The 121,541-nt window shown below is 47.6% G+C and overlaps 4 protein-coding genes and 1 long non-coding RNA gene across 18 annotated transcripts; all 5 read right to left on the bottom strand.

The window, feature by feature from the left end:
• Window positions 1–4,088: 4,088 nt before the first annotated feature.
• On the bottom strand, window positions 4,089–60,520 carry LOC146355454 (uncharacterized). Its single transcript, XM_084829891.1, has 11 exons — window positions 60,439–60,520; window positions 42,591–42,675; window positions 41,651–41,777; window positions 40,773–40,883; window positions 34,176–35,173; window positions 30,342–31,193; window positions 29,859–29,909; window positions 15,887–16,519; window positions 10,625–10,775; window positions 9,718–9,828; window positions 4,089–7,232 (listed from the first exon to the last, which is right to left on the bottom strand). Exons 2-11 carry the CDS (start codon window positions 42,663–42,665, stop codon window positions 4,468–4,470), a joined length of 5,874 nt encoding a protein of 1,957 aa, XP_084686017.1. The 5' UTR covers window positions 42,666–42,675; window positions 60,439–60,520; the 3' UTR covers window positions 4,089–4,467.
• Window positions 21,570–30,875, bottom strand: LOC146355455 (uncharacterized). Of its 8 annotated transcripts, none has more exons than XM_084840936.1 (5): window positions 30,561–30,875; window positions 28,970–29,054; window positions 26,722–26,848; window positions 25,739–25,849; window positions 21,570–23,019 (listed from the first exon to the last, which is right to left on the bottom strand). In XM_084840936.1, exons 2-5 carry the CDS (start codon window positions 29,042–29,044, stop codon window positions 21,938–21,940), a joined length of 1,395 nt encoding a protein of 464 aa, XP_084697062.1. In that variant the 5' UTR covers window positions 29,045–29,054; window positions 30,561–30,875; the 3' UTR covers window positions 21,570–21,937. The 8 variants fall into 8 exon arrangements, with proteins under 8 accessions (XP_084697062.1, XP_084697058.1, XP_084697066.1 ...); XM_084840932.1 differs by having other exon boundaries at window positions 21,570–23,022; window positions 30,561–30,870; XM_084840940.1 differs by having other exon boundaries at window positions 30,704–30,870.
• On the bottom strand, window positions 47,828–68,917 carry LOC146355453 (uncharacterized). Of its 6 annotated transcripts, XR_014788628.1 has the most exons (7): window positions 68,586–68,676; window positions 65,717–65,801; window positions 64,783–64,909; window positions 63,460–63,570; window positions 60,439–61,446; window positions 49,439–49,909; window positions 47,829–49,189 (listed from the first exon to the last, which is right to left on the bottom strand). XR_014788628.1 is itself a non-coding variant. In XM_084840913.1 (6 exons), the coding sequence occupies exons 2-6, from the start codon at window positions 65,789–65,791 to the stop codon at window positions 49,515–49,517; spliced, it is 1,716 nt and encodes a 571-aa protein (XP_084697039.1). In that variant the 5' UTR covers window positions 65,792–65,801; window positions 68,729–68,917; the 3' UTR covers window positions 47,828–49,514. The 6 variants fall into 6 exon arrangements, 5 of the variants coding, with proteins under 5 accessions (XP_084697039.1, XP_084697038.1, XP_084697042.1 ...); XM_084840913.1 differs by lacking the exon at window positions 68,586–68,676 and adding an exon at window positions 68,729–68,917 and having other exon boundaries at window positions 47,828–49,909; XM_084840912.1 differs by having other exon boundaries at window positions 47,828–49,909.
• Window positions 68,918–69,241: 324 nt separating this feature from the next.
• LOC146355452 (uncharacterized) lies at window positions 69,242–77,466 on the bottom strand. Of its 2 annotated transcripts, XR_014788633.1 has the most exons (4): window positions 77,353–77,466; window positions 74,852–74,978; window positions 74,670–74,768; window positions 69,242–70,112 (listed from the first exon to the last, which is right to left on the bottom strand). It is a non-coding gene; the product is annotated as an uncharacterized LOC146355452 (long non-coding RNA). The 2 variants fall into 2 exon arrangements; XR_014788632.1 differs by lacking the exon at window positions 69,242–70,112 and having other exon boundaries at window positions 74,377–74,768.
• Window positions 77,467–95,444: 17,978 nt separating this feature from the next.
• Window positions 95,445–98,918, bottom strand: LOC146355451 (zinc finger protein 621-like). Its single transcript, XM_084829890.1, has 3 exons — window positions 98,871–98,918; window positions 95,958–96,084; window positions 95,445–95,862 (listed from the first exon to the last, which is right to left on the bottom strand). The coding sequence occupies exons 1-3, from the start codon at window positions 98,916–98,918 to the stop codon at window positions 95,738–95,740; spliced, it is 300 nt and encodes a 99-aa protein (XP_084686016.1). The 3' UTR covers window positions 95,445–95,737.
• Window positions 98,919–121,541: the final 22,623 nt, after the last annotated feature.

The raw sequence follows: 121,541 nt of genomic DNA, 5'->3' as shown, positions 1-121,541 counted from the left end.
CAGCTCTCATTTCCACCCTGGAAGTGACGGAATATTGTTAATCCCAGAATGTCCAGAACCCATCCGGAACTGAATGCAGTGGCAACTTTCAAGGGAGCCAAGCCAAACATATTCACCAGTCATGCATAAATACACGGGATTGATATAATAAGCTTCAAAACATCCACAGAAACACATTTCAGTAGCGACGCTGGGCAATACTTATTCTGCAAAATGGTCCGGAAAAGCAACTTCCAAGTGAACGAAATCAACCAAAGTCATCAATCACACATGACTAGATGGGATTGATATAATGAGCTACAAAACGTCCACAGTAACCACATTTCAGTAGCCGTTCTGGACCATAGTCCATATTCTGGGGAAAAAGGCCCAGGACAGCAACTTCCAAGCAAGCCAATTCACCAGTCACACATAACTGGTAGGGAGTGATGCAGTGGGCCACAACAATTCCTGGTAATGGAGTTGCAAACTGTTTTGATACCACTTTCTTTATGGTTTGGTTCTGAAGTAATTGTTCTGACTTTTCTTTAATAAAGATAGGCAATTTTTATTTTATCACGCTTTGTGAAGCGCTTTGAATATACTGTACATAGAAAAGCAATATGAAAATAAAGTATGGCTCTTTGTTTCAACATTTTAAAAATAGCCCCATGAATACAAATACACCCGTTATCACCATAGCAAAGGTTAGAAGCAACTCTGGCTGAGAAAAAGCGGCTTACAACAGGCCTGCAATGCAGTCCAGCTTAGAAATTGCAGGCTGGGTTCAAGAGTGTAAGGTTGCCTAGTGCTGTTATTCTCGCACTGCAGGTTGGGCTAAAAGTAGCTTACGACAACCCTCAAGTGCTGTCCTGTTATCATAACCCTATTGCAGATTGGAAGGTGGGGGAGACAACCTCATAGGTGATTCACAGAATCACAGAAAAGTAGGGTTGGGAGGGGCCTATAAGACCATCGAGTCCAACCCCCTGCTCAGTGCAGGAATCCAAGTCAAAGCATCCCTGACAGATGGCTGTCCAGCCTTGTCTTGAATGCCTCCAGTGTGGGAGAGCCCATCACCTCCCTAGGTCATTGGTTCCATTGTCGTATTGCTGTAATAGGAAGTTTTTCCTGATGTTAGGCCGGAATCTGGCTTCCTGTCACTTGAACCCATTATTCCGTGTCCTGCTCACCGGGATGATCGAGAAAAGATCCTGGCCTTCCTCTCTGTGACCTTTCAAGTACTTGAAGAGTGCTATCATATCTCCCCTCAGTCTTCTCTTCTCAAGGCTAAACATGCCCAGTTCTTTCAGCCTGTCCTCATAGGCCTTTGTTTCCAGTCCCCTGATCATCTTTGTTGCCCTCCTCTGAACCCTCTCCAGTTTGTCTGCATCCTTCTTAAAGTGTGGCGCCCAGAACAGGACACGGTACTCAAGATGAGGCCTAACCAGTGCTGAATAGAGGGGAACTAGTACTTCACATGATTTGGAAGCTATACTTCTATTAATGCAGTCCTAAATAGCATTTGCCTTTTTTGCAGCCACCTGATTGATTGATTGATTGCATTTATATCCCACCTTTTTTCCTCTTGCAAGGAACCCAAGGCGGCTTACATTATCCTCCTCCTCTCCTTTTATTCTCACAACAGTAACAACCCTGTGAGGTAGGTTGGGCTGAGAGTCTGTGACTGGCCCAAAGTCACCCAGTGAGCTTCCATGGCCAAGTGGGGACTAGAACCCGGATCTCCCAGCTCCCAGTCCATCAGTCTCACCACTACACTACACTGGCCACATCGCATTGTTGAGTCATATTCAGCTTGTGATCGACAACAATTCCAAGATCCTTCTCTCTGGTAGTATTGAGCCAAGAACCCCCCCATCTTGTAACTGTGCATTTGGTTTCTTTTTCTTAAGTGCAGAACTTGGCATTTATCCCTATTAAATTTCATTCTGTTGTTTTCTGCCCAGCTCTCCAGCCTATCAAGATCACTTTGAATTGTTTCCCTCTTGCAGGGTATTAGCTATCCTGCCCAATTTTGTGTCATCTGCAAATTTGATCAGTGTTCCCTGCACCTCCTCCACCAAGTCATTAATAAAAATGTTGAAGAGCACTGGGCTCAGGACTGAGCCCTGCGATACCCCAGTCATTACCTCTCCCCAGTTTAAGAATATCCCATTCCGAGTACATTATCCAGTGGGGGCTGAGAGGGTCTGCCAATCACTTACAAGTCTCCCATAAAACTTGAAGACTGACATGTATGCATGCTGTGTTTATACAGCAGTAAAGATCATAGAATCATAGTAGGGTTGGAAGGGGCCTACGAGACCATTGAATCCAACCCCTTACTCAATGCAGGAATCCAAGTCAGAGCATCCCCGACAGATGGCTGTCCAGCCTCATCTTGAATGCCTCCAGTGTGGGAGAGCCCACTACCTCCCTCAACAGTAGCTTATTCAAGTATCAGTGGTTAACTTAGATTTTTCATTGTTCATCAGTCGATAACGCTGCAGAAAAATATGACATTTTCAAAAATAACAGGAGATTGGATTACGACATTGGACTACACTGCAGAGTTGTCTTACACTGCCCTACCTCCCACCTCGCCCCCCGCCCTGCAAAATGGGAATCATAATTTGGGCTGTATCTAGACAGCACCAGCTTGGGAAGCCTGCTCTAGAGAGTATTCACCCCTTTCCAAGATGAGGAAAACCATTCCAGTGACTTTAAAGAAGCCCTGAGGGCATCAGAAAACAGGCCCACCATTGCTGGTAATCTGGGGACTGAGCAGTGACAAGGCCTGGGCACCAGGTCTACCAAGACAGGCAGGCGTGGCCCCTGAGAAATATGTGTACCAGGCCTACCCCACTGTTGTTTCCCAATGGGTGGCTTCGCCCGATCATGGGTAGCTTATTTTCCCTCCCTGTGTGTGCCAATCACAAGCTGCCTAATTAGCACAATTACCCTCGATAGGCCAGGTGGTGATGTCTGAAGCTGGTGAGGGTGGGTGGCTCAGGTGGTTTACAAATTGCTATGAAAATCAAAAACAAGCTATGGGCTTCAGGGTGGTTTGTAAACCATTGCAGCAGGATGGTAAACCAGTGTGTAAACCTACCCTCACCAGGTTTGTTTGTCTTGATAACCTGTGACCAGCAAGGGCAATTGAGCTAATTAGGTGGCTCGAGATTGGCATGCACAGCGAGGAAAAGTAAGCCAATGTGGCTTATTTTCCCTTCATAATTTTGCCAAACCCAGATAATGATTAATCCACACTTTCTCAGCCACAGCACTGCTCCTGTAATATGGGCATAATACTGATGAACCTTAATTGCACACTTTATCAGAAAAAATTATTAATAAGACCCGAGTTTATCTAGCAGAGCTAGCCAGCCTCTTCTCAGCAAGCCTCTGTGGTGTCCAGTATGCACGAAGCATCAGTCTTTTTGTCGAATCAATCTCAATTTGAAATCTACAGAAATAGTAGATATGGAAGTGAAGGCAACTTTCCATGGATTAGACTGTACAGAGCAAGCCAGCTCCTTATTCCATTTGTCTCTGACCTTCTGAACATCCATTCCAAAAGACCTTTATAGACAGTGACTGTAGGCTTAGCATTCTGTAAGGAACCAATTAATTTGTCCAACAGCGAAGGAGGCGCTGAAGCACTCAGGGGCCATGTATACAGTCCAACAAATGCTGTAGCTGGATGAACTGCCAGCCAGAACTAGATGGGAAACGGTATCTCATCGGCAATAGTGAAAATGGTAAAAAGTCTTCCGCCAAATCTATTAACTGTTCTAAAGCATGAATTCCTTTGTCAGCCCAGCTTGTCCACACAAAAGGTCATCTCTCTGTTTTCAAAACTGGATTCTCACATAAGCAGGGATGTTTCTAGGCTCTTCATGGATGGGCTCACAGGCCCATAACGCAAACATACAAACATGCCCTAAGCATGTGTATAGCTCTGAAAATGCAAACATTATTCACATATAGTGGAGCTGTAGTAAAATTAAAATGTTTCTATAAAGAAACAGTAATAATGAAAAAGAGTTTTATAAATTCTAACTTACAGAACATATATTTGGAAATTGGTGAATTTAAAAGAACAAGAGTTGTTGCAAATCAATGTTTTATTTTTTTTAAAAAAACTAAGTATATATCTTTCCTATACATAAAATTACTGAAACCAGAGTGAAGAAACACATACTCCTAAATTCCCCCTCCAGCTTGATACATGCCTACAACACTTCCATTCCCATCATGCACCTCTACTGAGGCTTAAGATCTAGGTCAGAGCTGGGGAATCCTTTTCAGCCCATGAGCAAAAGTCAATTTTGGAGAAGCTCTCCGGGGCCACATTGTAGTGATGGGCGGGGCCAAAGGCAAAGGGCGGAGCCAAATGCACAATCGGCAGAACCGAAAGTAACAGCGTCTTGTAACTTAAAACTCTTATTGCCAGGAACTAATCCTGAGAAGAGGAATTTCAACCCTTTAGAATGGGGGTAAAACTGTAGAAAAGCCAGGAAACCACAAAATCATCAGTGGTTGGAGCAAAGGAGGTGGGGCCAAGGGGAGGGGAGGGGCCATCTGGGGGACCCTGGAGGGCTGGATTTCGACACCAGGAGGACAGGATTTGGTCTCCAGCGTATCGTCTCTGTGGGCTCTCTGGTGCGTCATAAGATATGATTTTCGAGCGAAACATTTCCCACACTCCAAGCATTTGTAGGGTTTCTCTCCTGTGTGGATCCTCTGGTGTCTTGCAAGAGATGATGAATCATCCAAACATTTCCCACAATCCAAGCATTTATACGGCTTCACTCCTGCATGGACTCTCTGGTGCTTCATGAGATGCGATTTCAGAGCAAAACATTTCCCACACTCCAAGCATTTACAGCATTTCTCTCCTGTGTGAACTCTCCTGTGTTTTGTAAAGGGTGATGAATCAGCAAAACTCTTCCCACACTCCAAGCATTTATAGGGTTTCTCTCCTGTGTGAATTCTCCGGTGTTTTGTAAAGGATGATGAATCAGCAAAACTCTTCCCACACTCCAAGCATTTGTACGGTTTCTCACCTGTGTGGACCCTCTGGTGGGTGATAAGCCTTGATTTCAGTGCAAAACATTTCTCACACTCCAAGCATTTATAGGGTTTCTCTCCTGTGTGGACTCTCCGGTGTTTTGTGAAGGCTGATGAATCAGCAAAACTCTTCCCACACTCCAAGCATTCATAGGGTTTCTCTCCTGTGTGGACTCTCTGGTGCATCATGAGTTTTGCTTTCCAGGCAAAGCATTTCCCACACTCCAAGCATTCATACGGCTTCTCACCTGTATGAACTCTCTGGTGGATGACGAGTTGTGATTTCAGAGCAAAACATTTCCCACACTCCAAACATTTATAGCGTTTCTCTCCTGTGTGGACTCTCCGGTGCTTTGTGAAGGCTGATGAATCAACAAAACTTTTCTCACACTCCAAGCATTTGTAGGGTTTCTCTCCTGTGTGGATTCTCTGGTGTCTTGCAAGAGATGATGAATCACCCAAACATTTCCCACAGTCCAAGCATTTATACGGCTTCACTCCTGTGTGGACTCTCTGGTGCTTCATGAGATGTGATTTCTGAGCAAAACATTTCCCACACTCCAAGCATTTATAGCGTTTCTCTCCTGTGTGGACTCTCCGGTGTTTTGTGAAGGCTGATGAATCAGCAAAACTCTTCCCACAATCCAAGCATTTATAGAGTTTCTCTCCTGTGTGAATTCTCCGGTGTTTTGTGAAGGCTGATGAATCAGCAAAACTCTTCCCACATTCCAAGCAGCTATAGGGTTTCTCTCCTGTGTGAACTCTCCTGTGTTTTGTAAAGGGTGATGAATCGGCAAAACTCTTCCCACACTCCAAGCATTTATAGGGTTTCTCTCCTGTGTGAATTCTCCGGTGTTTTGTAAAGGATGATGGATCGGCAAAACTCTTCCCACACTCCAAGCATTTATATGGTTTCTCACCTGTGTGGACCCTCTGGTGGGCCATGAGCCTTGATTTCAGAGCAAAACATTTCTCACATTCCAAGCATTTATAGCGTTTCTCTCCTGTGTGGACTCTCCGGTGTTTTCTGAAGGCTGATGAATCAGCAAAACTCTTCCCACACTCCAAGCATTTATAAGGTTTCTCCCCTGTGTGGACTCTCTGGTGCATCATGAGTTTTGCTTTCCAAGCAAAGCATTTCCCACACTCCAAGCATTTATACGGTTTCTCACCTGTGTGGACCCTCTGGTGGGCCATGAGCCTTGATTTCAGAGCAAAACATTTCTCACACTCCAAGCATTTATAACGTTTCTCTCCTGTGTGGACTCTCCGGTGCTTTGTGAAGGCTGATGAATCAGCAAAACTCTTCCCACACTCCAAGCATTTATAGGGTTTCTCTCCTGTGTGGACTCTCCGGTGTTTTCTGAAGGCTGATGAATCAGCAAAACTCTTCCCACACTCCAAGCAGCTATAGGGTTTCTCTCCTGTGTGGACTCTCCGGTGTTTTCTGAAGGCTGATGAATCAGCAAAACTCTTCCCACACTCCAAGCATTTATACGGTTTCTCACCTGTGTGGACCCTGTGGTGGGCCATGAGCTTTGATTTCTGAGCAAAACATTTCTCACACTCCAAGCATTTATAGGGTTTCTCTCCTGTGTGTACTCTCCGGTGTTTTGTGAAGGCTGATGAATCAGCAAAACTCTTCCCACACTCCAAGCATTTATATGGTTTCTCCCCTGTGTGGACTCTCTGGTGCATCATCAGTTTTGCCTTCCAAGCAAAGCATTTCCCACACTCCAAGCATATATACGGTTTCTCACCTGTATGAACTCTCTGGTGGATGACGAATTGTGATTTAATCGCAAAACATTTCCCACACTCCAAGCATTCATACGGTTTCTCTCCTGTGTGGACTCTCTCATGGGTAACGAGAACTGATTTTTGAGTAAAACATTTTCCACACTCCAAGCATTCATATGGTTTTTCTCCTGTGTGGAGTCTCTGGTGGCTCATGAGATGTGATTTCCGAGCAAAACACTTCTCACATTCAATACATTTATATGGTTTCTCTCCTGTGTAGATTCTCTCATGGGTCTTGAGTACTGATTTCTCAGTAAAACATTTCTTATACTCCAAGCATTTATGGGGTCTCTTTCCTGTGTGGACTTGGTGATGTTTGGGAAGACTGGATTTCTGAATAAATTGTGCCCCACACAACTGCTTTCTTCTACCCCCACCTGCTGGCATAAAGGACAAAGACAAACAAGAGTTACTTTGGGGGATTTGAAAATAAGAAATAAACCCAGGCAGGAAGGGAAAATGAAGTCATTCGGACTGTGGCAATATCAAAACACCATGTCAAGAAGCCGTCCCTCATCATGTCCCTCTCTCTCCTTTCATCCCTTTAGCTCAAGAGGGGCTACCTTTTTGCCCTCAAGGGCTGCATGGAACTGTTTCGGGTGGGTTGGTGGCAGATATCAGTGTGCACAGCTGGAGGCACCAGGAGGCAGGGCCAGGGCTGGTGTCTCTCTCCACCCCCAACATAGCCAAACACAAGGTCAGTCACATACGGTCATAGAGAGGCCTGGAGCATGGGCAAGGGAGGGGACAGTTAAAACTCCGTTCACAGTGCCTTCCTCTCCATATAATTGCACTTCCACCAACCCACCAGACCGCTGACAAGTGGGAAGGGTCTTCTGCAAGAAAACTGTGATCCTCCTGGTGCGCCGATTGCCTGGGGGGGGGGGTTTACAGGGGTACGGTTTGTAGGATAATGCTGCAGCAGCCAAGGGGGGGAGCAGGGGCAACAAGTTGGTTGTCTGGGCACCCAAGCCCTACATCTGCATGGGCCCCAAAGACTCACTCACCTCATCATGAAAATGTAAAGCATTTGAATGGCTACGTGCTGTATAATAATTATATTAAGAGCACACAACACTGCCCTCAGGCTGACGTATGAGAAGGCACAATACAATGGAGAAAGGACACAAAAGGAAGGCAGGGGGAGGGGCAGAGATGAAATGTCACAGCAATGGGAGAAGGGCAACATTTTCCAATGCTAACTGAACACATGAAAGAAGGGAGAGGGGTGGATGTCAGAGTGGGTGACGGAAGAATGAAGCACAAAGAGTCTAACTGAGACACAAAGTAGTAGTAACCGAAACTTTAGCTGAGAGCAAAGGGCAAAGCATAAAGAAAATGAGAGGGGACATTAAGAAGAATTAGAGCTGATAGACAAGAATTGGTACAGTGGGAGATTTTAAAATGAGTATGTTAAACTGGAGACATTGATTGATTGATTTGATTTGTACACACACACACACACACACACACGCACACACACCTGTCTACCAAGAAAAATGGCACTCAAGGCAGCTTACAATCATAAATAAAACTTCATTTAAACAATAATAAAAGAAATGCATTAAAACACAATTAAAAGTACATTACAGAATATAAACAGCATCCATCCCAAAAGACCCGCTCACATGGCAAAGCCCTGCTTGAATAAAAAGGTCTCTGCCTGCCGGCGGGACAGCAGAAAAGAAGCAAACTAGCCTCCCTTGGCACTGTCTTCCACGGCCCAGAGTCCCACCGAGAAGGCCCTCTTTCATGTTGTCACCAAACGCGCCTCCGAAGGCGGTGGTCTTTCAGGTAGGCTGCTCCCAAGCCATACAGGGCTTTATAGGCCATAATCAGCACTTTGAACTCTGCCCAGAAACAGGGCGGTAGCCTGTGAAGCTGTTCTAAAAAGGGAGTCACATGCCCCATTTCACCGCCCCAGTCAACAATCTGGCCACAGTATTCTGGGCCAGCTGAAGTTCTGAACCGTTTTCAAACGCAGCCTGTGGTGTTCCTGCCTATTTATCAGTGAGAATGCCTCTTCCATAAGGCCTTTCCCACAGCAGGCAACATCTTCCCCCACACACATAGTAACACTTCCACAAGGACCCTTACCTCAGGTCCAACACATTTTACTTCACGAGATGTCAGGACACACTAGCTTTTATTTAACCTGTAGTACAGCTTCTATTAATTTACTCTTTTTGTAGCCATGAACAGTGGGCGTAGGATTTTATAAAATAAAAGCATCTTTATTAATTACAGCATTAAGATGTTAACCACTAAATAAGTAACTTCTAAAGCTCCTATGTATCTTCTCACACCTATGCACACTTAATTTCCACTTTAGCCCTATACACACAAATCTCACTCTCTGTCTCTTCGGAATCAGTCTCTTCACAGACCCTATCCAGACCCTATGTTCCCTCTCTCTCTTCCCAAGTGCCATCTGCATCCCTATGTGAACTACACAAGTACAGCACCCTGTTTATAGATCAGACTTCTACACATATATAAACACTCATGGCTTCCGACAAAACCTGGGCATTCAGATTCAAGCACAAGTCCAGGAGTACACCCAAGCTGTGAACCTGAGTCTTTAGGGTGAGTTTAACCCCATCCATCACAGGTTGAATAGTTATTCCCTGATCAGCCTTTTGACTAGCCAGGAGCAACTCTGTCTTGCCTGGATTAAGCTTCAACTTGTTTGCCCTCATCCAGTCCATTACTGACATCGGACACCGGTTTGTGATACGGAAATGAGAGCTAACAAACATAGCCTAAACTGGAGAAATATGGGCAAAAGCAAACTCAAAGCCAAGAAGAGCTCAGAATGGACCAGAGCCGGTGAAACTGCCCAACTGGCTCTCCCAGACCCCTCACCTGAGTCACTCTTGGAGTTCTCCGTTCCATCCAAGCCCGGAGAATCCAGCACCCACACCTCTTTCCCTTGTTCCAGCCGGGAAATGAGCTCAGGCTTGGTGACTGGAAAGCCTGCTCAGGAAAGAAGAGAACAGGGAATATAATCATATACTGTGTGGCCTCTAAAACCCCCAGGAGAGGGACCCAACAAGAACCTTTCAAAGCATGACTTATCTTCAGAACTATGCTTCGGAGGACAATCCCAACATCCAACTCAGTCACATGCGCTTGGTTTCACAATGAGAGTGAAGGGAGGAAGTCCAAGCAGGGATGAGGAACAGGGCCTGGCTGTAGTACACAAACAGCTGAAAACCTCACTAAGCCCATGCTGGGCCTCTACCACTTAGGGCTTAAACTGATGGGGGAGAAGGTGTCTTTCTTTCCACATCTCTGATACGCTGATCAAATACATAGCCGGGGTGAAAGGTTTTCCTTTAGCAGTAAGAGAGAGGCAGGAGAGAGGCAGTGAACGTTTCCCACCTCTCATGTCTTACCTTCTTCAGCATCAGAACTAGGAAGGAAGAAATGTACCTAGAGAACTCAGGTGTAGGGAGCTAAGAGGTGTGTGTGTGTTTGTGTGTATGAAAGAGAGACACTTCTCTCTCTCTTTTACTCCTGGAATATTCCTCCTCACAACTTGCCACTTTAATGTGAAAGGAGCAGAAATATCAATGATGGGTCTGTAACATTTAGGTCCTCCTGAGCCCGCCAGGCAATGTTGTTGTGAAGAGGAATTGAAGTAAGTATATCATAGAATCTGCCCTGATCTCTTGGGTTAGGATGAGAAGAAGTGAAGACATGTAACAAACAGTCATAATTTCAAAAGTGCAACTACAGATAGAGGAACTACAAGAGTTCCAACTCTTACCGAATGAGGAACCAAGCTCCTTACCCAACGAAGCCACGTTTCCATAATTCTCCATCATGACCTCCCTGTACAAGGCCCTTTGATCTGGATCCAGCAGAGCCCCCTGGCCCTCCGTGAAATACACGGCCACATCTTCAAAGGCCACCAGCCCCTGTAAGAACAGGTTGGTCCCAGATCAACTTCTGGAATTCAAGAAACCTTTTCAGAGGCTCAGTCATGAGACAAGGAATAGAAAACAGCCACTCTGGAGGGAACCTCACCCAGGTCAATTTAGACACACCTCATCTTGCCACATCTGCCAGTCTGTTTCTCCATAGGCCCTTCGCATACAGGCTAATGTTTTCAGGCAGTAAAGTTGCTTCCCGTACTGGGGCAGTCAAAGCTCTGAATGCCTTTGACTGCCTGAACATCAGGAAAAATTTCCCGACTGTTAGAGCAATACGACAATGGAATCAATTACCTAGGGAAGTAGTGGGCTCTCCCACACTGGAGGCATTCAAGACGAGGCTGGACAGCCATCTGTCAGGGATGCTCTGACTTGGATTCCTGCACTGAGGAGGGGGCTGGACTTGATGGCCTTGTAGGTCCCTTCCAACCCTACTATTCTATGATGCCATCCCCACCAGAAAACAAAATTCCCTGCACATAGATAAACATATTTTTGCAGAGAAGGTCAGGTTAGAACAGTCCTGCCCAATATGCTAGAGTTCTATATTTAGATAGGGTTGTTGTTTTATGTAGAGCGGAACACTCTAGTGTCCGGTTATTCACCTGAAGTGGTACATTGGAGAACATAAGAACAGCCCTGCTGGATCAGACCAAGGGTCCATCTAGTCCAGCATTCTTTTCACACAGTGGACAGCCGGTTGGCCACTGTGCAAACAGAATGCTGGACTAGATGGACTCTTGGTCTGATCCAGCCTGGCTCTTCTTATGTTCTCCAATGTACCACTTCAAACTTCAGGTGAATAATCAGATACTGGAGTGCTCCACTCTACATAAAAATGAATGGAGGAGGGCTAATGTTGTCCCTATCTTCAAAAAGGGTAAAAAGGAGGAACCTAGGAACTACGGACCAGTCTGTCTGACATCAATCCCTGGGGAAATTCTGGAACAGATCATAAAGCAATCCATCTGGAAGCACCTTGAAAACAATGCAGCGATTACTCGAAGCCAACATGGATTTGTCAAGAACAAATCCTGCCAGATGAATCTGATCTCATTTTTTGATCAAGTAATCTCCCTTGTGGACTGTGGGAATGCTGTGGACGTAATATACCTGGACTTCAGCAAAGCTTTCGACAAAGTGCCCCATGATCCTGATTATAGCAAACTAACTAAAAGTGGGCGAGATGAAACAACTCTCAGGTGGATGCACAGTTGGCTACAGGATTTGACTCAAAGAGTGCTTATCAATGGGATCTCCTCAAACTGGGGAGAGGTAATGAGCAGGGTACCGCAAGGGCTCAGTTCTGGGCCCAGTACTCTTCAACATTTTTATGAATGACTTGGAGGAGGAGGTGCAGGGAATGCGGACAAAATTTGCAGATGACACAAAACTGGGTGGGATAGCTAATACTTTGGAAGACAGAAACAAAATTCGAAGTGATGAGCGCTGGGCAGAAAACAACAGACTGAAATTTAATAGAGATAAATGGCAAGTTCTGCACCTAGGAAAAAGAAACCAAATGCACAGCTACAAGATGGGGGATATGTGGCTCAACAACACTACAAGCGAGAAGGATCTTGGAATTGTTGTTAATCACAAGCTGAATATGAGCCAACAATGGGATGTGGCTGCAAAAAAGGGAAATGCTATTTTGCACTGCATTAATAGAAGCAGAGCTTCCAAATCCTGGGAAATACTAGTTCCCCTCTATTCAGCCCTGGTTAGGCCTCATCTGGAGTATTGTGTCCAGTTCTGGGCACCACATTTTAAGAAGGATGCCGACAAACTGGAGGGTTCAGAGGAGGGCAACAAAGATGATCAGGGGACTGGAAACAAAGCCCTATGAAGAGAGACTGAAAGAACTGGGCATGTTTAGCCTTGAGAACACTGAAAGAACTGGGCATGTTTAGCCTTGAGAAGACTGAGGGGAGATATGATAGCGCTCTTGAAGGACTTGAAAGGTTGTCACAGAGAGGAAGGCCACGATCTCTTCTCGATCATCCCAGAGTACAGGACACGGAATCATGGGCTCAAGTTACAGGAAGCCAGATTCCAGCTGAACATCAGGAAAAACTTCCTGTTAGAGCAATACAACAATGGAACCACTTACCTAGGGAGGTAGTGGGCTCTCCCACACTGGAGGCATTCCAGATGAGGCTGGACACCATCTGTAGCTACAAATATGATTGTAGCGCTATCATATCTCCCCTCAGTCTTCTCTTCTCAAGGCTAAACATGCCCAGTTTGTCTGCGTCTGTCATTGCTCTTGCAATGTGAAGGAGAAGTTGGCATCTCCACCCAGTTCCTTGGGCACACCAGTCTGTGGATCTGGGGGGCAAATTCCTCTCCAGTGTCTTGCTGCCCCAACTTGTAGTCATGGTCATTAACTAAGATATGTCTTAATTAGACAGTTTAGTGAATACAAGCATAACAATACTGATTAGCCATGACACCTGATTCAGGAGAGCTCCTCTATGTTCACTGGGGTTAAGAAAGAAAGAAAGAAAGAAAGAAAGAAAGAAGCTTCAAGATCCCTCTGGCTTCACTCTCCTATGTTCTTTCCCCATTTCCATCTCACTCCCAGCCTCCCCATCCATTTCTGGAGATCTCCTACCTGGCTTGGCTCTACAGAAAACTCTCTCTTGACGTCGGAGGGAGGGGGCAATTTCAGTCGTGACTCAGACATCATTCTCAGACAGTTCTCAGTACATTTATTGTTGTTTTTCTTACATTTAAACAATGCAAGGGAAGTACATGCCATAATCTTTACATTTTTACAAGTATCTCCATAAAAAATTCTATATAATATAATACAATCTAATATTTAAATCAAATTAAGGGTCTTTTAACTTTTCCTCTCAAATAGTTTAGGTCAAATAGTTGTGTATTGGGACAAAAATTAACATAGGATACTTTTTTAAAGCTTTATTGTTTACTAGATAGAAGCAAAATAAACATGATAAATTACATCATACCCTAAAGAATCAGAAAATTTTCTGATGCAAATGACCCAATGCAAATTAGCTTAAGTTGCATAGGAACATTTTCTAGAAGTTTCCAATTCAAAATTTCCCAGAAAATCCACATCACTGAGTGTGGCTGGAGACCCACATTCCCACAGATCTTGCAACGTGAAGGAGAAGTTTGCATCTCCACCCAGTTCCATGGGCACACCAGTCCAGGGATTTGGAAGCTGAGCTCCTCTCCAGTGCCTTGTTGCCCCAACTTGTGGTCATGGACATTAACTAAGATATCTCTTAATTAGGCAGTTTAGTACATGCAAGCATAACAATACTAATTAGCCATGAAACCTGATCCAGGAGAGCTCCTCTACTGTTCAGTAGGGGAAGGAAGGAAGGAAGGAAGGAAGGAAGGAAGGAAGGAAGGACAGACAGAAAGAAAGACACTTCGAGATCCCTCTGCTTCACTCTCCTACGTTCTTTCCCCATTTCCATCTCGCTCCCAGCCTCCCCATCCATTTCTGGAGATCTCCTACCTGGCTTGGCTCTACAGAAAACTCTCTCTTGATGCCAGAGGCAGGGGGCAATTTCAGTCCAGGCTCAGACATCATTCTTCACTCTCTGGGGGCAAAAAGGGCAAAGCAAAGGGGAACACTTCAGAAATATTTATTGATTTTAATATTTCTGTTCTGCCTTTCTTGCTCTTCCAAGAACCCAAGGCAGCTTACATGGTCCTGCTTCTCCATTTTATCCTCACAATAACCAGGTGAGGTAGGTTAGGCTGAGAGTCCGTGACTGGTCCAAAGTCACTTATTGAGCTTCACAGCTGAGTGGGGAATAGAACCCGGGTCTCCTGAATCCCAGGCCAACACTTGAACCACTAAGCTGTATTGGCACTCAAATATCTTCAACATCACATGCTGTCCCCAAAACAGAAAGGATGTTTCATATCTTGCTCAGGACATGATTAGAGGAAAGGAAGGGAGTCTGCAAGGGTCTCAATAATTATGCATCTATGAAGCTGCTTTGCAGTGAATCACACAATCTCAGCTAGAAAGCGGTCCTCCCCAGCCCTACTGCCAAAGCTCCTTACATCTGGAGATGTCTGAAACTGAACCTGGGACTTTCTGCCTTCGAAGCACCTGCTCTACCCTCACACCACCCTTCCAGACAGAGATGCCAATCGGGACAGAAGAACTGAAGAGGCCACCTTACCATAAACGGAACCATAAAAAACTAAGCTGCTAAGAAACCAACTTCAAAGATCAAACAGGTGTAGGGACATCAAGGGCTGCTTCCACCTGTTTCAGTTCAAGGGAGGTTTACAAGAAAGGGAGGTTAAAATGGTATCTAGATCACTATTCATGATTTATGCAGGAGGACGTCTCAAGACCACGGCAGAGCTACCACCGATATGTGGACAGACTGCATCTAGCGACAGACCACCCTGGCCCTCCTCCTCTTGCAGGAGGCGGCCCTGGAAGGAGCAGAAACGGTGGGCGACAAGGGTCGCTGAGCAACGTGCAGCACCGCCTGTGCCGGGATGTGCTGGCTTTTCATCCATCCAGTGCCAGGAGATGTTTATTCTTCATTTGACATCTGCGAGTACCCCAGCTGGAGCAGCTTTCCCAGCTTGGTGCTCTGGACTGCTAGGAAGCCTCCACTCCCTCCTCCTCCCATTGTGATCCCTGGCGGGAGCGGGGGAGGGGGAGTGATGGGGGGGGATCTTGCCCGGGGCAGGATGCCGGCCCTGCCAACTCTCGCCCTTGCAGAGCTCCTTGCAAAGCGCCCGGAAGTCCTGGGGAGGGGGGAGGCGGAATTGCTCCCCGCGTCACGTCCCTCCTCCTCCGCGCGCGCACAGCCCCCCCGCGTATCGACCGGGAGACCCCGGCCAGTTCCCAAGGCGGACTCCCGCCCCCCGCGGAAGGCGACGGCGCCGCTTCTCCCCCTCGCCACCGGCTTGCCTTCGCCCCGCCCCGCCCGAGGAAGCAGCTCTCCGGCGCCCGCGCCGATCCCGCCGCACGGCGAGCCGCGAGGGCAGCGCCCGCGCTGCCTCCCCGCATCGCGCGAGCGCCTCTCCAAAGCGGGGGCGGCGCGGCGCGGCGCGGCGCGGCTCCTCCCGCGCAAACCCACCGCGCTGCCCGCGTGGGGCGGGCGCCGTCCGTCCCTCGCCCGCAGGATCCAGGCGCGCCGCTCGGCTGCGGACGCGCCCGCGGGCCCGCCGCTTCCGCGCCGCGCCCCTCCGGCCTCGGCCCGCGGGACGGGCTGCCGCTCACCGCGCCCGCATGGCGCCTTCCCGCGCAGTGGCCGGCGCCGCGCGCCCGCTCGGCCAATCGCGGGGCCGCCGCGCCCTCCGCCAGCCGCCCGCGGCCAGGACGCGCCCGCGCCGGCTCCCCGTGGAGGCCTCCCGGCACGCCGGCGCGGCAGCGAGCGCTCCCGCAGCGCCCCGCGGGCGCCCGGCCCCCGCCCAGCGCCGACGGACGCCGGCCCCGCCCCTGGCGCGCCCGCTTCCTCGCGCGGGGCTCCGCGGCCTGTCCGGGCAGCGCGGCCCGCGCATCTGCCGGCCTCGCCTCGGCCTGCGGCCGGCTGGCGCTCCTTCCCGCCGGCCGCGGGCGTCCCGGGCGTGTTCCCCCTCGGCTCGGGTGTCGCGCGCTGCTCGGTGCCGCTGTTTCTCCGTGGTCGCTTCCCGGGGCACTGGGCTGACGTTTCTTTAACGCAGACCGGAGGCACTTCGTGTCTGCTTCGCTTAGCGTGCCTGGTGAACCGCTTGGAATAGACCGGCATGAAAATGAAGTGTGATTTTTATTTTTATCAGCATTTAAGAAACAGCCCCGTGAATTCAGATGCAGTCCATTGTCACCATAGCAAAGGTTAGAGGCAGCTGTGGCTGGGAAAAGGTGGCTTGCGACAGGCCAGCAATGCAGTCCAGCTGGAAAATCGCAGGTTGGCATCAAGCTGAGGGTGGGGGTGCCCGGCGCTGTTGCTCTCACAATGCAGCTTGGGCTCAAAGTAGCTTCGACGACCTTCCAGTACTGTCCTGTTACCATAACCCAATTGCAGATTGGAAGGGGGGATAATCAACCTGCTAGACGATTCCCAGTACATTATCCAGTGGGGGATGAGAGGGTCTGCCAACCACTTACAAGGCTCCCATAACAGCTTGAAGACTGACATGCATGTATGCTGTGTTTACACAACAGTGCAGAAGAGTAGATCATTCAGGTATCGGTGGTTGATGTAGAGTTTTCATTGTTTATCACAGTAGATAACACTGTAGAAAAATACGACATTTTGAAGACTGGACTGCAGTTACTTTACAATCCCCCCCCCCCCCCCGGGCAAAATGAGAATCACAAGATTGGGCTACATCTGGAGGGCACCAGTTGGGGAAGCCCGCTCTAGACAGTATTCGCCCCTTTCCAACATGAGGAAAACCATTCCAGTGATTTTAAAGAAGCCCTGAGCCCCAGAAAACAGGCACACCATTGCTGGTAATCGGGTGACTCAGCACTCACAAGGCCTGGGCACCAGGTCTATCAAGATAGGCAGGACTGGCCCGAGAAATGTATGTACCAGGTCTACCCCACTGTGGCTTATTTCCCCTCCCTGCACATGCTGATCACGAGCCCCTTAATTAGCACAAGTACCCTGGCCAGGCATGGTTGTTGTGATGGCTGAAGCTGGTGAGGGTGGGTAGCTGGGGTGGTTTACAAACCACTATGAAAACCTAGAACAAGCTATGGGTTTCAGGGTGGTTTCTAAACCAGGACAGCCACCCACCCTTACCAGGTTTGGATGTCCTGATAACCCATGACCAGCGAGGGCAATGGCACTAATTACATGGCTCAGGATTGGCATGCAAAGGGAGTGAAAATAAGCCAATGTGGCTTATTTTCCCGTCATAATTGTGCCAACCTGGATAATGATTAACCCACACTTTCTCAGCCACAGCACTGCTCCTGTAATATGAAGCGAAGGCAACTTTCTATGGATTAGACTGTACAGAGCAAGCCAGCTCCTTATTCCATTTGTCTGACCTTCTGAACATCCATTCCAAAAGACTTTTATAGACAGTGACTGTAGGCTTTGTTGTTCAGTCGTTCAGTCGTGTCCGACTCTTCATGACCCCATGGACCATAGCACGCCAGGCCTTCCTGTCCTGCGCTCTCTCCCGGAGCGTGCTCAAGTTCATATTCATTGCATCCGTGATGCTATCTAGCCATCTCATCCTCTGCCGTCCCCTTCTCCTTTGGCCTTCAGTCTTTCCCAGCATCAGGGTCTTTTCCAGGGAGTTTTCTCTTCGCATTAGGTGGCCAAAATATTGGAGCTTCAGCTTCATTATCTGTCCTTCCAAGGAGCACTCAGGGTTGATTTCCTTTAGGATGGACTGATTTGACCTCCTTGCAGTCCAGGGGACTCGTAAGAGTCTTCTCCAGCACCACAGTTCGAAAGCATCAATTCTTTGGCGCTCAGCCTTCCTTATAGTCCAGCTCTCACAGCCATACATTACTACTGGGAAAACCATAGCTTTGATTAGACGGACCTTTGTCGGCAAGGTGATGTCTCTGCTTTTTACTATGCTGTCTAGGTTGGCCATAGCTTTCCTCCCAAGGAGCAAGCGTCTTTTAATTTCATGGCTACAGTCACCGTCTGCGGTGATCTTGGAGCCCAAGAAAGTAAAATCTGTCACTGCTTCCATTTCTTCCCCTTCTATATGCCAGGAAGTGATGGGGCCAGATGCCATGATCTTCGTTTTTTTAATGTTGAGTTTCAAACCAGCTTTTGCACTCTCGTCTTTCACCCTCAACAAGAGGCTCTTTAGATCCTCTTCGTTTTCTGCCATTAGGGTGGTATCGTCTGCATATCGGAGGTTGTTGATAATTCTCCCAGCAATCTTAATTCCGACCTCTGATTCATCCAACCCGGCATTTCTCATGATGTACTCTGCATATAAGTTAAATAAGCAGGGTGACAATATGCAGCCTTGTCGTACTCCTTTCCCAATTTTGAACCAGTCGGTTGTTCCATGTCTGGTTCTTACTGTTGCTTCTTGACCCTCGTACAGGTTTCTCAGGAGACAGGTAAGGTGGTCTGGTACTCCCATCACTTTAAGAATTTGCCACAGTTTGTTGTGATCCACACAATCAAAGGCTTTAGCGTAGTCAATGAAGCAGAAATAGACGTTTTTCTGGAATTCTCTTGCTTTCTCCATGATGCAGCGAATGTTGGCGATTTGATCTCTAGTTCCTCTGCCTCTTCGAAACCCAGCTTGTACTTCCGGTAGTTCTCGGTTCGCATACTGCTGAAGCCTAGCTTGTAGGATTTTGAGCATCACCTTGCTGGCATGTGAAATGAGCGCAATTGTGCGGTAGTTTGAACACTCTTTGGCGTTGCCCTTCTTTGGAATTGGAATGTAAACTGACCTTTTCCAGTCTTGTGGCCACTGTTGAGTGTTCCAGATTTGTTGGCATATTGAATGCAGCACTTTAACAGCATCATCTTTTAGGATTTTAAATAGCTCGGCTGGAATACTGTCATCTCCGCTAGCTTTGTTGTTACTAATGCTTCCTAAGGCCCACTTGACTTCACTCTCTAGGATGTCCGGCTCAAGTTCAGTGACCGCACTATCATGGCTATCAGGGACATTCAGATCTTTCCTGTATCATTCTTCTGTGTATTCTTGCCACCTCTTCTTAATCTCATCTGCTTCTGTTAGGTCCCTGCCTTCTTTGTCCTTTATCATGCCCGTCTTTGCACAAAACGTTCCCTTGAGATCTCCAATTTTCTTGAAGAGATCTCTAGTCTTTCCCATTCTGTTGTTTTCCTCGATTTCTTTGCATTGTTCATTTAAGAAGGCCTTCTTGTCTCTCCTTGCTATTCTCTGGAACTCTGCATTCAGTTGGGTATATCTTCCCCTTTCTCCCTTGCTTTTTGCTTCCCTTCTTTCCTCAGCTACTTGTAAAGCCTCATCAGACAGCCACTTTGCTTTCTTGCATTTCTTTTTCTTTGGGATGGATTTCATTGCTGCCTCCTGAACAATGTTACGGACCTCCGTCCATAGTTCCTCAGGCACTCTGTCTATCAGGTCTAATCCCTGAAATCTATTCCTCACCTCCACTGTATATTCATCAGGGATATGATTTAGGTCATACCTGAACGGTTTAGTGGTTTTCCCGACGTTCTTCAATTTAAGCCGAAATTTTGCAAGAAGCAGCTCATGATCTGAGCCACAGTCAGCTCCAGGTCTTGTTTTTACTGACTGTATGGAGCTTCTCCATCTTTGGCTGCAAAGGATATAATCAATCTGATTTCGATATTGACCATCTGGTAACGTCCATGTGTAGAGTCGCCTCTTGTGCTGTTGGAAAAGAGTGTTTGCTATGATCAGCGTGTTCTCTTGGCAAAACTCTATTAGCTTTTGTCCTGCTTCATTTTGTACACCAAGGCCATGCCTGCCTGTTATCCCGGTGATTTCTTGACTTCCTACTTTAGCATTCCAATCCCCTATGATGAAGAGGACATCTTTTTTTGGTGTTAGTTCTAGAAGGTGTTGTAGGTCTTCATAGAACCGATCACCCTCAGCTTCTTCGGCCTCAGTGGTTGGGGCATAGACTTGAATTACTGTGATGTTGAATGGTTTGCCTTGGATTCGTACTGAGATCATTCTATCATTTTTAAGATTGTACCCCAGTACTGCTTTTCCCACCCTTTTGTTGACTATGAGTGCTACTCCATTTCTTCTAAGGGATTCTTGCCCACAATAGTAGATATGATGGTCACCTGAATTAAATTCGCCCATGCCTGTCCATTTTAGTTCGCTGATTCCCAAGATGTCGATGTTCAATCTTGCCATCTCATGTTTGACCACCTCCAGCTTACCTTGATTCATTGATGTGACATTCCAGGTTCCTAAACAATATTGTTCTTTACAGCATCGGATTTTCTTTTCACCACCAGACACATCCACAGCTGAGTGTCCTTTCGGGTTTGGCCCAGCCGCTTCACTCTTTCTGGCGCTACTTCGAAATACCCTCTGCTCTTCCCCAGTAGCATATTGGACACCTTCCGACCTGAGGGGCTCATCTTCCAGCGTCATCTCTTTTAGCCTTGTGATACGTTCCATGGGGTTTTCTTGGCAAGAATACTGGAGTGGGTTGCCATGTCCTTCTCCAGTGGACCACATTTTGTCAGAACTCTCTGCCATGACCTGTCCGTCTTGGGTGGCCCTGCACGGCATAGCTTATGGCTTCACTGAGTTACGCAAGCCCCTTCGCCACAACAAGGCAGTGATCCATGAAGGGGACTGTAGGCTTAGCGTTCTGTAAGGAACCAATTAATTCGTCCAACAGCAAAGGAGGCGCTGAAGCACTCAGGGACCATGTATACAGTCCAACAAATGCTGAAGCTGAATGAACTGCCAGCCAGAACTAGATGGGAAATGGTATCTCGTGTGCAATACTGAAAATGGTAAAAAGTCTTCCGCCAAATCTATTAACTGTTCTAAAGCATGAATTCCTTTGTCAGCCCAGCTTGTCCACACAAAAGGTCATCTCTCTGTTTTCAAAACCGGATTCTCACATAAGCAGGGGTGTTTCTAGGCTCTTCATGGATGGGCTCACAGGCCCATAACGCAAACATACAAACACACCCTAAGCATGTGTATAGCTCTGAAAATGCAAACATTATTCACATATAGTGGAGCTGTAGTAAAATTAAAATGTTTCTATAAAGAAACAGTAATACTGAAAAAGATAATGGTTTATCAATTCTAACTTACAGAACATATATTTGGAAATTGGTGAAATTAAAAGCAAGAGTTGTTCCAAATCAGTTTTATTTTTTTAAAAAAACTAAGTATATATCTTTCCTATACATAAAATTACTGAAACCAGAGAGAAGAAACACATACTCCTAAATTCCCCCTCCAGCTTGATACATGCGTACAACACTTCCATTCCCATCATGCACCTCTACTGAGGCTTAAGATCTAGGTCAGAACTGGGGAATCTTTTTCGGCCCAAGGGACAAAGTCAAAGCTCGCGGGGGCCACATTGTAGTGATGGGCGGGGCCAAAGGCAAAGGGTGGAGCCAAAAGCACAATAGGCAGAAACAAAAATATCAGCATCTTGTAACTTAAAACTCTTATTGCCAGGAACAAATCCTGAGAAGAGGAATTTCAACCTTTTAGGATGGGGGTAAAACTGTAGAAAAGCCAGGAAACCACAAAATCATCAGTGGTTGAAGCAAAGGAGGTGGGGCCAAGAGAAGGGGAGGGGCCATCTGGGGGAACCTGGAGGGCTGGATTTCGGCACCAGGAGAACAGGATTTGGTCCCCAGTGTATCGTCTCTGTGGGCTCTCTGGTGCGTCATAAGATATGATTTTCGAGCGAAACATTTCCCACACTCCAAGCATTTGTAGGGTTTCTCTCCTGTGTGGATCCTCTGGTGTCTTGCAAGAGATGAAGAATCACCCAAACATTTCCCACAATCCAAGCATTTATACGGCTTCACTCCTGTGTGGACTCTCTGGTGGTTCATGAGATGCGATTTCAGAGCAAAAGATTTTCCACAATCCAAGCATTTATAGCGTTTCTCTCCTGTGTGGACTCTCCGGTGTTTTGTGAAGGCTGATGAATCAGCAAAACTCTTCCCACACTCCAAGCATTTATAGGGTTTCTCCCCTGTGTGGACTCTCTGGTGCATCATCAGTTTTGCTTTCCAAGCAAAGCATTTCCCACACTCCAAGCATTTATACGGTTTCTCACCTGTATGGACTCTCTGGTGGATGATGAGTTGTGATTTAAGGGCAAAACATTTCCTACACTCCAAGCATTCATATGGCTTCTCTCCAGTGTGGACTCTCTGGTGTTTTGAAAAGGCTGATGGATCAGCAAAACTCTTCCCACACTCCAAGCATTCATATGGTTTCTCTCCTGTGTGGACTCTCTCATGGGTAATGAGAACAGATTTTTGAGTAAAACATTTCCCACACTCCAAGCATTCATATGGTTTTTCTCCTGTGTGGAGTCTCTGGTGGCTCATGAGATGTGATTTCCGAGCAAAACACTTCTCACATTCAATACATTTATATGGTTTCTCTCCTGTGTAGATTCTCTCATGGGTCTTGAGAACTGATTTCTCAGTAAAACATTTCTTATACTCCAAGCATTTATGGGGTCTCTTTCCTGTGTGGACTTGGTGATGTTTGGGAAGACTGGATTTCTGAATATATTGTGCCCCACACAACTGCTTTCTTCTACCCCGACCTGCTGGCATAAAGGACAAAGACAAACAAGAGTTACTTTGGGGGATTTGAAAATAAGAAATAAACCCAGGCAGGAGGGGAAAATGAAGTCATTTGGACTGTGGCAATATCAAAACACCATGTCAAGAAGCCATCCCTCATCATGTCCCTCTCTCTCCTTTCATCCCTTTAGCTCAAGAGGGGCTACCTTTTTGCCCTCAAGGGCTGCATGGAACTGTTTCGGGTGGGTTGGTGGCAGATATCAGTGTGCACAGCTGGAGGCACCAGGAGGCAGGGCCAGGGCTGGTGTCTCTCTCCACCCCCAACATAGCCAAACACAAGGTTAGCCACATACGGTCATAGAGAGGCCTGGAGCATGGGCAAGGGAGGGGACAGTTAAAACTCCGTTCACAGTGTCTTCCTCTCCATATAATTGCACTTCCACCAACCCACCAGACCGCTGACAAGTGGGAAGGGTCTTCTGCAAGAAAACTGTGATCCTCCTGGTGCACTGATTGCCTGAGGGGTGGGTTTACAGGGGTACGGTTTGTAGGATAATGCTGCAGCAGCCAAGGTGGGGAGCAGAGGCAACAAGTTGGTTGTTTGGGCACACATGCAGACTACCTCTGGCCCATGTGTGCCCTATGTCTGCATGGGCCCCGAAGACTCACTTGCCTCATCATGAAAATAGCGAACATCTTAAGGGCTATGTGCTGTACAGTAATTAAGAGGGCACAGCCCTGCCCTCAGGCTGACGTATGAGAAGGCACAATACAATGGAGAAAGGACAGAAAAGGGAGGCAGAAGGAGAGGCAGAGATTGAAGGTCAAAGGAGTGGAAGAACCGTTTCCAATGCTAACTGAATGCATGAAAGAAGTGAGGGGGGCAGACGTCAGGAGGGAGTGGGTGACGGAGGAACGAAGCAGGAAGAGATTAACTGAGGCACGAAGTAGAAGTAACCAAAACTTTAGCTGAGAGCAAAGGGCAAAGCACAATGAAAATGAGAGGGGAAATCAAGAAGAATTAGAGCCGATCGATAAGAATTGGCTACAGAGAGATTTTAAAATGAGTAGGTTAAACTGGATACACTCATTTCTTTGATTTGTACCCTGCCTGTCCACCAAGAAAAGGCAGCCTTACATTCATAAATAAACTTCATTAAAACATATGCATTAAAACACAATAAAAAACACAACAATTACAGAATATAAACCGCATCCACCCCAAAAGACCTGATTGCATGGTGAAGGCCTGCTTGAGTAAAAAGGTCTCTGCCTGCCAGCGGGACAGCAGAGGGGGAGCGAACTGGCCTCCCTTGGTAGTGGGACTCCACAGCTGGGAGTCCCACCGAGGAGGCCCTCTTTCGTGCTGCCACCAAATGTGCATCCGAAGGCGGTGGTCTTTCAGGTAGGCTGCTCCCAAACCATACAGGGCTTTATAGGCCATAATCAGCACTTTGAACTCTGCCCAGAAACAGGGAGGTAGCCAGTGAAGCTGTTCTAAAAAGGGAGTCAAATGCCCCATTTCACCGCCCCAGTCAACAGACTGGCCACAGTATTTTGGGCCAGCTGAAGTTCTGAACCATTTTCAAAGGCAGCCTGTGGCGTTCCCGTCTATTTATCAGTGAGAATGCCTCTTCCATAAGGCCTTTCCCACAGCAGGCAACACCTTCCTCCACACACATAGTAACACTTCCACAAAGACCCTTACCTCAGGTCCAACACATTTTACTTCACGAGATGTCAGGACACACTGGCTTTTATTCCAACCTGTAGTACAGCTTCTATTAATTTACTCTTTTTGTAGCCATGAACAGTAGGTGTAGGATTTTATAAAATAAAGGCATCTTTATTAATTACAGCATTAAGATGTTAACCACTAAATAAGTAACTTCTAAAGCTCCTATGTAACTTCTCACACCTATGCACACTTAATTTCCACTTTAGCCCTATACACACCAATCCTAGTCACTCTCTGTCTCTTCAGAATATACCTCTTCACGGACCCTATCCAGACCCTATCTGTTCCCTAACTCTCTCTCCCAAGCGCTATCTGCATCCCTATGTGAACTACACAAGCACAGCACCCTCTTTATAGATCACACTTCTACACATATATAAACACAAATCCATAACATGTACATGTAACACTACTCGGGCCCACGTAGAGCATGTTACATGCTCCATGTACCTGACCCTGGTCAACAGCCTGGCTGCAGCATTCTGGACCAGCTGAAGTTTCTGAACAGTTTTCAAAGGCAGCCCCATGTAGAGCATCTTACAGTAGTCCAAACAGGATGTAAGTAAGGCTTGTGTGATTGTGGCCAGATCAGACATCTCTAGGAACAGGTGCAGTTGGTGTACTAGCCTTAGCTGCGCGAATGCACTCCTGGCTTCCGACAAAACCTGGGCATTCAGATTCAAGCACAAGTCCAGGAGTACACCAATGCTGCGAATGTCAGTCCTCACAGTGAGTTTAACCCCATCCATCACAGGTTGAATAGTTATTCCCTGATCTGCCTTTTGACTAACCAGGAGCAACTCTCTCTTGTCCAGATTAAGCTGTTTGCAGTCATCCAATCCATTACTGACATCAGACACTAGTTTATGATACGGAAATGAGAGCTAACAAACATAGCCTAAACTGGAGAAATATGGGCAAAAGCAAACCCAAAGCAAAGAAGAGCTCAGAATGGACAAGAGCAGGTGAAACTGCCCAAATGGCTCTCCCAGACCCCTCACCTGAGTCACTCTTGGAGTTCTCCATTCCATCCAAGCCCGGAGAATCCAGCACCCACACCTCCTCCCCTTGTTCCAGCCGGGAAATGAGCTCAGGCTTGGTGACTGGAAAGCCTGCTCAGGAAAGAAGAGAACAGCAAATACAATCATATACTGTGTGGCCTCTAAAACCCGCCAGAGAGGGACCCAACAAGAACCTTTCAAAGCATGACTTATGTTCAGAACTATGCTTCGGAGGCCAATCCCAACAACCAACTCAGTCACATGCGCTTGGTTTCACAATGAGAGTGAAGGGAGGGAGTCTGGGCAGGGATGAGAAACAGGGCCTGGAGAGATCCTGGCTGTAATACACAAACAGCTGAAAACCTCACTAAGCCCATGCTGGGACTCTACCACTTAGGGCCTGAACTGATGGTGGCGAAGGTCCATTTCTTTCCACATTTCTGATTCACTGCTCAAATACATACCCGGGGTGGGTATGTGTGAAAGGTCTTCCTTTAACAGTAAGAGGAGGATGCAGGAGAGAGGCAGTGAACATTTCCCACCTCTCATGTCTTACCTTCTTCAGCACCAGGAACCAGGGAGGGAGAAATGTACCTGGAGAACTCAGGTGTAGGGAACTAAGAAGTGTGTGTGTGTGTGTGTATATATATGAGAGAGAGAGAGAGAGAGAGAGAGAGAGAGATGCTTCTCTCTCTTTTACTCCTGTAATATTCCTCCTCACAACTTGCCACTTTACATGTGAAAGGGGCAGAAATATGAATGATGGGTCTGTTAAGTCAAGGTCCTCCTGAGCTTAGCCTGCCAGACAATGTTGCTGTGAAGAGGAATTGAAATAAGTATATCATGGAATCTGCCCTGATCTGTTGGGTTAGGATGAAAAGAAGTGAAGACATTAACAAACGTCATAATTTCAAAAATGCAACTACAGATAGGGGAACTACAAGAGTTCCAACTCTTACCGAACGAGGAACTAAGTTCCTTACCCAGTGAAGTCACGTTTCCATAATTCTCCATCATGACCTCCCTGTACAAGGCCCTTTGATCTGCATCCAGCAGAGCCCCCTGGCCCTCTGTGAAATACACAGCCACATCTTCAAAGGTCACCGCCCCCTGCAAAAACAGGGAGGCCCCAGCTCAACTTCTGCAACTCGAGGAACCCTTTCAGAGGCTCAGTCATAAGACAAGGAATAGAAAACAGCCACTCTGGAGGGAACCTCACCCAGGTCAATTTAGGCACACCTCATCTCGCCACATCTGCCAGTCTGTTCCAGGCAGTAAAGTTGCTTCCTGTACTGGGGCAGTCAAAGCTCTGAATGCCCTCCCCACAAGAAAACAAAATTCCCTGCACACAGATAATCATATTTTTGGAGAAAAGGTCAGGTTAGAACTGTCCTGCCCAATATGCTAGAGTTCTACATTTAGAGAGGGTTGATTTTTATGTAGAGTAGAGCATTCTAGAATCCAAGTGCTCACCTGAGGTCTGAAGTGGTACATTTGAGAACATAAGAAGAGCCCTGCTGGATCAGACCAAGGGTCCATCCAGTCCAGCATTCTGTTCACACAGTGGACAGCTAGTTGGCCACTGTGCAAACAGAATGCTGGACTAGATGGACTCTTGGTCTAATCCAGCCTGGCTCTTCTTATGTTCTTACGTTCTCAAATGTACCACTTCGGATTTCAGGTTAATAATCAGATACTGGAGTGTTCTGCTGTACATAAAACAAGAACCCCATCTAAATGTGGAACTCTAGAATTTGGGGCAGAAGAGTTCTAACATGACCTTCTCTCCGAGAAGATGGTTTTCAGTGTGCAAGGAACTTTCTTCTGGTGGGGAGGGCGTTCAGAGCTTTGACCGCCCCAGTACAGGAGCAATTTTACCATGACCTTGCAGAAACTACTTCAGCTGCCCCTCTCCAGCAATGGAGCTCCACATGCAGAAGCAGGATTTGCATTGACATCTGTGATCCCTGTACGGACTGCATATTGGGGGCAGCAATTCATGCTGGAAAATTTTCCAAAACAGAACATTTCCCCCCAGAAAAAAAAACCTTGTATAAGTTCATCAGTAACAATGAATGTGCGCCGACTGCAAACACAATATAAAGGTAGCTTGCCTGTTTCAAAGTTGTAATTAATATTTTTCAGGTGATTATCCCTCGCAATTATGTGAGACAATATATCTTTGGAATACGTTTGTCTCAGTATGAAACAGAACTACTAGGCAGTGACAGTGAAACTGAAGGTGCCTCAACAACCTCAGTGGAAAAGAGTTGAAATCTGTCAAAATGGGTCAGCGGCTGTCATCATAACATGCACAGTTCTTTGGGTTGTTAAAATGTATTAGTTGAGCCTTCCTCAACCTGGGGCTATCCAGTTGTGTTAGACTACAACTCCCAGCATCCCCAGCCAGCCATGCTGACTGCAGGATGCTGGGAGTTGTAGTCCAACACATCTGGAGAGTGTCAGGCTGAGGAAAGCTGAATTAGTGTCTCAACAGTTCTCAGCACCTTTGTTTTGTTTTTCTTACATTTAAACAATGGAAGGGATGTGCATGCCATTTTCTTTACATTTCTACAAGTATTGCAGTTCAAAAATCTATACAATATGAATCATGTTAAGTGTGTTTTAATTTCTCCCCTCAAATACTTGTTGTGTATTGGGAAAAGATTAACATAGGGTACTTTTTTAAAGGGTTATTGTTCACTACATACAAGCAAAAGGAGATGTTAAATTAGATCTCTCTCTAGAGGATCAGTAACTTTTCCGATGCAGATGACCCAATGCACATTAGCCTGTTTTGCACGGGAACATTTTCTAGATGTTTCCAATTCAAAATTTTCCAGAAAACCCACCTCACTGAATGTGGGTGGAGATCCAAGTTCCCACAGCTCTTGCAACGTGAAGGAGAAGTTGGCATCTCCACCCAGATCCTTGGGCACACCAGTCTGTGGATCTGGGGGGCAAATTCCTCTCCAGTGTCTCGCTGCCCCAACTTGTGGTCATGGTCATTAACTAAGACATGTCTTAATTAGACAGTTTAGTGCATACAAGCATAACAGCACTGATTAGCCATGACACCTGATTCAGGAGAGCTCCTCTATGTTCACTACGGTTAAGAAAGAAAGAAAGAAAGAAAGAAGCTTCGAGATCCCTCTGGCTTCACTCTCCTACTTTCTTTCTCCATTTCCATGTTGCTCCCAGCCTCCCCATCCATTTCTGGAGATCTCCTACCTGGCTTGGCTCTACAGAAAACTCTCTCTTGATGCCGGAGGCAGGGGGCAATTTCAGTCCAGGCTCAGACATCATTCTTCACTCTCTGGGGGCAAAAAGGGCAAAGCAAAGGGGAACACTTCAGAAATATTTATTGATTTTAACATTTCTGTTCTGCCTTTCTTGCTCTTCCAAGAACCCAAGGCAGCTTACATGGTCCTGCTTCTCCATTTTATCCTCACAATAACCAGGTGAGGTAGGTTAGGCTGAGAGTCCGTGACTGGTCCAAAGTCACTTATTGAGCTTCACAGCTGAGTGGGGAATAGAACCCGGGTCTCCTGAATCCCAGGCCAACACTTGAACCACTAAGCTGTATTGGCACTCAAATATCTTCAACATCACATGCTGTCCCCAAAACAGAAAGGATGTTTCATATCTTGCTCAGGACATGATTAGAGGAAAGGAAGGGAGTCTGCAAGGGTCTCAATAATTATGCATCTATGAAGCTGCTTTGCAGTGAATCACACAATCTCAGCTAGAAAGCGGTCCTCCCCAGCCCTACTGCCAAAGCTCCTTACATCTGGAGATGTCTGAAACTGAACCTGGGACTTTCTGCCTTCGAACACCTGCTCTACCCTCACACCACCCTTCCAGACAGAGATGCCAATCGGGACAGAAGAACTGAAGAGGCCACCTTACCATAAACGGAACCATAAAAAACTAAGCTGCTAAGAAACCAACTTCAAAGATCAAACAGGTGTAGGGACATCAAGGGCTGCTTCCACCTGTTTCAGTTCAAGGGAGGTTTACAAGAAAGGGAGGTTAAAATGGTATCTAGATCACTATTCATGATTTATGCAGGAGGACGTCTCAAGACCACGGCAGAGCTACCACCGATATGTGGACAGACTGCATCTAGCGACAGACCACCCTGGCCCTCCTCCTCTTGCAGGAGGCGGCCCTGGAAGGAGCAGAAACGGTGGGCGACAAGGGTCGCTGAGCAACGTGCAGCACCGCCTGTGCCGGGATGTGCTGGCTTTTCATCCATCCAGTGCCAGGAGATGTTTATTCTTCATTTGACATCTGCGAGTACCCCAGCTGGAGCAGCTTTCCCAGCTTGGTGCTCTGGACTGCTAGGAAGCCTCCACTCCCTCCTCCTCCCATTGTGATCCCTGGCGGGAGCGGGGGAGGGGGAGTGATGGGGGGGGATCTTGCCCGGGGCAGGATGCCGGCCCTGCCAACTCTCGCCCTTGCAGAGCTCCTTGCAAAGCGCCCGGAAGTCCTGGGGAGGGGGGAGGCGGAATTGCTCCCCGCGTCACGTCCCTCCTCCTCCGCGCGCGCACAGCCCCCCCGCGTATCGACCGGGAGACCCCGGCCAGTTCCCAAGGCGGACTCCCGCCCCCCGCGGAAGGCGACGGCGCCGCTTCTCCCCCTCGCCACCGGCTTGCCTTCGCCCCGCCCCGCCCGAGGAAGCAGCTCTCCGGCGCCCGCGCCGATCCCGCCGCACGGCGAGCCGCGAGGGCAGCGCCCGCGCTGCCTCCCCGCATCGCGCGAGCGCCTCTCCAAAGCGGGGGCGGCGCGGCGCGGCGCGGCTCCTCCCGCGCAAACCCACCGCGCTGCCCGCGTGGGGCGGGCGCCGTCCGTCCCTCGCCCGCAGGATCCAGGCGCGCCGCTCGGCTGCGGACGCGCCCGCGGGCCCGCCGCTTCCGCGCCGCGCCCCTCCGGCCTCGGCCCGCGGGACGGGCTGCCGCTCACCGCGCCCGCATGGCGCCTTCCCGCGCAGTGGCCGGCGCCGCGCGCCCGCTCGGCCAATCGCGGGGCCGCCGCGCCCTCCGCCAGCCGCCCGCGGCCAGGACGCGCCCGCGCCGGCTCCCCGTGGAGGCCTCCCGGCACGCCGGCGCGGCAGCGAGCGCTCCCGCAGCGCCCCGCGGGCGCCCGGCCCCCGCCCAGCGCCGACGGACGCCGGCCCCGCCCCTGGCGCGCCCGCTTCCTCGCGCGGGGCTCCGCGGCCTGTCCGGGCAGCGCGGCCCGCGCATCTGCCGGCCTCGCCTCGGCCTGCGGCCGGCTGGCGCTCCTTCCCGCCGGCCGCGGGCGTCCCGGGCGTGTTCCCCCTCGGCTCGGGTGTCGCGCGCTGCTCGGTGCCGCTGTTTCTCCGTGGTCGCTTCCCGGGGCACTGGGCTGACGTTTCTTTAACGCAGACCGGAGGCACTTCGTGTCTGCTTCGCTTAGCGTGCCTGGTGAACCGCTTGGAATAGACCGGCATGAAAATGAAGTGTGATTTTTATTTTTATCAGCATTTAAGAAACAGCCCCGTGAATTCAAATGCAGTCCATTGTCACCATAGCAAAGGTTAGAGGCAGCTGTGGCTGGGAAAAGGTGGCTTGCGACAGGCCAGCAATGCAGTCCAGCTGGAAAATCGCAGGTTGGCATCAAGCTGAGGGTGGGGGTGCCCGGCGCTGTTGCTCTCACAATGCAGCTTGGGCTCAAAGTAGCTTCGACGACCTTCCAGTACTGTCCTGTTACCATAACCCAATTGCAGATTGGAAGGGGGGATAATCAACCTGCTAGACGATTCCCAGTACATTATCCAGTGGGGGATGAGAGGGTCTGCCAACCACTTACAAGGCTCCCATAACAGCTTGAAGACTGACATGCATGTATGCTGTGTTTACACAACAGTGCAGAAGAGTAGATCATTCAGGTATCGGTGGTTGATGTAGAGTTTTCATTGTTTATCACAGTAGATAACACTGTAGAAAAATACGACATTTTAAAGACTGGACTGCAGTTACTTTACAATCCCCCCCCCCCCCCCGGCAAAATGAGAATCACAAGATTGGGCTACATCTGGAGGGCACCAGTTGGGGAAGCCCGCTCTAGACAGTATTCGCCCCTTTCCAACATGAGGAAAACCATTCCAGTGATTTTAAAGAAGCCCTGAGCCCCAGAAAACAGGCACACCATTGCTGGTAATCGGGTGACTCAGCACTCACAAGGCCTGGGCACCAGGTCTATCAAGATAGGCAGGACTGGCCCGAGAAATGTATGTACCAGGTCTACCCCACTGTGGCTTATTTTCCCTCCCTGCACACGCCGATCACGAGCCGCTTAATTAGCACAATTACCCTGGCCAGGCATGGTTGTTGTGATGGCTGAAGCTGGTGAGGGTGGGTAGCTGGGGTGGTTTACAAACCACTGTGAAAACCTAGAACAAGCCATGGGCTTCAGGGTGGTTTCTAAACCAGGACAGCCACTCACCCTTACCAGATTTGGATGTCCTGATAACCCATGACCAGCGAGGGCAATGGCGCTGATTACATGGCTCAGGACTGGCATGCAAAGGGAGTGAAAATAAGCCAATGTGGCTTATTTTCCCATCATAATTGTGCCAACCAGGATAATGATTAATCCACACTTTCTCAGCCACAGCACTGCTCCTGTAATATGGGCATAATACTGATGAACTTCATCTGCACACTTTATCAGAAAAAATGATTAATAAGACCTGAGTTTATCTAGCAGAGCTAGCCAGCCTCTTCTCAGCAAGCCTCTGTGGTGTCCAGTATGCACGAAGCATCAGTCTTTTTGTCGAATCAATCTCAATTTGAAATCTACAGAAATAGTAAGTATGGGAGCGAAGGCAACTTTCCATAGATTAGACTGTATAGAGCAAGCCAGCTCCTTATTCCATTTGTCTCTGACCTTCTGAACATCCATTCCAAAAGACTTTTATAGACAGTGAATGTAGGCTTAGCGTTCTGTAAGGAACCAATTAATCCATCCAATAGCGAAGGAGACGCTGAAGCACTCAGGGACCATGTATACAGTCCAACAAATGCTGAAGCTGAATGAACTGCCAGCCAGAACTAGATGGGAAACGGTATCTCATCGGCAATACTGAAAATGGTAAAAAGTCTTCTGCCAAATCTATTAACTGATCTAAAGCATGAATTCCTTTGTCAGCCCAGCTCATCCACACAAAAGGTCATCTTTCTATTTTCAAAACTGGATTCTCACATAAGCAGGGGTGTTTTTAGGCTCTTCATAGATCCGGGGCACAGGTCCATAATGCAAACGTACAAACACACCCTAAGCATGTGTATAGCTCTGAAAATGCAAACATTATTCACATATAGGGGAGCTGTAGTAAAATGAAAATGTTTCTATAAAGAAACTGTAATAATGAAAAAGATAATGGTTGTCAAGGGTACCTCTGAGCATAGGCACTGGCACAGTAGCTCAGATTCTGAAAATGAACCGCAAAACGTGGGGGTGGAACTTTCCCAGATTCTTCCAGACAGGGAGAGACAAACTCCTCAGGTTTCAATAGTCCAGCTGGATGGAGAGAGCCTCTCTTCACACACACCCCGAGAGAGAGAATAAATAGAGGTGGGGCTCGGACAGCCTGAATACTTAAGACGCCAGGCTCAGATGCAGGGCCAGGAGAGAGATGGCAGGGGCGGAGCTTAGGTGATCTCCCCGATTGGTGCTGTGGGCACAGCTATGCGTAGATATCTCACGATACAGAGGGATATCCCCCCCCCTTAAATTAGGAACGCGTGCCCGCCATTTCTCGAACGGTAGGCAACTTTCAACCTTCCTGGTTTCCTTTTGAACTCCCTGAGGGCATTTCTTTTGTAGACTGAGTTCCTGACAATTATCATCTGTATGACCCACTGAAGTAAATGGATTAAAGAGTCCTGGATAGAAGCCTCTTGTCTGTTTTTTGATTTGGCTATTGCAGTTCAGCAGGGACAAAAGGGATATCTGACAATGGTTTATCAATTCCGATTTCATTTGCAGAATAGACATTGAGAGATTAGTGAAATTAAAAGATCAAAAACAGTTGTTGCAAATCAATGTTTTAATATTTTTTTAAAAAACTAAGGATATATCTTTCATATACATAAAATTACTGAAACCAGACAGAAGAAACATACTCCTAAATTCCCCCTCCATCTTGATACATACCTACATCACTTCCATTCCTATCATGCACCTCTACTGAGGCTTAAGATCTAGGTCAGAGTTGGGGAATATTTTTCAGCCCAAGGGACAAAGTCAATTTCAGAGAAGATCTCAGGGGCCAAATTGTAGTGATGGGTGCGGCCAGAGGCAAAAGGTGGAGCCAAAAGCACAATGGGCAGGGCCAAAAATATCAGCGTCATGTAGCTTAAAACTCTTACTGCCAGGAACTAGGCTTCAAAAGAGGTATTACAACCTTTTAGGATGGGGGTAAAACTGTAGAAAAGCCAGGAAACCACAAAATCATCAGTGGTTGGAGCAAAGGAGGTGGGGCCAAGAGAAGGGGAGGGGCCATCTGGGGGACCCTGGAGGGCTGGATTTCGGTACTAGGAGGACAGGATTTGGCCTCCGGTTTATCGTTTGTGTGGACTCTCTGGTGGGTCATAAGATATGATTTTCGAACAAAACATTTCCCACACTGTAAGCATTTATAGGGTATCTCTCCTGTGTGGATTCTCTGATGTCTTGCAAAAGATGATGAATTAGCCAAACACTGCCCACACTCCAAGCATTTATAGGGTTTGGCTCCTGTGTGACTTCTCTGGTGTCTTGCCAAAGATGATGAATCAGCCGAACACTTCCCACACTCCAAACATTTATAGGGTTTCTCTCCTGTGTGGATTCTCTGGTGTCTTGCAAGAGATGATGAATCACCCAAACATTTCCCACACTCCAAGCATTTATAAGGTTTCTCTCCTGTGTGAACTCTCCGGTGTTTTGTAAAGGGTGATGAATCAGCAAAACTCTTCCCACAATCAAAGCATTTATAGGGTTTCTCTCCTGTGTGAATTCTCCGGTGTTTTGTAAAGGGTGATGAATCAGCAAAACTCTTCCCACACTCCAAGCATTTATATGGTTTCTCACCTGTGTGGACCCTCTGGTGGGCCATGAGCTTTGATTTCAGAGCAAAACATTTCTCACACTCCAAGCATTTATAGGGTTTCTCGCCTGTGTGGATTTTCTGGTGTTTTGAAAAGGCTGAACGATCAGCAAAGCTCTTCCCACACTCCATGCATTTATACGGTTTCTCTCCTGTGTGGACTCTCTTGTGGGTCACAAGAACTGATTTCTGAGTAAAACATTTCCCACACTCCAAGCATTTATGGGGTCTCTTTCCTGTGTGGACTTGCTGACGTTTGGGAAGACGCAATTTCTGAATGAATTGTGCCACACACGACTGGTGTCTTCTACCCTCACCTGCTGGGATAAAGGGCAAACAGAAATAAGATTTACTCTGGAGAACTGGAAAGTGGGTTGAAGGGGGAAATGGAGTCATTCAGACTGTGGCAATATCAAAACAACAAGTCAAGAAGCCGTCCCTCATCGTGTCCCTCTCTCCCCTTCCATTTGCCCAAGAATGGGCTACCATTTTGCCCCCAAGGGCTGCATGGAACTGTTTCTGGAGGGTTGGTGAGCAGATATCACTGCGTACAGCGGGAGGTGGCAGGACCAGGCCTGGTGTCTATCTCCGCCCCCAACACAGCCAAACACAAGGTCAGTCACATACAGTCATAGGGAGGCCTGGAGCAGGGGCCGGGGGACAGTGAAACCTCCCATCCACTATGTTTTCCTCTCCATGTAAACTACACTTCTACCTGCCCTGCGGGCACCTGACATGTGGGAAGGGTCTTCTCCAAGAAAATCGTGCTCCTCCTGATGTACTGATTGCCTGAGGGGTGGGTTTACAGGGGCACGATTTGTAGGAGAACTCTGCAGCAGACAAGGGGGGGAGCAGGGGCAACAGCTCGGTTGTTTGGGCAGACATGCCCTACCCATGCATGGGCCCCGAAGACTCACTTGCCTCATCATGAAAATAGCAAACATCGTAAGGGCTACGTGCTGTACAATAATTATATTAAGAGGGCACAGCCCTGCCTTCAGGCTGACATATGAGAAGGCACAATACAATGGAGAAAGGACAGAAAAGGGAGGCTGAAGGAGAGGCAGAGACTGAAGGTCACAGGAGTGGGAGAGCCATTTCCAATGCTAACTGAATGCACGAAAGAAGGGAGGGGGGCAGACGTCAGGAGGGAGCAGGTGACGGAGGAACAAAGGAGGGAGAGATTAACTGAGGCAGAAGTAACCAAAGCTTTAGCTGAGAGCAAAGGGCAAAGCACAAGGAAAATGAGAGGGGAAATCAAGAATTAGAGCCGATTGACAAGAATCGGCTACAGAGAGAGATTTTAAAATGAGTAGGTTAAACTGGATACAATTATTTCTTGGGTTCTTACCCCGGCTGTCTACCACGAAAAATGGCACTCAAGGTAGCTTACAAACATAAATAAAACTTCATTAAAACAAATGCATTAAAACACAATCAAAAACACAACACCTACAGAATATAAACTACATCTACCACAACAGACCCACTTGCATGGTGAATGCCTGCTTGAGTAAAAAGGTCTCTGCCTGCCAGCGGGACAGCAGAGGGGGAGTGAACTGGCCTCCCTTGGCAGTGACTTCCACAGCCGGGAGCCCCACCGAGGAGGCCCTCTTTCGTGCTGCCACCAAATGTGCCTCCGAAGGCGGTGGTCTTTCAGGTAGGCTGCTCCCAAGCCATACAGGGCTTTATAGGCCATAATCAGCACTTTGAACTCTGCCCAGAAACAGGGCGATAGCCTGTGAAGCTGTTCGAAAAAGGGAGTCACATGCCCCATTTCACCGCCCCACTCAACAGTCTGGCCACAGTATTCTGGGCCAGCTGAAGTTCTGAACCGTTTTCAAACACAGCCTGTGGCGTTCCTGCCTATTTATCAATGAGAATGCCTCTTCCATAAGGCCTTTCCCACAGCAGGCAACACCTTCCCCCACACACATAGTAACACTTCCACAAAGACCCTTACCTCAGGTCCAACACATTTTACTTCACGAGATGTCAGGACACACTGTCTTTTATTCCAACCTGTAGTACAGCTTCTATTAATTTACTCTTTTTGTAGCCATGAACAGTAGGTGTTGGATTTTATAAAATAAAGGCATCTTTATTAATTACGGCATTAAGATGTTAACCAATAAATAAGTTACTTTTAAAGCTCCTATGTATCTTCTCACACGTATGCACACTTAATTTCCACTTTAGCCCTATACACACAAATCTCACTCTCTGTCTCTTCAGAATCAATCTCTTCACAGACCCTATCCAGACCCTATGTTCCCTCTCTCTCTCTTCCGGTGCACTATCTACATCCCTGTGTGAACTACACAAGCACAGCGCCCTCTTTATAGATCACACTTCTACACATATATAAACACAAATCCATAACATGTATATGTAACACCACTCAGGCCCACATAGAGCTTGTTACATGCTCCATGTACCTGGTCCTGGTCAACAGCCTGGATGCAGCATTCTGGACCGGCTGAAGTTTCTGAACAGTTTTCATGTTGAATTCTGCCCAGAAACAGGACAGTAGCCAGTGAAGCTGTTGTAAAAAGGGAGTCACATGCCCCATTTCACCGCCCCAGTCAACAGTCTGGCCACAGTATTTTGGGCCAGCTGAAGTTCTGAACCGTTTTCAAAGGCAGCCTGTGGCGTTCCCGTCTATTTATCAGTGAGAATGCCTCTTCCATACGGCCTTTCCCACAGCAGGCAACACCTTCCCCCACACACATAGTAACACTTCCACAAGGACCCTTACCTCAGGTCCAACACATTTTACTTCATGAGATGTCAGGACACACTGGCTTTTATTCCGACCATGGTTGATAAAGATCAGATTTTAAAAATTTAAATTGGATGTTGAAATTTTCTCAAAACAACTAGTAAAGAAACAGCCTCGGTCAAAGATATCATCATGAATACTAATTATACAGCTTCTAATTATATTCTAGGAATATGTTCACAGCAGTTTTTGGAGATGGGAGATGGACTGATCAGTCCTATTCTGCACTGCAGGTGGTGTACAGAAGTGTGTGCCCTCAGGCCTTGCCTCTCTCTAAGTGCAAAGATAGAAAAGGTCAATGAATAGAGAATTTGGGGAGATAGAGTAGATCTGAACAAGGAGGAGGAGTCTGGGTATTTATTTATTAGATTTACGTCCCGCCTTTTTTCCTCCTAAAGGAATCCAAGGTGGTGAACATAATCCTCCTCTCCATTTTTATCCTCACAACAACCCTGTGAGGTAGGTTAGGCTGAGAGTCAGTGACTGGCCCAAAGTCACCTAGTCAACTTCCATGGCCGAGTGGGGACTAGAACCCGGAACTCCCAACTCCCAGTCCAACGCTCTAACCGCAATGGATAGAAATGCAAGTGGGAGGGGAGGGGAATAGAAAGTGAAACCAAAAGTGAACAGAACATATTCATGCAGTCTTGACTCCTAAGGAACTTCAGCTGCTGTATCCCTCCATTTTAGAAGGGAAATACCTAGCATGGCAGCAGCAGACCCTAGAAGAGCCCTCATCTGGGAATATTTTGTTTCTGTACCTTCTGTGGTTAAAATTGCCTAAATTTTATTTTTTAAAGAACTTTACATTTATCTAAAAGCTGAAATAGTTAACCGTTCAACAATCCTTATGTGTGTTTTGTTAATGTTGTTATTTGTTGAGGAAGAAAACTAACCAGAAGAATAAACAATCTTATTTGTACAATTTAAAAACTTGTTTAATGGTGGTGATTCTGCACATCATGACAAAAATATCATGATTAATTGAAAAACTGGAGCTGGTGCATCTCCTGAATGACTTCACAAGTTCATTCTGCTTTAGTACTAAAATGACCAAATTATCATCACATTTATTTAAATGAAAATTAATCTGAAAACAATTCAGAATAATTGCTTTGTGTATACCTACATTCTAATGAAACCTACGTCTCTGAACATACACCAAGAGCCAGTATGGTATAGTGGTGAGAGTGTTGGACTGGGAGCCGGGAGATGTGGGTTCTAGTCCCCATTCAGCCATGGAAGCTCACTGGGTGACTTTGGGCCAGGCACAGACTCTCAGCCCAACCGACCTCACAGGGTAGTTGTTACAAGGATAAAATGGAGAGGAGGAGGAGGCGAATGTAAGCCACCTTGGGTTCTTGCAAGAGGAAAAAAGGCGGGATATAAATGCAATAAATAAAAAAACCAAGAATGTACTTCTACTAAAAATGATGATTAAATAGAATCTTCCTCACTACTGATTTAAACCGTAATTTAAATCATTAACATTGAGTCCTTCAGATAAGTTATTTAAGTCATGATTTAGATAAAATCAACCTTGATTCTGACCTGTATTATTCTCTCTCTGACTTTACTCTTTTTGTAGCCATGAGCAGTGGGTGTAGGATTTTATAAAATAAAGAAATCATTATTAATTACAGCATTAAGATGTTAACCAGTAAATAAGGAACTTTTAAAGCTTGTATGTATCTTCTCACACCTATGCACACTTAATTCCACTTTAGTCCTATACACACAAATCCTAGTCATTCTGTCTCTTTAGAATCAATCTCTTCACAAACCCTATCCAAACCCTATCTGTTCCCTAACTCTCTCTTCCCAAGCGCTATCTACATCCCTATCTGAACTGCACAAGCACAGCACCCTGTTTATACACCACACCTCTTTGTCACTCATCCCACTGTCACTCTAGATCTACTTACCATAAAAAAATAAGAGGCATAAAATTACTACACATATATAAACACAAAGCCATAATATATACTACTACTGTGCCAAAAATTTAGACTCCCATTTTTGGCATTTCGGGGGGGGGGGGGGGGACGGACTCTGGAGAAAGAGGCTGAGAATTTTGGAGAATTTGCTCTTGGGGAGGGGAAAGGGTTTCCACATACCTTTTTAAATGTAGACAATTCTTGAGGGGTCTTCTTTCTATATTTTGTTTTTTAAAAAATACCCCCTGCACTTGCAAGAGCCCAGGCCTCTTCTCCAGCTCAGCAGTTCTTTCTGAATTCTCAAGAGACCATGTGACCTTGCCCTCTCCAATAAAAATTCAGGAAGAACTCTCAGCGGGAGAAGGGGCCTGAGCTCCTGGAAGTATAGGGTTGTTGTTGTTTTTTTAAGACCCCTCATGAATTGCCTACACTTAAAAAAAGATATGTAGAAACCCTGTTCCCCTCCCCAAGGAGAAAATTCTCTGACATTCTCCCCCTCCCTGTGAAAGAGGCAGAAAAAACAATGCCTCTTTCACAGGGAGAGAAAAAGTTCCCGAAAACAGGGTGCCGGGTTGAGCACAGCACTAATATATACACGTAACATCACACAGCCCCATGTAGAGCATGTTACATGCCCCCTTTAACCGCCCCAGTCAAAAGCCTGGCCACAGTGTTCTGGACCAGCTGAAGTTGTGCAGTTTTCAGAGGCAGCCCCATGTAGAGCTTGTGACAGTAGCCCAAACGGGGCGTAAGGCCTGCATGATTGTGGCCACATCAGACATCTCTAGGAACGGGGTCAGTTGGTGCACTAGCCTTAGCTGTATGAACGCACTTCTGGCCACTGCCAGAACCTGGGCATCCAGATTCGAGCACAAGTCCAGGAGTACACCCAAGCTGCGAGCCTGAGTCTTCAGAAGAGGTTAACCCCATCCATCACAGGCTGAATACTTATTCCGATTGCCTTTTGACTAACCAGGAGCAACTCTGTCTTGTCTAGATTATGCTTCAATTTGTTTGCCCTCATCCAGTCCAGTCCAGTCCATTACTGACATCAGACACCAGTTTATGCTAAAGAAATGAGTGCTAACCACCATAGCCTAAACTGGAGAAATATGGGCAAAAGCAAACTCAAAGCCAAGAAGAGCTCAGAATGGACCAGAGCAGGTGAAACTGCCCAAATGGCTCTCCCAGACCCCTCACCTGAGTCACTCTTGGAGTTCTCCATTCCATCCAAGCCCGGAGAATCCAGCACCCACACCACTTTCCCTTGTTCCAGCCGGGAAATGAGCTCAGGCTTGGTGACTGGAAAGCCTGCTCAGGAAAGAAGAGAACAGCAAATACAATCATACACTGGGTGGCCTCTAGAACCCCCAGGAGAGGGACCCTACAACAACCTTTCAAAGCATGACTTCAGAACTATGCTTCAGAGGACAATCCCAACATCCAACTCAGTCACATGTGCTTGGTTTCACAATGAGAGTGAAGGGAGGGACTCTGGGCAAGGATGAGGAACAGGGCCTGGAGAGATCCTGGCTGTATTTTATTTTATTTTATTTATTTATTTATTTCATTTCTATACTGCCCAATAGCCGAAGCTGTAATACACAAACAGCTGAAAACCTCACTAGGCCAATGCTGGGCCATTACCACTTAGGGCCTGAACTGATGGTGGCGAAGGTGCATTTCTTTCCACAACTCTGATTCGCTGCTCAATATATACCGTGTGTGTGTGTGTGTGTGTGTGTGTGAGAGAGAGAAAGAGAGAGAGAGAGAGAGAGAGAAGTTTCCCTCTGTTTTACTCCTTTAATATTACTCCTCACATCTTGCCACTTTACATGTGAAAGAGGCAGAAATATGAATGATGGGTCTGTAACGTCTAGGTCTTCTCCTGACCCTGCCAGACAACGTTGTTGTGAAGAAGAATTGAGGTAAGTATATCATGGAACTTGCCCTGATCGGTTGGGTTAGGATGAGAGGAAGTGAAGACATTAACAAAGTCATAATTTCAAAAGTGCAACTACAGATAGGGGAACTACAAGAGTTCCAACTCATACTGAACGAGGAACCAAGTTCCTTACCCAATGAAGCCACGTTTCCATAATTCTCCATCATGACCTCCCTGTACAAGGCCCTTTGATCTGGATCCAGCAGAGCCCCCTGGCCCTCCGTGAAGTACACAGCCACCTCTTCAAAGGTCACCGGCCCCTGTGGGCAGCAATGAGTGGTGGAAGAGTTTCCAATACAGAAATATAATACGCTGTATTAGTGAATCAACAGTTGTCAATACATTTGCTTTTTTCCTTACATTTAAACAATTTAACGTAAGTACATGCCATTATCTTTACATTTTCACAAGTATTTCCAATTTAATTATTCTATGTAACATTTAATTCAAATTATGTGTGCTTTAATTTTCCCCCTGAAATATTTAGATTAAATACTTGTTGTGTATTGGGACAAAAATTTACGTAGGTTACTTTTTTTAAGCTTTGCTATTTACTTAATACAAGCAAAAGGAGATGTTAAATTAGACCTCTCTCTAGACGATCACAAAATTTTCCGATGCAAATGACCCAATGCACATTAGCCTGTTTTGCATGGGAACATTTTCTAGATGTTTCCAGTTCAAAATTTTCCAGAAAACCCACCTCACTGAATGTGGGTGGAGATCCAAGTTCCCACAGCTCTCGCAACGCGAAGGAGAAGTTGGCATCTCCACCCAGATCCTTGGGCACTCCAGTCTGTGGAACTGGGGGGCAAATTCCTCTCCAGTGACCTGCTGCCCCAAGTTGTGGTCTAGCTTAAATAGCCTTTAATGAGACAGTTCAGTCCATACAAGCCTAACGGTAATGCTTAGCCATGACACCTGATCCAGGAGAGCTCCTCTATGTTCAATGGGGGAAAGAAAGAAAGAAAGAAAGAAAGAAAGAAAGAAGCTTCGAGATCCCTCTGCTTCACTCTCCTACGTTCTTTCCCCATTTCCATCTCGCTCCCACCTTCCCCATCCATTTCCCCTACCTGGCTTGGCTCTACAGAAAACTCTCTCTTGACGCCGGAGGGAGGGGGCAATTTCAGTCCAGACTCAGACATCATTCTTCACTCTCTGGGGGCAAAAGGGGCAAAGCAAGGGGGAACACTTCAGAAACATTTATTTGTTATTACATTTATATTCCGCCTTTCTTCCTCTTCCAAGGAACCCAAGGCGGCTTACATGGTCCTGCTCCCCCTCTCCATTTTATCCTCACAACAACCCTGTGAGGTAGGTTAGGCTGAGAATCTGTGACTTGTCCAAAGTCACCCAGTGAGCTTCATGGCTGAGTGGGGACTAGAACCCAGGTCTCCTGAGATCCAGTGCAACACTCAAACCACTACACCACACTGGCTCTCATATATAGTTCTTCAACATCACATGCTGTCAGACTCTTTGTTATCTTCCTCAGGCCATGATGAGAGAAAAGGAAGGGACAAGATCCGCAAGTGTCTCAATAATTATGCATGTACGAAGCCGACGTATGCCGAATCACAGAATCAGGCTATCTAGTGGTTTACTGACGCCGGCGATTGCTCTACAAGGTGCCGGGCAGAGAGGGGTTCTCCCCAGTCCTACCGCCAAAGCTCATTCCATCTGCAGATGCCTGGAATGGAACCTGGGCACCTTCTGCCTTCAAGCAGGTTGCGGAAGGCAGAGGCGGAGTTAGAGCTTTCATCTGCTTTGTGACACCCATGCATTCTTAGAACTCCAGTTGAAAGAAACAGTGTTGATACACGACAAGAGCACACCCCTAAATTTGCATGCCACACACACACGCGCGCGCACACACACAACCAAACAGAAGAGCGGCTATAGCTCCATGGCGGACCACCCGTTTTGCACACAATACTTCTCGTCTGAAATCATAAGTGATGTCAGCAGCAGGTCTGCAGAACCACCACCAGTCAAAGCAGGCAATGAACGCTGGGAGAGGATGGGCCAGAAAATTGGAGGGAGGGACTTACAAAGAAAGAAAGAATAAATGCATGCAGGTGTGTTTATGGGCTTATCCCAAGGCAAGCTCCACATCTAGGCAGTGAATGTGGAGTTCATGGAGGGAACTCCAAGTCAGTGTTTACTCTGGAGCCTCAGCCACAGCCTCCTCAAGTCAGGAAAAGCCTCTCTCCCCACCTATGGTATTGGGGTAATTTCCCTTTCCTCCGTATCTCTGGGGAATGCTACTACTTGGGGCAAGATGTTGGGAGGTGTGCGGTATGTGTCCCGTCCCGTCCCCCGCTTTCCTATTGTGTGTGAATTTTGCAGGGGTGTGGAGGAGGACTTGGCCCTCCTCTGTCGGATGAGTGGCTAAGATTTAAAGAGAAACAAAGACGGTTCTGTGCTGGTTCCACAGATTAGGAGGCATGGAATAGCTAAAGACGATGGCGGCAGCCTAGGAAAAGTGCAGTTATGAGAAATAACTTCTTTAATAAGCTTTGCTTTAGTACCATTTAAGTGTGTATGTTTGATTTCTGAATTCTGCTGATCAATATGTAATGTGATTTTAATATATTTAATACAACCAAGGGTCTTCTGGCACCTTAAAGACTAACTAATTTATTCTGGCATAGGCTTCCGTGCGCTTCCATAGCATCCAACGAAGTGGCCTATAGCCCACAAAAGCTTATGCCAGAATAAACGTGTTATACACCACAAGGCTCCTTGTTGTTTGCGCTGCAATAGACTAACACAGCTACCCTCTGGAAATAATATATTCAGGGCACAATCCCATACATGTTTAGACAGAAAAATGTCCTACACCTCCCAGCATTCCCCGGCCATTCTTTCTGTCTAAGCATGCATAGAATTCGCCCTTAATGTGATTTTCCTGGCAACATTTTGGGCTGAACGGGGAGGGGGAGCATCGGGGAGGGGGAGCATAAAAAAACCAACCTCAAGATATCATCAGCCATCACCTAGGAATGTGAACTCTCTCTTCCTGTCATTGTGATCTCTAGCTGGAGGCTGAGGGAGGGGGGGAGAGAGACAGAGAGAGGGAGGAAGTGATGGTGCGGGCCGGGTGCGGGGAGGGATTGTGCCTTCGGGCAGAGTACCGGCTCCTCGTAACTTTAGATCAATATCTAGATCACTATTCATGATTTATGCAGGAGGCCGTCTCAAGACCACGGCAGAGCTACCACCGATATGTGGACAGACTGCATCTAGCGACAGACCACCCTGGCCCTCCTCCTCTTGCAGGAGGCGGCCCTGGAAGGAGCAGAAACGGTGGGCGACAAGGGTCGCTGAGCAACGTGCAGCACCGCCTGTGCCGGGATGTGCTGGCTTTTCATCCATCCAGTGCCAGGAGATGTTTATTCTTCATTTGACATCTGCGAGTACCCCAGCTGGAGCAGCTTTCCCAGCTTGGTGCTCTGGACTGCTAGGAAGCCTCCACTCCCTCCTCCTCCCATTGTGATCCCTGGCGGGAGCGGGGGAGGGGGAGTGATGGGGGGGGATCTTGCCCGGGGCAGGATGCCGGCCCTGCCAACTCTCGCCCTTGCAGAGCTCCTTGCAAAGCGCCCGGAAGTCCTGGGGAGGGGGGAGGCGGAATTGCTCCCCGCGTCACGTCCCTCCTCCTCCGCGCGCGCACAGCCCCCCCGCGTATCGACCGGGAGACCCCGGCCAGTTCCCAAGGCGGACTCCCGCCCCCCGCGGAAGGCGACGGCGCCGCTTCTCCCCCTCGCCACCGGCTTGCCTTCGCCCCGCCCCGCCCGAGGAAGCAGCTCTCCGGCGCCCGCGCCGATCCCGCCGCACGGCGAGCCGCGAGGGCAGCGCCCGCGCTGCCTCCCCGCATCGCGCGAGCGCCTCTCCAAAGCGGGGGCGGCGCGGCGCGGCGCGGCTCCTCCCGCGCAAACCCACCGCGCTGCCCGCGTGGGGCGGGCGCCGTCCGTCCCTCGCCCGCAGGATCCAGGCGCGCCGCTCGGCTGCGGACGCGCCCGCGGGCCCGCCGCTTCCGCGCCGCGCCCCTCCGGCCTCGGCCCGCGGGACGGGCTGCCGCTCACCGCGCCCGCATGGCGCCTTCCCGCGCAGTGGCCGGCGCCGCGCGCCCGCTCGGCCAATCGCGGGGCCGCCGCGCCCTCCGCCAGCCGCCCGCGGCCAGGACGCGCCCGCGCCGGCTCCCCGTGGAGGCCTCCCGGCACGCCGGCGCGGCAGCGAGCGCTCCCGCAGCGCCCCGCGGGCGCCCGGCCCCCGCCCAGCGCCGACGGACGCCGGCCCCGCCCCTGGCGCGCCCGCTTCCTCGCGCGGGGCTCCGCGGCCTGTCCGGGCAGCGCGGCCCGCGCATCTGCCGGCCTCGCCTCGCCTCGGCCTGCGGCCGGCTGGCGCTCCTTCCCGCCGGCCGCGGGCGTCCCGGGCGTGTTCCCCCTCGGCTCGGGTGTCGCGCGCTGCTCGGTGCCGCTGTTTCTCCGTGGTCGCTTCCCGGGGCACTGGGCTGACGTTTCTTTAACGCAGACCGGAGGCACTTCGTGTCTGCTTCGCTTAGCGTGCCTGGTGAACCGCTTGGAATAGACCGGCATGAAAATGAAGTGTGATTTTTATTTTTATCAGCATTTAAGAAACAGCCCCGTGAATTCAAATGCAGTCCATTGTCACCATAGCAAAGGTTAGAGGCAGCGTGGCTGGGAAAAGGTGGCTTGCGACAGGCCAGCAATGCAGTCCAGCTGGAAAATCGCAGGTTGGCATCAAGCTGAGGGTGGGAGAGTGTAGGGGTGCCCGGTGCTGTTGCTCTCACAATGCAAGTTGGGCTCAAAGTAGTATTACATTTATATCCCACCTTAGTTTACATGGGCCTCCTCTCCATTTTATCCACACAACCACCCTGTGAGGTAGGTTAGGCTGAGAGTCTGTGACCGCCCCAAAGTCGCCAAGTGAGCTTCCTGCCCTTGTGGGGACTAGAACCCAGCGTTCCCCAGTCCAACGCTCTAACTACTGCACCACATTGGCACTTAAAATGTTGGGGCACAGGTCCATAGGTGTCAGGGTGGACACTGAGCCCACAGAATCCCAGAGTACTTCTGATTCTGAGGTAGAGCAGCTGCTCCTGGGAGAGGAGCACGCTCATCCTTCCCAGGGCCAACAGCTGGCAGCGATTCCTCCCACTGGCATTCTTGGCATAGATAGCAGTCCCGGGAGTGAGAGAGCGTAGGAAGAAGACTTGCTGGATGCACGACACCGACGCAGGGAGCGGCGCCAAATGGAGGGCGCGGAAAGGAGACGTAGTGCCCGGTTGGCGCGCAAACAACGGTTGCGCCCAGAGGATCCAAGGGAAAAGGGGAGGGACTCTCCCTAGCCCATAAGTTCAGGGTCTGCCAGTGATTCTCCTTCGAACGGGGACCAACTGTTCCAACTTAGGGCATAGGCACTCTGCTGCTCAGATCTAGTTGCTACCTGTAGAGTTGTTAAGTTGTAAAAGAGGAATAAAGCTTTGAAAAGAATCCCTTTGTCTGTGTCTGGACTTGGCTACTGGATTAGACTGAAAGAGGCCGCCAAGGAGCCCTTGACAGCAGGACACAGATTTGCATAAAACAGGCAAATGCTAATTTATACCTATATATGCAAATTTGAAAATAAGTACTAAAATCTATTGAAATTTTTGAGACAAAGCCAGCCAATTATTTCCTCATCTAAATAAACTCAAATAAAATACATTTGTCATCCCAGACCAATGGGAAAAGATTTTTTCCTATTCCTAATTGTCACCATAGCAAAGGTTAGAGGCAGCTGTGGCTGGGAAAAGGTGGCTTGCGACAGGCCAGCAATGCAGTCCAGCTGGAAAATCGCAGGTTGGCATCAAGCTGAGGGTGGGAGAGTGTAGGGGTGCCCGGCGCTGTTGCTCTCACAATGCAAGTTGGGCTCAAAGTAACTTACAACAACCCTCCAGTACTGTTATCATAACCCTATTGCAGGTTGGAAGGGGGGATAATCAACCTGCTAGATGATTCCTAATACATTATCCAGTGGGGGCTGAGAGGGTCTGTCAATCACTTACAAGGCTCCCATAAAAGCTTGAAGACTGACATGCATTGTATGCTGTGTTTACACAACAGTGCAGAAGAGCAGATCATTCAGAAATGAGTGGGTGACATAGAGTTTTCATTATCACAGTCAATAACACTGTAGAAAAATATGACATTTTGAAGATTGGATAACAAGGATTGTGGTAAAAGTCCAAAACTGTACTTAAAGGTCTGTGCCCAGCTGCCCTCCAATTAAGCTCTGGACACATGGGTAAGATCTAACTCGAGTTTATTCGTGTACAACAAAGGCAGCTCTGTCAACCCAGAGGCAGTGCAGATCAACACCAGTTACATTTATAATTGTAGTGTGGCTAAATACGTAAGTGACATCAGCCAAGCCCAGTGCACATGTCTGGTCATAAGCAACTGAACTTTTACTGAACCGCTATCCCCAGCTTCCTCTCTGAGAGCCCTGCGACTTTCCCAGGATTTATAACCCATTTATTTTGGAAGCATGATGATTCATAGGTGGGGGGTGAGTTGCTGTGTCAACAAGATAACTTCTCTCTACTGTCCTAGCAGTCTCCTCTTTAATACGGAAGAAACTGAGATAGCAGTTTTAGGCCTTCAAGAAATCTGCCACGTAGGCACAAAGAAGCCAAGACAACATGGCTTTGCCTTAGTCATTTTCTACATTCCCTCATTTGATCCAATAGGAGCTGAATTCTTCGTATTGGATCACCTAGAGAGTGCTGTCAACCCACTGCTTCAGCAGTTCTTTCTGATTTTCTACCTCTTCCTGTGGCAAGTCTTGATACATAGCAACAAATTGCTGGCTAACTTGTCTTCTTACACAAGACATGAAGCATGCAAAGATACAGGGCAAGAACAATACAACAAACAGAATACCCAACACAACAATAAAGCCTTGCCTCAGCCAGGTGAAGTTTTGGAGCCATCTGGTTAGCTAATCTACAGGATTCCATCCTTTCCAGGCTTGTACAGGTACATGCACTACTTCCCTAATATCTGCTGCCAATTGTTTTACAATTTCCCCATTGTCATCAATGTTTAGACAACAGTCAGACCAATTAAATTTTCCACACAGGCCACCTTCAGCTGCCAGCAGTTGGTCTAAACCCATTCTGTTCTGGATGATGGTTTCCTGCATTTGAGTCATCTGAGTAGCAACCAGGCCTAAGGCATCTGCAATATGATTGGCAAATACTTCAACTACTGCATGTAGCCTGATAAGTCTACTGGTGAGATATGTCCAATCTCATCCTACTATATTGGGTTCAAAGACAGATGGACTTACCCCAAAACGGTCCATCATTACGGGTGCTATTAAAACAATGTTCTCAATATAGGAATGACAGACCACAATGTGTGAGCATTTGGAAACCCCAAATCCTTTCAAGTGCTGTTATCTGAGTTCAAAGGAACCAGGGGGCTTGCCAAGGTAGCTGCACTCAAAGGTTTGGCCTCCCAGGGCACTGGAGCCGAGGTAGCCTTAGAGGCCGCCAAACAGACCCAACAGCCCGAAAGTGCAAAGGTTTGTTGGCTGCTCTGAGTTATACTCAGAACGCTACTTGGGGAAGGATCAGTCTGTCATACTGGCTCACGAGGACTACCTGTACAAGAAGACAGAAGGTAGATTAAAACAACACATCCAAACATTCTGCCAATGCAAGCTCTTCTCTAACATGCACGCTGTAACGCTTAACCCTGCTAGCAACCCAAATTCAACTATTGCCCAGTATCACCACATAGGATCAATTTTTATTACTTTCTTTTGATTTTAAAGGTTGATCCTGCTGGTTATAATGTTCAATCACCCACTGAGGTTGTGGGTGGACCCTCAATAGTCTGGCAGAGCTCACCAAGCTGTCAGACGATGGGGCGTGTGCAGCTTCCCAATGGTTCACTGCATGTGTGCGCTGTGAAAAGTCAGACAGGTCAGTATGTGCGTGATGAGCCTGTTCCTTCCACTGCTTCTACTTCTGGCCTTGCTTCGTCCACAGGGTCTGGAGAAAGGCTAGCGGTGCTGTTCCCCTGCTGCACGTGGTCCTCACCTTCGCTCCCTCCTGCAAGTGCAGGATCAGAAGAGCCTTTTGACGGACCCTTCGAGCAATGGGTGTAGTGGATCCAAGCGGACTTTCCATTCACCATTACTGCTGTGTGAGTGGTCAGCAACACAAGATGGGGACCGGTCCAGCGTTCTTGGAGGCCTTCGGCTGTCCATGCGCGAATGTAGACCTCATCTCCAGGTAGGAATGGATGAGCTGGCACATCAAGGGGCAGTGGTTGCGCGTACCCATGTGTCTGTGGATACACTGGAACTGGCCCTGGAGCTGAATAATATAAGCAGTTAAGTCTTCTTCCCCTCCAACCAGTGTAACATGAGGAACAGCCCATTCTCAGCCGATTGGTGGAGGCCTTCCAAATGAAAAGGAGCCTGGGGAAGGAGGACCAGCCAGCAGCTGCACCAGGTGGAGCCTGAGCCTGCTTCTGCCCCCCCCCACAGGTACTTAAGGTGGGGCTGCTAGAGGCTGCGCCTCGGCGTCGCGCCAAGTGTGACGCTAAGTGCGCACTTAGCGTCGCACTTGGAGTCGTGTAGGATCTGAAGACCCACCCACCTGCCTCTCCAGAGACACCAGCAGCCACAATACCAGCAGCAAATAGCAGCAGCAGAGGGCAGCAGCTTTAAAGACAAGGGGAAAGGGGCAAACGTGGACTTGATCTGCTCCTTCTTAGCTTCTGTTCTCTTTTATCTCTTTTATCTTTTATACTTTTAAACTGTTGTGCATTTTATATCCTAACATTTTAATATGTGCCTGGGAGGACTATTGGTCAACTCAGGGAGTCAGAGAGGTGCCACCATAACTGTGGTCACGGGGAGGGGGAGGTATGGCGTTGGGGGATTAACAGGCCAGCTGAGGAGAAGAGGGGCTAGACACCTTACAGCTGTCCCTTCTTCTGGTTCTTCCCCCAACCTGATGGTTCCTGGCAGCCTTACCAGTCTGCCCTCGGGTCTGGTGGTGCTGCTGCTGAATGCCAGGTCGGCCCAAAATAAAATCTCCCTCATCCATGATCTGATTGTGGATGAGGGGGCTGACCTGGCATGTATTACTGAGACCTGGGTGGGGGAACTGGGAGGGGTCACTCTCTCCCAGCTGTGCCCTCCTGGGTACTCGGTGCAGCACCAACACCGACTTGAGGGTCGGGGAGGGGGGGTTGCGTGGTCTATAGGAATTCAATCTCCCTCTCCAGGCTTCCTGCTCATTCGAGTGCAGAACTTGAGTGTTTGTACCTTGTGTTGGGTACCCGGGACAGATTAGGGATTCTGTTGGTGTACCGCCCACCCCGCTGCCCATCAGACTCCCTGCCTGAGCTGACGGAGGTGGTCTCAGACTTGGTGTTGAGGACCCCCAGGATGATGGTCCTGGGGGATCTCAACTTCCATGCCAAGGCCGCTGTATCCGGGGCGGCTCAGGACTTCATGGCCGCCATGACAACCATGGAGCTGTCCCAACATGTCATCGGCCCAAGGCATATAAAAGGACACACGCTTGATCTGGTTTTCTCGACTGGGCAGGAGGATGGTGATCTGAAAGTGGAGGAATTAACATCTGTCCCTTTGTCATGGTCAGATCACTTCCTGCTGAGGTTTAGACTCCTGGCGGCCTTTCCCCTCTGCAAGGGTGGGGGGCCTATTAAAATGGTCCGCCCCCGGAGATTAATGGATTCCGATGGATTCCAGAGGGCTCTGGGGGATTTTCCTGCTGGTATGGCTGGTGCTCCTGTCGAAGCCCAGGTCGCTCTGTGGAATGCAGAGATGACTCGGGCGGTTGACACGATTGTGCCCAAGCGCCCTCTCCCTCTGAGCAAAGCCCGGCCAGCTCCTTGGTATACACCTGAGCTGAGGGCAATGAAGCAAGAGGGGAGACGGCTAGAATGCAGGTGGAGGAAAACTCGTGCTGAGTCTGACCGAACACAGGTAAGAGCCCACTATCGAGCCTATTCTGTGGGGGTGGCAAAGAGACAGTTCTTTTCCACCAGCATTGCATCTTCTCAGTCTTCCAGCGGAGCTTTTCCGAGTGGTTCGCGGCCTGTTACATTCTGGGCCAGGGAGAGACGGTGGAACCCTCGGTAGCACGCTGTGACAAGTTTGCACGGCACTTTGAGGATAAAGTCGCTCAGATTCATCATGAATTGGACACCACCATTAATGCAGTTCCATTGGTAAAGGCGTTCAGAGCACCGTCTGGTCCAGTTTTATTGGATGAGTTTCAGTTACTGAGGCCTGAGGATGCGGACAAGGTGCTTGGCCAAGTCCGATCGACCACTTGTGTGCTTGACCCTTGCCCTTCATGGCTTATTAAATCAAACAAGGAGGGGTTGTCCGGCTGGGTCCAGGAGGTTGTAAATTCCTCCTTGAGAGAGGGAGTGGTGCCTGCCGCTTTAAAAGAGGCAGTAATTAGACCACTCCTGAAAAAGCCTAACCTGGACCCAGAGGATGTTAACAATTATAGGCCAGTGGCCAACATCCCCTTCCTGGGCAAGGTGCTTGAGCGGGTGGTTGTAGGACAGCTCCAGGCACTCTTGAATGAAACGGATTATCTAGATCCATTTCAATCGGGCTTCAGGCTTGGTTTTGGAACGGAAACTGCCTTGGTCGCCCTGTGGGATGACCTCTGCCGGGAGAGGGACAGGGGGAGTGCGACCCTGTTGATTCTCCTGGACCTCTCAGCGGCTTTCGATACCATCGACCATGGTATCCTTCTGGATAGGTTGTCTGGGTTAGGAGTTGGAGGCACTGCACTACAGTGGTTCCACTCCTACTTGGATGGCCGATTCCAGAAGGTGGTGCTGGGGGATTATTGCTCTGTGCCATGGCAATTGTGCCATGGGGTTCCACAGGGCTCTATTTTATCCCCCATGCTGTTTAACATCTACATGAAACCACTGGGGGAGGTTATCCGGAGGTGTGGGCTGAGGTGCCATCAATATGCAGATGACACCCAGCTCCACCTCTCTTTCTCATCAAAACCAGGTGAGGCAGTGGCTGTTCTGAATCAGTGCCTGGGCATGGTAATGGACTGGATGAGGGCTAATAAACTGAAACTCAATCCAGACAAGACGGAGGTACTGTTAGTGGGTGGTTCGTCTGCCCGGCTAGGTGATATTCAACCTGTTCTGGAGGGGGTTGCACTCCCCCTAAAGGATCAGGTTCGTAGTTTGGGGGTGCTCTTGGATCCAGAACTGTCACTTGAGGCACAGGTGAACTCAGTGGCACGGAGCACTTTTTATCAGCTTAGGCTGGTATACCAACTACGCCCTTATCTGGACAGAGATAGCCTAGCTACAGTTATCCATGCTCTGATAACTTCTCGTCTGGATTACTGCAATGCGTTATACGTGGGGCTACCTTTGAAAACGGTCCGGAAACTTCAGCTGGTCCAAAATAGGGCAGCAAGACTGTTAACAGGGACTGGCCTGCGAGCTCATATTACGCCAGTACTTTTCCAGCTGCACTGGCTGCCATCCATTTCCGGGCCCGATTCAAGGTGCTGGTGTTAACATTCAAAGCCCTAAACGGCTTGGGGCCAGGTTACCTGAAGGATCGCCTCCTCCCATATGTGCCTGCCCGGACCTTAAGATCATCATCAGCGGCCCTTCTCCGTGAGCCCCTGCCAAAGGAAGTGAGGCGGGTGGCTACTAGGAAGAGGGCTTTTTCTGCTGTGGCACCCTGGCTCTGGAATGAGCTCCCTAGTGAGGTTCGCCTGGCGCCTACATTGTATTCCTTTCGGCGCCAGGTGAAGACCTTTTTATTTTCCCAGGCATTTTAGCTTTCTGAATTTTTATCTTTGCTGTTTTAAATCTGTATTTTAAACTCCTGCACTGCTGCTAGGTTTTATTGTGGTTGTATTGTTATATTGTGGTTTTAATGTTCTATATATTTTAAATCGTTTTATTGTGTGTTGTTTGGTTTTAATTTTTGTGAACCGCCCAGAGAGCTTCGGTTATTGGGCGGTATAGAAATGAAATAAATAAATAAAATAATAAATAAATAAAATCTCATAAGGAGACAGACCCATGGGCTGTCATGGGGTGGTTCTTACTGACAGTAAGGCTAGAAAAAGTGCAGTAGGCCAGGTGAGGTGGGACGTTTTGCAGATCTTAGCCAGCCTCCTTTTAAGAGTGGCGTTCATTCTTTCTACTTGCACAGCGCTCTGGGGGTGGTAGGTGGTGTGGAGATGCCACGTGACCCCTAAACATTTTGACAGGGCCTGTGTTAGTGCAGCAGTGAAATGTGATCCTAAATCTGAGAAAACACACTGAGGCGGGCCGAATCTCAGGACAATGTCTTTCATCATATGTTTCCCTACCTCGAGGGCTGTGGCTTTCTTGCAGGGGAAAGCCTTCACCCATCTCGATAATCTATCTACAATAACTAAGAGCCACTGGAGTCCTTGTGTTTGGGGCAAATGAGCGAAATCAATCTGAATGGATTCAAATGGCAGTTGCACCCACGGTCTTCCGCCTTGGGGCCCAGGCAGTATGACTTTTGCATTCTCCTTCACACACTGAGGGCAGGCAGAAACCACCCTCTTAGCCATTTGATGTATACCTGGGGCAACCATTCTCTGCAAATTCCCTCTGCCAACCCAGCACTACCCACATGCCCCCGGCTGTGGTGCTGTTATAATACCAGCCTTAGACCTGCTTTTGGTAAAACAAGCCTGCCATCTGGGACAGCCCAGGCTGCGCTGCTATCTTGTGTCGCTCTGGCTGCTCGCCACACTTTCTTCTCCTCTGCACTGGCAAGTTCCCCCCATGTGAATAAGGGTGGGGCTGGTATCACAGTGCAGAGGTGGTGTTCAGGAGGCAGTGGACGAAGGGCGGCTGATTTTGCCTCCTTATCTGCCCCGGCATTCCCTTGGGTGACAGGGTCATTACCAGTCCCGTGAGCTTTGCAATGTGCTACTGCTAATTCTTGAGGCAAATGGATTGCATTCAGCAGCCTGTCGATTTCAGGACCATTGGAAATTGGTTTCCCCGCTGCTGTGATGAATCCTCGCTCTTTCCATAGGGCACCTGTAGCATGACAAACTCCAAAGGCATATTTAGAATCAGTGTAGACAGTGAGAGATCTCTCTCCTGCTTTTTCACAAGCTCTGGCTAAAGTAATCAGTTCCGCGGCTTGTGCACTTTTATTTCCTGGCAGGAGTCCAGAGTCAATTACTTCTGTGTTTGACACTACTGCATAGCTTGTCTTATGGATTCCATCCACCAGCCTGGAAGACCCATCAACAAACCAAATGAATTCAGAACCTTGCAAAGATGTGTCCTTCAGATCATCTCTAGGCATTTGCACTTCACGAATAACTACTTTACAGTCATGTGGGAGATCTCGATCTTGCTCAGGCGTAAGAGTTGCGGGTTTAACACGTTACACCGTGAAATAGTTAATTCTGGAATTTGGAGCAACAAAGTCTCGTATTTGGTATAACGGGCGTTGGAAAAATGCTGGGTATCCCACTGGGTCAACAAGGCGGATACTGCATGGGGTACCCAGAGTTACAAAGGGTGACCAAGTACGTCTTGGACTTTTTCAACAGTGAGTGCTGCGGCTGCAACACTGCGCAAACAAGAGGCAAGGCCTTTCGCAGCGCTGTCTAATTGCCCAGAGTAATACCCTACTGGCCTCCTATGGGGTCCAAAATTTTGACAGAGAACTCCAGAAGCTACACCACGTTTCTCATGTACAAACAGAATAAAAGGTTTAGCATAATCTGGGAGACCTAAAGCTGGAGCGGATACAAAGAGAGTCTTTACTTGTTCTCAAATCTGGGAGTCAAGCTTTGTCCATTCACACTCTTCTGGGGCTGCAGGCTTTGCTTTCTCTAACCATGGCTTCACAATTTTAGAGAAACTAGGGATCCAAGCTTTGCAATACCCCAGCATGCCTAACAGGGCTCTGACCTGGATTTAAGTAGATGGGGCATTCATGTAATGGCATACACACATTTATAAAATAATTTTCTAGTTCCACAAGACAGAATGTGTCCCAGATATTCGACCTCAGACTTACACCACTGCAACCTCCTCTTTGCAATTTTATGTCCTCTTTTGCCTAAGGCGTTAGCCAATACGACCAAATCAGTTTTGCAATCTTCCTCTGAGCATGCACAGAGTAAAATATCAGGTCTAATATTGTATACACAAGTGCACTTGAAGGGATGCTGCACATTATGGTGGCAGGATTTGGGACAACATTATGTCTTGGGATCATAAATTTATTGACTAGCCTGAGGTTTTGCACCATGCAGTAACTGGGGGGCTGTCCTGGCTCCACCCTCTTTTTGACAGCCAGAATTGGGGTGTTACATGGCGAAGAACATTGTACTAAGGCACCTTGTTTTAAGAGTTTTTCAATTAGTTTTCCAATGAATTCTCTGGCTTCCAATGACATGGGATATTGCTTCACCCATGGGGGGGCCATGTCAGTACGGACGGTAACTTTTACAGGAGCTGCAGATTTTAGCAGACCAACTTCACCCGAATCTTCTGCCCAGTACTCAGATGGCAGCCCTCTGAGCTCCTCTGGCAGATCTGTGTCTGTCGGGGGACTGGCCTCCTCTAAAAAAGGCATGGCATTAGAGGAAGGCAGGGTGACAAAGAGCCTATCTCAGCTGCAACTGATAGAAGCATTTAACTTTGCTAGCAAGTCTCTTCCTAAGAGGTTTACTGGGCTTTTTGACATCATCAGGAAGGAATGATCTGCTGCAAAAGGGCCAATTTTAAGTGTAACTGGTTGACTCAAGGGAACAGTGGATAATTTTCCATCAGCTCCCATGACACTTTCTCCGGAACCAGAAAGGGGTAAGGTGATTTTATTCAGCATGCTTCTTGCAGCACCAGTGTCAAGAAGGCAGTCATAAGGGTTCCCATTTATGTTAAGGGTCAGAAAAGCTTTTGCCAATCTCAATTTCCAGCTGTTTGGGGTTTCACTCTTGCTCTCGCTACCAACCAACTCTAGACCTCCTTCTACCTGTCATTCCGACGTTCCAACACTTTCTGCTCCTTGGTAAGTGGTGGGCCCTTGCCCCTGCCACTGCCCAGTCCACGGACCTTCTTGCCTTTGATTCCCCTTCTGGGACACTCATCTTTCCAATGACCAGGTTGCCCGCAATAATGGCACACATCCTGCTTATAACTACTTCTCTTGTCTTCCCTCATTTGTCCCTGCACTTGCTCCGCTACCACGTCCTCCCTGACCACATCTCCCTTGGCCACGCCCCAGGAACCTTGTTCCTGTAATGGCTGCCGCCAACAACTTTGCCTCTAGCTCTTTCTCATTCTTCCGTTCCTTCTGCACCTTCTCTTCCCTTCCATCAAACACATGCTTTGCTATAGCCAACATCTCCACACTATTTTCCTGCCACCCTGGCTGGTGTTCTCTGAAATATTTTTGAGTATCAGGAGCGGCTTGCTCCACAAACATACCTACTATCAGGGCAGCATGCCTTGCCTCATCAGGTCAATGCCCCCATACACACGCAGAACGCGAGTCAAACAAACCAGGAAATCGGCGGGGGATTCCGATTTTTCTTGAGTCACAGCCCGCACCTTAGACCAGTCAGTTTTCTGACCCATTTGTTGTAGAACGGTATGCATCCGTCCTTTGTACTGAGTTATGACTCTCCAATCGGCTGTATCATTCAGATTTAACGGGGGACAGGGGTCAGGGTAGTCGTTTAACCCATTTAACCTATTTGACCCATTTGTGTGCAGACACTTTGAATTTGGTTTATAGCTGGATATATCCCTTGGGATGGCACCAGATCTTGGTTCTCTGGGTAGGGGGGCAGTGGACAAGGCGGCGGAGGCGGCACGGATGGTACGCTCGCAAAGGACACTGCTTTACTTCTTGCCTGCCTTTTCTCAGCCACATCAGCCCAGAGAAACCAATAACCCATGCTTTCGGGCACCCTGTCCTCTAGAACAAGGCGGAGATCTCTTAAGATGTTTTGGCTGAAGGATCCTTCGGGTGGCCATGAATGACTAAAAACTGGCCATTTTTCTGTGCACAGTGGAACCAAGCGCTTTTTTCTCAAACCAGCCATGCTTGGCAGAGTATTCCATTGGTTAAGCATAACATCTAGAGATGACCCCTTCGGGACACTCCGCCCCCCACCCATTTTGTCTCCTTCAACCAGTTAAGGCTGTCCTGTATATACCTTTCAATACTTAATGGACATCACTTTAAACAAAGGAAACCAACCAGGGTGTCTCACCTTTTTTCACCAGTGAATTTACCCTACTTGGAGTTGGCCTTGGTTTTGAAGCACACCCGTCCCGCCCGTCCAAGAGGACCCCAAGGTGAACTCACCTAGTGCCGGCTGGGTTGTTCAGGCATTCGGGCGGGGCGTGATTGTGCTGCAAAGCCGGGCTCTCTGGTCTGGCTCGCCAGATTGTGGTAAAAGTCCAAAACTGGACTTGGAGGTCCGTGCCCAGCTGCCCTCCAATTAAGCTCTGGACACGCGGGTAAGATCCAACTCGAGTTTATTCGTGTACAACGAAGGCAACTCTGTCAACCCAGAGGCAGCGCAGATCAACACTCACCAGTTACATTTAAAATGCCAAGCCCAGCGCGCATGTCTGGTCATTACTGAACCACTACCGCCAGCTTCCTCTCTGAGAGTTCTGCAACTTTCCCAGGATTTATAACCCAATTATTTTGGAAGCATGATGATTCATAGGTGTGGGGTGAGTTGCTGTGTCAACAAGATAACTTATCTCTACTGTCCTAGCAGTCTCTTCTCTAATAAGGAAGAAACTGAGATAGCAGTTTTAGGCCTTTGAGAAATCTGCCACGTAGCCAGGAAGAAGCCGAGAAAACATGGCTTTGCCTTAGTCATTTCCCACATTCTGGACTACACTGCAGAGTTACCTTATAATCTCCCCTGCCCCGCCGCCCGCCGCCCCTGGCAAAATCAGAATCACAATATTGGGCTACATCTGGAGGGCATCAGTTGGGGAAGCCTGCTCTAGAGAGTATTCGCCCCTTTCCAACATGAGGAAAACCATTCCAGTGATTTTAAAGAAGCCCTGAGAGCAACAGAAAACAGGCCCACCATTGCTGGTAATCGGGTGACAAGGCCTGGGCTCCAGGTCTACCAAGATAGGCAGGCCTGGCCCGAGAAATGTATGTACCAGGTCTACCCCACTGTGGCTTATTTTCCCTCCCTGCGCATGCTGATCACGAGCCGCTTAATTAGCACAATTACCCTGGCCAGGCATGGTTGTTGTGATGGCTGAAGCTGCTGAGGGTGGGTAGCTGGGGTGGTTTACAAACCACTATGAAAACCTAGAACAAGCTATGGGCTTCAGGGTGGTTTCTAAACCAGGACAGCCACCCACCCTTACCAGATTTGGATGTACTGATAACCCATGACCAGCGAGGGCAATGGCGCTAATTACATGGCTCAGGATTGGCATGCAAAGGGAGTGAAAATAAGCCAACGTGGCTTATTTTCCCGTCATAATTGTGCCAACCAGGATAATGATTAATCCACACTTTCTCAGCCACAGCACTGCTCCTGTAATATGGGCATAATACTGATGAACTTCATCTGCACACTTTATCAGAAAAAATGATTAATAAGACCCGAGTTTATCTAGCAGAGCTAGCCAGCCTCTTCTCAGCAAGCCTCTGTGGTGTCCAGTATGCACGAAGCATCAGTCTTTTTGTCGAATCAATCTCAATTTGAAATCTACAGAAATAGTAGGTATGGGAGCGAAGGCAACTTTCCATAGATTAGACTGTATAGAGCAAGCCAGCTCCTTATTCCATTTGTCTCTGACCTTCTGAACATCCATTCCAAAAGACTTTTATAGACAGTGAATGTAGGCTTAGTGTTCTGTAAGGAACCAATTAATTCGTCCAACAGCAAAGGAGGCGCTGAAGCATTCAGGGACCATGTATACAGTCCAACAAATGCTGAAGCTGAATGAACTGCCAGCCAGAACTAGATGGGAAACAGTATCTCATCGGCAATACTGAAAATGGTAAAAAGTATTCCGCCAAATCTATTAACTGATCTAAAGCATGAATTCCTTTGTCAGCCCAGCTCGTCCACACAAAAGGTCGTCTCTCTATTTTCAAAACCGGATTCTCACATAAGCACGGGTGTTTCTAGGCTCTTCATGGATGGGCTCACAGGCCCATAATGCAAACATACAAACACACCCTAAGCATGTGTATAGCTCTGAAAATGCAAACATTATTCACATATAGGGGAGCTGTAGTAAAATGAAAATGTTTCTATAAAGAAACAGTAATAATGAAAAAGATAATGGTTGTCAGGGTGCCTCTGAGCATAGGCAGTGGCTAGGAATGGCGGAGAATTCCGCCATGGACCCCAATGAGGCCAGATTCTAAAGAATCTGCCCCCCCTCCCGAGTCCGTGGCATTATGGAGCACTTACCGCCACCTCCCTGCGGAATCCTCTTCGGCCGGCTCCTCCGGCTCCGGAGCGCCAGCGATATGGCCACCATGCCGTATCGCTGGCTGAGGGGTATTGACTGCAGATGCAAATGGCGTCCAGCATTTGCAGCCGTAAAGGTCTTAGTTTAAGGTAAATGCTGCCGTAAATGGCTGCATTTAGCTTAAACTAAGACTTTACGGCCACAAATGGCGTAGTGGATGCCATTTGCGTCTCTGCTTTTTTTTCACGTGATAAGCTACGCAAATATTTCCCACACTCCAAGCATTAATAGGGTTTCTCTCCTGCGTGGACTCCCTGGTGCATCATGAGTTTTGCTTTCCAAGCAACGCATTTCCCACACTCCAAGTATTTATACGGTTTCTCACCTGTACGAACTCTCTGGTGCTTCATGAGATGTGATTTCTGAGCAAAACATTTCCCACACTCCAAGCATTTATAGCGTTTCTCTCCTGTGTGGACTCTCCGGTGTTTTGTGAAGGCTGATGAATCAACAAAACTCTTCCCACACTCCAAGCATTTGTAGGGTTTCTCTCTTGTGTGGATTCTGTGGTGTCTTGCAAGAGATGATGAATCACCCAAACATTTCCCACAGTCCAAGCATTTATATGGCTTCACTCCTGTGTGGACTCTCTGGTGCTTCATGAGATGTGATTTCTGAGCAAAATATTTCCCACACACCAAGCATTTATAGCATTTCTCTCCTGTGTGGACTCTCCGGTGTTTTGTGAAGGCTGATGAATCAGCAAAACTCTTCCCACAATCCAAGCATTTATAGCATTTCTCTCCTGTGTGACCTCTCCGGTGTTTTGTGAAGGCTGATGAATCAGCAAAACTTTTCCCACACTCCAAGCATTTATAGGGTTTCTCTCCTGTGTGAACTCTTCGGTGTTTTGTAAAGGGTGATGAATCAGCAAAACTCTTCCCACAATCAAAGCATTTATAGGGTTTCTCTCCTGTGTGAATTCTCCGGTGTTTTATAAAGGATGATGAATCAGCAAAACTCTTCCCACACTCCAAGCATTTATACGGTTTCTCACCTGTGTGGACCCTCTGGTGGGCCATGAGCTTTGATTTCAGAGCAAAACATTTCTCACACTCCAAGCATTTATAGGGTTTCTCGCCTGTGTGGATTTTCTGGTGTTTTGAAAAGGTTGAACGATCAGCAAAGCTCTTCCCACACTCCATGCATTTATACGGTTTCTCTCCTGTGTGGACTCTCTTGTGGGTCACAAGAACTGATTTCTGAGTAAAACATTTCCCACACTCCAAGCATTTATGGGGTCTCTTTCCTGTGTGGACTTGCTGACATTTGGGAAGATGCAATTTCTGAATGAATTGTGCCACACACGACTGGTGTCCTCTACCCTCACCTGCTGGGATAAAGGGCAAACAGAAATAAGATTTACTTTGGAGAACTGGAAAGCGGGTTGAAGGGGGAAATGGAGTCATTCAGACTGTGGCAATATCAAAACAACAAGTCAAGAAGCTGCCCCTCATCGTGTCCCTCTCTCCCCTTCCATTCGCCCAAGAATGGGCTACCATTTTCCCCCAAGGGCTGCATGGAACTGTTTCTGGAGGGTTGGTGGGCAGATATCACTGCGTACAGCGGGAGGTACCAGCAGGCAGGACCAGGCCTGGTGTCCATCTCCGCCCCCAACACAGCCAAACACAAGGTCAGTCACATACAGTCACAGGGAGGCCTGGAGCAGGGGCCAGGGGGACAATGAAGCCTCCCATCCACCATGTTTTCCTCTCCATGTAAACTACACTTCTACCTGCCCTGCAGGCACCTGACATGTGGGAAGGGTCTTCTCCAAGAAAACTGTGCTCCTCCTGATGTACTGATTGCCTGAGGGGTGGGTTTACGGGGGCACGATTTGTAGGAGAACTCTGCAGCAGACAAGGGGGGGAGCAGGGGCAACAGCTCGGTTGTTTGGGCAGACATGCCCTACCCATGCATGGGCCCCGAAGACTCACTTGCCTCATCATGAAAATAGCGAACATCTTAAGGGCTACGTGCTGTACAATAATTATATTAAGAGGGCACAGCCCTGCCTTCAGGCTGACATATGAGAAGGCACAATACAATGGAGAAAGGACAGAAAAGGGAGGCAGAAGGAGAGGCAGAGACTGAAGGTCACAGGAGTGGGAGAGCCATTTCCAATGCTAACTGAATGCACGAAAGAAGGGAGGGGGGCAGACGTCAGGAGGGAGCAGGTGACGGAGGAACAAAGGAGGGAGAGATTAACTGAGGCAGAAGTAACCAAAGCTTTAGCTGAGAGCAAAGGGCAAAGCACAAGGAAAATGAGAGGGGAAATCAAGAGGAATTGGAGCTGATCGACAAGAATTGGCTACAGAGAGAGATTTTAAAATGAGTAGGTTAAACTGGATACATTTATTCCTTGGATTTTTACCCCAGCTGTCTACCAAGAAAAATGGCACTCAAGGCAGCTTACAAACATAAATAAAACTTCATTAAAACAGAATCAATAACACAACAATTACAGAATATAACCCACATCCACTCCAACAGACCCACTCCTACGGTGAAGGCCTGCTTGAGTGAAAACATCTCTGCCTGCCGGCGGGACAGCAAAAAGAGAGCGAACTGGCCTCCCTTGGCAGTGACTTCCACAGCCGGGAGTTCCACCGAGGAGGCCCTCTTTCGTGCTGCCACCAAATGTGCCTCCGAAGGCGGTGGTCCTTCAGGTATGCTGTTCCCAAGCCATACAGGGCTTTATAGGCCATAATCACCACTTTGAACTCTGCCCAGAAACAGGGCAGTAGCCTGTGAAGCTGTTCTAAAAATGGAGTCACATGCCCCCTTTAACCGCCCCAGTCAAAAGCCTGGCCACAGTGTTCTGGACCAGCTGAAGTTGTGCAGTTTTCAGAGGCAGCCCCATGTAGAGCCTGTGACAGTAGCCCAAACGGGGTGTAAGGCCTGCGTGATTGTGGCCACATCAGACATCTCTAGGAATGGGTGCAGTTGGTGCACTAGCCTTAGCTGTGCGAACGCACTTCTGGCCACTGCCAGAACCTGGGCATCCAGATTCGAGCACAAGTCCAGGAGTACACCCAAGCTGCGAGCCTGAGTCTTCAGGAGAGGTTAACCCCATCCATCACAGGCTGAATACTTATTCCGATTGCCTTTTGACTAACCAGGAGCAACTCTGTCTTGTCTAGATTATGCTTCAATTTGTTTGCCCTCATCCAGTCCAGTCCAGTCCATTACTGACATCAGACACCAGTTTATGCTAAAGAAACGAGTGCTAACCACCATAGCCTAAACTGGAGAAATATGGGCAAAAGCAAACTCAAAGCCAAGAAGAGCTCAGAATGGACCAGAGTAGGTGAAACTGCCCGACTGGCTCTCCCAGACCCCTCACCTGAGTCACTCTTGGAGTTCTCCATTCCATCCAAGCCCGGAGAATCCAGCACCCACACCTCTTTCCCTTGTTCCAGCCGGGAAATGAGCTCAGGCTTGGTGACTGGAAAGCCTGCTCAAGAAAGAAGAGAACAGCAAATACAATCATACACTGGGTGGCCTCTAGAACCCCCAGGAGAGGGACCCTACAACAACTTTTCAAAGCATGACTTCAGAACTATGCTTCAGAGGACAATCCCAACATCCAACTCAGTCACATGTGCTTGGTTTCACAATGAGAGTGAAGGGAGGGACTCTGGGCAAGGATGAGGAACAGGGCCTGGAGAGATCCTGGCTGTATTTTATTTTATTTTATTTTATTTTATTTTATTTTATTTATTTCTATACTGCCCAATAGCCGAAGCTGTAATACACAAACAGCTGAAAACCTCACTAGGCCAATGCTGGGCCATTACCACTTAGGGCCTGAACTGATGGTGGCGAAGGTGCATTTCTTTCCACAACTCTGATTCGCTGCTCAATATATACCGTGTGTGTGTGTGTGTGTGAGTGTGTGTGTGTGTGAGAGAGAGAGAGAGAGAGAGAGAGAGAAGTTTCTCTCTTATTGTTGTTGTTCAGTCGTGTCCGACTCTTCATGACCCCATGGACCATAGCACGCCAGGCCTTCCTGTCCTGCGCTCTTTCCCGGAGCGTGCTCAAGTCCATATTCATTGCATCAGTGATGCTATCTAGCCATCTCATCCTCTGCCGTCCCCTTCTCCTTTGGCCTTCACTCTTTCCCAGCATCAGGGCCTTTTCCAGAGAGTTTTCTCTTCGCATTAGGTGGCCAAAATATTTGAGCTTCAGCTTGAGTATCTGTCCTTCCAATGAGCAGTCAGGGTTGATTTCCTTTAGGATGGACTGATTTGACCTCCTTGCAGTCCAGGGGACTCGTAAGAGTCTTCTCCAGCACCACAGTTTGAAAGCATCAATTCTTCGGCACTCAGCCTTCCTTATAGTCCAGCTCTCACACCCATATGTTACTACTGGGTTCTCTCTCTTTTACTCCTTTAATATTACTCCTCACATTTTGCCACTTTACATGTGAAAGAGGCAGAAATATGTATGATAGGTCTGTAACGTCTAGGTCTTCTCCTGAGCCTGCCAGACAACGTTGTTGCGAAGAAGAATTGAGGTAAGTATATCATGGAACTTGCCCTGATCGGTTGGGTTAGGATGAGAGGAAGTGAAGACATTAACAAAGTTATAATTTCAAAAATGCAATTACAGATAGGGGAACTACAAGAGTTCCAACTCGTACTGAATGAGGAACCAAGTTCCTTACCCAACGAAGCCACGTTTCCATAATTCTCCATCATGACCTCCCTGTACAAGGCCCTTTGATCTGGATCCAGCAGAGCCCCCTGGCCCTCCGTGAAGTACACAGCCACCTCTTCAAAGGTCACCGGCCCCTGTGGGCAGCAATGAGTGGTGGAAGATTTTCCAATACAGAAATATAATACGCTGTATTAGTGAATCAACAGTTGTCAATACATTTGCTTTTTTCCTTACATTTAAACAATTTAACGTAAGTACATCCCATTATCTTTACATTTTCACAAGTATTTCCAATTTAATTATTCTATTTAACATTTAATTCAAATTATGTGTGCTTTAATTTCCCCCCTGAAATATTTAGATTAAATACTTGTGTACTGGGACAAAAATTTACGTAGGTTACTTTTTTTAAGCTATGCTATTTACTTAATACAAGCAAAAGGAGATGTTAAATTAGACCTCTCTCTAGACAATCACAAAATTTTCCGATGCAAATGACCCAATGCACATTAGCCTGTTTTGCATGGGAACATTTTCTAGATGTTTCCAGTTCAAAATTTTCCAGAAAACCCACCTCACTGAATGTGGGTGGAGATCCAAGTTCCCACAGCTCTCGCAACACGAAGAAGTTGGCATCTCCACCCAGATCCTTGGGCACTCCAGTCTGTGGAACTGGGGGACAAATTCCTCTCCAGTGACCTGCTGCCCCAAGTTGTGGTCTAGCTTAAATAGCCTTTAATGAGACAGTTCAGTCCATACAAGCCTAACGGTAATGCTTAGCCATGACACCTGATCCAGGAGAGCTCCTCTATGTTCAATGGGGGAAAGAAAGAAAGAAAGAAAGAAAGAAAGAAAGAAGCTTCGAGATCCCTCTGCTTCACTCTCCTACGTTCTTTCCCCATTTCCATCTCGCTCCCACCTTCCCCATCCATTTCCCCTACCTGGCTTGGCTCTACAGAAAACTCTCTCTTGACGCCGGAGGGAGGGGGCAATTTCAGTCCAGACTCAGACATCATTCTTCACTCTCTGGGGGCAAAAGGGGCAAAGCAAGGGGGAACACTTCAGAAACATTTATTTGTTATTACATTTATATTCCGCCTTTCTTCCTCTTCCAAGGAACCCAAGGCGGCTTACATGGTCCTGCTCCCCCTCTCCATTTTATCCTCACAACAACCCTGTGAGGTAGGTTAGGCTGAGAATCTGTGACTTGTCCAAAGTCACCCAGTGAGCTTCATGGCTGAGTGGGGACTAGAACCCAGGTCTCCTGAGATCCAGTGCAACACTCAAACCACTACACCACACTGGCTCTCATATATAGTTCTTCAACATCACATGCTGTCAGACTCTTTGTTATCTTCCTCAGGCCATGATGAGAGAAAAGGAAGGGACAAGATCCGCAAGTGTCTCAATAATTATGCATGTACGAAGCCGACGTATGCCGAATCACAGAATCAGGCTATCTAGTGGTTTACTGACGCCGGCGATTGCTCTACAAGGTGCCGGGCAGAGAGGGGTTCTCCCCAGTCCTACCGCCAAAGCTCATTCCATCTGCAGATGCCTGGAATGGAACCTGGGCACCTTCTGCCTTCAAGCAGGTTGCGGAAGGCAGAGGCGGAGTTAGAGCTTTCATCTGCTTTGTGACACCCATGCATTCTTAGAACTCCAGTTGAAAGAAACAGTGTTGATACACGACAAGAGCACACCCCTAAATTTGCATGCCACACACACACGCGCGCGCACACACACAACCAAACAGAAGAGCGGCTATAGCTCCATGGCGGACCACCCGTTTTGCACACAATACTTCTCGTCTGAAATCATAAGTGATGTCAGCAGCAGGTCTGCAGAACCACCACCAGTCAAAGCAGGCAATGAACGCTGGGAGAGGATGGGCCAGAAAATTGGAGGGAGGGACTTACAAAGAAAGAAAGAATAAATGCATGCAGGTGTGTTTATGGGCTTATCCCAAGGCAAGCTCCACATCTAGGCAGTGAATGTGGAGTTCATGGAGGGAACTCCAAGTCAGTGTTTACTCTGGAGCCTCAGCCACAGCCTCCTCAAGTCAGGAAAAGCCTCTCTCCCCACCTATGGTATTGGGGTAATTTCCCTTTCCTCCGTATCTCTGGGGAATGCTACTACTTGGGGCAAGATGTTGGGAGGTGTGCGGTATGTGTCCCGTCCCGTCCCCCGCTTTCCTATTGTGTGTGAATTTTGCAGGGGTGTGGAGGAGGACTTGGCCCTCCTCTGTCGGATGAGTGGCTAAGATTTAAAGAGAAACAAAGACGGTTCTGTGCTGGTTCCACAGATTAGGAGGCATGGAATAGCTAAAGACGATGGCGGCAGCCTAGGAAAAGTGCAGTTATGAGAAATAACTTCTTTAATAAGCTTTGCTTTAGTACCATTTAAGTGTGTATGTTTGATTTCTGAATTCTGCTGATCAATATGTAATGTGATTTTAATATATTTAATACAACCAAGGGTCTTCTGGCACCTTAAAGACTAACTAATTTATTCTGGCATAGGCTTCCGTGCGCTTCCATAGCATCCAACGAAGTGGCCTATAGCCCACAAAAGCTTATGCCAGAATAAACGTGTTATACACCACAAGGCTCCTTGTTGTTTGCGCTGCAATAGACTAACACAGCTACCCTCTGGAAATAATATATTCAGGGCACAATCCCATACATGTTTAGACAGAAAAATGTCCTACACCTCCCAGCATTCCCCGGCCATTCTTTCTGTCTAAGCATGCATAGAATTCGCCCTTAATGTGATTTTCCTGGCAACATTTTGGGCTGAACGGGGAGGGGGAGCATCGGGGAGGGGGAGCATAAAAAAACCAACCTCAAGATATCATCAGCCATCACCTAGGAATGTGAACTCTCTCTTCCTGTCATTGTGATCTCTAGCTGGAGGCTGAGGGAGGGGGGGAGAGAGACAGAGAGAGGGAGGAAGTGATGGTGCGGGCCGGGTGCGGGGAGGGATTGTGCCTTCGGGCAGAGTACCGGCTCCTCGTAACTTTAGATCAATATCTAGATCACTATTCATGATTTATGCAGGAGGCCGTCTCAAGACCACGGCAGAGCTACCACCGATATGTGGACAGACTGCATCTAGCGACAGACCACCCTGGCCCTCCTCCTCTTGCAGGAGGCGGCCCTGGAAGGAGCAGAAACGGTGGGCGACAAGGGTCGCTGAGCAACGTGCAGCACCGCCTGTGCCGGGATGTGCTGGCTTTTCATCCATCCAGTGCCAGGAGATGTTTATTCTTCATTTGACATCTGCGAGTACCCCAGCTGGAGCAGCTTTCCCAGCTTGGTGCTCTGGACTGCTAGGAAGCCTCCACTCCCTCCTCCTCCCATTGTGATCCCTGGCGGGAGCGGGGGAGGGGGAGTGATGGGGGGGGATCTTGCCCGGGGCAGGATGCCGGCCCTGCCAACTCTCGCCCTTGCAGAGCTCCTTGCAAAGCGCCCGGAAGTCCTGGGGAGGGGGGAGGCGGAATTGCTCCCCGCGTCACGTCCCTCCTCCTCCGCGCGCGCACAGCCCCCCCGCGTATCGACCGGGAGACCCCGGCCAGTTCCCAAGGCGGACTCCCGCCCCCCGCGGAAGGCGACGGCGCCGCTTCTCCCCCTCGCCACCGGCTTGCCTTCGCCCCGCCCCGCCCGAGGAAGCAGCTCTCCGGCGCCCGCGCCGATCCCGCCGCACGGCGAGCCGCGAGGGCAGCGCCCGCGCTGCCTCCCCGCATCGCGCGAGCGCCTCTCCAAAGCGGGGGCGGCGCGGCGCGGCGCGGCTCCTCCCGCGCAAACCCACCGCGCTGCCCGCGTGGGGCGGGCGCCGTCCGTCCCTCGCCCGCAGGATCCAGGCGCGCCGCTCGGCTGCGGACGCGCCCGCGGGCCCGCCGCTTCCGCGCCGCGCCCCTCCGGCCTCGGCCCGCGGGACGGGCTGCCGCTCACCGCGCCCGCATGGCGCCTTCCCGCGCAGTGGCCGGCGCCGCGCGCCCGCTCGGCCAATCGCGGGGCCGCCGCGCCCTCCGCCAGCCGCCCGCGGCCAGGACGCGCCCGCGCCGGCTCCCCGTGGAGGCCTCCCGGCACGCCGGCGCGGCAGCGAGCGCTCCCGCAGCGCCCCGCGGGCGCCCGGCCCCCGCCCAGCGCCGACGGACGCCGGCCCCGCCCCTGGCGCGCCCGCTTCCTCGCGCGGGGCTCCGCGGCCTGTCCGGGCAGCGCGGCCCGCGCATCTGCCGGCCTCGCCTCGCCTCGGCCTGCGGCCGGCTGGCGCTCCTTCCCGCCGGCCGCGGGCGTCCCGGGCGTGTTCCCCCTCGGCTCGGGTGTCGCGCGCTGCTCGGTGCCGCTGTTTCTCCGTGGTCGCTTCCCGGGGCACTGGGCTGACGTTTCTTTAACGCAGACCGGAGGCACTTCGTGTCTGCTTCGCTTAGCGTGCCTGGTGAACCGCTTGGAATAGACCGGCATGAAAATGAAGTGTGATTTTTATTTTTATCAGCATTTAAGAAACAGCCCCGTGAATTCAAATGCAGTCCATTGTCACCATAGCAAAGGTTAGAGGCAGCGTGGCTGGGAAAAGGTGGCTTGCGACAGGCCAGCAATGCAGTCCAGCTGGAAAATCGCAGGTTGGCATCAAGCTGAGGGTGGGAGAGTGTAGGGGTGCCCGGTGCTGTTGCTCTCACAATGCAAGTTGGGCTCAAAGTAGTATTACATTTATATCCCACCTTAGTTTACATGGGCCTCCTCTCCATTTTATCCACACAACCACCCTGTGAGGTAGGTTAGGCTGAGAGTCTGTGACCGCCCCAAAGTCGCCAAGTGAGCTTCCTGCCCTTGTGGGGACTAGAACCCAGCGTTCCCCAGTCCAACGCTCTAACTACTGCACCACATTGGCACTTAAAATGTTGGGGCACAGGTCCATAGGTGTCAGGGTGGACACTGAGCCCACAGAATCCCAGAGTACTTCTGATTCTGAGGTAGAGCAGCTGCTCCTGGGAGAGGAGCACGCTCATCCTTCCCAGGGCCAACAGCTGGCAGCGATTCCTCCCACTGGCATTCTTGGCATAGATAGCAGTCCCGGGAGTGAGAGAGCGTAGGAAGAAGACTTGCTGGATGCACGACACCGACGCAGGGAGCGGCGCCAAATGGAGGGCGCGGAAAGGAGACGTAGTGCCCGGTTGGCGCGCAAACAACGGTTGCGCCCAGAGGATCCAAGGGAAAAGGGGAGGGACTCTCCCTAGCCCATAAGTTCAGGGTCTGCCAGTGATTCTCCTTCGAACGGGGACCAACTGTTCCAACTTAGGGCATAGGCACTCTGCTGCTCAGATCTAGTTGCTACCTGTAGAGTTGTTAAGTTGTAAAAGAGGAATAAAGCTTTGAAAAGAATCCCTTTGTCTGTGTCTGGACTTGGCTACTGGATTAGACTGAAAGAGGCCGCCAAGGAGCCCTTGACAGCAGGACACAGATTTGCATAAAACAGGCAAATGCTAATTTATACCTATATATGCAAATTTGAAAATAAGTACTAAAATCTATTGAAATTTTTGAGACAAAGCCAGCCAATTATTTCCTCATCTAAATAAACTCAAATAAAATACATTTGTCATCCCAGACCAATGGGAAAAGATTTTTTCCTATTCCTAATTGCCATGCAGGGGAATATTTTGGGACCGTGAGAGTTGACCCTTCCCTCCCCAGCAGCAATACCTCTTGAAAACTGCCTTCTGCGGGGCAATTCAGCTGAGGGGAAAAAGAGCTTCCACTGGCACCAATGGACACCCAGCTCTGCATGGAATAGAGTGGGGGCCCTGGCCAGGGGCCCAGACACAGCAACACCCCTGCTCCAGAGACATAAGCAGGACAGACGCTTTTAAGGAAATAACGTAGAAACGCAAAAACGTTGAATGCCACATATGACATAAGGTCCGGGTTGGAGAGGGCGGGGCCTGCTGCCTTTGCTCGTGCCTTTGGGTTTGTTTGTTTTTTAGTGGGTGACGTTTTCTGTGTAATCACAGCTGCCCTGAATTTTAAGACTTTCCCACCAATTTCTATTGGCAGCTCTCATTTCCACCCTGGAAGTGGGGGGGGGGGGATAATTCTATCAAAACTGGAAACCAGCCAAACAACACCATCTAGGCATGTTAAACTTCTATCGCGCCCAGGTGGAGAGGATGCCCAAGGACCTGCTGGGAATTTCTCTTCCCTCCTGGATGGAGGCAGTTCTGGAAGTTAGCTATAAGGATGCATCAACATTCTGGGCTCACGCATGAATGTCAAGATAGATTTTGAGCCAATCACTGTCCCAAAGCAGTGCAGAAACCAACCAGTTCTTGAAAGAACTTTTTTCCTTGGCCATTTCCCACCACCGCCAATAAAAGAGAGAAGCACTGTAACTGTGGCAGTAACTGCTCTGAATGGGAGCTGCAAAAAGGGGCGGAGAGCCTAGATCTGTCTTAAAAGGACTTGCTGGAAACTCATGGAAGTGCAGAATGGAAGCAGGACACCCACAAGTGTCAGTTGAACACTTGAAACCCTGAAGATTACCTTGCTAAATGGGCCATCTGTCACTGTGTGCAAATTAGCCTATACGCAGTCTCATCTTGTCAATTTCCTTTTACATTTCCTCCTGCACTTCCTTCCCTTTGACAACTGAAACTCACAAAGATATTGATAAGGCAAATCTACATGTATTGAAGTGCACTTGTGTGAAATTGTGAAAACCAACAAAAACTATAATAAAAAAATTACATTTCCATTGCACAAATTTCTGGGGCCAATTTTTTTTAAAAGGGGCAACAGCCCCTCCAAAGTGTCATTTGGGCATCGGTGGAGGGGCTGTCACTGCAACATGGGCAAGATTGATCAGGAAGAGCGGCAGGGGTTTTTGCTGCTCTTGCCAAGCCGCTCTGTGCCCGATCACCAGAACCCAAGTTAAAATTGCCCTCCTGGGTTTGCACAACAGGACAACGCATCATGGATTGAATAACTCCTACAACAAGCCATGGGTTGTCAGGATAGCTTGTTGCCCCAAATAAGCCACCCTATGGGAAGTGGTCTGAGTTCGGATGACACAACAAGCCACCATGGCTTGTTGCCCATAATGGGTTGTTGTGTCCTCACTCTAAGCCTCTGTACTCAGAAATGATCTCAAACCACTTTCGTTGCGTGTGACAGAATCAAATCATCCCCTAACCCTGCATAAAGACCTTCTGCTTTGTTTAGTTCTAACAGGTAAAGGCACTTGGAAAAGCAAGTGGAAGTAATATGGAGCTTCAACCCCATAAAGATTGGGTTGTGAGCTAAAATGCAGGGGAACCATTCCTCCTTTCTAGAAACATGGCTCTTACCCTTTTCATATATCAGTTCCCCATAAGGGAAAGCAGATCTTATTCCAAATTTAGATATAAGCAGATTAAACTTAAACTTGGAGTGAGATGTAAATATTACCCCAGCTCAGCGGAACTCTGCATTAGCCACAATAAAGACATAAGCAGTGGATCTGAAGCTGTACTTTATTCAGCAAAAATGGTTGCTTAGGGCATATTAGATCCCTACTTTCTTCCATCCCCTGCGTATAACTACCACTGATAATTGCTGGAGAGGAGAATCCCCAAGGCGCATCTGACACACCTGATATGGTCATGTCCAACAATGGTCAGCTCCTTTTGGGTTGATGTTTGCACTAGGATAAATGTGATTCTCAAATCCTACAAATATCTAGGGATCCATGCCATATTTGGTTTGACTTCAGATGATGGGACCCAAACACATAACAAGAAGAGATGGGGACTGAGGGTGTTTTTAGTTGCTAAATGTGTGATTCTGAGGCCCTTCAAGTGTAAATTCACATTAGACAGGTCAGGTGGCTTGAAGAAAGGCTAACACAAGCTGCATCAGAGCGTCGGGAAACATGAGGCAAGGAATGGGGAAAACTGAGAGGGGTTTCTTTTTTAAAAAAGGAAGGGAGAAGGAAAATGAGAATTCTTTATGTATTAATTTTTAAAAAAAAACTTTCCATAAAATCTGAAGAAAAATCCCCAAATGTAAAACATTTGTTCAGTTTGTCTGCTGTAGAGAGTCTCCGGTATTTTGCAAAGCCTGAGGAATCAGTGAAACATTTTCCACGTTCAGAGTACTTGAAAGCATTATCTCCTGTATGAACTTCCTTTTTGCATATGAGATGTGATTCTAGACAAAAGACTTCTCAGAGCACATGGATGGACAGGGCTTCTATCACTTGTGGATTCTCTGGTAGCGTCTAAGATTTGATTTCTGAGAAAAACACTTCTCACACCTAAAGCATTTATAGGTTCCCTGTTCTGTGTGAACTCTCTGGTAGATCATGAGTGACCATTTCTGACTGAAACACTTGCCACATCCAAGCATTCATATGGTTTCTCTTCTGCGTGGACTCTCTGGTGACTTATGAAATCTGATTTCCAAGCAAAATACTTCCCACATTCCAAGCAGTTATAGGGTGTCTGTCCTGTGTGGACTCTCTGGTGGGTCCTGAGTTGCCATATCTAAGTGAAATACCTGCCATATTCCAAGCATTTATATAGTTTCTCTCGCGTGTGGACTCTTTGGTGGTTTAGGAGACCTGACATCTGAGAAAAACACCTCCCACACACCAAGCATTTATATGATTTATCTCCTGTGTGGATTCTCTGGTGATTGGCAAGACGTGATTTCTGAATAAAATGTCTCCCACACCAGGTACATAAGTGTTTTTTCCTATACTCACTTCCTGGTGTAAAGGGAAACAAGAAACAAGTTTTCCTTCAGAGGATGGGAAAGAAAGACACCAAGGAAGGAGGCTGAAGGAGCCATTAACACTATGGTGACCTTGAAACATCAAGCAATAAGTGTCACATCAATATTTTCCCCACCCGCACCCATATGTTATCCCATTAACCCCAAACACTAAAACACCTCATAATCGTAATATAAACCCATCAGGCAAAGGCCATGGGGAACAAAAAAATAAAATATGATTAAAAGTAATTAATTAACTATATGAAAAGGACACAACACTGTCCTCAGACTTTCATTCCATAACAGAGAATACAATGCATGACGGACAGAGAACGAAGAGGAAACAGAGAAGAGAATAAAGCAGGGTCTTTGCAGCACAAGAAGATGATGGAAATAGCTAGCTTTTGCAGTAGCTTTATTTGGCAAGAAAGAAGACTGTCCAGAGTGACAGAAAAGGAAAGAAGGAAGGAGCAGGACAGATGAAGAGCCACATTTTGAATAACTTAGGAGTTTGAAAATAAATAACTTATGAGTTTGAAAATAAAAATGAGGGTTTTTGTACCAGAGGAGATGGTTGAAGAAACCAGGGACCTGCTTTTCTCCACTCATGTTCGCAGCTTTATACTTTTGAGTTGTCGATGCAGGGCTTAGAGGTCAGGTCACTCACTCTGGTCTAAGGTGAAGAACTTTACCAGTTGCTATTTTAATAGGTGTCCCCAGCTGGACCCTTTCTGTCATTCATCTGTTTAGCTTTAGAAATTTTCCCTCGAATAGGTTATTTTAATGTCGCTATCCTATTTCTATATTGCTTAGCTAATATAGGGAGCTAATAATTTAGAGGTTTTGTTGTGGAATTCATAATATTTTTTATTTGCATAAATCACATCTACCCCCAATTTTTGAAATCACCAATGTTTCGAATTAACAGTACTTGCCCTCTGGTCTCCAGTCCTGTTACAGGATTGTTGATGTATGGTCACCAGCACTGCGATTTCTGCATGGAGTTTCTCTTTAGCCACTGAACCCTGTTCTGATGCACCAAAGTATAAGCTGAGTTCTGGGCATTTTAGAACAGGAGGAACAGAGTTCCAAGGAATCACCGCAAGAGTCTTTGGTCAGCAACCAATCTGTGACCCCTCACCTGAGCAGGCACTGGAGGTCTCCGTTACATCTGAGCCCTGAGAATCTGGCACCCACGGCTCTTCCCCTCATTCCAGCTGGGAGATGAGGGCAGGCTTGACTGGAAATAAAACAGTTTATGTCAAAAGCCTCCAGAACATCAAGCTTTTCAACTCTTACCAAAGGAGGAACCAGTTTCCTTACCCAATGAAGCCACATTGCCATAATTCTCCAGCATGACCTCCCTGTGCAAGCCCCTTTGATCTGGATCCAGCAGAACCCCCTGGCCCTCCGTGAAATACACAACCACATCTTCAAAGGTCACTGGCCCCTGCAAGAACAGAGAGACCCCACCACAACTGTATAAATCCGTTGAAAGGCTCAAATCACAGACATGGAGTCAGGGGTGGTACCAATCAGGGGTTAGGGGTGGAGCCATGCCTCCAATCCCCCCCGAAAAAAGCAAGTAAGGGAGCAATCCTATGGCCACTAGTCAGCAGCTAGATGGCCATAGGGTATGTCGGTTCCCAGAGAACCGACCTTCCCTGAGAACCGACCTTCCCTTTCCCGCGCTGCCTCATAGGCAGCTCAGAACAGCCCCGCACTCAATGCTTGGAAGAGGAGCACAGAGTGGCAAAAACGGGGCATTTCAGGGCGTGGAAGGAGGAAATGCTGGTACGATACATCCTATGTGTTGTCCGGCAGCCACCTCCCCTGCTCTGCCTTCCGGTGGCTAGACAGTCAAAATTGGCTGTCTAATTGGCTAGACAGTCAAAAGTGCGATTCCCTCCGCGCTTCTCCTGCCCTGCATTGGATAGATGGTCGCCTCCAAGTTCAGAGGCAGCCGCCTATCCCCATAGGATTGCGCCCTAAACAGCTTAAGCTTGGCTACAGCACAGCATCCTATGCCAGCTGCCGCTGCAGGACCAGAAAAGAGCTCCCGGTCCAGGATTGTATTATTTCGGTAACTGTGCATGCCTACTCTGGTGCCTTTCCCCTGTGTGGGGAAAAAGTCAATTTAGGATAGTTAGAGGCACTTGGGCATTAAAAAAAAATTAAAATTTAGAGTGCTGGGGCTGCTTGGGAATTAAAAAAAATTCAATTTAGCATATGCTGGGGTGCTAGTGACCCCTTGGCTCTGCCTCTGGTGACCCGCTCTCCAGTTTCATTGGCCACCAGCCACCACTGCACAGAGTAGAAATCAGCCACCCCAAGGAAGCCCTTTTTTAAAAAAAATATTTGTGTATTTATTTATTTTTATACCACCCAATAGCCAAAGCTCTCTGGGCAGTTCACAATTTTTAAATACCACATTATACATTTTTAATAGGGGGGGAGGGGGAATATTCCTTCAAGCTATATTCATGTTAATGATTACATAGATGAACTTGCAGTGACTCTTGCTTTTCTTTCTGTGTTCCAGTATTTTAAAGGGAAAAAACACTTTTCATGAAAACTGTCCTGACTAGAAATAGGCTCTTTATATCTTGTAATACATTATAGCACTGGGCAGCAAACCTGTGCCCTTCCAAATGCTGCTGGACTCCAACTCCCATCAGCCCCAGACAGCAAGGCCAATGATCAGGGATGATGGGAGTTATAGTCCTACATCATCTGGAGGTTTCCCATCCCTACGTTATAGTTTCAAAGGAACAATTTGTGAATAACAATTTCCTAGAGTCTCTGTTCTGCAAGCCAACAGCAGTACCTAGAGGGACATTTTTTCTCAGAAGCTTGAGCAGCGTCTTGCAAACTTAGAGCACAATCCTATGCATGTTTAGACAGAGAAAAGGCCTACAACTCCCAGCATTTCCCAGCTAGCTGCGCCCTGAAAAAACTATATATATAGCTCAACACAGAGCAGCCTTCCCTAACCTGGTGCCTTTCCGATGTGATGGACTACAACTCCCACCCCAACATTATCCCCAGTTATACTGGGGGTGATGGGAGTTGCAGTCGCACAGGTCTGGAAAGCTCCATTTCTGAGAAGGGTGATCTAGACACTCCTCATCTTGCCACCTGGGCCCTAGGGCTGCAAGTTAAATTTGCTGGACTGGAGTGGGTTGGATGGGATCTCGCCCATGCATTGCTGCTGTTTTCTTAAATTTTAAACTGCTTACATTTAAATAGTTCCTGTCAGGGTGGTTAGTGGTTTAGGATATGGACTATTATTGTAATAGTCCGTATGCTAAACCACTCTGGGTGGTTTACAAAGATTACAGACTATTAAAAATAGTATACAAAGTTTAAAAGCTATTTACATAAAAACACTCAAACAAGACAGTATGCACAGAGACAACACTTATCTAAAACAAGTTTGAGCAATCAACCATAACCATAAGACAGATGTGGATGGCTGTGACACAGCCCTTCTTTTATTTATAGCTGGCCTCTCACTGAGTAATACCTGCTTCTGGGCTTTCTGGGGGCTTTTGGCTGGCCATTATTGACAACTAAACGCTGGACGACGAGGCCCTGTGGTCAAACCCAGCAGGCCTGTTCTGAAGAAGCTCTCTGTGCCCTGAGGGGACGCAGAAGCGAGGAAGCTCCACTTTGCAAAGCGAAGGCCGCTCAAGAGATTTATGTGATCAGCTAGCATCTCCCTTTGCCCGCAGTGTGGAAGAAATATGGCCCCCCTTCCACCCGCACGGGCGTGCTTTGAGAAGGCGGCGCTGACACGCACACTGTCTGTCCCTTTTCCTCACCTCGCCAGCATTCGCAGACTGCAAGACTCAGACGCTGCTCCAGGCTGCTGTTCCAGGCTGCTGCTGGCTGCTGCGTCGCGCTCACGAGCCTCCCTCCTCCTTCGCCTCCCATCCAAAGAGGTTTCCCGGGCTCTTTTCCGGAACGGCCCAGCCAGCAAAGCCGCGCTCCTGCTGCCTCAGCCAATCAGGCACCCGCAGAATCCGGACGTGAGAGCTGCCCATAGGCCTCATTGGGGAAACTTTTGATTTCAGCGTAAATGCGGAGGGATGCTAGGATGCCCCGCCCCCAAACCCTAATAGTGTCAGTAAAGAGAGGAGGCCATGCTCTTTCGAACTCGGGCCTTATTTCATGTGAAATTGTTGTGTTTTTTTGGTTTTCCAACTTTTGAAGAGCCCTGCCAATGCAAACACAGGCCGTCATCCCCATATCACAGGTTGGAGGGGGCTCCGGCTGGGTGAAAGTATCTTACAACAGCCCTGCAATGCTGTCTAGCTGAAAAATGGCAGGTTGGTGACAGGTTAGAGGGCTGAGTGTTGCCCGTTTGACAGATGTCAGATGGCGTTCTCCTTGACGGTGCAGCTCTTTCCAAAGTCCATTGAATACGCAGATACCCAGGGTGCATAGAGGCGGCATGTGGCTGTGGCCGAGACTAGCCCACGCGGCCCCCTCCACACGTTCTTTCAACACAGGGAGCAACCCCCTTGTGCTAGGAAATGTTGATTTCTTCTGCAAGGTCTACCTCTGCCACTGTACCGCTGTTTATGTTGAAGCTAATATTGAAGCACAGAGCATTGTTAATGCCATACAAGAACATTATTTATAAAAGCATTTTTATACCGCTTTTCATCCCTAAGGAAGCTCCCTTAAGCAGTTTACGTAAAATAACGAAAACCAAACAAAATCCCATCGAATAAGAAACACTGAAGCAAAAGTCTTAAAATTGATTGGAACAGAATTAAAACCTTCTGTCATATATTTAGAAGACAAGGAAAGTAAGAATGTTTTCACTGTCTGCCTTAATGTCATCGGGGACGGGGCTGGTCTCGCCTCCTTTAGAAGGGAATTCCACAGATAGGATGCTGCCACAGAAAAGGCCCTGCCTCATGTTTTTATCAACCTCTCCTCTCTCAGTGGAAGGACATATAACAGCGCCTCTGGTGATGATCTGAACCTAGAGGCATTTTAATAAGCATTAAAATATGCTACAGCAGCAGAACATCAATCAAATTGGGGAAGAAAAAGCTCTCAGATATGGATGCACATTTGAAATTAATAAGAAACAGAAGGTCTACATTTACCGGTGATTTTATACATGATGAATGTATATCCTATCTAGATAGGTGGCTGCCTCCGAACTCGGAGGTGGCCACAGGTGGCCACCTATCCAAAGCAGGGCAGGAGAAGCACAGAGGGGATCGTTCCTTCTGCACTTCTCCTGCCCTGCTTTTTCGGCTAGACAGCCAATTGCAGCTGTGTAGCCGCAGGAGGATGGAGCGGGGAAGGAGGCTGCTGTATGACATAGGATGTGTTGTACAGGCAGTTAAGCTCTCCCCACCCCAGAACGCCCCCAACCACACCCCTTTTCCACTGCTCCACGCTCCTCTTGTGAGCGTGGAGGACAGGGATGTTCTGCGCTGCCTCCGAGGCAACGCGGAAGTGGTGGGAGGCCAGTTCTCCAGGAACCAGCCTCGGAGTGCAGGCTCTGAGGTCGGTTCCTGGAAAGCAAGATATCCTATGGCCATCTAACCGCTATCTACTGGCCATAGGATTGCTCCCTCCATATACATAAATAATTTTATATACTATTTCATTAAGTGTTAGAAACTGAAGAAAAATATGTGAAACCTAAATGAACATATCTTTTGGAAGACTTGTTCTTCAGTGCTTGCTTGTTTTGGGGGGGTCCCTTAGGCAGGAGGTCATTAAGAAGCCACCAGCCCCTCAGACCTGGTTCACACATAACAACAACCCAGAGTATGGGTTGAATATGGGTTGTTGATTCCTGGGTGGTCCTTACATGCGAACCAGGAACTATGGATTGTTAAAACAACCCAATAACCCATGGGTTCTCTTCCTGGGTCATTCGTGGTTAGCTATGGGTTGTCGTTATGTGCAAACCCAGAACCATGGGATGTTTCACCAGACTACAGAGGTGGGAACAAGAGCAGTAAAAAGAACAGCCGCTCTACATGCCAGCACTACAGCACTGCAAAGGCATTTGGGATACAGGGAGGGATCAGGTGGAGGCGGAGGGAAACAACCCAGGAACTGAAAAAAACTGTGCTTTGTGCGATCGTCTGGCAGACAATCATGGGTCAGGCAAGAACCCATACTCTGGGTTGTTGTTATTTGCAAAGCAGATCTCACTGTTGGCTCTCTGCCCTCCTTGGGTCCTCTCCCGCTCACCACCGGGAGCTGCTGCTGCTGCTGCTCCTTGCCCTTGCTGTTGCTACCACCTGATACCTTGCTGGGGAATAACAGGGAACAGAAGCTGCTGCTCTTACTCATTTTCTCACTCCTTCTGGCCAATGCAAGAGGTATGTGAGCAGTATGGTCAAAATTGTTAATTCCCCCTCTGCTTTTTTGCAATAGCCACAGGAAAAAATGTTCTTTGCTTGTGCACATAACTGGTGCTTGCATGAATGTGTTGCCCAGCTTTCTATTTTTGTTTCAAGTGCTACTTACTTCTCTTTCTACATCAGAGATGGAAAAATGGCAAAGCCTAATAATGTTATTTCGGCAGATAAGCATCCATGCTTAAGTAGGGCTTTGTTGCGGAGGCTGAAAATGAAGGGTAGACTGGCTCTCATGAACATAGAAACCTATCATGTAGCAGCTACTGTAGCTTCTCAAATGCACAGACAGTTCTTGTTTGGTCACGGTCAAAGTCGCAAATGCGCTGGAAACTCATAGAGCAGGCTGAGGCTGGGTCAGTTCCCCTAGATCAGAGGTAGGCAACCGGGAGCTCTCCAGATGTTTGGGATGACAACTTCCATATTTTCTGCCCATTGACTGTTCTGGCTGAGGCTGATGGGAACCATAGTGCAAAACATCTGGAAGGCACGGATTGCCTCCCCCTGATCTAGGGGAACTGTCCTCACCCCAACCAGCACCAGAAAACCTGAGGGCTCCATCACACGGGGAGAATTCCACATCAATGCCGGTTCTTTCCCCATGCAGTATCATTGCAGGACTGGGTCGTTCTCTTTAGATGGCTGTCCCCAATGCATTATTTTTCATTTCTTTCCTTCTCATGGGGCTGGTGATGCCGCTCAGAGGCACTGCCACCTTTCCGCAAAAAAGCATTACACGCACTCAGGGTGTAACAACGGCTCCTCCCTGCTTCCTTCCCCTTTCCCTCCCCTTGCACATTACTTGTGGATGTGGACTGACATGCAGAGAGCCCCCCCCCCCGATCCCCCTGCCTCCCTGTTCAGTGTTTTTGACAATCTCTGCCATTTACTCACTGGGAAAGCAGAGCAGGGGGTGTCCCAGCAGGTCGGAAGGTGGCATGCTGCTCTGCCACCTTGCCGCTCTGCTGACCTGCTGCCTTGTTCAGAATGCTGCAGGCCGAAAATAGCAAGAACTCAAAGTGGTGCAGGCACGGGAAGGCGACATGCCCCACAGCCTGTCATCACCACCTTTGCCATCATGACCGCACCCCCGACAATCCAAAACCACTGCCCACAGCCGCCCACACATAGCGGTTCGTTCGTGCCCAGGGAGAAATCATGGCGCTCCATTCGTGCATCTTTGGAAAAATACATTTTTCCGTTTGAGAAAAAGACGGGATAGTTGGGTGGAAATGGTGGGATGATGAGTGGATGATGACAACGTCATGTAAGGGACCCACACAATTCAGTGTGTGGCCAATCATGAATGTGCAATAAACCGGTGGTGTAGAGACATCCTAATAATGCTTGCTACCTGAAGATAAGCACTGGAAGGAGTGGCTTGGTGGAGAGTGAGTAACGTCAACACTTTTGAGTGTATTCTGGAGTTTGAGGGAGCCTGAGCAATCTTCACCTCCCCAGGTGAGATGGAGAATGGACTATAAGAGGAGACCCAGGCGAAAGAGAGAGAGGGGGGGGAGGAAGGCTGCCCCAAGTGAGCAGTGCAGCTGCCAACCCATGTTTGCAGGCCAGTTGAGGAGAACCCATGTGCATCTTTGTTATTCATCTGTGTAGGGAGCGTTTCTGATATTCCTATGTCATGCTTTATTGTCTCTTGTGTAGCGCTTAGTTGTTAGGTTAGGTTATTTGTACTGCTTTACTGGATATTGTATGTATTGATATTCCTATTATCTATTTATTATGGCTATTTGTAATTGTTTCCATTCAGTTTTTGAATAAGGTTTTTGAAATATCATAATATTTATTGCTGTTTGATATGTTATAAATTATATTTACTGCTGGTCATTTGTTATGACGTGAGTTGCTTTGGTCACAATTTTGTGGGAAAGAGGCATACGAATAAATAGATGAGATGAGAAATAAAAGGCTGGGGGTACAGGGAGAAGGGAAATGGGAATTCTTTATTTACGTATAAGATTAAAAAACCCTTTCCATAAAATCTGAAGAAAATGCCCACCCACTCTTGAAACAGTTTTATGGTTTGTCTGCTATGTGGACTCTAATGTTTTGAATGTCTGAGTCATCAGGAAAGAACTTCTCAAACTTCAAGCGTGTGTACAGTTTCTCCTGTGTAGACAGTCTCTTTGCACATGAGATGCGATTTCTGCACAAAACACTGCTCATACTCAAAGCATGGATCATGTTTCTATCCTCTGTGGACTCTGGTGGGTCAGGAGTTGTGCTTTAGGAGCAAAGCATTTCTCACGCTGCAAACAATAGAAGGATTTCTTTCCTGTATGGGCTCTCTGGTGCCTCTTGAGGTCACATTTCTGAGGAAAACATTTCCCACATTCCAAGCATTCATACTGTTTCCTAGACTCATCTGCTGGGATAAAAGACAAAGAGAAACAAAATATACTTCAGAGGATGGGAAAGTAGGAAACCTAGGAAGCAGGTTGAAGGAGGAAACTGAGCCATCTAGACTATGGCACCTCAAAGTCTTCCCCACCCACCACCACCGTTTATCCCATTATCTCTAAACACTAAATCACCTCATCAGGATCTCATAAGGCTATCTGTCAAAAACCAAGGGGAACAAAAACATTCTAAAAATCTGATTAAAAGTCATCCATATTATGAAAAAAGTACAACTCTGCCCTCAGACTTCCATTTTATAAGCCAGGATACAATGCATGAGGGACAGGAAAGTGATTAGCAGTGGCTAACCAAGAAAGAGAACTTGGGGTTGTGGTGGACAGCTCAGTGAAAATGTCAACCCAGTGTGCAGCCGCTGTGAAAAAGGCAAACTCCATGTTAGGCATAATTAGGAAAGGAATTGAGAATAAAACTGCCAATATCATATTGCTCTTATACAAATCTATGGTGCAGCCACACTTAAAATACTGTGTACAGTTTTGGTCACCACCTCTAGAAAGATATTGTAGAGTTGGAAAAAGGGCAAAAAAGGGCAACTAAAATTATCAAGGAGCATCTCCCCTATGAGGAAAGGTTACAACAGCTGGGATTGTTAAGCTTGGAAAAAAGCTGAGGAAGAGGAGATATGACAGAGGAGCACACAATTATGCATAGTGTGGAGAACATGGACAGGGAGAATTTTTTCTCCCTCCCTCATAATAATAGAACCCGGGGTCATCCCATGAAGCTGAATGGAGAGAAATTCAGGACACTGTACTTCTTCTCACAGCATATAGTTAAACTACAGAATTTGCTACCACAACATGTAGAGATGGCCACCAATTTGGATGGCTTTAAAAGGGGGTTAGACAAATTCATGGAGAAGGTTCTCAATGGCTGCTAGTCTTGATGGCTATATGCTATCCCCAGTATCAGAGGCAGTACGCCTATGTACACCATTTGCTGGGGAACATGGGTGGGAAAATGCTATTGCACTCTGTGAAGGAAAAGGATCCCGTCAGGACCGGCTCCAACCTCCCTGTGAGGGAAGACTGCTCAGGACCCGATCCCTGGATCCCCTTCCTAAAGACAGGACTGGCCAAACCCAGCCTTTCAGTCCCCCAAAATACCCAGTAGCCACCCTTGTAAGCCAAGAAGCACTGAAATTAGCACTGAGGTTATGCAGAGAGACCACACCAACTAAAGGTTGGATAAAGGTTTATTAAGATCAGTATAAAGGGGTAGAGGGAAAGGGAAGAAAGTAGCAAGTTACACAGAGGGCACAAAGCTAACTCACTTAACTATATACAGAGAGCTTCATGAATCTACCTGGCCTATCCTTACATACCTAAGCATGGATCTTCCTGGATAGCAACCAGCCATCTGCAAGTCCAGGACCACCAGGATCAAGGGAGATGACGTGCCTCAACTTCAGCCCACTTTTAAAGCCCAGCCCTGGCAACCCAGTGCAGATTTTGCCTCAGCCAATCACTGGCTCAGTCCCTGGGTGGACTGCCCTGGCCTCGGAGAGGCTGAAAGTCCCCACCAGCTGTTGGCACTTTCTAGTTACCAGGGGCTGCGCCTGGCCTTGGGCAACAGGAGAGGAGCCTCTAGATTACAAACAATTCCAGGTGGTTACATCTGACACCACAGCCTGACCCCCATCTTATGGTGGAAAGCAGGCCATTATCCTTGACACACTCGTGTCCTGCTTGTGGGTTTCTCATGGGCAGCTGGTTGGCCACTATGTGAACAGAATGCTGGACTAGATGGACCCTTGGTCTGATCCAGCAGGGCTCTTACGTTTTCAGAAAAAGGAGGAAAGTGGAGAAGCAGGTCACAGGAAATGGGAGAAGAGCTAAGTTTTCCAATGCAAAATGAACACGTACAAAAGGGAGAGATGCTGATGTTTCTTAGATGCCCACTGCCTCTGGACAAGGCAAGAAGAGAGGCCAACCAAGGCATGAAAAAGAAGGAACCCAAGTTTTAGCCAACAGGCAGGGGTTGGCGGGGTAAAGATGATGAGAAATCCAAAGACATTAGAGCCAGTATGGCCACCAAGAGTGAGAAATGTTTACTTAAACAACTTAGGGAGCAATCCTATCGGGGTAGGCGGCCGCCTCCAAACTTGAAAGCAACCATCTTCTCCTCCACGCTCCAGCCGCCCTGCATTATTAGCTAGACAGCCCATTTTGGCTGTGTAGCCAGAGTGGTTTGGAGTAGGGCAGGGCGGTGCGGGGGCAGCTGGCCCGACAACACACAGGAAGAGTCATAACGACGCTTCCGCCGTCTCCACACACACACACCCCCGCTCCCAGGAACACCCCCTTTCCTCCCACTCCGCACTGCTCTTCCAAGTGCGGAACCCAGGACGATCCGTGCCGCCTATGAGGCGGCGGGGGAGGGGGCAGGGAGGCGGTTACCCAAAACTGAAAAATCCTATGGCCTTCTAGCTGCTGTCTAGCAGCCATAGGATTGCGCCTTTAAACTGGATATGATAACAAAATGAAAGCCACGACTTTTGCATGAGAGAGATGTGGTAAAAAAAAAAAAAAAAAGATCCAGAAGAACCAAACTGACAACAGAGTTAAGAAGATGGAGAGTCCAGGAAAAGTTGAACTGTAGCGGTCAGGGTTTTTGAAGTCCAAGAGGAGAAAAGAATTTCTTAGCAATACTTAAAAGTTGGAAACTTTTTGTGATTTTTTGCGCTATCTTTACTTGGCAAGACCCCCCCAAAAAGTAATACCCAGAATGACAGAAAAGGAAGATGATGCACAGAAGAAGCAGTACTGAGGAAGAGCCCAGTTCTCAGTAGCTCATGATTTAGAAAATAATAGTTCCAAAGAAATTAAGTTTTGAGAATCCTGAGAAAGGATTTGGGTACCGATGATGTAAACAGGATCCAAGGGGACATTTTCCTCCCCCAACAACAGGCAGGCACCAAAAGCAGCAATAAAACAACAAAAGTGATACAGGATCTCACAAGTGCCAATTTATTTTGTGCCAATTGGCTCAATGCTTCAGAGGATACCTCCTTCTTCAGGGCAGTGATAAAGAGTTTTGCTCATTTTCCTCCTCCCATGTTTCCAGCCTTCTCCCTTACTGAGTTGTTCATGCAGGGCTTAAAGGGCATTTTACTGACTCTCGTCAAAGGTTGTGTAACTTTACATATCACTGCTTTAATAAGATGCCCCCAGCTGGACCCTTCATCTCATCACCAGGTTAAAATATGGGAAACACCTGCCTGGATGCACCTTCCCAAGAAGTGAAGTACAGGTGAAGTACAAAAACTCCAAGCTCACAGCTCAGACCCCACCCCTGAAATCTGCTGAAATCCACTCAGTGGCAAACCTATACACACTTACCTACAAGTAAATCTCAGTTTACTCAGTGAGACTTACTTTTGAGTGCTGTGTATAGGGTTGAATTGCCAAGGTTATATGAGGCAATGGATATCAACTGCCTTGGGAATCTTTTATTTCTTTCCAGTTTATTTATTTACAACATCTGTATACTGCTCCATAGCTAAAAGCAGATTCCAGAGCAGTGAACATAAGAGGTAAAATAATAAAAAGTTTAGAACACCATATTAAAATTATTATTTTTAAAAAATCAGAATGCCAATAAAAAATGTGGTTGGTTAGGTAAGGATTGTTTCCTGGAAGAATGCTGTTTTCAGGAAGCACCAGAAGCAACACAGTGTTGGCGTCTGTCTGACCTCCAGGAGCAGGAAATTCCAAAGGAAGGAGGCCACCACGCTGAAGGGTCTTCTCCAGGTGGACTCCAATTGGGCCGTAAGTCTGTGTGGAACCACCGGGAGCGAGCCCTCTGATGACCTCAGTGACGGGGCAGGTTGGTAAAGAAAGAGGCGCTCTCTCAGGTATCCTGGTCCCAAGTTGTTTTGGGCTTTGTTCACGGGTACTAAAACCTTAAACCTGGCCCGGTAGTGAATAGGCAGCCAATGCAGTTCCCTCAGCAAAGGAGTTGCATGCTGGAGAGGGGAAGCTCCCGACAACAGCCGAGCTGCTGCGCTCTGCACTAGCTCCAACTTCCAGAGCAGCCCCACAGAGAGCACATTGCAGTAATCCAGTCTTGAGTTTACTAGCGCCTGTGCCACTGTGGCCAAGCTACCCCTGTCCAGGAGAGGCCATAGCTGGCTAAGCAACCGAAGCTGGTAAAAGGCACTCCGAGCTGCCGCGACCACTTGGGCCTCCAGCGACAGCGATGGATCTAGGAGTACCCCAAACTACAGACCTGATCTTTCAGAGGGAGTGCAATGAAGCAATGAACAGAACAGGCACTGAGCCTATTTCTCAGACTTTGAACTGCTCACCCACACGGCTTCTGTCTTGCAAGGATTCCGTTTCAATTTATTGGCCCTCATCCAGGCCATTACTGAGACTAGACACTGATCCAGGACTTGCACAGCCTCTCCTGATTCAGAGGTCACAGGGAGATAGAGCTGCGTGTCATCAGCATACTGATGGCATTTGGCTCCAAATCTCATAGTGACCACTCGCAGTGGCTTCATATAGATGTTAAGCAACATTGGGGACAAGATGGTGCCCTGTGGAACCTCATAGCTCAACTGCCAAGGGGCCAGGGAAAAGCCACCCAATGTTGCTCTCTGAAATCAGCCCTGTAGGTAGGACCAGAACCATTGTAGCACAGCACCTTCAACACCCATCCTACGGAGTCGATCCAGGTGGATACCATGGTCAATAGTATCAAAAGCCGATGAGAGGTCGAGCAGAATTAGCAGGGTTGCACTCCCCCTGTCCCTCACTCGACAAAGGTCATCCATCAGGACAACCAAGGCTGATTCAGTCCTGTAACCAAGACAAAACCCAGACTGGAATGGGTCTAAATAATTTAGGTATTACTGCCTTTAAATTTTGGTTGATTATAATTCCCAGGTTTTTTTTAACTTCAGCCTTCTCTAGATATGTGTCTACCTCAACATTGCTTGGATCAACAGAAGTGCACAATTTGGAGGAGAAGGCTGCGAAACATTTGTTTGTTTAGTTTTATAGATTTCCCCTCTAGTATGTTACTTTAATGCTGCAATGCTATTTCTATATTGCTTAGCTTTCACATTGGGGGGGGTTAAAATTTCATAGTATTTTTTATTTATAAATCATTTCTGACCCGTGTTTGAAATCACCAACGTTTACAATTAATGGTGCTTGCCTTAGAGTTCCAGGCATACTTTCTTGTTACCGGATGGTTGATGTAGTGTCACCAGTACTGCAATTTCTGCCTGGGGTTTCTCATTAGCCACTCAACCCTCTGTTCTGATTGTGTTAAGTTTGTTTACATGCATTCCTTGAATAAGTGCTTTAATAGCCTCCCTTGAGTCACAATTCCATTATTATTCTCAAAAGAATCCTTTATTTCCATATGCATCTTATCAATTGTGCTGTAAGATAACTGGATGCAGTCTCTACACATGGCATGTGAGATGACCTTCTAGACTCATAGCAGTGAGGAACCTGCGGCCTTCAAGAAGCTGTTGGATTCCAACTCCCATCAGTCTCAGCTAGCATGGCCAACAGTCAGAGATGATGGGAGTGTAAGGTCTGAAACTGTAATTGTGCCACTCTGACTTAATTCTCATCTGAGCTAAATTCAAATGTATCAGAACATAATCAGTGTGGGAGTATGTTTTAAAGCAGTGTGAATCAAATGTATTGTCCCTCACACCCAGATTAGCCGCTCTCGAGGAAGTGACCGAACTCTGGCTACTGAAAAGCCTTTGCAGACTTTGTAAGGCACTTTGCCTTATTTTATAACCTAAAGATTTTAGAACTTTTTTTATCCCAAAGCCTAATCTGCCACTATATATTTAGATCTCCTTTTTCTTCTTCTTCCACTTCCCCTTCCCACACAGAGACCAGTGCATTCAGGACCCTCTGAAGAAAAGGGATCTGATCTGATCTTCGTTTGGGCTGTACACTGACCCTAACGTGACTATCTTCTTTCCTGGCATGTCTTCAATAAAAACAAACCTCTCCTCTTGCTCCCTTACAATATCTTCCAAAACCAAGATCAAGTAGCCACCCCTCGTAACTTACCTATACCACTTGCTGTGTATTGATTCATGAACCAGGGATATTTTAGCAAACTTTCACATTTCTTTTATTATGTGTCTTCTGCAAAAAAGATAAATAGTGCAATCCTATGCATGTCTACCCAGACATAAGCCCCACTGAGTTCAATGGAACTTACTCCTAGGTAAATGTGTAAAGGAGTGCCACCTAATTTTGGGGGGGCACTGTTGTTCAGTCATTAAGTCGTGTCAGACTCTTTGTGACGCCATGGACCATAGCACACCAGGCCTTCCTGACCTGCGCTCTCTCCCGGAGTGTACTCAAGTTCATATTCATTGCATCGGTGATGCTATCTAGCCATCTCATCCTCTGCCGTCCCCTTCTCCTTTTGCCTTTAATCTTTCCCAGCATCAGGGTCTTTTCCAGGGAGTTTTCTCTTCGCATTAGGTGGCCAAAATATTTGAGCTTCAGCTTCAGTATCTGTCCTTCCAATGAGCAGTCAGAGGAGATTTCCTTTAGGATGGACTGATTTGACCTCCTTGCAGTCTAGGGGACTCGTAAGAGTCTTCTCCAGCACCACACTTCGAAACCATCAATTCTTCAGCGCTCAGCCTTCCTTACAGTCCAGCTCTCACAGCAAATCCTTCCTCTCTTCACTGGGTATCCAAGACCCAATCTTTGATTGAGAGGCTGGACAGAAATGTTTTCTTAAGAAATAATAGTGAAGCTCAACAGGCCAGGCTAATGCCCTGCATAAACTCAGAAATGGTTTTAGCACACGTGCTTGTGTTCCATGACACACATGCAAAGGTTTTTCAGCAGATGAGGCAATGTAAAAATGGTTCCTTCAAAGACAGAACATTTGGAAGTGCCAGAACTTGGGAAGGCCCACGTGGGAACGACTATGAAATGTAAAAATACCTGCAGTGCAATTTTTCCTCCTGCCTTCTAAATGAAGTGACTGAAACATACGATGAGTTCTGAATGTTTTAAAATGGGAGGAATCAGAGTTCCAAGGAATCATCCCAAGGGTCTTTTTCTTCTTCTTCCACTTCTCCTTCCCACACAGAGACCAGTGCATTCAGGACCCTCTGAAGGGATCTGATCATCATTTGGGCTGTACACTGACCCTAAAGTGACTATCTTCTTTCCTGGCATGTCTTCAATAAAAACAAACCTCTCCTTTTGCACCCTTAAAATATCTTCCAAAACCAAGATCAAGTAGCCACCCCTCCTAAGTTACCTATACCACTTGCTGTGTATTGATTCATGAACCAGGGATATTTTAGCAAACTTTCACACTTCTTTTATTATGTGTCTCCTGCAAAAAAGATAAATAGTGCAATCCTATGCATGTCTACTCAGACATAAGCCCCACTGAGTTCAATGGAACTTACTCCTAGGTAAATGTGTATAGGATTGCCACCTAATTTGGGGGGGGGGCATTATCTTCTTCCAAATCCTTCCTCTCTTCACTGGGTATTCAAGACCCAATCTTTGATTGTGTCAGGGTGGAAACTGAGCTGATAGAACCCCAGAGCAGTTCCGATTCTGAGGAGGATCAGCAATCCGTGGGAGAGGAGCCAGCTCATCCCTCACAGGCACAATCCCTCATTCCTCCTGCCGGCATTCCTGAGATAGTGACCCTGGCAGTGAGAGAGCGCGGGAGGGGGGCTTGCTAGACGCTTGACACAGACGCAGGGCGCAGAAAGGAGGCATAGCGCCCGTTTGGCACGCAAGCAACGGACATGTCCCATGGACCCAAGGGAAAGAGGGAGGATCTCTCCCTAGCCCAGAACTTCAGGGTCTTCAAGTGATTCTCCTTCAAACGGGGACCAACTGCCTAACCCAGAGCATAGGATACTCTGCTGTTCATTGCTTAGTCGCTGGTGATTAACATCTGAAAGAGTCATTAAGTTGTAAAAGGATTAAAGCCTTGAAAAGAATCCTTTCCTCTGTGTCTTGAGTTAGCTATTGGAGTGTATTGAAAGAGGCTGCTAGGGCGCTCCTGACAGCTTGGTCCCCGTTCCTCTTTTTTTTTCTCTCTCTCTCTTCTCCTACTGCCCAATGGAGGGTGCCAGGGACCCAGCAGTGCAAGCTCTGGCGCAAGAGAACCAGATTCTCCATGATCAAGTGGCTCAACTGATGACTGCCATACAGAATCTACAAGCTGTGGTTCAACCCCCACCACCTCAGATTCCCCCCCGCCGCAAGTGCCCGGTGGCTTTGCCAGAGAAGTTTTCTGGTGAGAAAGGACTTTTTCAGATTTTCCGGGCCCAGTCAGAGCTGTACATGCACCTTCAACCTGAGGACTTCCTGACGGAACAGATTCATGTGGGCTTCCATCATTAACCTACTTTCAGGCGTGGCAGCTAAATGGGCTTTGGGACTTCTTCTCGCTAATGACCCCCTGGTCAGGGACTATCAAGGTTTCATGACAGCGATGGCCAGATTTTTCGGTGACCCTCTGCGCACGCAGACGGCTTCTCAGGAGATTCGCCGCCTCAGCAGGGCAAGGACTCAGTTTCCAGCTATGCGACAACTTTTCATTTGCTGATGCAGGATTTACAGTGGAATGATGCTGCACTGGTGGCTCAGTTTTTGGACGGTTTGAACGACAAGATCTTGGACGAGTTGGCGCACATGCCTAGCCTGCCTACTTTGGAGGACCTCATCCAGACCTGCCTCCAGATAGATTGTCAGCTGGAGGGGCACCAGCAGACCCAGCGGGGGACTGGGGGCTGAGATTTCCCTCCTCCCATTCTCCCGTGTTTCCTGCCCCCTCCCCCACCCCTGCAGTGGGGGCGGAGGAGACCCCGATGCAGCTGGGAGCTACCCAAGCCCCACTGCCGCTGGAGGAACTAGAGCGCCGATGCTTTGAGTGTGGAAAGCTGGGGCATTTCACCAAAAACTGCCGCGCTAGACCCGCAGCTCTTCTGCCTCCCCCTCTTCTTTCCTCCTCCTCCTGCCTGACTAGGCTGCCCCCCAAGCCTGTTGGGGGTCTCCAGTGTGGGGGTCGGTTCCACACACGGTGGGTGCCTTCCACAACCCCCCCTCCCATCTGCTATTGCATGTTCACCTCCGCTCCTCTCCATGGGGTGGGGTGGAAGCCCTGGCTTTAGTGGACTTGGGGGCTACGCCAGTTTCATGGATGAAACCTTCGCTCTCTTCCACAAGATTCCTACCCTGCCCCTTCCTGCCCCCTTGGCAGTGGAGACCATCAATGGGCATCCTCTTTCTTCGGGCGTGGTGACCCGGATTACAGCTCTGCTCACTCTGCACGCCCAGTTCCACATTGAGCAGATTGTTTTACTTGGCTAGGTTTCCCCAATACCCAATCGTGCTGGGTGTTTCCTGGCTCTCTAAGCATAATCCTCAGATTTCTTGGGAGCTTCAGTAAGTGGAGTTTGTGTCTCCCTACTGCCGAGAGCATTGCCTCCCGATCGAGGCACCAGTCCCAACCCAGGCCTTAACCCTTTCCTTCCCCCTCCCGTCTGCTTCTGGCAGTTCTTCAGCTACCGTGATCCTCCCAGAGAAGTATGCGGCTTTTCGGGATATTTTTGACAAGAAGGAGGCCGACCAGCTCCCCCCCCCCCCGCCCATTTGACTGTGCCATTAACCTCATTCCAGGGGCGACTATCCCCGCTGGCTGACTGTATTCAATGTTGGAGCCGGAACTTCGAGCTCTGCGGGAGTTTTTGGACACAAACCTCAGACATGGCTTCATTCGCCCTTCCTCCTCCCCCGCCTGCGCTTCTACCATCTTTGTGACCAAGAAATCTGGAAACTCCACCCGGTTCATGACTACAGAGCCCTCAGTTCGGTCTCGATCCCTGACAAGTACCCTCTCCCCCTGATCCCTGAGATGCTGGAGTGCCTGGGGTGAGCCAAGATTTTCACAAAGTTGGACCTGCATGGCGCCTACAATCTGATTCGCATCCGGGAGGGGGATGAGTGGAAGACCTGTTTCAGCACCCGGTACGGAGTGTATGAATACCTAGTGATGCCGTTTGGGCTTGCCTGCACCCCCCCACCACCTTTTCGCATTTTATGAATGCCATCTTCCGGGACTATTTGGACTCTTTCCTCATTGTGTATCTTTGATGATTTACTTATATTTTCTGAGGACCCCCACACCCATCAGCACCATGTCTCCGCTGTCCTCCAGTGCCTCCATGAGAACCATCTATATGCCAAACTGGAGAAATGTGCGTTTGACCTAACCTCTTTGGACTATCTAGGCTACATTATCTCAGCTGACGGTATCAGGATGGATGCTGCAAAGGTCCAGGCTGTCCTCTCCTGGCAGGCTCCATCCACCAAGAAGGACTTGCAACGTTTTCTGGGGTTTGCTAATTTCTACAGAAAGTTCCTGCCCGGCTTTGCTCAGCTGACATCTCCTCTCACAGACCTCGTTAAGGCCAGGAAATCTCCTTTGGACGGCATCTGCCCAACAGGCTTTCGAGGAACTTAAGAAGCTTTTTAGTTCTGAGCCGATCCTGTTACATCCCAACCTGAGGAAGCCTTTCGTGGAGCAAACTGATGCCTCTGACTTTGCAGTGGGGGTGGTGCTTTTTCAGCCAGATCGGGCGGGCAGCGGGTTGCAACCCTGCGCCTACCACTCCAGGAAGCTGAACATGTCTGAGAGGAATTATACCATCTGGGAGAAGGAACTCTTGGCCATCAAGTCTGCTTTGGAGACCTGGTGTCATCTGCTGGAGGGGGCACAGCACCCAGTTGAAGTTAGAACTGACCATCGCAACCTGGAACATCTTCAGAGAGCCCATGCCTTAAACCAGAGGCAGATTAGGTGGTCGCATTTTTTCCCCCGGTTCCGCCTTAAGATTTGCCATGTGAAGGCCTCCGACAACCTACAAGCAGATGCTCTTTCTCGTACGCCATACCTCCAGCCAGGGGGTGAGGGAAATCCCCCCCCCCTTGATTCTTCCCCCCACCCAGAGCCTGGCGGCAGCTGCGGTGCCTCACTCTTGGGAGGAGCTCCTTCACTCTGCACAAGCTCAGGATGCTTTTGTTCACACAAAAGTGGAGGAATTGGGGCTAGCCTCTGCCCCCCCCCACTCTACCCCCGTTCTCTTTGCGAGGTGGCCTGCTTTACCATTCCGGTTGGGTCTATGTGCCTTCTAGACCCCTCCATGAGAAGGTCCTCCATCAGTGCCACGACTCCCCCACAGCTGGGCATTTTGGCTTTGCTAAGACCCTGCATGGAGTGACGAGGGATTTTTGGTGGCCTCGTGTGTGTTGGGACATCAAGACCTATGTCGCCTCCTGCCCAACCTGCCAGTGGGCGAAGGCCCCCTCAGGCAAGCCCATAGGCTTGCTTCACCCCCTGCCTACCCCCTCAGGACCTTGGAAACTGCTCTCCCTTGACTTCATCACTGACTTGCCTCCCTCACACGGTAAGACCACCATTCTAGTGGTGGTGGATTTGTTTTCTAAGATGGCCCATTTCATCCCTTGCTCTGGGTTGCCCACAGCCAGGGAGACAGCAGAGCTGTTTTTGACGCATGTTTTCCGGCTCCACGGATGGCCCGAGGGTCTCATTTCGGATAGGGGGGCCCAATTCACTGCCCATTTCTGGAGGGAGCTACTTGGGCTTCTCCATGTGACGCTCCGTCTTTCCTCCACCCACCATCCACAGACGGACAGTCAGACCGAGCGCACCAATGCGACTCTGGAGCAATATTTGCGCTGTTATATCAATTACCAGCAAGATTACTCGTTTTCCTTGCTGCCTCTCACAGAATTTGCTTATAACAATGCCTGCCATGCTTCCACCCACCAAACTCCATTTTTTGCCAATTTTGGTTACCACCCCAAGGCTTTCCCATCCACTTTAGCTCCCTCTAGCAACTTTTTAGAGGAGTTGTGAGTGGTACACCACCTCTTACGGGACTCCCTCAAGCAAGCCAAGACAGCCAGAAGGCCTCTGCAGACCGGCGGCGCCAGCTGGGTCCATCTCTGCAACTGGGGGACTGGGTTTGGTTGTCCACCCAATACCTCCCCTCACTCACCCGCAAGGAAGCTCGCGCCTCACCGCATGGGGCCTTTCCAGATTACGGTCCAGATTAACCCTATTGCTTTTCGCCTGGCTCTCCCCCGCTCCATGAAGATCCATCCTGTTTTTCATCAGTCCTTGCTGTCGCCCCTGGTTTCTGGCGACCCTCATTGCTCAGTCGGTTCCCCCCCGCTGCCAGTGCTGGTAGAGGGGGAGGAGGAGTTTGAGGTCGCGGAGATTCTGGACTCCTGCCTTTCTCACAGCCGTCTGCAATATCTAGTGGACTGGAAGGGGTACAGGCCAGATGAGCGAACCTGGGAACCCACCGAAAATGTGCATGCTCCATTGCTGCTGAGGCGCTTCCACCAGCTGTACCCCCACAAACCCGGGGCCCCAGGGGAGGAGCACGAGGGGGGGCCTCATGGGAGCCAGGATGATGTCAGGGTAGAAACTGAGCCGATAGAACCCCAAAGCAGTTCTGATTCTGAGGAGGATCAGCAGTCCGTGGGAGAGGAGCCAGCTCATCCCTCACAGGCACAGCAGCTGGCAGAGATTCCTCCTGCTGGCATTCCTGAGATAGTGACCCTGGCAGTGAGAGAGTGCGGGAGGGGGGCTTGCTAGACGCTTGACAGAGACACAGGGAGCGACGAGCGATGGAGGGCGCGGAAAGGAGGCGTAGCACCCGTTTGGTGCGCAAGCAACGGCCGCGTCCTGTGGACCCAAGGGAAAGAGGGAGGATCTCTCCCTAGCCCAGAACTTCAGGGTCTTCAAGTGATTCTCCTTCAAACGGGGACCAACTGCCTACCCGGAGCATAGGATACTCTGCTGTTCATTGCTTAGTCGCTGGTGATTAGCATCTGAAGGAGTCATTAAGTTGTAAAAGGATTAAAGCCTTGAAAAGAATCCTTTCGTCTGTGTCTTGAGTTGGCTATTGGAGTGTACTGAAAGAGGCCGCTAGGGTGCTCCTGACAGATTGAGAGGCTGGACAGAAATGTTTTCTTAAGAAATAATAGTGAAGCTCAACAGGCCAGGCTAATGCCCTGCATAAACTCAGAAATGGTTTTAGCACACGTGCTTGTGTTCCATGACACACATGCAAAGGTTTTTCAGCAGATGAGGCAATGTAAAAATGGTTCTTTCAAAGACAGAACATTTGGAAGTGCCAGAACTTGGGAAGGCCCATGTGGGAACAACTATGAAATGTAAAAATACCTGCAGTGCAATTTTTCCTCCTGCCTTCTGAATGAAGTGACTGAAACATACGATGAGTTCTGAATGTTTTAAAATGGGAGGAATCAGAGTTCCAATGAATCACCCCAAGGGTCTTTGGTCAGCGACCTATCCCTGACCCCTCACCAGAGCAGGCGCTGGAGTTCTTCATTCCATCCAAGCCCTGAGAATCTGGCACCCACATCTCTTCCCCTTGTTCCAGCCGGGTGATGAACTCAGGCTTGACTGGAAAGGAGAAAACAAGGAAGGTCAAGAGTGGCGGTCAGCTCCAGAACACCAAGCTTTTAAACTCTTACTAAAAGAGGAACCAATTTCCTTACCCAACAAAGCCACATTCTCATAATTCTCCATCATGACCTCCCTGTACAAGGCCCTTTGATCTGGATCCAGCAGAGCCCCCTGGCCCTCCGTGAAATACACGGCCACATCTTCAAAGGTCACCGGCTCCTGCAACAACAGGGAGGTCCCAGCTCAGCCTCTGCCGCAATCCTTGAAACCCTTTCAAAGGCTCAGCTGCAGACATGGAGGAGAAAGCGGCCACCACAGAGGGGTCCATATCCAGGATAACGAAGACCAGCCTTGCCCAACCTTGTGCCTTTCAAATGTAGTGGGCTACAACTCTCCCTGCCACGATCATCCCCATGCATGCTGAGGATAATGGGAAATGTAATCCAACATCTGGAGGGCAGGAAAAAATGTCCACCACAGCTGGTGATCTATAAGCTTCACGCCACTCCACACACAAAAACCAGTTGTAATCTGAAACTGACGATTGGGGAGTCTGACTGAGGAGGGGGAGTCTTACCTTTGGGAACAAAATTGCCCTCGTCTGGCTCTCATTATTCCAAAGCTTCTTGCAAAGGGTCCTATTTGGCAACATTTTGTGTCCAACAATGTTGCTTCTCCCTTTACCCTCTTTACACAGCAACCTGCCCCCTGCAGCCTCTTGATTCCTGCCTCATCTTGCCACCTGCACCCTTGGGATGCAGCTTAATTTCGCTCCTGCATGCAAGCCACCTGCACACAGGGGCCTGGAGCTGGTGGATGGGATCTTCTCTATGGATTTCCAGTCACTTTCTTGCTTTTAAACTGCTGATATTTAAACAGGTGTGTGTTGTTCAGGGTTTAGATGTATTTATTGCATTTATATCCCGCCTTTTTTCCTCTTGCGAGGACCCCAAGGCAGCTTACATGGTCCTCCTCCTCTCCATTTTATCCTCACAACAACAATTTGGTCATTTTGGACTCCCAGCTGTCCATGGAAGCTCAGGTGTCAGCTGTGAGCCGGACAGCGCTGTATCAACTCCATCTGATACGGCGGCTGCGCCCCTTCCTTCCCGACCATCTGCTCCCATCGGTAGTACATGCCCTGGTCTCCTCTCGTTTAGACTACTGTAATGTGCTCTACGTGGGGTTACACTTGAAGATGGTTCGGAAGCTGCAGCTGGTACAGAATGCGGCGGCTTGCCTGATTAAAGGCAGCCACCAGCGAGATCACATCACTCCAGTGCTGAAGGAGTTGCACTGGTTACCAGTTGTTTTCCGGGCCAAGTTCAAGGCGTTGGTTTTGACCTTTAAAACCCTATATGGTTCCAGCCCAGCCTATCTTAAGGAGCGCCTCCAGCAGCACCAGACAGGCCGCTTAACAAGATCAGCCTCGGATGGCCTTCTCTCTGTCCCATCAGCCAGGACAGCTAGACTGGTGGTGACGAGGGAGAGGGCCTTTTCTGTAGTGGCCCCCACTCTGTGGAACTCCCTCCCTAGGGAACTCCGTCATGCCCCCTCTTTAATGAGCTTCCGCTGTGCATTAAAAACGTGGTTGTTCAGGCAGGCATTTGGGGTGGGTTAGGGTATTTTAGAAAATGTATTTATTGTAGAATGTTATTGTTTTATTGTATGTTGTACATCGCCCAGAATGGCTGGGTGACCAGCCAGATGGGCGATTAATAAATTAAATAATAAATAAATAAATAAATAAAAACAACCCTGTGAGGTGGGTTGGGCTGAGAGGCAGTGATGGGCCCAAAGTCACCCAGTGAGCTTCCATGGCCGAGTGGGGACTAGAACCTGGCTTCGACACAGCCCTTGCTATCTTCAGAGCCAGGCTGTCTCTGAATACCAGCTGCTGGGCTGGAACCTTCACGACATGCATGTTCCCCAGAGGCATTTGGCTGGCCACTATTGGCAACCAAACGCTGGACTAGGTGGCCCTGCAACTAGGCCCAGCAGGACAGCTCTTAAGGAGCTCTCTGTGCCCCAAGGAAAGGCAGGTCAGGAAGTCCCGGCCATGGAGCTGGTGCCATCAGCTCCTGAAGAGAGCTTCTATAGGCCTGGGACACCTATTTCTTTTTATAACATTTTTTGTTTTCGTGTTTTAAAATTGCATATCACCTTTGGTGCCTTGGCGGAAATGTGGCATATACACACACTAAATAAAATAAAAGTAGTAGTCTTTCAAAAAATGTGAACAGCCACCGATTTAATAACATTGTAATACATTAAGGGTGCAACCCTATGCATGTTTAGACAGAAAAGTCCTACAACTGCCAGCATTCCCCAGCCAGCCATGCTGGGAGTTGTAGGACTTTTCTCTGGTCTAAACATGCATAGGATTGCGCCCTAAGTGCCAATTATAAACCCGTTTGTTAACTAATTAGTATCTAGTTTGATTTTTGGGACCTGTTGCCTGCAATCTTGAACACATTCACTCTAGGGAATAAACTTCTGGGTAAACACACGGGATATTGTGTTGTTCCCCCCTCACTCTGACCAAATCAAAACCAGCCCTGTAGCCAGGGTGGGGCAAATGGGTAATCTCCTAGGATTTCTTTGGAAAATTGTCCTTTTAATTTATTTGTGTAGTATTTATTTTATTTATTTATTATGTTTCTATACCACCCAATAGTCAAAGCTCTCTGGGCAGTTCACAAAACTTACACGTGTGACCTGACAGACAATGACAGCCCCCATTTAAAGAATTACAGCTTGTTTTAAGAACAGGAGCAATTTAAGAATAGGACCCTCTGAAAAATTCAGTGAATAAGGCAGGGCGAGTGCACAACAAAAGCCTCATCTGGAAGAGCCCCCAGAAGTCTGCTCACTCAAGATTTTCTCCGACTGAGGGTGGATTTTTCATAATCGTAACAACCCTATAATTGCTTAAGGGCGCAATCCTATGGTGGCTAGTCAGAAGCTAGACGGCCATAGGATTGGTCGGTTCCCTGAGAACTGACCTCCACCCCCTCCCACACCACCTCATAGTCAGTACGGATCGGCCCCATGCTCTGTGCTCATAAGAGCAGCACGGAGTGGAGAAAACGGAGCATACCTGGGGGCGGGGCAGGGAGGTCGGAAGTGCCGGTATGACACGTCCTATGTGTCATCCGGCCGCTGCTCCCCACGCTCTGAGGTCCTGCGGCTACACAGCCAAAGTCGGCTGTCTAGCTGCGAAAGCAGGGTGGCTGGAGTGCAGGGGACATCTGCTCCTCACCACTCCTCCCGCCCTGCACTGGATAAGCGGTAGCCCCTGGGGTCGGAGGTGACCATCCATCCACATAGGATTGCTCCCTCCATGATCCTGAAAAAGACAGCCTGTGTAAATAACATGACCCTTGAAGAGTTAAATATTAGAACTTTCGATTATGGGCTAGAGTTAGACTCTACCCTTTGGACTTTCCTTTGCTCTGCTTTTCAGTTTTAGTTGTGTTCTCTACCTAACCAGCAAGGAAAAAGCATGTTTGTTTGCCTATAGTAATAAGTAAGAGTTTGTTTATTCTGTAGGTATTATGATGAGTAGAGCAGGATTGGGTGCTTCTTGCTAAAGGGTGAAATAACTTAAAGTGATCTGAAAAAATATCTGCCCTACGTTACTTTTTTTTTTTTTTTTAAGTACTTGCTTTGCTCACAATCACAGTGGCTATTTTTCTTGAGTATTTCGTGGCAAGGGATGAAAACAGCCGTAGAGGAAAAGGAACACTGCTGGGCACCCTACAGTTAGCTGGCTGGCTACCTCATCTGTAACTCAGGCCTATGGGCAGAAAAATCAGCCCAGCAACCAATAAAAAAAAATCCAGTTGCTTTCCACAATTAGTTTCCAGTTACTTGGTTAGTCCTTTATATAGCAACCAGTTAAGAAGTGTTCCCTTGATTGTCCAACAGGAAGGAAATCTAAAGGTCAGGAGCAAGACTAGAACAAGGAACCCCCAAGGAAGAGTTAACAAACACATCCTAAAGTATTTATTCTCTCTCTGCCCTTCCCTAAACATGTAGTATGTTTGCTTTGGGGGTGGAATCTAAAACTGAGCTACCTAATCCAGCATCAAAGCCAAGCTCAGGAGCTCACTGTCATTACCAAACTAGTTCAGTTCATGAAGAATCAGAACACAGGGGACTGTAACTATAAGCAAAGTCAAGCTTTTGAGTGTAGTATTCCTGAGGAGCTCTCAAAAATGGTTAGACTAAAAAAGACAGCTAATCTTCATATTGATAAATGTTTACATTACTTTAATTCTAGGAAAAATCGAAAGCTGCAAGTGTTCTAGAGTATGATTTTTAGGTACCATGCATTTTTTCCTCTCTCTCTGTAAAGTTGTATTGTGAACCTACCATTCAGAAAGCTTTCTTGCATATTTATCAAGCATTTTTGTACAGTTACAAAAGGAAGTCTATTATGCAATAAATATTTTACAAAGTTAAAGACTCAATCGCATTGACTTCAACAAGAAAGATATGCAGATTGGTGCCAAGAACACTCTCCCTAAATGCTTGACCACAGTTGCATTGTAGTGCACTCTTCCTCTGTTTCCAAGCCTGTTTTTTTGTATTGGTGTCACCGTAATACAGGATTAAAACTGAATTTCTGAGAAAACAAGGTCCACACTAGTTTAACTTCTTAGTTATAGCATAATCTTATTTTTTTGTTTTTGTTTTACACTTTTTCATATCCCCTTGTTCACTGTATCCTTAACATTCCCTTTTCTTATGAAACAAAAAATATTCCAGTCATTTACTTCCTGGTGTTCACACTAAATTTTCTGTTAACTTGACCTTTATGTAGCCCATTATGTAAGTTAACACACCCTCTGCATGGAGGAGGAGTCAGGTCACGATCTTTCCCTTCGCCTGGCCTGTCCCTCACATCCTCTCCACCAGGGACTGGCAGGGGCAGATTGGCTAGTGCTTTGCGCCTCTCCCCAAAAATGCCCCACTTAGAAATGTGGATGCTCCAAAGACGGCTGGCTCCTGGGCTGACTATAACATAAATATCGCTAAGGGCAGAAAAATGTCCACAGCTGGCCATCTAGAAGCTTAATACACACACAACCCTGTTATCTGGCCATCTGTAAGCTTACACACACACCCCCTAAGAACATAAGAGCCATGCTGGATCAGACCAAGGGTCCGTCCTGTCCAGCATTCTGTTCACCTCTGATACCCCAGCTGTAATCTAAGACTGCAGGTTGGGGAGTTCGACTGGGGAAGTGGGGAGTCTTCTGGGAACAAAATTGGCCTCTTCCAGCTCTCTTTATTCCAAAGCTTCTTGCAAAGGGCCACGAAATGTTGACAAATGGAAGTAACAACGCTGGCCCTCCCTTTACCCGCTTTACACACCGACCTGCCCCCTGCAGCCACCTGCTTTCCTCCTCTAACGGGATAAAGAACTTTGCAAAGATGGGGAAGAAGCAGCCACACCCGACACGCCCTGACTTCCCGGCTTTAAGAAAGCGACGCGGGCACAGACCGCGTTTGCCTTTCTCCCCCCGCCTCACCAGCGTTCGCAACCCGCAGCATTCAGACGTGGTATTTGTTGCTGCAATGCCGTCACGCGCTCTCGCGCGACCAAGCCTAGAGCTTTCCGGGGCTCTTTCCCGGTGGCGCCCAATCACCAGACGCTGCGCTCCCGTCTCAGCCAATCCGGCACCGGGAGAACACAGAGAACTGTAAAATCATTCGACGGAGCCATCCCAATGGAGAGAGATGTCATTTCCTGGTTCCCTTGTTTAAATAGTCGCAAAACAGAGAATGAGTTTTCCGGGGCTCTTTCCCGGAGGCGTCTAGTCCCCAGGCGCTGCACTCCCGTCTCAACCAATCAGACATTTCCCGGTTCCCGTATTTAAAAATCCCCTCCCTGGCACCTAAGTGAGAGTTGTCCCTAGAACTTCTTGGAGAAAATCAAGACTTCAGCGTAGCTGTGACTGGATAGTAGGGTGCCTCCCCGCCTTCAAACCCCGTAATGGTATCAGTACTAGAGCAATTCCGCAATGGAACCAATGACCAAGGGAGGTGGTGGGCTTTGCCACACTGGAGGCGTTGAAGGCCACACTGCACAGCCATCTGTCGGGGATGCTCTGACTTGGATTCCTGCACTGAACAGGGGGTTAGACTCGATGGTCTTGTAGGCCCCTTCCAACCCCACTATTCTATGTGTCTTTCTAACTCAGGTCTTATTTCGTGTGAACATATGTATTTTTTTTTAACAACAACAACAAAAGCCCTGCCAATGCAAACACAGCCCATTATCCCCATATTCAAGGATGGAGGGAGCTCTGGCTGGGCTAGAGTGGCTTACAAGAGTCTAGCTTAACAATTGCAGGTTAGGTTCAGGTTAGGGTGGGACAGTGCAGTGTTGTCAGGAGCTGTTTTCTCCACCGTGGATGTTGAACTGAGAAAGTAGCATTCAACAACTCTGCAGTGTTTTCCAGTTAATATATTCCTATTGCAGGGCTGGGTAGATGGGATGACCATCTAGATTCATGATCTGCACATGATCAGATGGGGGCTGAGATTATCAATCATGTATAAGCCTCAATGGAAAAGCAGCAAGATGGTGCTCAATGGAAAAGCAGCAAGATTTACTATATTGGTAAAATACAATAATGCAGAACAATAGTAGATCATTTGAGTATCAATCAGTGATTTACTTTGCTTTTTCATAGCATATACAAATAAATAATAGCATGAATGATGCAGGAAATATATAATGGATATATAACTAAAACTGTTAAGAAAAAACTTAAGTTTTTGAAAAACAAATAGCCCTTCTTTAGGTATAAACATTAGCTAATTTAGAACATTTTACGTAGTTGAAGGCGTTCTGTGTAACCAAGCTTCTGATCTAATAGGGTCTGCAATGATTAATTTCTGCGGCAAGTGGCTTATGTGCAATTAACTTTAGGAAGCAAAAGGGGGTATATGTGCAATTAATCTCTGTGACTGGACAGAACTCAAGGTCATCCCATCAAGTTGAATGGTGGGAGATTCATGATGCATAAAAGTACATCTTCACCCAGCACATAGTTAAACTATGGAATTCACTACCACAAGATGCAGTGACAGCTATCAATTTGAATGGCTTTAAAGGGGGTTAGACAAATTCATGGCGGATAAAGATACTGATGGCTAAATGCTACCTCCAGTATCCGAGAGAATGTGCCACTGAATGCCAGTTGCTGGGGAAGGTGAGCTCATGTTCTTCTGGGTTTCCCATGGGCATCTGGTTGACCACTGTGTGAACAGAACACTGGACTAGATGGACTCTTGGTCCAATACAGCATGTCAGTGACACATCAGGTCTAGTTATAAAATTATGGTATTTGCTGATGTAATAAAGCTGAGGTGCAGGTACTCTTTCAAGCTGAGGGCTGAATTCCATTTAGGAGAAGCTTTTGGGGGCCACATTTCAGTGGTGGGAGAGGCCAAAGGCGCAGGAGGGAATTACTAAACCAGCATTTATAATATATAAATACCAGCATATTTTAGTTTAAGGGCACAATCCTATGCATGTTTAGACAGAAAAAAGTCCTACAACTCTTGTTTCTGTCTGAACATGAACATGACTGTGCCTTAAAGCTCTCACTGCCAGTCACTAAGCCTTAGGAGAGACATTTTAACCCTTTAGAGCGGGGGGAAAACTACCCCAAAGCTGGGAAATCGCCGAATGATTGGGTGGGATGGGGTGTGGCTCTCTGAGGAACCCCAGAGGGCCAGACTGGGATCCTATGAGGACGGAACTGGCCCCAGGGCCTGGGGTTCTTCACCCCTGTGATAAGGGATGGAAAATTAATAACTTTGGCTTATCTAGTAAGTAAAATGGGAGCAAGGTCATTGTGTATCAATATCTTCAATTAAAGAGTTTTTTGTCTAAATGTGAAGCAGAGGCAGAGAGTGTCCCAGGGACCATAGGATGTCGGAATCCCCTCCCTAGGCCATGGGCACTCCTACAAACCTGAGAGGGGGAATCCGACATCGGACCATTCTTCCTCCCGTCTCCTACAGTCGCCCTCAAAGCCACCGTAGTGGCTGCTTCTCTGAAGTCACAACGACCTCGGAGGAGCTCGGGGAAGGTGAAAATGGGGAGTGACAGTGGTTGTGGAGGGGAGAGGCCAGGACCCACAGGATCCTATGGTCTTTCCGTTGCCATTGCCATCCCCAGCAGAAGTCTGCTAGACAGACGGAGAGGCCCATCTAGCTGCATGTATTTTTAGGAGGAATGGAAGGTGATATCGCCTTGCTTGTTCCTACTGCCCCAAGACTGGATCTTGCTTTGGACAGATGGAGGACTCTGATCTATACCAGTTTTTGTGGCATTTTTCAATAGACAGGCTGACTTGCCAGCCGTTTGCAAGGTGATTTTGACCCCTTTAGCACTCCGTAGCTTCTATGGACACCTTTTTTTTCTTTTCAATTCATTTTTTTTTTAATGGAATTCATGTAAATTCAGGGGGCAGCGTAAGGCAGTGTGTGTTGTCAATCCCTAGTTTCAAGGAATGGATTTGTAAGATCTGTTGGCACATTGCCTCAATGGTTAAATTAACAAAACTTGTTCACTTAGGTGAAGGTAGAGAACAAAGATAAAACATTGAATGACTTTGGATGCCATTTATTTCTTATATGAAACAACAATATAATTTGGACATTAGTAAGTATAGTGCTTTATTAGGAAGACCTAGCATGTTTGGTGATTTCTAGAAGTGCTTGAGCATCCATGCCTGTATGTTTTACTTTGTATTTGTGACTTTTTAATAACATGTGTCATGTTTTGTACATCTGTATATTTATAACAAAATAAATAATTTAAAGAAGAACTGAAGTGGGTAAAAAACTATCCCTTTCATTGTGGAAAAACTCTTTTTGGGGTGGGGGAGGTGCCAAATGCGTGGTATCTCCAGAGATGGGGAGCCTTTGGCCCACAGAGTTTTCCCATCTGGCCCACAGAGCCTCTTTGGCTTCCTCCAGAGGGCGGGGCTAGGTTGCCAGAGATTCCCCTGGAGGAATCTCTCCTGTTCTCTCCAACCTGTGATCACAGATTGGAGGTAACATCAAGGATATGGGTGGTGTGCAAAGCCAGTCCTGGGACATGCCGTTCCTTGCAGCATTGGCCAAGTGCGTTCACACATTGCTTGCCATCCCCATGGGGCCAAAGAGCAGGATGCAAAGCCAGGAACTCATCCATTGTTTGGAGTAGCTGCACCTCCAGGTGATCACCTACAATGAGGACAGCACGAGGCACACCTCTCAGCTGGTGCTAGGAGAAGCCACTTCCAGTGATGTTATTCAGCACCTTAAACTAGTTCCCCACCCCTGGGTTAGTCTATTGCGGTTCCCATAATGGCTGAGTAACAGAACCATGCCATGGAACTTGACAGGGTTGTATAATACTCCCTGACACTGCAAACTCAAAATAATGCCTCAAGGACATGTTTTTTTGGAAGAGTGGTAAGAGATGGTGATCTCTTCTGCAAGGTCTACTTCTGACAATAGGTGTTGTTGCACTGCTGTTTCTGTTGAAGAGAATACTGACTCACAGAGCACTGCAGCGCTGACAGCAGATGCATTAAAAAAACAGAATGAGAACCTGCCCATTTGGTGGATGAAAACCTCCCAGCTGCGAATGCATATTTAACCCAATACAACAAGTTCAACACCTGTGATCTAATCAAGGTATCCACCACAGAAAGCCAGCTACATTTATGGTCTGCACAAATCCACCCAAAGGCTTCTTTAAAATACACTTTCTGCCATGCCACAAGCACTTATACGGCCCGCCTTTTGCAAAACATTCTCTCTTTTTGAGAGAATTTTTTTTTCGAGAAAATCTGGTGACAGCTGAAGTGGAGCAAGTTTACCACAGTCTTTCCCACCATTTAAGTCATGCAAGTGAAGACTGAGAAAACAAAATGCTTCCAAACATGTTGCTGAATCCTGAAATTGCACGTACGCACACACACCCCCAATTATTATGGATGGACAAAAGCAAGTAGCATAACAGAAAATAGCTTGCAACCAAAATCACTAGAACTCGTGCTTTAGGATTGGGATAGTGCACATTATTTTTCGTTGGGTTTCGCTCCTCAAACAAGAGACACCTGCAATTCTTCCCAGTAACTGGGCATTACTTTTCTGCAACAGAGGGAATGAAGAGGGGCTTGATGATTTTTCACAAAGACAATGAAGAGGCAACTGAGGGGCTGTGGCTCAATGGGAGAGCCCCTGGTTTGCATGCAGAAGCTCCCAGGTTTGGTTCTCCGCGTCTCCAGGTAGGGCTGGAAAAGCTCCTGCCCGAGACCTTGGAGACTAGGAAAGAATCCTTCCTGAAACCCTGGAGAGCCGCTGCCAGTCAGTGTTGACAATACTGGGCTGGATAGACCAAGGGTCTGACTCAGTAGAAGGCAGCTGCCTAACTGAGGCCATTGCAACTGGGTCTCCAACGCTCTACAGGAGAAGGGTCTCAGTGTTAAGAGTATGTCTTCTTATGTGGCTGACAGTGCCTCTGTAAATTTTGGAAAACACAAGTCAGTGCATCAGAAAGTTAAAACATCTTAAAATACAAGTGGGATATAAATGTCATATAATCCACAATTGCCTCAGACATGAGACAAAGGCTTTGAGTTTTGATGTAGAAACACTTGTCCTCAAAGTAAACTGTGCGTTTTCCTCCTGAGCCAAAAAGGTAGAGTCTCTTATGTCCTTTTCTGAGTTTGTTGAAATAGAACACAAGATGTGCTTTGGCATGTACCAACAAAGTGTCACCTCTACCCACTGCTGAATGCATACCACTCTGTTGGTCAACACTGAGGGCATAACTCAATTCCTGTCAGGGGAGTGGCAGGGGGGAGAATGTGTGATGTGCCCACTTTCTCCTTCTTTGTTGACCTTCTGCAGAACCTGATGGGAATATTTCAGGATGCTGTGAAGAAATGGGAATGTAACTAGGTCAGCTGCACATAACTTCATGGAAGGCCTCCATTCAAAACTGAAGAGAAGAAGAGATGACAAATTCTATAGAAGATCAGCCCAAATAATTTTGGGCAATGTCTCCCCAGCTGACAACAGAAAAGTCGGAGAGAAAGCAAATAAGGGTGCAGTCCTATTCAGATAGGCAGCCGCCTCCAAACTCGGAGGTGACCACCTGTCCAATGCAGGACAGGAGAAGCATGGAGGGGGTCGTTCCCTCTGCACTTCTCCTGCCTTGCATTTTTGGCTAGACAGCCGATCGTGGCTGTCTAGCCATGGCAGAGCTGAGCGGGGGACACATTGGATGTGTCGTACGGGCATTTCCACCCTCCCCACCCCAGAATGCCCCCTGGAATGCCCCTTTTCAGTCACTCTGTGCTTGCGAGCATGGAGGATGGGGCTGTTCCACGCTGACTCGGAGGCAGCGCAGAAGTCAGGGGAGGTTGGTTCTCTGGGAACCGACCTTGGAGCGCGGACTCTGAGGTTGGTTCCCAGAAAACCAGATATCCTATGGCCGTCTAGCCGCTGTCTAGCAGCCATAGGATTGCTCCCTAAGAGGTTAACGTGGTGCACTGAATACCTGAAGAAATTGTATCATGTTGAAACACCACTTTTTAAAAACCAAATGTCAGTGCTTTCACTTCTCAACACTGTGAAATGGGAAGATTTAGGGCACCATCCTATGTATGTATAGAAAGAAAAATGTTTTAAAAGGACTTTTCTGGTAGAACACGCATAGGATTGCGCAGATGGACTCTTGCCACAGCACTCTGCATTGAAACTGACATTGACAAGCTGTCCAACAGAGGTCTGCCACATGGTACCCGCAGGCACTACCAATGGTGCCTGCGACTGGGTCATCAATGTGGTACCTGTGGGCTGCCGATTTGTTTTATTTTAATCTTTTCCACATTTTAATATACATACATGGATTTGCATGCAATGTATACAACTGTCTAGCAGTTATTTATGGGTCTCAACAAAACTAGATCCGATATCCAAATAAGAATCCATATGAAGGTGGCCTCTATATGCCACCTGTTCAAATATTGAAAGCAACGTAGGGTCCTCAATCCATTGCATTATAGGAGGTGAGTATTTGCCCTTCCAATGTTGTAATATCAGGCTTTTAGCTGTCAGAGGGGTGTAGAGAATCCATTTCTTCTGACCCTTTGTTCATTTCCATGAAGCAGGTAAATAACATAAAAGCGGGTGTACATTGTTGTTGTTGTTGTTGTTGTTCAGTCGTTCAGTCATGTCTGTTCCAGTATAATTTTTTTCTGTTTAATAACCTCCTCCCATAAAGAAGCAACTACTGGACATTTCCAAAACATATGTTTAAAAGAAACATTAACTGTATGACACCGCCAGCAATTAGCCACACTAGATGGTCCCTTATTAAAGAAATGTTCCAGTATCCAATGGACATGAAACAAAGGTTTTTTGCTGAATGAGACACAGCCAAAGATCCATAGATGGGAGAGGCAGACTCCCAAGTGGTGATCCACTGATGAGGCATTTGTGGTGGTGCCCACAGCATGATCTCAAATTTCCAAATGTGCCGTTGGGTCCAAAAGGGCTGGGGACCCCTGATCTAATGCTTCTGCCTTTTCCGATAGAACATTTTTTTCTGCCTGTACCTAACAGATGTGATCTTACTAAATGTAGGAAAAAATAGCCTGAAATTTATGGCAAATTTTGCTTCGACTTTTTCCTTTTGCCAGTAATTCTAAGAATGAAAGGATGAGTAGAAGTGTCTTCCTATATACCCTAAATGAGAGGAAAAGGCCTACCAAGCTAAATTCTGCACACACTTTGAGAGTAATTCTCCTTGAATTCAGTGGGATGCACTTACGAGGAGACATGCATGGGATTGTACTGTGACTTCTTTTATTTAAAATATTTGCACTGTACCCTTAAACAGAGTTCTAAGGTGGCTAATAATCAAATACAAAAGTTAAAAACAGGAAGTACAAAACATCAAAAAGGCAATGTGTGACAAATGTGCAGACTGTGCCCTTCGTGTCGCCTGATCCAGTAATTCACTTAATTGGTTTATTCTTCAACAAAACATCAAATTTAAAGCAATTCATTTGCAGTTAGATTTGATTAAATTAATTAATTCTAATATTAATTGGAATACTTCTACCCTGCATTTGGGGCCAATTCATACAATTTTCTTTCCCAAATTACTTCTCCATAGTCCCCCAAATCTCAATTCTCCCATAGACTGGGCAGACATGCCTGTTAGTTGGATAACAAGCTGGGTTGAAAGAGAGAGAAAGAAAAAGAATTAGCAATTAACAGCTGTGATCCATGGCAAGTTAAGTAACCCTAACCCTAACCTTTCCCCTGTTGCAAAGTTAGGAAATTCAGTAATTAGATTCCTCCAAGAGAATTCTCATTTATGGAATTCCCAAGTTCAATGCAATTCAGCTCTGCCTCCTGGTACAATAATAATTAATTAAGGGCGCAATCCTATGGCTGCTAGTCAGCAACTAGACGGCCATAGGATAGGCCAGTTCCCTGAGAAGTGACCTCCACCTCCTCCCGTGCTGCCTCGCAGGCAGTGCAGAACGGCTGCATGCTCCGCACTTGGAAGAGGAGCATGGAGCGGCAAAAACGGGGCATTCCGGGGGCGTGTCAGGGTAGGGAAGTCAGAAATGTTGGTACGACACATCCTACGGGTCGTCCATCTGCCGCTTCCCGCGCTCTGTAAACGCAGGGCAGCTGAAATGCAGAGCAGACGATCCCCTCCGCACTCCTCCTGCCCTGCATTGGATAGGCGGTTGCCTCCAAGTTCGGAGGCAGCTGCCTATCCTGATAGGATTGCACCCTTCATGTGTCTTACTAATTGTAGATTGGCTCATTGGTACTCTGCCGATAAAGGAATCCAAACAGGCTTTGCACTTGGGGTTCCCGCAGGTCAGTGACAGAACACTCTCAAAAGCGTTAAGTAGAACAAAAGCAAAATTAGGTTGATCATAAATACAGGAATGTAATCAGGTATGCTAAGAGAAAGGCATCTTCTCAGATCGTAAATAGAAGAGAGATATTTTGAAAACACATACTCCCAAGAAAAGTTGAAGTCTAAGACATAATTCTTGTGTCACAAACACTCCTGTAACATGCCATAAGATTCTGGAATGTTTTATTCGTATGATATTATAACCATCTATCTCCGTAAGAGGTTTGAATTTCAGCAATATTGTTTAGACAAAGATGATTTAAGAACAGAAATGTATCCTTAGGAATGTATTTATGGGACATAAATAAATGCAGTAAAAAATAAACAAGACATATTTTAGAGTCTCTAAAAAGTACATAAGAAAGATTTTGAACATGCAGCAGTGGGAGCTTTCCTTTTGGATCAGCTATCCCCTATGAGTTGCCTGTAGAACCAGCCTGGTAAGCCTAATACTGACTGTCATTAGTGCCAGTATCATTTTTGCTCCACTTAGAAGCCCTGACTTAAGATGATGTTGACTGTATTAGCTGTTTGAACCTAGGCATGGATAAGCTTTGTATTCAGCATTGTTATCCTGATAGCTTTATAGTAAAGAAACAAATGACAATTTTTTGAGAGACTAATTTCTAAAAAATAGAAAACTCTGTATGTCTGTATCTACAGTGAAGACTTTACTCTTACTCTAAGACGGCATCTGGTTGTGTGAGGGATCTAAGTGTATGTATTTAAATAGGTAAACCAGGGTTGCCTACCTACTGGCAACATATTTTCAAACAACCTCTGAACCAGGACGTATGCCACACTTCACATAACACAGAATGACTATTATAATTCTAGACTGTCCTATTTATTTTATGTATATGCTGACATTTATATCCCGCCTTTCCTTCAAATAGTCCAAGATGGCATACACAAACTTCCTCCTCTCCATTTTATCTCCACAACAACCCTGTAAGGTAGGTTAGGCTGAGAATCACTGACTGGCCTGAAGTCACCTAGTGAACCCATGGCCAAGTGGGCACTAGCACCTGGGTCTTCTGAGTCCCAGTCCAACAGTACACCACATTGTACACCACATTGTACACCACATTGTACTCCAGTCCAACAGTACACCACATTGTATCCAGCACACAGCATTGGCTCTCAGACAGCAGGTGGGGAGGGGTTGAGGTAGATATCTATCAATGCTTCCCTGTGTGAAAATATATCTGCATGTAATAAGATGGCCAGTCAGGGATAAGGTTAGCTTAATACTCTCATTCTCCCTCTGAGGTGCTGGGTTACTACATCTCTTACCTGCACATTCTTTTCATGTCAACTTATGCTTCATTTCTTACTGTATAGTAACAGCTTGGAACACCCATGAGAGTGCTCATCCACATGAGCTGTCTGGTGTCTAAAGAGGGTGAATTTCCTGGTAGAACACTTCCTACACTCCAAGCATGTATACCATTTCTCCACAGTGTGTATTCTCTGATGTCTTTCAATGGTTGTTGGATAAGCAAAACACTTCCCATACTCCAAGAGTTTATATGGTTGTGGTTGTTCAGGCAGGCATTTGGGGTGGGTTAGGGTATTTAAAAAAAAAAAGGTAGAATTTTATTGTTTTAAATTGTTTTATGGTGTGTTGTACATCGCCCAGAGTGGCTGGGTGACCAGCCAGATGGGCGATTAATAAATTTAATAAATAAAAATAAAATAAATATGGTTTCACCCAGTGTGGACTCTCAGGTCTCTTGCAAAGGCTGATGGACAAGCAAAACTCCTCTCACACGCCAAGCATGTATACGGTTTCTCCCTGGTGTAGACTCTCTGTTGAGTCATGAGATAAGATTTCAGAGAAAAACACTTTGCACATTCATATGGTTTTTCCACATTGTGGGTTCTCTTATGCCTCATAAAAGCCAAACACGGAAGAAAACATTTCTGACATCTTTAACATCTGTGGGGCTTTTCTCCTTCGTAAACTCTCTGGTGGGTCATAAGGTTCCCAAGCAAAACACTTCTCACATTCAAAGCATTCATATGGTTTCTCTTCTGCATGGACTCTCTGGTAGATCATAAGGTTGATTTCCAAGGAAAACACTTCCTACAGTCCAAGCATTTATACAGTCTCTCTCCCACATGGATTATCTGGTGGGACATGAATTGTGATTTCCAAGCAAAAGGATTCTTGAATTCGATACATTTATGCTGCTTCTCTCCTCTGTGGACTTCCTGAAGTATGGCAAGATTTGATTTGTGTCTAAGATGTCCCCCATATATGATGCTTGACAGCAGGAAACCACTGAATAGTAACTTATCAAAATATTTGATTTTAACCATTTGTGCATGAATAAGGATCCTCTCTAAAGTTCTGTTAATTAGGCTCATTTATTGCATAATAAAAGCCTCATGAGGAAGCACCCAGTGTTTTCAAGTTGCCACAATACTTTGGTTTTGATACAGATCTAGTCATATTTAGAGTAGACCTATTGTAGTCAATGGGTAGTATCCAATGTTATTCCTATGTAGACTAGATCTTATGAAACTAGATCCATTGAAACTGAAGTCCCAATCAGTTCAGTTGGTTTGGTCTACATAGGACTAACATTGGATACGAATCAATGTGAATTAAGTTAGTAATGACTAACTTGTGTCCCATTAATGTCAGTGGGTCTACTTTATGTATTACTAAAGGTCCTTCCACATGATGCTTTTATTCTGCAGTCTCCCTGCCTCAAACACATAATTTAATGGGGGGGTGTCCAGATGGCAACATCTTCCTTTATAACCCTCCCAAGTTATCCCACCATTTCTTCTGTCTTTTTTCTTACCAGAATAACAATCAGAGAGGGAGGAAAAGATGTAATAGATGTACAATGTTTTGGTAGTACTAGGAGCCCTCCACCTGGAAGCACCCAGAGTCAGAATCCAACTCAGAGGGATTACTGTATTGGTCTGTTGCAGCAAAAACAACATAAAGTTGGATTGAACTTCAGTTTATTTGTCCTCGTCATGTCCATTATCATGGCCAGGCACTGATTAAGCACATCCACTTCCCCACCTGGATCAGATGAGAAAGAGAGACAGAGCTGTGTCATCCTCATACTGATGACACTGCACTCTAGTCTAAACCTCCTAACGACCTCACTCAGCAGCTTCATTGTAAACGTTAAGTCGCATTTGGGACAAGATGGATTCTTGTTGGGCCCCAAAGCATGCCAAGGAGTTTAGCAGACACCTCCCAGCACCACCTTCTGTAAATGGCCATCCAAGTACGAATGGAACTATTGCAAAGCTGTACAAGCCACATGCAACTCAGACTGCCTGTCCTGAAGGATGTCATGGTTGATGGTATCGCAACCCACTGTGAGGTCCTGGAGAATCAACTGCGTTGTACCCCCCTTGTCTCTCTCCCAGCAAAGCTCATTCCATAGGGTGACCACCGCATTTTCTGTGCCGAAACCAGGCCAAAACCCCGATTGAAGGTGGATCTAGAAAATCTATTTCATCCAGAAGTGATGGGATTTGATCTGCCACCACCCTCTCCAGCACCTTGCCCAGGAAAGGGTTGTTAGCTACTGGCCTATATTTATTGAGATCTGCTGGATCCAAGGATGTTTATTGAATCCAGTACCACTCTGACCAGTAGGGAAGAACTGATTACCTCTCAAAATGAGTCAGTCATCCCCTCCCTTCTGGATGTAATAGTCCACGAAGAGCAAGGGTGCTTGGGCTAACTTAAACAAGCACCTTGTCTACATCCCAGGGTCATAAAAACTGGAAGTCCTCTGACAACAGACCGTGCCCTGGATACATTCAGGGAATAAACTTCCTAAACTGTGGTATCTAAGGGCAGAATCCAATGCTGCCCATTCGTTAGTGGGGCTGGCTACTGATTCTGGTTTGCACACAGCCAGTCCCACCAATTCCGTTGCACAAGTGGCCCCCACCGCTTGTGGACCAGCAGTTCAGCACTTCCAGGGGTAAGTCCCCCCAGAAGTGGAAATGCTCATTTCTAGAAGGGGGGTGGCCTTGGGTCTGATCCGCTGAACTTCCCCTTCCAGAAATGAGTGTTTCCACTCATTTTGGGTGGACCCCGGAAGCACTCAATCACCGGTAGTGGCCATTTGTGGAACAGAATTGGCGGGGCTGGCCACACGCACAAGGGCTGCATTGGATTCTGCCCCTGGTCATGTAGAAATTAGGAAATGCAGCTTACCAACAGTCAACTGATTTTTTTTTCTTTTCCTCTCATACTGTGGCTGAACTAGCCATCCAGTTATAGTGGTGGACAGCTCCCAGCTACTGTCAGGAGCAAATTGTCTGGAGCAAATTCCTCCTATACTTTTTAAGCTGCATTGGCTCCTGGTATGTTTCCATGCCAGATTCAAAATGCTGGTCTTGATCTTTGAAGCATTACCAGACTCAGCCCATATTATGTGAAGGGCCATGTGCCTCATAATGTGATCAAGCCCACCTGTTTAAAATCTGGAGGGGGGGTTCCGCTTCACATTCTGCCATGGTCTGAGGTTAATTTCACTGTTACAACGGACAGGACTTTCTCTGTGTTAGCAACAAAGCTTTGAAACCGTCTCCTGAGGGAGATGTGCCTGGCCTCCTCTCATTCCACCTTCTGAGAAAAGTTAGATCCTTTCTGTTAGATCACCAGGCTTTTAATGATAACCAAAACTGTGGTTTTATCCTCCTGAATCTATATATTTGCACTCTTTACAGAGATTGCTGCTGTTTTGTATATTATTATACAATGCTATATTGGTTCTGTTTTGTATATTATTATTTTATTTTGTAATTGTTGATGTTGTATTGCTAATTTATGTTGTATTGCTAACTGACTTGCCACTTCTTAGCAGGAAAAATAAATAAATAAAATACTTTATTATATTTATATTTTAAGTATAATAAAATTTTATTATTTTATAAAATAACATAATTTTAGCTAGGGGTGTTGGCAAAATCTGCAATGGATTCAAACGAGTTCAGATTTTTATTTATCTGATGTGCGGATTCTGCTGCGAACCGGCTTCTTCTGCGCGGATTCTATGGACTTCCAGACCATTCTTTTGCTTTGGGGGGAGATTTGCATTGCTGCTCATTAGCACTAATGCATACTTGCAATAATGTGTTAATGCACATTAGCGCTCATGTGAATGTGCAAGTGGAAGATCATTCTCGTAGAAAGTAATCCAGTTCTGTCAGTGAGTGGCCAACGGAATTAAAGACACCTGACAAACACAGATGGAAAGGATCTAACAAAATCTGTACATCCCTACTTGTACTGGATTACCTGCAGGTGGAGGTGTACTGTAATTAGATGGTGGCCATGCCTCCAAAAACCATGAAGATCCATTAGATCCTGTGCCTCAGAGATAGGTTTTTATACCCTTATGATTACATGGTGGGGCTTGTGTGCAAGAATCACGAGGACCCTGCTCCTGATCAAAGCTTCCACAGCATGGTGTAGCACAGCATGCTGGATCCATGCTGATTTTTATGGTGCGCTCCATAGGTAAGGGTGTAAAGTGTGACTTAACATTTTATTTTAGATGTTCCATGTAAAAACTATTAAGATGATTCATGAGGATCCATTCCTCATATACCTGTTGTTGTTGTTCCATGGGAACACCTTGCTCCAATGGATACATGCTTTTTAGAGGCCAGCCCGTATAGAAGGATGAGAGCTGATTTGATTATGGATTTGGAGAAAGAGGCCTGGTAAACATATCACAAAACTCCTGGGTTGTGAGCATGGAAGCATGCTGGTAAGCACTGCCTGATCGCCTCTGCTGTGAGTGGGGGCACCGAAACAACCCAGGGATGTTCTGGCCCCTTGCTAGTTTGTTGTGACATGAAACCAAGAACTCTGGTTTGTCTATTCATGATCAAACCAGGGAAATAAGCCACGGTTTGGTTTGGAGTTATTTCTCAGGTTTCTTCTGGAAGAGGAAAGACAGACTTCCTTGTTTTCACATCATGACAAACAACTCAAGGACAAAACATTCCTGGAGTATTTAGCTGCTCTCACTCACAGCAGGAGGTCAGGCAGCGTGCACTAGCATGCTCACTCATTCCTAAAAACCCAGGGTTTTAAAAATTGATTACAGGATCCATAATTTTTAAGGTTCAGTTCTGAGGATAGGTGCCTTGAATCAATGCTTTTGTACTGTAGTGGAACGGTCAAGTACACCATCAGTAATTTGCTTCAGTACATGGGCATTTGTGTGATCTATGATTTGACCATGGTTTCATGTGGACCCCATATCAAATTCCTAACTATGTTTTTTTGCCGTGCCTGTGCCCAGGAGTGGCGGATCTGTGATTTTTCTGGTTCAGTCCGTGGAGGCAGATGTGCTCTGTGATACGATGGTGGTTTGGGGGACTTGCTCTGTAAAAAAACATATGAAACCAAGAGGATCCCTGCAAAGGATCCCTGTTTTTGCACCGTGGCTGCATCCATGAGTGGCAGATCTGTGATTTTTCTGGTTCAGTCCATAGAGGCATATGTGCTCTGTGATATGATGGTGGTTTGGGGGATTTGCTCAGAAAAAATTATAAGAAATCAAGAGGATCCCTGCAAAAGATCCCTGTTTTTGCACCATGGCTGCGCCCATGAGTGGCGAGTCCATGATTTTTCTGGTTCAGTCCATGGAAGCAGATGTGCTCTGTGATTGCATGGTTGTTTTGGGGGTCTCCCCTTAAATATCATATGAAATAATGAGGGTCCCTTTTTGATTTCATGGATCCTTGTTTTACTTTCTTCCTTTGGGAAATACATTAACACAGAAGAAGCAGACTTTTTAAAAGTTAGTGTTAACACCTGTTGGTTTAATGTCATTGTGGTACATTAAAATCCAATTAGCAATCCATTTATTTACTCTGTATCTCATTTGATTTTCTTCCTGTTTTGGCTGCAAGAGCAAACACACTCATGCGAGGGAGCAAACCTCTGAGGAAACATGAAGCGAATTGGATTGTTTGGTCTGGGGGAGGGGGAAGCCATAAAACGGAATAGTCCTGGGGTTGGAAAAATGGAATTGTGAATAAAACTGCCAATATTATACTGCCCGTATCTGTACAAATCTATGGTGCAGCCACACTTGGAATACTGTGTACAGTTCTGGTCACAACAACTAAAAAAAGATATTGCAGAGCTGGAAAAAGTGCAGAAAAGGGCAAGTAAAATGATCAAGGGGCTGGAGAATCTCCCCTATGAGAAAAGGCTACAACAGCTGGGATTATTTAGTGTAGAAAAAAGGAGGGTAAGGGGAGACATGATAGAGGTGTACAAAATTATGCATGGTGTGGAGAATCTGGTTGTTGTTGTTTATTCGTTCAGTCGCTTCCGACTCTTCCTGACTTCATGGACCAGCCCATGCCAGAGCTTCCTGTTGGCCGTCGCCACCCCCAGCTCCCCCAAGGTCGAGTCCGCCACCTCCAGAATATCATCCATGGAGAATCTGGATAGGGAGACATTTTCCTCCCTCTCTCAAAATACTAGAACCCGGGGCCATCCTATGAAGCTGATAGGTGGGAGATTCAGGACAGATAAAAGGAGGGACTTCTTCACACAGCACATAGTTAAACTATGAAATTCGCTACCACAGGATGTGGTGACAGCCCCCAATTTGGGTGACTTTAGAAGGGGGTTGTACAAATATCTGGAGGAAAAGGCTATCAATGGCTACTAATCCTGATGGCTATGTGCTACCTCCAGTACCAGCAGCAATGGGCCTATGTCCACCAGTTGCTGGGGTACATGGGCGGGAGGGTGCTGTTGCGCTCATGTCCTGCTTGTGGGTTCCTGGTCAGCAGCTGGTTGGCCACTGTGTGAACAGAATGCTGGACTAGATGGACCCTTGGTCTGATCCAGCACGGCTCTTCTTATGTTCTTATGAGTTATGTGTGGCTGGTGAGTTTGCTTGATTTCACTCATTCGAAAATGGCCGTTCCAGGCCGTTCCATTCCGAATGTGTTTTGGGCATTATGGGGTTAATAATATAATATTGCAAGGGTTTTAGTCCTTAAATATTGTTCTGAAGTGTTTCTAACACATGCCACTATTTTTGGCATGCTTTTTTAATAGAAAGGGGCCATTCCACCCCATTAGATTTAATTCTGTTCCAGCTTTAACACCATCCCCTTTTCCTGGTCCAATCACAAAACACAGCACTCCTGTCTCAGGAAATCAGACACTAGAAGGACACCTCAGGAATCATAGAATCATAGAATAGTAGGGTTGGAAGGGGCCTACAAGGCCATCGAGTCCAACCCCCTGCTCAATGCAGGAATCCAAGTCAGAGCATCCCTGACAAATGGCTGTCCAGCCTCGTCTTAAAGGCCTCCAGTGTGGGAGAGCCCACCACCTCCCCAGGTAATTGGTTCCATTGCCGTATTGCTCTGACACTCAGGAAGTTTTTCCTGATGTTCAGCCGGAATCTGGCTTCCTGTAACTTGAGCCCATTATTCCGTGTCCTGCACTCTGGGATGATCAAGAAGAGATCCTGGCCTTCTTCTCTGTGACAACCTTTCACAGAATCCTACTTGCTAGATAAGCCATTTCCTGGTTCCCATGTTTATATATCCCATGATGCAGAAGTGAAAGCTGCGCATAGAAACCACTGGAGAAATTCAAGATTTCAGTGTGCTGTGATTGGAGGCATATAGCTCCCCTCCTCCCCTGCTGTGGGGCAGTGCCTTCCTCTTGGGGCAAGAAAGGTGCACCATGGCAGGGGCAGTACCAAGGGATGCCAATGGCCATAGTTTCCCTCAGACTGCAGGTTGTACCAACGTAAGGGCACTCCTGCGACACCGGGTCAGATTGCTCGTACTGAATAAAGTTGCCCAATTGATCCCGCAGTTTCCCGCAGTTGCGAGCCGTCTGTCCCTTCCCCAAACTGACTTCACATTTTGCAGTCGGTATGTTGTAGGCATGCATAGTGCCTGCGTTGCTCTGTGACGCCCCTTTACTCCCCCCATCCCTTTGCAGCTGTGCAGTTACAGAGGCACAGAGACACGATTTCATCTATTTAATCACACTTTTGCACATTTTTGCAGTGTTGTATCTTCGCAGTGGTTGCTTTTGGACTCAGTGCCCGAGGGCTGGGGGGGGTCTTGGGGGAAGACCAGCTTCGCTCCAGCCACCATTTCAGAGTGATGGGCAGGTATGTACTGCTCACACTTGTGAGTGCGAACCATCACAAGAGTCTCAGGCTGGGGAACTGACAAACAGATGGTGTGGAAATGAAGGAGCACAAAACACTCACTTTTTACCGAATGAGGGACAGACACAGCAGAGCCCCTCAAATACAAAACAGCCACTGAAGTGTTGCACCCCCACACTCATGGGACTGCACTGCTGCACATTTAAGTACAATGGCAAAAGGGCACGGCGGAGTCTGTTAGGGAAGCCCGCAGTGAACCGCAAGTGTATAGCACCAGAAGCTACTTGGAAGCTGAAATGCTGTGCAGTTGCGACAGGGCGGGGGGTGAAAGTGGTGCCGTGTAGATGAGGCCCTAGACTGTTGGTTGCCATCGCCACAGCCATGTCAGTATATGGTATACAGATCCAAATGATGTTAACAACCATAGGCCAGTAGCCAATATCCCCTTCATGGGCAAGGTTGCCAGACAACTCCAGGCACTCTTGAATGAAACTGGTTCTCTAGATCCATTTCAATTGGGCTTCAGGCCTGGCTTTGGAACGTAACCTGCCTTGGTCGCCCTGTGGGATGACCTTTGCCAGGAAAGGGACAGGGGGAGTGCGACCCTGTGGATTCTCCTGGACCTCTCAGCGGCTTTCAATACCATCAGCTATGGTATCCTCCTGGATAGCTTGGGAGTTGGAGGCACTAAACTGCAGTGGTTCCACTCCTACTTGGATGGCCAGTTCCAGAAGTTGGTACTGGGAGATTATTGCTCAGTGCCTTGCCAGCTATGCTGCAGGATTCCACAGGGCCCTATACCATCCCCCATGCTGTTCCACATCTACATGAAACCGCTGGGGGAAGGTTATCCAGAGATGTGGCCTGAAGGGCCATCAATATGCAGACAACTCCCAGCTCTATCTCTCCTTTTCATCAAATCCAGGGCAGGCAGTGGCTGTTCTGAATGAGTGTCTGGGCATGGTAATGGACTGGATGAGGGCCAATAAACTGAGACTCAATCTAGGCAAGACAGAGGTACTGTTAGTGGGTGGTTCATCTGCCCAGCTAAGTGATGCTCAACCTCTCCTGAAGACCCCTAAAGGATCAGGTTCATACTTTGGGAGTGCTCTTGGATCCAGAGCTGTCACTCAAGGCACAGGTGGACAGTGGCACAGAGCACCTTTTATCAGTTTAGGCTGATATACCAACTTCGTCCTTATCTGGACAGAGATAGCCTAGCTATGGTTCTTTATGCTCTGATAACCTCTCATCTGGATTACTGCAATGCATTATACGTGGAGCTGCCTTTGAAAACAGTCCGTAAACTTCAGCTAGTCCAAAATAGGGTAATGAGACTGTTAACAGGGACCGGCCAACGTGATCATATCATACCAGTACTTTTCCATCTTCACTGGCTGCCAGTACAGGTCCAGGCCCAATTGAAAGTGCTGAGACTAACATTCAAAGCCCTAAATGGCTTGGGGCCAGAATCGTCTCCTCCCATTATGTTCCTGCCTGGACCCTAAGATCACCTTCAGCAGTCCTTCTCCAGGAGCCCCTGCCAAAGGGTGGCAACCAAGAAGAGGGCACGGTAATGGACTGGATGAGGGCTAATAAACTGAAACTCAATCCAGACAAGACGGAGGTACTGTTAGTGGGTGGTTCGTCTGCCCGGCTAGGTGATATTCAACCTGTTCTGGAGGGGGTTGCACTCCCCCTAAAGGATCAGGTTCGTAGTTTGCGAGCTCATATTACGCCAGTACTTTTCCAGCTGCACTGGCTGCCAGTCCATTTCCGGGCCCGATTCAAAGTGCTGGTGTTAACATTCAAAGCCCTTAACGGCTTGGGGCCAGGTTACCTGAAGGATCGCCTCCTCCCATATGTGCCTGCCCGGACCTTAAGATCATCATCAGCGGCCCTTCTCCATGAGCCCCTGCCGAAGGAAGTGAGGCGGGTGGCTACTAGGAGGAGGGCTTTTTCTGCTGTGGCACCCCGGCTCTGGAATGAGCTCCCTAGTGAGGTTTGCCTGGCGCCTACATTGTATTCCTTTCGGCACCAGGTGAAGACCTTTTTATTTTCCCAGGCATTTTAGCATTTTAGCTTTCTAAATTTTTATCTTTGCTGTTTTAAATCTGTATCTTAAACTCTTGCACTGCTGCTAGGTTTTATTGTGGTTGTGTTGTTATATTGTGGTTTTAATGTTCTATATATTTTAAATTGTTTTATTGTGTGTTGTTTGGTTTTAATTTTTGTGAACCGCCCAGAGAGCTTCGGCTATTGGGCGGTATAGAAATAAATAAATAAATAAATAAATTCTGCTGTGGCACCCCAGTTATGGAAGGAGCTTCCCATAGATGTTTATCTGGTGCCAACATTGTGCTCCTTCTGGCACCAGGTGAATATTTTATTTTCTTAGGCATTTTAGTCTTTTAGTTCTGTTGTTTCAAATCTGTTATTGTATTTTAAATCTCTGCACTGCTGCTAAGTTTTATTTTGGTCTCACTTTTATACTGTCCTTTTAAACTTTTAAACTTTATATTATATTTTGTGGTTTTAAT

The sequence above is a fragment of the Heloderma suspectum genome, chromosome 2 (genome assembly GCF_057233095.1).
Source record: "Heloderma suspectum isolate Gila_16-S chromosome 2, 16-S_ref, whole genome shotgun sequence".
Taxonomy (NCBI): Eukaryota; Metazoa; Chordata; class Lepidosauria; order Squamata; family Helodermatidae; genus Heloderma; species Heloderma suspectum.
The sequence above is the reverse complement of the archived record's forward strand: the minus strand, read 5'-3'. Positions and strand labels throughout refer to the sequence as shown.

What these genes read in the sequence shown, in the direction of transcription:
- LOC146355455 (XM_084840934.1), bottom strand. Translation starts at nt 29,044, where the DNA reads ATGATGTCTGAGCCTGGACTGAAATTGCCCCCTGCCTCCGGCATCAAG. An exon ending in TGGAAACGTGACTTCACTGG is followed by an intron (nt 25,850 to 26,721) that starts GTAAGGAACTTA and finishes TTTCCTGAGCAG; the next exon opens with GCTTTCCAGTCACCAAGCCT. An exon ending in GAACTCCAAGAGTGACTCAG is followed by an intron (nt 23,023 to 25,738) that starts GTGAGGGGTCTG and finishes CCTTTATGCCAG; the next exon opens with CAGGTCGGGGTAGAAGAAAG.
- LOC146355454 (XM_084829891.1), bottom strand. Translation starts at nt 42,665, where the DNA reads ATGATGTCTGAGTCTGGACTGAAATTGCCCCCTCCCTCCGGCGTCAAG. An exon ending in GAACTCCAAGAGTGACTCAG is followed by an intron (nt 35,174 to 40,772) that starts GTGAGGGGTCTG and finishes CCTTTATCCCAG; the next exon opens with CAGGTGAGGGTAGAAGACAC. An exon ending in GTGGTCTGTCGCTAGATGCA is followed by an intron (nt 16,520 to 29,858) that starts GTCTGTCCACAT and finishes GTCTATTCCAAG; the next exon opens with CGGTTCACCAGGCACGCTAA.
- LOC146355453 (XM_084840913.1), bottom strand. Translation starts at nt 65,791, where the DNA reads ATGATGTCTGAGTCTGGACTGAAATTGCCCCCTCCCTCCGGCGTCAAG. An exon ending in TTTCTGTAGAGCCAAGCCAG is followed by an intron (nt 64,910 to 65,716) that starts GTAGGGGAAATG and finishes TGCTGCCCACAG; the next exon opens with GGGCCGGTGACCTTTGAAGA. An exon ending in GCACCAGAGAGTTCGTACAG is followed by an intron (nt 49,910 to 60,438) that starts GTGAGAAACCGT and finishes TATATTATTCAG; the next exon opens with CTCCAGGGCCAGTTCCAGTG.
- LOC146355451 (XM_084829890.1), bottom strand. Translation starts at nt 98,918, where the DNA reads ATGGGGCCGATCCGTACTGACTATGAGGTGGTGTGGGAGGGGGTGGAG. An exon ending in TGGTGTGGGAGGGGGTGGAG is followed by an intron (nt 96,085 to 98,870) that starts GTCAGTTCTCAG and finishes CTGTTGTTGCAG; the next exon opens with GAGCCGGTGACCTTTGAAGA. An exon ending in TGAGAATGTGGCTTTGTTGG is followed by an intron (nt 95,863 to 95,957) that starts GTAAGGAAATTG and finishes TCTCCTTTCCAG; the next exon opens with TCAAGCCTGAGTTCATCACC.